We start from the raw sequence: 144,179 nt of genomic DNA, 5'->3' as shown, positions 1-144,179 counted from the left end.
GTTGGACCCCCTCCTTCTTTAAAAATGCCTGGATCCGCATGGACGTCAAGTTGGTTACCTATTCCCTATTCCCTATTCGTTACCTATTCCCTATTCCCTATTCGTTACCTATTCGTTACCTATTCGTTACCTATTCCCTATTCCCTATTCGTTACCTATTCGTTACCTATTCCCTATTCCCTATTCGTTACCTGTTCGTTACCTATTCCCTATTCCCTATTCGTTACCTATTCCCTATTCCCTATTCGTTACCTATTCGTTACTTATTCCCTATTCCTTATTCGTTACTTATTCGATTTTTAATATCCTTCCCCCTTTTTAATTAAGTCTCCCAAACTAAGTTTGGAGACTTATTGTTTTTGCTCAGTTCTTATTATTTTTATTATTCTTCTTCCTCTTCTTCCTCTTCTTCTTCCGCCACTTTAAAAATGAACTTGTCCGCAGCATTTCTCCAAAACTACTTGTCAGATTTACTTAGGGTTTCATAAAATGTTAGACTAATATGTCTAGGTGAGCCATCAATCGTTCATTTGTGCATTGGGTCTATTAAGGGGTGTTTTTTTTTTGGCGGGGGGGGGGCAGAAAGAAGGGATGGGTTTACTATAGAACCCTATGGGATTTTATTTTCCAAAATTTTCAAATGAATATAACTTGAAAACTGTAAGTGATAGATACATGCGGTCTTCAGAAATGATTAAAGGACAATAAAACAAATCACATGAAATATAGGGGAGTCCCGGGGGGGGGGGTCATCCATACCCCCTTCAATTCGAGAATATGCTTTTAACTTTTAAACGGTCCAGATCCCCACCCCTAAACCATATATATTATTGTATGGGACAACAAAACTAATCAAATGAAATTAAATAAAAGTTCCTGGGGGTCACCCCCACCCCGTTAAATTTGAGAATGTACTATTATCTTGTAAACGGTCCAGATCCCCACCCCTAAACCATATAAATTCTTGAATAGGACAATAAAACTAATCAAATGAAATTAAATGGAAGTTCCTGGGGGTCACCCCCACCCCGTTCAATTTGAGAATGTACTATTATCTTGTAAATGGTCCAGATCCCCACCCCTAAACCATATATATTCTTGTAGGGGACAATAAAACAAATGAAATGAAATAAAAGGAAAGTCCCTAGGGGGTCACCCTACCCCCTCTTGTTTGAAAACTTATAAACGGTCAACATCCCCACCCCTAAACTATATATATTCTTGTAAGGGACAATAAAACTAATCAAATGAAATTAAAAGGAAGTTCCTGGGGGTCACCCCCACCCCGTTCAATTTGAGAATGTACTATTATCTTGTAAATGGTCCAGATCCCCACCCCTAAACCATATATATTCTTGTAGGGGACAATAAAACAAATGAAATGAAATAAAAGGAAAGTTCATAGGGGGTCACCCCACCCCCTCTTGTTTGAAAACTTATAAACGGTCAACATCCCCACCCCTAAACTATATATATTCTTGTAAGGGACAATAAAACTAATCAAATGAAATTAAAAGGAAGTTCCTTGGGGTCACCCCCATCCCGTTCAATTTGAGAATGTACTATTATCTTGTAAATGGTCCAGATCCCCACCCCTAAACCATATATGTTCTTGTATGGGACAATAAAACAAATAAAATGAGATAAAAGGGAAGTCCTGAGGGGGTCATCCCACCCCCTCTTGTTTGAAAACTTGTAAACGGTCAACATCCCCACCCCTAAACCATATATATTCTTGTAGGGGACAATAAAACAAATAAAATGAAATGCAGGTAAAGTCCCAGGGGGTCACCACCACCCCCTCCTGTTTGAATACTTGTAAATGGTGGAGATCCCCACCAGTAAGCCATATATATTCTTGTATGGGACAAAAAATCAAATCAAATGAACATGGGACCATATGAATTGCGAGTTATGGGAGCTTTGTTTGGGAGACTTCGTAACAGCATCCTGTTACAATTACTTCTTGTTGTTTATACCCTTATATCTGGTAATAGTTCTAAATTTGTTGAGGTAAAATGGTCTTTTTATGACCTATTTATATGTGTTTGTGCTCAACCGATCCTTTTACTTTATGTTCGATACTCATTTGTTCCTTATTTGATTTTTATACATTCTACCTTTTAACTGCTTTATGTCCGTATGTTTGAAGATGGATCTTGGTTCGAAGGGATGAAATCACCGTGTTAGCGCTTGCATAAAAAAAAAAGAAGATGTCGTATGATTGCCAATGAGACAACAACCCACAATAGACCAAAATGACACAGAAACTATCAACTATAGGTCAATGTACGGCCTTCAACAATGAGCATAGCCCAAACCGTGTAGTCACCTATAAAAGGCCCAGATATGACAATTTCAAACAATTCAAACAACAAAACTAACGGCCGTATTTCATATACAAAAACATAAACGGAAAACAAATATGTAACACAAAAACAAACGATAACTACTTAATTTCAGGCTTTTGTCTAGGGACAGGCACATACTAACATAATGTGGTGGGGTTAAACATGTAAGCAGGGTGTACATCGTTTCGGAGCATGCTATTACCTTGTTTAATTCGTTCCATCACTCGCTTATAATTCGCTTATAATACGTGTATCATACGTTGCACCTTTTAAAACATGATTTTCAATTGTTTTGTTGTCTCTGGTGGTAGATTTGGGTTCTTAGAGGTGATATAACTCTATAAGCGCATATGTACCCGTTCCAGCGCTCGGATAATACCCTGTTAAATATTCGTTACTTATTCGCTTTTAATACGTTTGTTGTACGTTGCACCTTTTAAAAAAGGATTTTCAATTGTGTTCATATCTCTGGTGGTAATAATGTGTTCTTATAGATGAAATATCCCTATTAGCGCGTATGTACCCGTTCCAGCGCTCGGATAATACCCTGTTACTTATTCGTTCCTTATTCGCTTTTAATGCGCGGGGGAAGTATACGTTGCACTTTGAAATAAATCGTTTTTTTAATTGTGTTCATGTCTCTGGTGGTAACAATGTGTTTTTAGAGACGAAATGACCCTATTAGAGCGCATGTACCCGTTCCAGCGCTCGTTTTATACCTGTTACCTATTCGTTACCTATTCACTTATAATATGTTTGTTGTACGTTGCACCTTTTAGAAAAGGATTTTCACTTGTGTTCATGTCTCTGGTGGTAACAATGTGTAATTAGAGATGAAATGACCCTATTAGCGTGCATGTACCCGTTCCAGCGCTCGGTTTATACCCTGTTACCTATTCGTTACCTATTCGTTACTTATTCGTTTTTAATACGTTAGTTGTACGTTGCACCTTTTAGAAAAGGATTTTCAATTGTGTTCATGTCTCTGGTGGTAACAATGTGTTCTTAGAGATGAAATGACCCTATTAGCGCATATGTACCCGTTCCAGCGCTCGGTTAATACCCTGTTACCTATTCGTTACCTATTCGTTACTTATTCGCTTTAAATACGTTTGTTGTACGTTGCACCTTTTAGAAAAAGGATTTTCACTTGACGTGTTCATGTCTCTGGTGGTAACAATATATAATTAGAGATGAAATGACCCTATTAGCGTGCATGTACCCGTTCCATCGCTCGGTTAATACTTTGTTACCTATTCGTTACGTATTCACTTATAATACGTTTGTTGTACGTTGCACCTTTTAGAAAAGGATTTTCAATTGTGTCCATGTCTCTGGTGGTAACAATGTGTTCTTAGAGATGAAATTACCCTATTAGCGCGCATGTACTCGTTCCAGCGCTCGGTTAATACCCTGTTGCCTATTCGTTACCTATTCGTTACCTATTCGTTACCAATTCGTTACCTATTCGTTACCTATTCGTTACCTATTCGTAACCTATTCACTTATAATACGTTTGTTGTACGTTGCACCTTTTAGAAAAGAATTTTCAATTGTGTTCATGTCTCTGGTGGTAACAATGTATTCTTAGAGATGAAATGACCCTATTAGCGCATATGTACCCGTTCCAGCGCTCGGTTAATACCTTTTTACCTATTCGTTACCTATTCGTTACTTATTCGCTTTAAATACGTTTGTTGTACGTTGCACCTTTTAGAAAAGGATTTTCACTTGTGTTCATGTCTCTTGTGGTAACAATGTGTAATTAGAGATGAAATGACCCTATTAGCGTGCATGTACCCGTTTCATCGCTCGGTTAATACCCTGTTACCTATTCGTTACCCATTCGTTACCTATTCACTTATAATAAGTTTGTTGTACGTTGCACCTTTTAGAAAAGGATTTTCAATTGTCTCCATGTCTCTGGTGGTAACAATGTGTTCTTAGAAATGAAATTACCCTATTAGCGCGTATGTACCCGTTCCAGCGCTCGGTTAATACCCTGTTACCTATTCGTTACCTATTCGTTACCTATTCACTTATAATACGTTTGTTGTACGTTGCACCTTTTAGAAAAGGATTTTCAATTGTGTTCATGTCTCTGGTGGTAACAATGTGTTCTTACAGATGAAATGACCCTATTAGCGCGCATGTATCCGTTCCAGCGCTCGGTTAATACCCTGTTACCTATTCGTTACCTATTCACTTATAATACATTTGTTGTACGTTGCACCTTTTAGAAAAGGATTTTCACCTGTGTTCATGTCTCTGGTGGTAACAATGTGTAATTAGGGATGAAATGACCCTATTAGCGTGCATGTACCCGTTCCAGCCCTCGGATAATACCCTATTACTTATTCGTTCCTTATTCGCTTTTAATGCGCGGGGTAAGTATACGTTGCACCTTGAAATAAATCGTTTTTTAATTGTGTTCATGTCTCTGGTGGTAACAATGTAATCTTAGAGACGAAATGACCCTATTAGAGCGCATGTACCCGTTCCAGCGCTGGGTTAATACCCTGTTACCTATTCGTTACTTATTCGCTTTAAATACGTTCGTTGTACGTTGTACTTTTTAGAAAGGGATTTTCACTTGTGTTCATGTCTCTGGTGGTAACAATGTGTAATTAGAAATGAAATGACCCTATTAGCGTGCATGTACCCGTTCCAACGCTCGGTTTTTACCCTGTTACCTATTCGTTACCTATTCACTTATAATACGTTTGTTGTACGTTGCACCTTTTAGAAAAGTATTTTCAATTGTCTCCATGTCTCTGGTGGTAACAATGTGTTATTAGAGATGAAATGACCCTATTAGCGCATATGAACCCGTTCCAGCGCTCGGTTAATACCCTGTTACCTATTCGTTACCTATTCGTTACCTATTCACTTATAATACATTTGTTGTACGTTGCACCTTTTAGAAAAGGATTTTCACTTGTGGTCATGTCTCTGGTGGTAACAATGTGTAATCAGAGATGAAATGACCCTATTAGCGTGCAAATTCCCGTTCCAGCGCTCGGATAATGCCATGTTACTTATTCGTTCCTTATTCTCTTTTAATGCGCGGGGTAAGTATACGTTGGACCTTGAAATAAATCGTTTTTTATTTGTGTTCATGTCTCTGGTGGTAACAATGTAATCTTAGAGATGAAATGACCCTATTAGACCGCATGTACCCGTTCCAGCGCTCGGTTAATACCCTGTTACCTATTCGTTACCTATTCGCTACTTATTCGCTTTAAATACGTTTGTTGTACGTTGCACCTTTTAGAAAAGGATTTTCACTTGTGTTCATGTCTCTGGTGGTAACAATGTGTTCTTAGAGATGAAATGACCCTATTAGCGTGCATGTACCCGTTCCAAAGCTCGATTATTACCCTGTTACCTATTCGTTACCTATTCACTTATAATACGTTTGTTGTACGTTGCACCTTTTAGAAAAGGATTTTCAATTTTGTTCATGTCTCTGGTGGTAACCATGTGTTTTTAGAGATGAAATGACCCTATTAGCGCGTATGTACCCGTTCCAGCGCTAGGTTAATACCCTGTTACCTATTCGTTACCTATTCACTTATAATACGTTTGTTGTACGTTGCACCTTTAAGAAAAGGATTTTCAATTGTGTTAGTGTCTCTGGTGGTAACAATGTGTTCTTAGAGATGAAATGACCCTATTAGCGCAAATGTACCCGTTCCAGCGCTCGGTTAATACCCTGTTACCTATTCGTTACCTATTCGTTACTTATTCGCTTTTAATACGTTTGTTGTACGTTGCACCTTTAAGAAAAGGATTTTCACTTGTGTTCATGTCTCTTGTGGTAACAATGTGTAATTAGAGATGAAATGACCCTATAATCGTGCATGTACCCGTTTCATCGCTCGGTCAATACCCTGTTACCTATTCGTTACCCATTCGTTACCTATTCTCTTATAATACGTTTGTTGTACGTTGCCCCTTTTAGAAAAGGATTTTCACTTGTGTTCATGTCTCTGGTGGTAACAATTTGTTTAGAGATAAAAATGACCCTATTAGCGTGTAGTACCCGTTCCAGCGCTCGGTTAATACCCTGTTACCTATTCGTTACCTATTCGTTACCTATTCACTTATAATACATTTGTTGTACGTTGCACCTTTAAGAAAAGGATTTTCAATTTTGTTCATGTCACTGGTGGCAACAATGTGTTCTTAGAGATGAAATGACCCTATTAGCGCGTATGTACCCGTTCCAGCGCTCAGTTAATACCCTTTTACTTATTCGTTACTTATTCGCTTTTAATACGCGTGGTATACGTTGCACCTTGGAATAAATCGATTATCTATTGCTTTCATGTCTCTGGTGGTAATTGTGTGTTCTCTGAAGTGATAAAACCCTATTAGTGCATATGTACCCGTTTCAGCGCAACACTGATACCCTGTTACTTATTCGTTTCTTTATCGCTTATGAAATGTGTTGTAGCGGTTAGTGCATCGGACTGCTAACACAATGGTTCCTGGTTCGATTCCCGTTCGGGATGAAAATTTCAGGAACTCAATTTTCGGCTCTCCCTTGACACCATTTGCGACTATGGTCTTCAGGAAACGATGATAGTCCGTCGGAAGGGGACTATAAATGGCTGACCCGTGTTAAGAGAGAGCCATATCTCTTGCACGTTGAAGACACCCTTGTAGATTTCGAAAAAAGAGTAGGGCGATGCCGCTACAAGGCAGCACTCGCACCCGAAAAGTGAAAAGGGGTAAATATAAGTTGCAAAACTTGTTTCCCAATCCACTATAAATAAATATAATTATCGATTGCTTTCACGTCTCTGGTGGTAATTATGTGTTCTCTGATCTGAGTTGAAAAAACCCTATAAGCGCATATGTACCCTTTTCACCGCTCAGTGATACCCTGTAACTTATTCGTTCCTTATTCGCTTTTTAAACGTGTGTAATGCGTTGCACCTTGAAATAAGAAGTAACGAATAGGTAACAAGGTATTAGCCAAGCGCTGAAACGGGTACATACGCGCTAAAAGGGTTATTTCATCTCTAAGAACACATTGTTACCACCAGAGACATGAACACAAATGAAAATCTTTTTCTAAAAGGTGCAACGTACAACAAACGTATTATAAGCGAATAAGTAACGAATAGGTAACGAATAGGTAACAGGGTATTAACCGAGCGCTGGAACGGGTACATGCGCTCTAATAGGGTCATTTCATCTCTAAGAACACATTGTTACCACCAGAGACATGAACACAATTAAAAAACAATTTATTTCAAGGTACAAAGTATACCCTGAGCATTAAAAGCGAATAAGTAACGAATAAGTAACCGGGTATTATCCGAGCGCTGGAACGGGTACATACGCGCTAATAGGGTTATTTCATCTCTAAGAACACATTGTTACCACCAGAGACATGAACACAAATGAAAATCTTTTTCTAAAAGGTGCAACGTACAACAAACGTATTATAAGCGAATAAGTAACGAATAGGTAACGAATAGGTAACAGGGTATTAACCGAGCGCTGGAACGGGTACATGCGCTCTAATAGGGTCATTTCATCTATAAGAACACATTGTTACCACCAGAGACATGAACACAATTAAAAAACAATTTATTTCAAGGTACAAAGTATACCCTGCGCATTAAAAGCGAATAAGTAACGAATAAGTAACCGGGTATTATCCGAGCGCTGGAACGGGTACATACGCGCTAATAGGGTTATTTCATCTCTAAGAACACATTGTTACCACCTGAGACATGAACACAAATGAAAATCTTTTTCTAAAAGGTGCAACGTACAACAAACGTATTATAAGCGAATAAGTAACGAATAGGTAACGAATAGGTAACGAATAGGTAACAGGGTATTAACCGAGCGCTGCAACGAGTACAAGCGCTAATAGAGTCATTTCATTTCTAAGAAGACATTGTTACCACCAGAGACATGAACACAAATAAAAAAAACAATTTATTTCAAGGTGCAACGTATACCCTGCGCATTAAAAGCGAATAAGTAACCATTAAGTAACCGGGTATTATCCGAGCGCTGGAACAGGTACATACGCGCTAATACGGGTATTTTATCTATAAGAACACATTATTACCACCAGAGACATGAAAACAATTGAAAATCCTTTTCTGAAAGGTGCAACGTACAACAAACGTATTATAAGTGAATAGGTATCGAATAGGTAACGAATAGGTAACAGGGTATTAACCGAGCGCTGGAACGGGTACATGCGCGCTAATAGGGTCATTTCGTCTCTAAGAACACATTGTTACCACCAGAGACATGAACACAATTGAAAGTCCTTTTCTAAAAGGTGCAACGTACAACAAACGTATTATAAGTGAATAGGTAACGAATAGGTAACAGGGTATTAACCGAGCGCTGGAACGGGTACATGCGCCCTAATAGGGTCATTTCATCTCTTAGAACACATTGTTACCACCAGATACATGGACACAATTAAAAATTTTTTTCTAAAAGGTGCAACGTACAACAAACGTATTATAAGTGAATAGGTAACGAATAGGTAACGAATAGGTAACATGGTATTAACCGAGCGCTGGAACGGGTACACGCGCGATAATAGGGTCATTTCATCTCTAAGAAGACATTGTTACCACCAGAGACACAAACACAATTAAAAAACGATTTATTTCCAGGTGCAACGTTTACCCTGCGCATTAAAAGCGAATCAGGAACGAATAAGTAACCGTGTATTATCCGAGCGCTGGAAAGGGTAATATGCGCTAATAGGGGTCATTTCATCTCTAATTACACATTATTACCGCAAGAGATATGGACACAATTGAAAATCCTTTTATAAAAGGTGCAACGTACAACAAACGTATTATAAGTGAATAGGTAACGAATAGGTAACGAATAGGTAACAGGGTATTAACCGAGCGCTGGAACGGGTACATGCGCGCTAATGGGGTCATTTCATTTCTAAGAACACATTGTTACCACCAGAGACATGGACACAATTGAAAAATCCTTTTCTAAAAGGTGCAACGTACAACAAACGTATTATAAATGAGTAGGTAACGAATAGGTAACGAATAGGTAACAGGGTATTAACCGAGCGCTGGAACAGGTACATGCGCCCTAATAGGGTCATTTCATCTCTTAGAACACATTGTTACCACCAGAGACATTGACACAATTGAAATTTTTTTCTAAAAGGTGCAACGTACAACAAATGTATTATAAGTGAATAGGTAACGAATAGGTAACAGGGTATTAACCGAGCGCTGGAACGGGTACATGTGCGCTAATAGGGTCATTTTATCTCTAAGAACACATTGTTACCACCAGAGACACGAACACAATTAAAAAACGATTTATTTCAAGGTGCAACGTATACTTACCCCGCGCATTAAAAGCGAATAAAAAACGAATAAGTAACAGGGTATCAGTGTTGCGCTGAAACGGGTACATATGCGCTAATATGGTTTTTTCACCTCAGAGAACACACAATTACCGCCTGAGACATGAAAGCAATAGATAATCGATTTATTCCAAGGTGCAACGTATTCCACGCGTATTAAAAGCGAATAAGGAACGAATAAGTAACGAATAGGTAACAGGGTATTAACTGAGCGCTGGAAGGGGTACATTTGCGCTAATAGGGTCATTTCATCTCTTAGAACACATTGTTACCACCAGAGACATGGACACAATTGAAAATCCTTTTTTTAAAAGGTGCAACGTACAACAAACGTATTAAAAGCGAATAAGTAACGAATATTTAACAGGGTATTATCCGAGCGCTGGAACGGGTACATATGCGCTTATAGAGTTATATCACCTCTAAGAACCCAAATCTACCACCAGAGACAACAAAACAATTGAAAATCATGTTTTTAAGGTGCAACGTATGATACACGTATTATAAGCGAATTATAAGCGATGGAACGAATTAAACAAGGTAATAGCATGCTCCGAAACGATGTACACCCTGCTAACATGTTTAACCCCACCACATTATGTTAGTATGTGCCTGTCCCTAGACAAGAGCCTGAAATTAAGTAGTTATCGTTTGTTTTTGTGTTACATATTTGTTTTCCGTTTATTTTTTTGTATATGAAATACGGCCGTTAGTTTTGTTGTTTGAATTGTTTGAAATTGTCATATCTGGGCCTTTTATAGGTGACTACACGGTTTGGGCTATGCTCATTGTTGAAGGCCGTACATTGACCTATAGTTGATAGTTTCTGTGTCATTTTGGTCTATTGTGGGTTGTTGTCTCATTGGCAATCATACCACATCTTTTTTATGCAAGCGCTAACACGGTGATTTCATCCCTTCGAACCAAGATCCATCTTCAAACATACGGACATAAAGCAGTTAAAAGGTAGAACGTATAAAAATCAAATAAGGAACAAATGAGTATCGAACATAAAGTAAAAGGATCGGTTGAGCACAAACACATATAAATAGGTCATAAAAAGATCATTTTACCTCAACAAATTTAGAACTATTACCAGATATAAGAGTATAAACAACAAGAAGTAATTGTAATAGGATGCTGTGACGAAGTCTCCCAAACAAAGCTCCCATAACTCGCAATTCATATGGTCCCATGTTCATTTGATTTGATTTTTTGTCCCATACAAGAATATATATGGCTTACTGGTGGGGATCTCCACCATTTACAAGTATTCAAACAGGAGGGGGTGGTGGTGACCCCCAGGGACTTTACCTGCATTTCATTTTATTTGTTTTATTGTCCCCTACAAGAATATATATGGTTTAGGGGTGGGGATGTTGACCGTTTACAAGTTTTCAAACAAGAGGGGGTGGGCTGACCCCCTAGGGACTTTCCTTTTATTTCATTTCATTTGTTTTATTGTCCCCTACAAGAATATATATGGTTTAGGGGTGGGGATCTGGACCATTTACAAGATAATAGTACATTCTCAAATTGAACGGGATGGGGTGACCCCCAGGAACTTTTATTTAATTTCATTTGATTAGTTTTATTGTCCCATACAATAATATATATGGTTTAGGGGTGGGGATCTGGACCGTTTACAAGTTAAAAGCATATTCTCGAATTGAAGGGGGTAGGGATGACCCCCCAGGGACTCCCCTATATTTCATGTGATTTGTTTTATTGTGCTTTAATCATTTCTGAAGACTGCATGTATCTATCACTTACAGTGTTCAAGTTATATTCATTTGAAAATTTTAGAAAATAAAATCCCATAGGGTTCTATAGTAAACCCCTCCCTTCTTTCTGCCCCCCCCCCCCCCCCCCCAAAAAAATACCTCTTAATAGACCCAATGCACAAATGAACGATTGATGGCTCACATAGACATATTAGTCTAACATTTTATGAAACCCTAAGTAAATCTGACAAGTAGTTTTGGAGAAATGCTGCGGACAAGTTAATTTTTAAAGTGGCGGAAGAAGAAGAGGAAGAAGAAGAATAATAAAAATAATAAGAACTGAGCAAAAACAATAAGTCTCCAAACTTTGTTTGGGAGACTTAATTAAAAAGGGGGAAGGATATTAAAAATCGAATAAGTAACGAATAAGGAATAGGGAATAAGTAACGAATAGGTAACGAATAAGGAATAGGGAATATGTAACGAATAGGTAACGAATAGGGAACGAATAGGGAATAGGGAATAGGTAACGAATAGGTAACGAATAGGGAATAGGGAATATGTAACGAATAGGTAACGAATAGGGAATAGGGAATAGGTAACGAATAGGTAACGAATAGGGAATAGGGAATAGGTAACCAACTTGACGTCCATTGGATCCGCCCCCATGCTTGCAGTTTTTCTCGATATGAAATCAACTCGTTGGTCTTGCTATACACCAATCATTTATACAACAACGTTTTAATCTTCAGCTAAAGTTTTATTTTAAATCAGAAATTAAAAAAGAGTTGATCGTGTCTTATGCAGATATGGATAAACTATACACAAAAACGGATAGTTAGACGTCAACTAAACAGAGCGAATATGTACCAGGGTAAATTTTATTTTTTCCATTTCTTTTTTTCATTTGATAGTCACCTCTGAATAAGGCCATACACAGATACATGCAGGATGTTCATCGAAATATCCATACCAGGAAGGACAAATGAATTGTAAACTGTTAGTAACAAGCTTAAATTGTTCCGTTACGAATCACTGCTAACCTATTTAAATTTCGTAGTAATGATTTTTGAGTGCATCAGTAATTATACATAACCAGGTTTATATTTACTTCTCTCTTTTAAGAAATATTGTGAACTAACACGTGGTAATTTAATAGTTTCTAAATATTAGAATTTGTAAGCAGGAAGAAGACGGCTTACCTGCTACGTAAGTTTTCAATACCATTTTATTTGATACATTTGGTGTTTTAATGGAAATGTTTTACATCGAAATACAGTGTACATTGTTTGTATTTGTAGTGTGTGATTTCGAGGCTTTTAAATAATAACTATTTTGTTTGTTTGAAGTACAAGAATTTCATTCAAATATGCTCAAAGGGTGACTGGGTAATAGAAATATGGTCACTTGGTCTTCTTCCGACCGGAAATAACACGATTGCCAGAGTAGGGCGCCCGTTTGGCTGTTGCGGGATTATCAAGTTTGCAGCCTCGTCCAATCAGAAAGGGGACGTTTTATCCGATGTCTTGTGTAAAGAGAATGCCACGCTCTTTGCATGTTAAGAACCCTTGTAGCAACTCTTTGAAGGTTCAGTACGTGACCTGTTGCAAAGCCAAATTTCTGTTACTATCGAATGTACACTCATTTTCCAGTGGCAGTCCATATTTCCACGACCATCATCCCGGATGGCCTCTATTATTACAAGTCCTACAGTGGAGATCATTGTTAACCTCTTATTAGAACTGTCGGAATAATCTACCAAAGAACTGTTCTAAACTGTCCTAGGACAGTTCTAAGTAGAACTGTCAGAGTTAGTTCCAGGTAGAACTGACCAAATGAGTTCTAGGTAGAAGTGTCCAAATCAGCGCTAGTCGTAGAACTGTCAGCATAACTGACCAAAACAGACTTGAGTTCTAACTGTAGAACTATCAGCAGAACTGTCTAAAACTTTTCTTCCCGTAGAACTGACCAAACCTGTCAGGATTGAAGAACAGTTCTATATGACGTCACTGCAGTTAGGGCATCTCACTGGTCACCATTGTGATGAGATTTTTTTTAGTATATATTATATTCTTTTGACTTATTTATATTTAAGACAAACAGTTCTTAAAACTGTTATATGGATAGAAATGACTAAACCAATTTTAGCCGTAGAACTGACCGATTCAGTTCTAATCGTACAACTGTTCAAGTCTTATAACTGTTCTAGCCGTAGAACTGTTATAGTCGTAAAACTGTCTGAAAAAGTTCTAGGGAAGAACTGTCAGGATCATTTCTAGGTAGACGTGTCTAATTCAGTTCTAGGTAGAACTGACCAAATCAGATCTAGGTTAGAACTGTTCTAGGTAGAACTGTCTAAAAGGTGTTAGGATGACAGTTCTACAATCTGTCCTAGAACAGTTCTCCTGACAAATTCTGACAAATTTGATGAGAGGGTAGTAGTGATCTCCACTGTACCTATTGTATTCATTGTAACTTGATTCGTCCTGAACATGCAGGCAATATTTTACCACTGGACGTTAAACAACCAACAATCAATCAATCAATCATTCTAATATGACGTTTTTCTTTTGCTTTGAATACAAAGCCATGTTCTTTTCTAATAAAATGTGGGCTGCACGTGATTAACGTTACAATTGTGAGTATCCCAACAATAAAAAGACACTAAGTACATACATTGTATCTGATAGTACTCGTAGTTACTAACAAATAGTTCAAAGACACTAACAACTAATTAAAAAAAAAGTCATGCATGTAAGACTAACTTATCAATCAGTACACATCAAACATCCAATGGATTTAGTGTAAAGACGTCATAAACAATCAGAGAAAAGCATGACATTGTGCAATTCCAAGAAACAGGTATCGGCAGATTGTAGATCCATGAATGTGTATATGTCTATTACAATAATATTTAGTTTGCTGTTCGTTAAACTGTTGATATTCGATAACGTGTTTGGTTCGTCAAATCAGCCTGCCTTTCGAGCGTGTATTATCGATCCGCTTTGAAGCATATTTTATTATATTTCTGTTAAAATTTAAAACAAATTGGTATGCCATGTTCTATCATATGCTAATTTTAACATGACCATAAAGATATTGACAAACATGTTAAAATGAGATAAGGATGCACGAAGAGTTATTTCCCATATTATGAATATGGAGGCAGCATTCACGATATTGGCTTACATATTCTGTACATTATTTGATGTATAAGTATCCTGCCACGTCCGGTCTGTGTTCTTGGTAGATATATTCCTAATTTGTATAGATCTAATAAGTTAAGCCATCTTAAACTGATTTTTATACGTTGTTTTTATGTTGTGCTGTTACACCACTGTCCCAGGTTAGGAGAGGTTTGAACACTCATAAGCATGTTAAACTCCACCACATTCCTTATTTGTCAGGTAGGGAAAAATCTGGATTCAGATTATTTATTTTTTTTATCTGCTTATTATAATTATATCCCGGCCGATGAGATTTTTATTTTAAATTCGGGATCTGCATATTTGTTTAGGAAAGAAACGTACTAACCCCTCCTCCCCCTTTGAAGTTAAAAGGTCGTTCCCTTACTTATATACTAAAATGAAAAAAATAAACCAGTTTTTGATTGCAGTCATATTCTATTTTAATTTCTTCTGTTATTATTGTTTACGACATATTTTTGCGCCATTTACGGCAATGTAAATGAATTCCAGACGACATACATTGCTGAAAGAAGAACGGTCGTTTTTTTTTGCAAAACTGCCAGGTAGAGACTTACAAAATAGATTGAACAACATTTCTAAAGCCGTTTTATCAACAACTGATTTTGATATATCATCTACACTCGTTTTTGATAGGTTTTTACTCCCGATGTTGATACGTGTTGGCATAGGAAAACCTAATATTCATCCCATTAGCCGAGTTTTTTTAATGTCAACACTAAACTTGCAACTGGTTAGTGAAAAACAAATCTGTTTTATACATTTAGGGACCCATCCCCCTACTCCAAATAATCATGGCGTCATGCAAGGCTTTTTCAATATTACCTATTTTACCATTCATTATACTTAAAAAGCAATAGAGAAAAAAATACAGACACTGTTATTTGTAAGATTTTTCACAACTATTTTAGATTGGGCCTCGTTGATCCTTTAAAAAGGAATGAAACAGTTACCGTCATTCGTCATCAGGTTATATTTCTCTAACAAAAAGGGCACTAGACGTTTTAAATATCTAGTTTTGGGCAGGAATTCAGCTTACTTTTTAAAAAATCATACTGAGTCGAGCAAAAAATACACCGAAAAGGATATCACTGCCATTCTGGACTTTTTAATTCACATCATATTTGTTGAATTTGGAGGTTTGGTCTTCCAACAGACTATTGGAATCCCAATGGGTACCAATTGAGCTCCTCTACTTGCAGATTTGTTTTTGTATTCCTATGAAGCAGAATTTATCCAAGGGCTTGTACAGAAAGGAGAAAAGGAATTAGCCCAGTCTTTTAACTTCACCTTTCGGTATATTGATGATGTACTGTCTCTTAATAATAATATATTCAGTGATCACTTACCAAGTGAACTTGAAATTAAAGATACTACCGACACAGATAAATCTGCTTCATATTTAGAGCTTTTTCTCGAAATGACTACTGATGGTAGGTTAAATACCAAAATTTATGACAAACGCGATGATTTTAATTTTCCTATAGACAACTTTCCATCCCAGCGGCACCAGCATATGGAGTATATGTGTCTCAATTGATACGTTACTCTAGATCTAGCTCACCGTACGTTGATTTTGTCGAACGAGGAATACTGCTCTCTCAAAAGTTGCTTAGACAGGGCTATGAATCAATCAGATTAAGGTTATTACTCAAGAAATTTTACGGTCGCCATCAAGAGCTGATTGGCCATTATGAAAAAAGTGTGTCAGAAATAATATATGCTATTCTTCCTCAGTCATAATCACCTTCCATCATTACCGAACTGAACAAAGAAATAACACGACGGGTGCCGTATACGGTGCAGTAAATGCTCACTTCCAAACCACATGATTTCACTCCCGGTTTTTAGTGGAGTTCGTGTTGTTTCTTATTTATTATTTGCAACTGTTGATGTAAATGTCTTTTGGTTTTATGAGTCTTTGTTTACTCCTTGATTTTGATTGTTATTGTCTTGTACTATCAACAAGTATTTGTGTCCCTTGTGGGACTATGTATAATATGTTAATTTCTGTTAACAAATAAGTTAACATATAAACAATTTTTTTTAAACCAATTGAAAACGCTTTTTAAAATTAAGAAGGGTTAGAAGCTTAATGTGTAAATCCTGTACATAGGACTTTTTTTTAAAGAGAAGCAAATATACCAAAGGGAATTTCAAACTTATTAGTCGAAAATAAACTGACAACGGTATGTGTTTTTACAACAAAAGAAAGACAATATCGTCGAAAGGACATACAGACAAACTACTATATTAAGCCATTACACTTCAATATGTATTTCCATATATACGATCATTACTACCTTACCTGTCAGTGTCCAAAATAATAGCTATATGTCTTTTAAATTAGTTATTCAAACGGTATAATAAGTCATGCATGAGAGTGTTATGAATTCAAGATTAGTTATTAAAAAAGAAGGAGATATAATGATTTTTATTTAGTTTATTGTATTTAATAAAGTAATGTGTTCATAAATACACGTCTGCCTTTTGTCAAGTAAAATTTAGTATGGTATTGTTCAGGAAGTAAAATTGACTTGTTTTGCGTTCATTTTGATGAATAGTTTTTCCCGGTAACGGTTCACTGCTGAACTATTACATTTTGTAAGAATACCATTCCCCAGGTAGTAATGCATGCCAATTTTTATTTTTAATACTTTATTTGAGGCGTTTTGTTCATCATTACATATATCCCGTAAAGTCCACATTTAAATAGTTAAACATGTCTGTACTTTTTATTGTTGGATTGTAAATTATTATTAAAGGTACCAGGATTATAAACAAGGAAAACACACCATGAAGACAACTGACGGGAATTTATGATAATTTGCATAGGTTTAAGTTTCTACATGTATATTCCAAATATTTACTCCGTGTTAGAATAATATAAATATCACGAAGGCAGGCACTTGCATTAAAAAAAAATTCAATTTGATCTCCAGATTAACAAGCACGAATAGGTGAAAAATTATATAACATGTACAACAAACCTACACGAATACGAGTTATACTAATTTGTGCGTTAAACAACAGTTTCAACGACTAAACCATATGACAAGCGGAAATTTAACAGCTATTTGTTTTATTTTATTGCCATATAAGCTGATAAGTTCTGGTTCGTTTGTTGAAAATGAAAAGGTATATGCCATGAAAGAAAGTGCTCGGGACAAGCCCTTCGCTTATAATTTCATAGTATAGACATTTTGATAGACTAACTGCTTTTTGTTTGTTGTATTGATATAATTTCTCAAAGTCCCAATCGTTGTCTATTTTACTTTTGGAGAGCAATTATCACCTTGTCGGTAGGAAAACATGACATTTTGAAATTGTTGGCTTATTTTTGTCCTACTAGAACCCGGGCTACAAGCCGTGTTAATTACGTGCTATAATACTTTAATAGGTCTGGGATAAATAATACTACATGTATTGTATCAAAATAGGATGAAATATTCAATCATAAAAAAAAGCAAGCAAATAAATGTTTATCTCTAGAATCAGTTGGTTATTTGCTTTGTTTACACGTTATATATTATTCAAAAAACAAAATTACTTTTTTGCAGGTTTCATTGCATGCTGAAAAGCTGATTGGACAAATATTCGGCATTTTAAAGATAAATACAGGACAAGGCCGTAACTACCATTGAGGCAAGTGAGGCAATTGCCTCACTAAAATTTCGACACAGATTTTTTTTTATATATATATATAAATATAATAGTCATTTGTTGTTCTGTCTCAACCTTAATTTCTATAACTTGTCATCATTCCTTTTAAATGATTCTTCCTGGATATAACTCAGCATCTCAACAAGTGATGTTTCTCGATTACATTAACCTAGTAACGATAAGCATCATGAATAAGCATCATGAATCTCTGGTTAAAAACAGGCTCTTGCAGAAAAAGGAAAAGCGATACTGAAGGTAAAGAAGGAATAATTCTATAGTCCGTTTGACTTCTATTAATCTTCAAAAAATAATTCTTAAAAATTCATTTTTAAAGATAAATATTTTTTTTCTTCATGTATGTTAATGTATGATATATACGAACTCTGACTATGAATATCATAATTTTAAACCTATAATCAAGAAAGTTACTCATTAGGTCTCTATGTTACTTCAATTTATTTTAATATGAAATACTCAATGGAGTACGTATCAGTAGTGTAACAGCCTTCCATTCAAAACAAAAACATTAGACATGTGCTCTAAACCTGTTTTATTGTACCATGTGACTTTACTCATTTAAATAACTCTGGTCATGTGATTACTGAGCTTTCTGTATTCAATGAGAAATACAAAAGCATGCACACATGACCAGAGTTATTTAAATGAGTAAAGTCACATGGTACAATGAAACAGGTTTAGAGCACATGTCTAATGTTTTTGTTTTGAATGGAAGGCTGTTACACTACTCATACGTACTCCATTGAGTATTTTATATTAAAATAAATTGAAGTAACATAGAGACCTAATGAGTAACTTTCTTGATTATAGGTTTAAAATTATGATATTCATAGTCAGAGTTCGTATATATCATACATTAACATATATGAAGAAAAAAAATATTTATCTTTAAAAATGAATTTTTAAGAATTATTTTTTGAAGATTTATAGAAGTCAAACGGACTATAGTAAACTATTTTTTTTGTGAACAGAGTCTGAGTATTGAATATAATTTCATTAGAACTAATCCAAAAAACGATAAATAGACTGACAAATCAAGTACTTGGCATCGCAAGAGTACAATCCTGTCTGTGTATTCATTTCTCTGTTTCACCAACTTTAATCTTTCTCTTTACAGATAAATAAAATATAAATAATATGAAACATACATGGATTAGTTCTTATCCATGTTTCTTTAACCTTAAAAATTGAAAGAACATTCCATATTCCAATTTAAAATTTATTGAAGAACAGTAAAATCTTTAAAACGGGATTTTGTCTTTACTTATTCGGGACTTCGGAATTTCGTGTTTTTATATTCGCGGTTTCGGAATCGTGTAAACCCCCAACCCCTAACCCCAAAATTTATATAGATTCTGGAACTAAAATACCATCGACTATTTCAAGAAATAATTTGAAATTACGGAACTACATGTAAACGTCGTAAACTCCCGGCCAATTCCCCTGTACCCATATCATACTTAATTTCTCGCTACATTGAAGACCTGTTGGTGACCTTCTGCTGTTGTTTTTTTTCTATGGTCGGGTTGTTGTCTCTTTGGCACATTCCCCATTTCCATTCTCAATTTTATTTTATTACTCTAGATAGAATCATATTCATGTATCTTATCTTATTCTATCCCTAATTTGTTAACCCTTTGGAAGCATAAAAGCGAGTTTAATATTTTGTAACTGCGACTGTATGATGGTGCTTACAGGAAAGCTTAATTCCCTTTTGCAAACAAAACTGTTACTACCGATGCTGCTACCGAATTGCTGATGGAGAAGGAATCGGAAGAGGACAACGATTATTGTGTTGATGATAGTGTGCTACCGCTAGAAACAGACTGCCCTGAACCGACTGAAAACTTGGAAAAGAGCATGCATAAGTGGCGAGAGATTGTGCGGTCTTGGCATGCTCCATGTTTATCGCGATAAGTATGTCAGCAGACCAAATATACTGAAACGATTTGACGAAACCGGCCTTAGAAGAAAAATTGGCAAACTCTACTGAATCGATGTTTGATCTATGTTCTGACAACAGACTCAAATTGATATTTGGATCATTATCTAACATATAAATTTAAATAAAGTTGTTCAAAATTTGGTGTTAGTTAAAGTCTTTAGATATGAAAAATTTATATAAAAAGTGTCCAAATTTAAAACATTGTCAAACTCTCTGGAAATGCCTAGAATGCAGGATTTTGCACCATTCATTTCATACCCTCCAAAAAAAAATTTCGCCTCGCTTCGTTCAGCTCAATTATTTTGCCTCACTAAAATAATATGCCTAGTTACGGCCTTGCAGGATATAATTTAAAATAATTGTATAATCATGGTTTTGATCTCATTAGTGGTTATGATAGTAATCGTTTTTAATTTTGAATTGAGATGTCTTTATTCAAAACCAGTGTATAGAAATTATGATGAAAATTTTCGGAATATAGCTGTTACATCAGACTTTGTTTACATCGGAGGCAATAGTAAAATAATTAAGCTCGATTCATCTTTGATTCAATTAGACCAGACATATGTTTCTATGGAAGGTAGGAACTCCATTTACGACGAAAACTGGTTATTGACTACTGATAACAATGCCTCTTTAATTGTTTGTAATTATGACTCAAAATACAACACATTGTGTTTGAAACTGAAACTAGATCTTAGTGTTGTTGCTTTAAGTTTGGAAATACAACTTGGTAAACCATCGATTAGATATTTACCCACGTCATTACACAATCAAATGTTTTGATTATAGCATCGTCAAAATGTTTCACGGTTATGGCAGATAATAACGACTGCAAGGCTATATCTAGTTATTTGTTGGATAGGTTTCTAGAACATGTAAGTCATGGATATTTAGAACATGCTGTTGAGTATCAACCAAAATCGAAGCATGTTACTTTTAGAGCTGTTTTGGAAATAGAGAAATTTAATTATTTTCTTTTTAATCATAGAGAGGATCATTCTAAATTAGGGAAAATGTGTAGAGATAATACAAAAAGTAAATTTAACTCGTTTGAAGACACACCTATCATATGTTCATATAATGGCAAAAACTATACACTGGCCCATGATGCTGTTTACTGGAAGGATTACTTGTTTGTTGCTTTTAGTGATGACTCGTTAAATGTGATCTGCAAATATAAGATTCGAAAGATGACAAACACCTTCATGGAATCCAGACAAGAACGATTAAAATGTCCATATGTTAATAATGTAAATGCATACTTCAAAAAGCAGGAACTAGACGACTGGTGCTTTAACAAAACATCAAGACTCTGTGAAAATGACGTAAGAAATGTAAACGTAGGTGTCTTTTTCATTTCATGATAATAACACACATACACACAAACAAAGAAAGGGAGAGAGAGATCTTGATTTTGATCTTGATCTTTAGACATATATCAACATATATGTAAGAGTCAAAGGCATCTTCATTCTCATATTTGTTCCAAGTGCCTTCAGACCTGTGTTGGCAAGTAATAATGCAAACACAAATCCTTGTGTTTTTAAATAAGGTAGACTTTCATTAAATGAGTCGTGATTAGGAACAGGCACATATAGAATGTTGGGGAGTCAAACATGCTTTCAAGTGTTCAACTTTGAACTAAATTAAGACCGTGGGGAAACATCAGTACATAAGAACAAACTGTACAAACTGATTTGAAAGGGTTTGATCCAAAAAACATAAAAACAGCACGTTAAATAATTGTTTGCGTCCGAGAAGTTTTTCTGGATTAATCTTCATCAGGCACGCTCGAAACCGAATATTTAAAAGCCGAGGATGTATAAATACCGAAACAGATAAGCAGAAAACCACCAAAATTATCATACAAAACAAAAGGTACAAACCCTGACCTGACAGATCTCAAATTATTACAGTTTGACCGATCTTAATTATAACTGATTTGACTAGAGATTATTACGTAAGTATCTGCCTGCAGTTTTTATATTCCGTTTGGATATATTCATTGATATGAAAAACAAAAAATAGTCAGATAATAAGGCTAGTTATTAACCAAGCATAACACACATATGTTAAAATATATAATGATTGCTAGAGACTGTAGACTTATATGAACATAGATTAACACGCACTAAGTTACAATAACACTAATACACTTTTCTTGTTCATGATAACATATGTCCTGAATTGAATATTTTTCACAAAAATTAGGGCATAAATGAATTTTCAAAAAACATTGCAAGCGGATTCACATTCCTTTCTCTTACCATTTAAATCTTACTTACAACATTGCCCCCTAATTTAGACGTTGGACAAATAAAAAACCAATTATGAAAATATAAATTGCATTTCACATTCATTAACCATTTAAACGAAAGAGATTACTTAAAGGTGCATATGACGTGAATTATTCATCTGTTGGTATAAAAAGTGTTTTAATATTCAATTGTTTGTTTTTAGTTTTTATACGTTTGGTGTTTTCTGACAAGAACCCAATCAGAGCGATTGCTTTAAAACCAAGCACATAATATAATAGCACCACACCATACTAAACACCATTTGTAATAATTAAAATAGTTATACAGCTTCATAATAATATACCTTTATTAATCTTTCAGCATCATTGTCCAGAGTTGACTGACGTAGATAACGGATTTTGTAAAACAATATTTTTTGGATCCGTAGAAGGAACACTGCCTATAACGGCAGATGAGATAATTTACAGCGAAAAGATTGAAAATGTTGGTGCCATTGTTAAACTTGGTATTTCAGGTTTTTTTACCCACTCACTAATTTTTGCCGGAACAACAACAGGAAAGATTGGTAAAGTATGTTTAACTTATTACTTTCTTTTAGCCAATTTAATTTTTCTCCAAGATAGGTTATTTTCTATCGTCGACAATAAGTTCCCTTGAACTCTATGTCTTAGTATGTTCAAATATGACTTAGTTATTGAGACACTAGGAAAAAACGCTATCTTACCTGAAAAAGTTGTTTTACAGATGATTCAATAACAAGGTAGAGGTAACCTATATATGTAGAACTCTGATGTGCAATGGGAACGCTGAAATGCTACCGTCACGCTGAAGTTCGATTGTAAACATCACAGTACGATGGTTCATTCGCTGAAGTGCGAAGGTTTTACCTAAAGTTTGGTTTTTGTGACGTTTCCAAATAAATTAAATTCCCAGAATACATGCTTTCAAAGAAAGGGACAGAAATGATACTTCCACGGAGATTTTATTGGCAATCATACCTAATCTTCCTAGTTTTATATCTATGTATTGGTAAAATCTATGCCAAGGTATACTTTTGTATATCTTTACGAATTATCCTGCCCAAAGAGATAATTCGAACTTTTGTGATCACTTGGCGTCTTTTGTCTTTCTAGAAATTGAAAAGGACCTATGTCGTTTAGCAAATTATTATTAACGACATCGAAAGTAATTTTAATCATTCGTCAATTTTCAAAAATGGTTGATAGTAAAACTCTCTACATTTGAATGAATGTTTACCAACAATTTACTAATACATGTATTAATTCTGCATTCATAAAGTAATTACCTGTCCTTTTCAATTTTTAACGTGCTTTTGTAAATCTAGCTAGGATTCCACTAGAATGCATTTACAAAATGTATTAGGATGCAATATTAAACCACCTATTTCCTCTGAGATATTTATGTATCAAGTCAAGACAGTTGTTTTCAATTAGTTTCGTTGGTTAATTTACAGATTGACTCATTTTGAATTTCTTTATGGTTCGCCGATATTTTTGTAAATTCTTTCAACCATATAAAAATAAAAGTATGACTGTTTTCATGGACGAAAAGGGCGATGGCCATATTTGTACATAATGTCAATGCTACCCTTATGTTTACAATAATAATTGTTTGAAATCAAGGCTGACATGCATAGTCCACAAATTAGTTTATATTAGTTGATAAACGTAAAACGCTTTGTAATTGCACTCATCATAATATGGGCTGCGAGAAAATTACAAACAACCTTTCAGTTTTCATTGTGTTTTATGAAGAACGTAGTTGTTTTTATTTTATTTAAAATCGAAATTGACTTTAAAGCCTAATTAGAACGAACTACTATATCATAATCTATTATATGTCACCATGAAATCGTGTTTTGAAGAGTTGAATTAAATGCCAATCGTTTTTCTATACATACATAGTCGATCTAGAATATTCATACAGTAGAAATACATATTTTAAAATTTAATAACTTTAATGATTTGTTATCTTTCTGGATATTACTGCGGATTTTTTTTTTATCTTTCTTTCAAATATCTGCAGAAATACACTTAGTAAAACTCACAGATGTGACGTCAACTAAGCTCGAGCACGACTTCAAAGTAAAGATTCGCAGCGACATTTCCACAAGTATTGCTCAGAAACTATTAAATATTCCTTGTAAAAAAACTGACATTTTGTTACATCCATATTTTTTTCCACATATAAGAATTGCTGGACTATGTTTTTAGAAATGGTAATTTAAGTAATTATTGAATATGTACGCATATGTTATAGGATTATTGCTCTTATATTGATAAATATTTGTCGATCATTTTATCCTTCAGCACGAGATTACGCAACAGAATATATTGCTACAGAAAATATGAGTGGTAAAAAATTCAATGTTCATGTTTTTATAGTACACAATATTCGAACTTAACTTATGATACTTGGTCAATTTCCTGCAGCTATTAGATCTGAATCCATGAATAAGTATGCAAAGTTCATTTCCCCTATTTTATTCATCTCCCATTTGCTTGAACGCAGGAAATGGCATACAATGCAATATCAATCAAAATACAGTTTTTCATCACATCGAAAATGTTCACATTTTAAGGTAAAGTAACATACAAAGGCATGAAAACAAAGAAATTACTTGCTGTTGTTGATGGTTTGTTATAGTTACATATATTTATCAAATGTGCTTCATGTATTGCCTTTGCCTTATCTTGGAATTATAGACGTAATATAACCAACAATATATATTAGTATTATAGAAAATAAGATTAAAAGTAAATGGAATAAAGATTTTCACTTTTCATTGTCAGATATATGTGGATGAAAGAAGAAGTAAACAATTAGGGACATTTAATATCGTTCAGCATTCGTTTCCAGTTTTAGATATACAAGTTCACAACCAGAATGTCTATGTGATGACTGAGAATACTGTAAGAGTTTATACAATTTATGAATATTGATAAACATGTCATGTATTTTGTATAATCTAGATATATTTCTGAAATTGCCATAACTAATAAATTGCCAAATAATGAGAAAGTCGTCAGAGGGTAAATCACCTCGAATTCTCTTCGTAGGTGGTAAAATTGGTTCCTTTTAATGTTATTAGTTCGATTTTATCCATAAATATAGTTTTTAAAAACCTGTTTGCTCATTTACTGACTAAAAGCGGTTGTAAGATGTTGCAGTTTGGTGCCATACTGCATTACAATTTGAAACATTGGAAAACACAAGTGTAATTGCATTTAAGGTCATAAATATCGCTGATATTGAGTCATGTCCCTCAGATGTACTTTGTCTGGAATGTATGAAATCAACAAATCCGGCTTGCGGATGGGACATTTTACGTGTTAGGTATGTATCATATAGATGTTGACAGAAAAAATCATATAACATAGTATTTACATTAAACTGGACGGCATTTTAATCTTTTATCTCATATTCCTTATACCCTAAATAATATTGTTTTTTAGTTTAAAATTCTACGTTTGATTGTTTTCAGTTATGCTTTGAATGCGCGTCAGTATGATATGAACAGTGTCGAAATATTTTCTGATCATATTCCATTTAGAACCCTAGTGGCAATATATATTTAAACTGGTGTCTGAATATTCTACATCATGTTCATTGATTCTGTGAAATTTGTCAAATACTCAGATGGCAACAGTAGTCTATCGATATTTTAAAATGTGACCAAACAATTAAATTATTGAAAGATATTCAAACGAAGGTACAAAACACTCAGGGAAACTTATGAACTTCAACTGGCAAACAAGTAATTCGTCGACAATTTATGCGTTTTCTGAAATAAATAAAAATTGAGAACAACGAAAACTTGAGCAATTTAAATTGCTGTTGGTTACCAGCTGTTATTCAATTGAACCGCATGTAAGATAACTGGCATACACATGTACTCTACGACAAATTGGACCATTCGTCTTAGAGCTAGAGTGAAACTTGTACTTTGGTTTTTTAAACAGGTAGATTATTATAATTAATATAACCAACGAACTTGACGTAGATGAACATAGTTAACTGAGACAAATGAGATAAAATCATCTTAGTTTTTAATACGATGTTCCCAAACAACTAAAAGCATCATGTTTTGTATTTTTGGACTGTTGAAGGACGATAGGTGTGTGAAGTTACCTGATGAACATGTCGTAAACTATACGTAATGTTATAAATATTGTTTCATGTCAATTTCAATTTTACCGATAGTTTCAAATGTCGATTGATATATAGGACTTAAATTTAGATTAAAGGTGCAATAGATAAAGAATACAATGTATAGCAAAGGGTTATGTGTTATGATTGTTAATGAAGCAACAATCTATCAAAAACAATTGACAAAAGTATAAATAAACTAGAATACTAGAACTACATTTTGTATTTACGCCAGACGCGCGTTTCGTTTACAAAAGACTCATCATTGAAACAAGTTATAAAAAAGCCAAATAAGGTACGAAGTTGAAAAGCATAGATTGTCGATAAATGGACGTCCAACGACACAAATATCACATGTATTTAGGACAGGAACATATATACCGTGAAAAACAATTCTCAGTCGCTCATGAGGGCTGAATATCTAAACTGCACATAGAATATTGGCGTAAAAAAAGGCAGAAAGAGGAAAATGTTTGCCATGTTTAAGCCCACTTTCAAATACTTGTTATTGTTCTTTAAAATGTAGAAATTTGACATTAATCCTAAAACACCGAATTACACTATCCCATGATGACATGTTTTTACATACAGAAATATGGCCAGCGAAAGAACAAACAAATACTTGTCAATTTAAAGTTATTGGTTAACCAGCTATCTGAAGGGCTGGGATATTGACCACCTCTGTAAAAAGTGGGTAGTTTGAATAATAGTTTGAATAATAGCTATAACACCCACAGACCCCTCGTGTGATATTTTAAGGACTGTTTAACGTTGAAAGAGCACTATTTAGTCAAAGTCGTTATCCAGTCTTCTGTCGATTGGTAAATTGACGACCAAAGTTCAATTCACTTTGCAACCTTTTGTCTAACAATACAAAGGGCCTTGTACGTTTCAATTCTTAAAAACAAAATTCAGTAATACACATTCAATACAGCAAAAAAAATCACTCTTTTATAGAGTTAACCCTATGTGTGTTTGTTGTCTATGTCAAATGTAAAATTGCATCTTTTTCACAACACTTATGCTTTGTATTTTGAATAATATAGAATGTTCTGAATTATAGTTGTGCTGTTAATCCTGATAACTCTGCTTGGTGGCTGCCATCTGTTGGAAGACAATGTCTTAAAGTCAATGCAAAAGAATTGGTGATTGATGAAACAACAGATAATGTCAGTATCGTTATTTTATTTTATTTTTTTGTTTATAACTAGCTGAGGTTACATATCGAAACTATACTTAATTTTTGCAACAGTTGACACATATTCTTATATGACGTGCGTCTTTCGCTTTGTGAATAAAACCATGCTCTAAATCAAAAATAATTTGTTTGCGCATGCGTATATTGACTGCTGCAGTATAATGAGTTTTATCAAATTGGCATGCATTTAATATATTTCATTAACTTAAAACATTCAAACTCTTAAATGGTGCACATGTTGTTACTAATTCATTTTTTATGATTTTAATGTGTTGCAATTCACAATTAACATATTTGACCTAGATACGACACCGTTCATGCTGACTGTTCTAAAATCCTCCCTCTGAAAAATCACATTGCCAGTCGTTTGCTTGCTTGTTTACAAACAAAAAAGGGAGGTTCATGAAAGCGCCTACTAAAACACTCTACACTTATACAAATCGTACATAGGAATTCCCTTAATTGTCATAATCAGAATCGAAATAATTGATGCAAGCTATACGTTATTGTAGTTCTAACCTAGGTAGCCATTATATTCGTGTTATTTTTGCCCTCACTATCGCTCGGGAAAAAATGATCACGAATATAATGCCTCCCGATATTAAAACTTCAATTAAGTATAGCTTGCATCAATCATTTCTTAAAAACAAAAATTAACATACGTGTTTAATATTGTTTAACGAAATGACACTTTAAGTACATTAAGTCTTAATAAAGCTGTATCACTCGCACAAACCTGCTGGAAACGGTTTAATCATTTCTATTATTTTACCTTTTCTGAATATTGATGTTTGAACCGTAAAAAAAATTATTTTGGTGATCAAAGTGTTTGTCCTAGACATATTATATAATTATCACGAATGAACAACAAAGAAAACTAAAATAAGTATCGGCAAAATACTAGGTGTCACTTATGAGTGTTGTTGACCATATGGTAACATATTTAAGAAATTTTGGCTTATATTTTGAAAACTAAAAGACGTTGCGAGACAATTTATGATAGGCAAAAAAACGATATAAACACATTAGTAGAAAATATTATCATGGACAGGAGTTGGTCGATATTTAAATGCTTGCGTGAGGCAAATTTGCCTTGTACTCAATAAAAACAACTTTAAAAAGAAAATGTGGTCAACGTGAAAGCTTCTAATAATAAATACGTCATTACCAGGCAAAAGTTATCAAATGTCAACCTTTACATCACACTTATATGAAAACGGAGATGTGACATGATTTTCAATGACACAGTTGTTCACTAGAGACCAAATTGCCTGTTACAGTAATTTAAAAATATCTAATAGGAAAAAACTCTTCCAACAATCATAACCATCCAAACAATTTTTTACACCACACATTTGCCATTTATTATGTTTTAGTCCAAATACCATTAATGCATGGAATCAAATGCATGCAAATTGCCAAATGACCTGTACAATATTCACATGAACTTCAGCTGTAAAGAAAAAAAGCAGTTACATGAGATAAAGTACTCTTTTTTAAATTGGGTAAAACGAATAGATGTCTTCAGTGTGGACAATTCAAAAAATGTAATTGTACTACACACAATGTAAAAAAAAATCAAAAGATACCACGGGACATTAAGATGTCCATCGGAAGATACCAAGACATTTTTGATAAATACTGCACACCAACTTCGCAAATAATACACGATGATATTGAAGTTTAAATTCGAGGTACTGACGTTATTTATTCCTTTTAGAATGTATTCTATTTTGGTAATGTTCATTTGAAGTGGCTTGGTACTTATATATCCCGTCATTGCGATATGGTTCTTTTTTTTTTTTTGTTCTTGTCTTTTATGTGCTGGTCTTTTCTGTCTATATGCCTAATTGTTTTTTCTTTGTTTACATATTTTTTGTTTTTATAGTGATTAAGATAATAACACAATGTTGCTTGTTGAACTCCTATTTCAGACGTTTTTGCCTATTATGACTGTTTGTTTGGTTCTCACATTGTTGTCAATATAATGGAATTTTATACTACTGTCATACAAGAGAGAAAGAGGTTAAGCTAGCTACGAAACCAGGTTTAATCAACCATTTTCTAAATTAAAAAAAAACACTTGTACCAAGTCAGGAATATGACAGTTATCTAACCGTTTAATTTGAGCTTTTGATTTTGCCATTTTAATATGGACTTTCCAATTTGAATTTACATCGGAATTTGGTATTTTTTATATTTTACTTTTCACACAAACAAAACTGGAAACGCCATTACAATTGTTGTTTTACTGATATACATATCACAGCCTAGTTTTGCACAGGCACTTCAGACGACCAGTTTTTCATAGAATAATTCAAATAACTTATTTTGAAAGCACTTGTTTATCTTAGACAAACGCTGTCATGCAGAGTTACAAGACTTTAAGCTTTGAAGGTTATAATCTTAATCTTTTATAAAATTTAACAAAGGTGAATATCAACTTATATTATCGCAAATTCAGTAGTGTTTCTTGTGGAACGTTCCCGTTTTGTGTTCATATTCAATAGAGGAGTGAAAGAGAAATAGAAGAAAAACACTGAATTTAGCAGTTTGATTAAAATAGTTTTTCAACAATCAGGCATCTGACGCAAATATCAAATGATTACCTTTAACTTGTTATTTTATTAATGTAATTGGTGCGGGAACCAACTTTCCGGTAATTATAAATCGCCTTTGTCTTTGATGTTTCACCATTCCAAAGCATGAATTACAAGCAAATCATGTATGCAAAATTTCTATTTTTGTACTTAAAGGTGTCATACCACCAATTAAAAGTCCCTATCTGTTCAACCAAATTTTACAATTTTCACAGCTTTCTAAATATTTTACCTTAAGTTTAACTTCATAGAAACCAGGTATATCCTGAATTGTACATGTATCAGCTTTCTACATGCCAATTTTCAACAGGTGTTCAAAATCATATAAAAAAGAAAAGGTCTTCCGAATAGAGTTACCACTAAAAATAACCCCTGGTTTTCTGGAAATCTTAAATTAGTATACTATGGAGCGCATTAATCCTCAATTTTGAATGCAAACTCATAAACAAGTAAATTTTAGCTCAAAATGGTCTCAATATATTTCTCTTTCACCAAAAGTTTCATTTCTGCCAATTTGTTGGTTAGTTTAAGTAAACAATGACACCAAATGCCACTATTTTTTGTCCGAGTAGGCCTACTTTCACATACGTTCTAAATTTGAGGGAGTAATTGGTGGTATGACACCTAAAGAGACAAAAAAGTTGATTAGAAATCTTTTATTTTGTTTTATTCTTAATCCTTAGTCAATTTGTAGTTAAAAACAGCCTATCTGAGCATTATGCGACTTAAATTAAAATTTTCACAGCTCAATTTAAACTGACTGTATTGTATGACTTTGATAGAAAATACTTGAAAATTTCATTTTGGGCTACAGGAACATTAACTTTCAATAGCAAGATCAGTTTTTGCTGATTTTTCCTTGTTTGTTCTACTTCTTTAGAGACTTTCCACAATTTTTGCAATGAATTTAGTAAAAAATCCAAGGTATTGAAGTGTCAAGGAATATTGACCCCCCTTTTTTTCATCTGGTATCAGTAAAGTACTACAAATTGATCAAAAGTGCAGTCATGGTCATTTTACTGTGTTTATTTACATCAGTTAATAAAATTTAAGATATAAAAATTTCATTTGGAATAATAAATGGTACTTTTGTGAGTTTCTGCAGTGTTTACATTAGGCTATGCTATCTGCCAAGTACATAGTATGACGCAATGATATAAGGGGTAAAAATCAAATAATTTCATTAAATCTGCATGAAAAAATTTGTTTGGGGTTGTAAACAACCTATGTTTCAATGTTTAACACCACAGAATAACTTTCTGTGCATTTATAACATTAGTTAGGACATTTTTTTTTTATATAAAAGCATATTGTCAGGATGGGAAAAGCTAAAAATAGCACTAACTCAAGTTTTAGGCTCTAAATTTGCAATATGTGACATTTTGCCCCCAAAAAGATTGAAATGTGGCTATTATTATCTCAAATGATCAGTTAAGACAAAAAAAAAACAATTATTTTCTGATTTTGATGTTTCACCGCATTTTGCTTAAAGGTGTCATACCACCAATTAAAAGTCCCTATCTGTTCAACCAAATTTTACAATTTTCACAGCTTTCTAAATATTTTACCTTAAGTTTAACTTCATAGAAACCAGGTATATCCTGAATTGTACATGTATCAGCTTTCTACATGCCAATTTTCAACAGGTGTTCAAAATCATATAAAAAAGAAAAGGTCTTCCGAATAGAGGTACCACTAAAAATAACCCCTGGTTTTCTGGAAATCTTAAATTAGTATACTATGGAGCGCATTAATCCTCAATTTTGAATGCAAACTCATAAACAAGTAAATTTTAGCTCAAAATGGTCTCAATATATTTCTCTTTCACCAAAAGTTTCATTTCTGCCAATTTGTTGGTTAGTTTAAGTAAACAATGACACCAAATGCACTATTTTTTGTCCGAGTAGGCCTACTTTCACGTTCTAAATTTGAGGGAGTAATTGGTGGTATGACACCTAAATGTGTACTAGTTGCAATCGGCATAATCGTGTAGTCTTACAAACTGTTTGAAAATAAACTGAAACTAAAGTCAGCGGAAAACTTCATGTTTGTGACATTTTTTTTTTTGCAGAACCACCTAGAAGTTATGTCAGTTCACCTATTGTTTGATCCAGATATTAACTTTTATGGAGGAATTTGTCGGAATGAATTAAGTAATGGTCAGATGATGGAGTTAGATGGATATTATAAATGTTCATTGTCTGTTGGCGATGGTAACTAAAGATTAAGCAATAAAAACCCTACTTTCCAAGTATATATACATTTGTGCATTCAGATGAGCACAACACGACTTGCAAAAACTAAAACTTAAACAATAAAACAAAACCTATCGCAAAAGAAAAGATCTTAGTTTATCTGGTTATATTTTTGATTAATATTTTCTTGATACAATACTACGTAAACAAATCCTTGGCATTCACATTGTAGTTTTTTTTTTCAGAAGAAAAAAAAATTACCACATCAAAATCAATACTGATATTTGGTTATACTAATAAAATAGAGTAAACAGATTTGATCGAGAATATTTGCACTGTAGGTAAACTTATTCTCTGGGTTATTTAAGATTTAGTTCTTATAACTACAAAAACAAATATCTTTTATTTTTTTATTTTTTGTAAAACTAAAACACATGAAGAGACGGTTTGACAGAGTAAAATATTGCAAAACAAAAAATAATATTGTCAGAAGAAAAATAACTTAACATATCACAGAAAAACAGATATTAAGCAAGTCACTAATCGAAGTAAATGTGCTCCGTGAGTGACAATTGGTATATTATTTTTGTTAACCAAACGATAAATTATATAATGGGTATTATCACTGAACTAGTATACATATTTTTTAAGGGACCAGCTGAAGGACGCCTCCGGGTGCGGGAATTTCTCGCTACATTAAAGACTCATTGGTGGACTTCGGCTGTTGTCTGCTCTATGGTCGGGTTGTTGTCACTTTGACACATTCCCCATTTCCTTTCCAAATTTTATTAGATATCTACATGTTGTATACTGTGTCTTCAAACTGTGATAGTTTTATTTCCTTTCAGAACCATTCCAGTTGAATGTGATATTTAACTTTAAGTTAATACACATGGTGGAAGTCATTATAGCGTCAACAACTGTCAATGTATTAAAATGCTCTTCGTTCAGCAGGTATATAACATGCCTCTTTCTCACAAACTATCAAAATCATAGAACTAGAAAAGATAACATTTGTTAAAGGAGCTACATTAAATGCTTTTGAAGAGAGGTTTCTAGACTAGTCTTTTATGTTCAATACTTTTTGTGGAAGGTTTTCAGACGTTTTCTTATATAAAATGGAACTCCAGCATAAAAAAACCGTTATTCAAAAAAGAGAAAAATGGTTAGTGCACAACAAAATTAATATATTACGTCACTTCTACCTCAGGCATAGATTACCTTAGCTGTATTTGGCAAAACTTTTAGGAATGTTTGGTCCTCAATGCTCTTCTCCGTCGTACTTTATTTAGCTTTTTCACATTTTTTAATTCGAGCGTCACTGATGGGTCTTTGCTAGACGTAACACGTGTCTGTTGCAAATACAAAACTTCAATACTGATAAATATGATGATTTTATCGCATACGTTTATTCGGAAAATAGATTCTTTCACAACACCCTGTTATTTACGATACTTACCCACTCAATATAAATACATGTTCGGACTTTTAAATGCTAGAATTAACAAAAATTTTAAAAATATCGAAAATCGATTAAATGAGTTAAGAGATTTAACTGTGTACAGTAGAAATATATATCATTATTTAATTATCTAATTGATATGCTTATTACGATGTCCCGATATGATATTGCTGGAAAGTAAGACGAGACAAATTCAATAAACTTGTGGTTTTTGAAAATTATAAAACTGGACAGAACAGATGTCTGTATTTTGACATATTTTTTCGATCTTAGGCCTTAAAATACTTCTAAAGGTGTCCGATCTGAAAGTTAACATACATTTTTTCTATTCCCGATTTAGCTGTTATGTCTGAGTATAAGTTCGCATGGTATGCGATGTAGCATTGCAGAAGACGCTAAAAGAGGGGCGAAAGATAAAAGAGGAACATTCAAACTCATAGATCAAAAATAAACTGACAATGCTATGGCTACAAAAAAAGATAAACAGATAAACAAAAGTACAAAAAACACAATTATGTCAACTGATATTCATCAGATCATTACTGAAGAGAGAAGTTTATTGTCAAAATGCAAATCTTGTGAAGAACATTTAATGCAGTTAATGGTACTTCCTTAATCGGTCTCTTCCTTATCAAACAAAAAGATTACAACATCGATAAACTAATGTCGCATTTATTTAAAAATTCATATTCTCTGACAGTGTTTTATATTTCTTGAGGCGGCAGACGAAAGAGATACGGGTGACTAATAGGAAATATAGTTAATGTCCCGTGTAAAGGCGTCATAACAACTATATTTTGCGGGATTTTCCTAATTTCATCATTTATAACACTTCGATTCTGATATTTGATTTGTGCACATGGTACATGAGGTCTTTTGATCTTTTCATATCGTCTACTACAATATATTATATATGTTTCCTTTACATGGTTTTTAAGAAATGTCTTCAAACTTATTATAAAATGAATTTATAGCTGCGGTGCATGTGCAAATACAACTGGTTGCTTTTGGTGCCTGGAAACCGTAGCATGCGTTAGACATACCTCACCCTGTGCTACCTCAGTAAACATTTCGGTAAGTTATTCAGAAGAATGATATACGGGATTGATGAACGAGTTATATTGCAATATCAGTTCATTTGCATTGTTCCATTTTTACATTTTTCGACAAGCAACAGTCACATTACAGGTTTATTCCTTAACACGATAAACTATTTTGTTATACATTAGATACATGTATACATGTACAAATGAATTCAAAACAAATAACTATACATGTACATATACCGTCCCTAATTGATATATTAGTGTGCTGTTGACGGGGATACCCTCATTTTAGATATGGATACTCTATATACTGGACATACCGTTATCAGAAATATTGGAACCCTACAATTTTAGATTCACTATTGTGTAGGTACCTAAAAATGTTCTATGAAAAAAAAAAAAAAATCTTCAAAGAATGGCACAATATCATAATAGAATAGCTTTGTTGAGAGAGTATAACTTGTTTGTTAAATTTTTTTCTCTGACAGCTGAGTTTTTGATACCCTCGGCAGGATTGTCAACAAAAAATAATTTAAACATTACCCTTATCAGGAACTCACTTAATCAAGAACAAAAAGCAAAAAAAAACTGTATTGCGTCAAAACATAACAGCAATGGTATTTTATTGCCTGTGTTTGAACCGTAGTTTCTGAAGGAAAGAACGTATGTCAAGTAATCAACAGATAATTTAAAGAGATGGTTTTAGGTCCATTTCTTTCAACTTTTTCAGTATGAATGTTTGAGGTGAGGGAAAAACTAGAAAACGCGCCTAGAACGACCAATGAGCTGATATCGTCATATAATATTTAACTGTAACTCAGTAGCGGTTTCATCTTCTCTCTATACATAAAAAAAAATGTGCCGGTTACCCAATTGCGAGTAGATTTCATACTTTTTTCCCACTATTGAGGCATCATCATTTTTGTTTGTTTTATCAGTCATAATTATAGCCAGCACAGATAGAACCACTAATAGAAGAGGACATAATTACACTTCTAGAGGACCTGAGTTCACATATATGCAACAAAGTGTTTGTTTTGTATATTTGGACTCTTATTTGGTTTTTAAACACACGAATATTTAATTTGTGTACGCCTCGTCGCAAATAGTCATAGCTAAGTCATAAACTCTAATGTCTTGAATTGTAAAAGATCTATCAACGTGAAAAATAACCAATAATCATGAATTTGTCCACCAAAGCACACGTCAAGTATTTGACGGTTTGAAATAAAAACATTTTTCTCAAAAATATGCAGCTCGGGGAGAATCAGTTGTCACTTTAAGATTCCAACTTGTTTATAGCGGTTGTGTTTACATCGCTCTCTTTCAAACTGATATAAATTGTTTTTAAAGTCAATAAAACATTGTTTCGACATCACACTGTTAACCTTCTTTTACATGCGCGTCAAGAATGCGAAAAGACGTACAATCCAAGGTAAACTCAAAAGTTGGTACTTGATACTATTCTGCAAAAAATACGGTGTTTATGAGTTAGAGCAAATATCGATCGGGACAGAATGATATGTCAAGGAAAGATTACATCTTCCCGGAACCATCACTTATTACTTAGTGAGCTAGCAAGTAAAATATTAAACTCAGCGTGTCGGTTAAGAACACAGCAGGAATTATATTCATATCTTATTATGATATTCTCGTTTTGAATATGCCCTAATTACACCACTGTCTCGGGTGAGGGGGAGGGTTAGGATCCCGCTAACATAGTTAACTCCGCCACATTTTGTTTGTATGTGCCTTTCCCAAGTCAGGGCTGTAATTCACTGCTTGTCGTTTGTTTATTTGTAACATTTTTTTTTTTTACATAAATTAGGCCGTTAGTTTTCTCGTTTAAATTGTTTTACATTGTCATTTCGGGGCGTTTTATAGCTGACTATGTGATATGAGCTTTGATCATTGTTTAAGACCGTACGGTGACCTATAGTTGTTAATTTCTGTGTCAAATGGTCTCTTGTAGAAAGTTGTCTCAATAGCAATCCTACTAAATCTTCTTTTTTTATAATCTTGACATTGAACGTTAAACAGCCTATCATTCAATCGCCGTAACAGGTCAGAATATAGCTTGAACATACTTCGTGTTGAAATCTTCAACATTCGGTATCTGCCTGTACCAAGTGTAGATCCTATCATGCAGTTGCTTTGATGAGTTATTTTATATCATATAATTGTTTTAGGTTATCTGTTTTAGCGTATCAGGTCAATGATGTTTCATGTTTGGCATTGTTTCACATTTGTCATGTCAAGACGTTCAGATCTTTTGGTGTGTGCTTGTATTTTGATCATACATGAAGTCCGTTAAGTTACTTATAGTTGCTTCATCCACCTCCTATTGTCACTTGAATGATACATGAAGTAGTATCACTGGGGAGGCTTATACGTGTTGGCCTTATAAAAAACCAGTTGTGTTTCGGGGCATTAGATGTTGTACATATCCTTTATTGCACAACTGTTTAGAAATACGGTATAAAGACCAGATTGGTTGATATAATGTATAATTCGTTTAGTGTTTGTTTAGTCTGTTAAATTTTTATTTTGGTTAAAGATGACTAGAGACCAATGTCCGAGATTAACAAGTACTACAGTATTCATACAGGATAGTGACACAACAGTTCTAACTGAAAATGTGATTATCCATGTCATTAATTTATATAAATATGTAAGTAAATAATTTATATTTTAGTTAATTAAATATTATGTCAATCAATTTTACAAATGCTAATATTTGAAGAAAAACTTCCATGTGTATCATTTGGAAGCCTCTTACAGCAATTTCATTTAGTTTCCTCCTCAATGCAATATTACACCATACATGACGTCGTATAATATGATTGCAATTGAAATTAAGTATAAATTAGGCCGTTAAACAGGTGGCATGCATCGATGTTTCCTATCAGGGAGGACATTGCGTTTTCGCCAAGACAAGATCTTCACGACGACAGACTTGAGGCCCTCTGGATAGACATCTTAATACCAAAGACCAAGACGATTACTATTGGGACCGTTTACAGACCACCAAAAGAGGCGTCCTTTCTTATTAACTTTGAAGAAATATTAAATAAATTAAATCAATTAAATGAATTGTACATTGATGGTGATATAAATATATGTGTATTACATAAAAAGTCATCTTTATATAAAAACTATATGAATATTTTACAAATGTCAAATTTGAAGCAATTGTTATGTGAACCAAAAAGAATAACTGAAAACAGTAAAACTTTATTAGATCATGTAATTGTTAACTCTGAAGACAGAGTCAGTCAATCGGGTGTTATTCCAATTGGACTTAGTGATCATTTTATGACATATTTTACTAGAAAATTTGAGAGAAAAACAATTTCAGATAGTGGAGAAATTTAATCAAAATAAGATCCACCAAAAATTATAATAAAGAGGACTTCTGTAAAAAATTAAATGATGCTAATTGGTCTGAATTATATTTATGTAGAGACGTGAATGGAACTTGGGCAAAATTTAAAGATATTTTTACTTCTATTTTAAATGAAGCAGCTCCTAAAAGAGATATTAAAATAAAAAAAACATACAGAGCCATGGATGACTTCTGAAATTTTTGAACTTATTCAAAAAAAGAGATCTGCTTTTGAGTATATATAAAAAAACAAATAGTAAACATTTTTATTACGATTATTGTAAATGCAGAAATAAAACCCAGAGAGAGGTAAACAAAGCTAAGTCTTCATATTTTGAAAACAAAATAAAAGAAAATAAAAATAATCCAAAAAATATCTGGAAAGAGTTTAAAAGTATGGGTTACAGTACAAAACAGAAGGAGAAAAGTAAAGTTGTAATTAATATAGATAATGAGAACTGTCATGACTCAAATACAGTGGCTAACTATTTTAATAACTTTTTAACAACTATAGCTGATAACTTAGTATCAAAATTACCACCAGTTCCAAAAGTGTTTGATATCAAAACAGACATATTTTAAAAAAAATTACAACACCGTTTGTTGTAATGATTTGAATTTTGAATTAAAACCTGTGACTGAAGAATATATTTTTAAACAGTTACAACAACTCAATCCAAGTAAAAGTACTGGATTTGATGGAATACCATCAAGGTTTTAAAGAGATGGCTCAAGTATTTTAGCAATGCCAATTACTTATATAGTTAACTTGTCAATAACTTCAGGCATAGTACCTGATGAGATGAAAACAGCTAGAGTGTGTTGTAATATATATAGGGGGTTGAATCCGCGTTTCCGGAAATACTGTTCAGTCCGTATATGATTTTGTTATATACATGTATGTAATCGTAATCAAAATGTACTGTCTCTTTTTCGTTTTGCAAGTGCCATTAAAGGACGTAATTTTATTAGCTGTTGATATTTTGCCTCTCGCACCCCCATACAGGATCATTACATGGCGGAGGACCCGAAATATAACTTCATTCAAAGGACTTTATTTGTGTAAACCTGAACTGAAATGAACTGAAATTTTTTTCCCATAATTTTCACTGAAGTGGGAAAACCACGTGGGTGGTCAAATTTTTGTATGTGTGTCCGAATTATTAGAAATAACATTTTCATTTATTAACAATATATTAAGTGTACTTTACATTTTCCTATGAGTTATTTAGTTCATTTCATTGGAGAACCGGCTCAAAATGCCCGTTGGCTAAATGAGTCCCGATTTTGACAAGAAAACCCGTGATTTGATAAACCACCGACCACCTCCACAAATTCTTTAAGTCGTTTTGTGTCCGTGAGGGTTTACCTCATGATACACCGTTTTTTTAATGTTTTATTCAGACGTGAGCGTTTAATTTTATGGAACGCTCATATTGTACATATTTGTTGTAAAATTCAAGACAATTGCCAATGCTTGACGAGGATGTTTATTTTGAACCTTTTTGTCCGTGAGATTTATCTCATGACAATTTATTAATCTGTGTACAGCGATGTTTTTCTTGAACTTATTGTCCGTGAGATTTATCTCATGACAATGCCCTTTGATGATGGTACAACGACTTTTTCTGGCGAACTTTTCATGTTTTTGTCCGTGGGATTTATCTCATGACAATCCGTTACTATGATATCAGATGAAATTCAGTACAGAGCGGAGCCCTATTTCAATGTTATTCAAATAAGAACTTTTTTTTTAAATATACGGACATTAGTTTGTTTGCATATATAATATACATGTACATGGAAACTGATTATTAACTGCTTAAGATTGATTTTGCATATGTTGATATTACTTATCTTTTTGAAATACTTGAACAATTCGTATTATGTATGTTTAATTTGCTTGATTTTTTCTATTATTCTGAGGAAAATAATGAACGATTGTTGATATTGCGTATACATGACATTATGCTAAACACATTTTTATACATGTAGATTTTTATTTCAATTTCATTCACATGAGTATCAAGTTTGAATTATCTAGTCATTAATATTTGATTTATTTAATTTTGTAACATAATAGCAGAAAGTTGGTACTGCGTTTTCAGATTTGTAATTCAATAATTATTTTCTATGAAAAATGCAGAATTTTGTATCTTTATATTGAACATCGATCTTTACTATTTTTGAAATATGTTGATGAGATCGTATGAATATGGTTCATTTTGTATTTAGTGGATTTTTAAGGAAACACGATAGTGATATACAGTTTCATTAGCAAACAAATTGAGGAAAATGTAGAGAGAATGTTTTTTTTTTTTTTTTTTTTTTTTTTGCATTGTATAAAGACGGAAATCTGTAGTTAACGTCCTTTTGGAACTTTTATGACGATTGTATTATCTAGGATCTATGTTAGTGATATCGAAATAATTTCATAAATAAACCCCGTGAATTGAATCTTTCTGATATGTTTTATCTGTTAGCAATTTTATATTTTTTATGAGAGTGTGTGTGCGTAAATGGGTTTGGTGCACCATGATTCTGTGAGAGACAGTTGATATATTTTTTTGAAACTTGCAACTTATGAAATGTGATCATTATAGGACATCTTCACAATATTGTAAGAGTTAGGGGCTCTGTTGAATTTATTACTCAATGATACATGTATCACGAAACAATTTCGGATCTGTAAAAATATATTTAACTACTAACTTTCAAAAGTTGAGATTTCGCAACGTCAGATAATTGTAATTTTTCATGCTGTGTTTTGAGATGGTATATGAGTTGGTGCATATATATTGTAAAGCGAATTCAACCCTGAGCAAAATTTACATTTTTCTTTTGTCGGGGGGATGTAATATATATAGGGGGTTGAATCCGCGTTTCCGGAAATACTGTTCAGTCCGTATATGATTTTGTTATATACATGTATGTAATCGTAATCACATGTACTGTCTCTTTTTCGTTTTGCAAGTGCCATTAAAGGACGTAATTTTATTAGCTGTTGATATTTTGCATCTCGCACCCCCATACAGGATCATTACAGTGTCCTATATTTAAGAAAAATAGTAGACTGGATGTCGGAAATTATCGACCAGTCAGTATTTTAATTGTAGTTTCTAAAATTGTTGAAAGATCAGTATATTCACAACTTGAAAAATATCTGGTGGAAAATTATCTACTTTATAATTTACAATCTGGTTTCAGATCTGCTTATTCTACAGATACATGTCTTATACATTTGTTAGATCATATTAAAAATGAAACTGCTAAGGGACTTTATACTGGAATGATAATGTTAGATTTACAAAAAGCCTTTGACACTGTCGACCATCTTATATTGTGTAACAAACTACAAAAAATGGGTGTCAAATGTACTAAATGGTTTGAATCATATTTATGTAATAGACAACAAAAAGTTAGTATTAATGGTACTGAATCTGATTTAAGATATATTACATGTGGAGTACCACAAGGGAGTATTTTAGGACCACTTTTATTTCTATATTATGTTAATGACATGTCTATAAGTATTATTAAAGACTGCAAAATTTTATTATATGCAGATGATAGTACCATACTTTACTCTCATAAGAACCCAGAAGTTATATCGGGGAAACTGGGTAAAGAACTTGAATCTTGTAGCAAATGGATGATTGATAATAAATTATCACTTCATTTGGGGAAAACAGAAACTATTCTGTTTGGGTCAAAACGTAAATTATCTAAATTCGTAACTTTGATGTTACTTGTAATAATCACACAATTTCCTCGCAAAATTGTGTGAAATATTTAGGCCTTAATATAGATAATTCTCTTTCTGGAGAAAAAAATTTAAATAATATTATTCAAAAGATAAATTCAAGATTGAAGTTCCTATACAGACAGGCAAAATGTTTATCAGAACAATCAAGAAAGACTTTAGTAACAGCTTTAATTCATTTTGACTATGCCTGTTCTGCATAGTATGCTGGTGTCAGCAAAAAATATAAAGATAAGTTACAAGTATTACAAAACAAATGTGTTAGATTTATAAAAAACACTGGATATAGATTAAAAGTTGACCATAATGTATTGAATAGTATTGGTTATGTTAACATTGAAAATCGTGTTAAACAATTGAGATTAAACCATGTACATAATATTTATTACCACCATTGTCCAAATTATATGTATTCAAATACAAAGGTGAGACATTTACATCACCATTTCACACGAAATAGTGAATATAACTTCTGGGTTCCTCCAGTAAAAAGTCAACAAAAAGACACATTTTATTTTAATGGCATGGCATACAAGATTGGAATATGTTGCCAATTAAGGTTAAAACAAATAAAGAAAATAAAAGATTTCAAAATTAGCGTCAAAGAGCACTTAACCAAAAGTTATAGTGCGGTTTCATCAGACTCCTTTTTATATTATTAATCATATTTTTATATAAATTTCATTTTATATGAATTTTTATGTCATATTAATTTGTGTGTTATCTTTTTTTGTATGCCGAACACTATACGCCGTTTACATGAAGGGACCCCATTGGAAACAAGCTTTAGAGCATTCATGGGTGACAAATGTATCCCTGATAAAATATCAGCAAATTGTTTCATACACTTAAGGATACTGCACTCATAAAATGCCAGTATATTTTACCATATTATGTGTTAGTATTGTCTATAGCTATATATCGTATATATATATATTGTGTATTGTAATTATAAATATGCTTGATATTTTATTGAATAAAATATTATTATTATTATCACTGCAGTTAAGGGGTAAACCTTTCTTTTTTATTCCCTTTTTCTTTCAATAATAACAATCCTAGACAAACATTAAATATCAATGGCAATCACATCTTTTTTTAGGTATACACCTGAAAACAAGTATTGCGACACTTCCATTGAAAACAATGTAAAATGACACGATGCTCGGTCTATTCACATAATGAAGCAAGTGTTAAAAAAAATAATTAAATTTTAAGTCCTAATTTTTTTTCTTTTTATAGGGTAAAAGCACGGGTAAACTGCGATGCGTTGTTGGTGATGAAGAGTACGCAGTTGTGGTAAATGACTCATATACTCATGTTGTATGTCAGGATGTAAAGGTATATAAACGTGCTAAACATTGCGCACGACATATGATTTTAAGGCAGCAGTAGATGACCGATAATCCTATTTCACAATTTTGTTTAGTACATTCCAAAAACAAGTAACAAGATTGAGTACATGGCAGGGCTTTCAAACTGATCGAGAACATATACGATAAGTGTTTCATTCAGTGTTTGCATTAATATCTACAGATTGTAGATAATGAAATCACTTCTCTTGTGAGTAGAAACATAGACTAATCCGTATCGTTCAACAACATTTGTCGACTATAATAAAACTGATGTAGCATGAATTTCAAAACTTCTTCCACATAATCCTGTCAGAACAAATTTACATCTGGCGCTCTAATGATAATGTTGATGGTATAATGTGCATATGTAAGGACTTATCGTCGGTTCGGACCGAAATAGTCAGCAGGTCAGAAAAAGGATAAATTGTGTAAGAATTAGAGAAAAATGTTTATTTTGCCCCATTTTATCATTGTCATAATGTATGCTAATATATATATAACGTGACGTTACCCAAATTGCACCTATTCATACATTTTTTTCATATACGGTTTTTTTATGACAAAACACAAATTCCATTCTGTCTTTATTTTGTATCCGTATCCTTTTTTATTATATATATACACCAATTTGATTTTTAATCCATTTTGAGTCATAGAAAAATGGGTTTTAATCGACATCCAAACTATTCATGATTCCATAATGAAGAGTACCCAAATTGCATCCATGCTTAAATTCACATCATTAATAACCAAATAACAGATGTTTTGTTTTATTTTTTTCAAATATTTCGAACCAATTGACATTACTGCATGCTCACTATTTTTTTATTTTTAAATTGATGCTTGTGACATATTTTTTGCCTGGTTAATTTTTTACAAGATAACTTTTTGTGGACGTCGCATGGCGGCGTTTTCGTACATTTTTCTTTCATAGTGAAAGCTTCATCTGCTGATATAAAACGTTTAGTGTATATTTGAATATGTTCACCTATTTTGTAAGACGTGTATAATGTCAAAAAATCAAAATAAAACTTGTTTAGTCTCAAAAGAAAACGTTTGAAAATTGTTAAGCTGTTAATGTTGAATAGGTGTAATATGGGTACTCAGTGTAATTTGGGTATCCTGACGTTATATATATAGTGTTACATTGTATCAGGTCTAACCTGGAGTATAATAACTTGTGAAATGTTTCACATGGCTTACTTCAGTAGGAATTGTGCTTGCCACTTGGGTAAACTATTACCTAAATATCCGGGTAGAAGTCATGAAAACCTTGACGTCTGCAAACATTGAACTTGGTCATTGATACATACTTCTTTCATTCAATTTGCTTGTTCTAACGGCAATAATGATAAAGTTCAAACAAAATTACGGAAAATTTCTAACTTTGTAATTATGACATATCACTTCTACAGAATGCTTTCCATCAAATTACATACAGTTTAGACACAAGCACACTCTTGTTTGTGTAAATTCTACGAAAATGAGTTTAGAGGTCGTCAATAGGTCTTAATTTTCCTTAACTTACTAGTAAAATTATACTTTTTACTTTGACGTCTTTTATGGTGTATCTGACATTATTATTATTATAATTATTGATATTTGTATATTTTTACTTGTAATATTTTCTATTATATGACTGTGAGCATATTCTTTATGACAAGAGAGCTTACAATATCGACACATACGATCACTGCCCATTTGTATAAACAGCAAATCCGATTGTTTGTTTTTTTTTAAATTATTTTTAAATTGCCTGATTACTGAGTCTTCACTTCTATGTGTATCTAATTATTGAAACAACCTTAAAAAACAAAGTCAATTTGTAATTCAGCAGTGTTTTTTGTTTGCATTAGTTTGAGATCATTAACAAAACTAACGTCTCTGATTAAGTTAATATTAAACGAACGTCGGTTTTAAATAGACAAAGAAAAATTGCCATTATCATATATGTTTTCCTTGGTATCAATTCTACTTCAATTTAACAACAAAAAATATTTTACCTTGGTAATAGAGGAATCGCTTCGCAATTTTCGAATACGAAATATAAGTGTTTATGTTTTATAGCAAGTGTAATGTATACTCGTACTTGTAGGCTCCAAGATTAGACAATACGAAACTGTATCTAGAGTATGATGGTTCAAGATTAGATAACGCTGCCGATGTAGAAGGTAAGTTTTTTCACGGTCCTAAACTTCCTACCTTACAATGTGAACGTGTTTAAGAATATTTAATAGGTATAAAGGTACACTTCATAGTGTCTATTTTAATATATTCAATTCAAAAATAGTGTTTCAGGCAGTAATACTTACCTTTTTATATTAAATTGTCATGTCAGTTGTATAAAAAAAAGAAATATTTTCATTATTGACTGCAGTCAAGGCGTTTTTTACCCAACAATTTTTTTTTTAAATATGTTAAGTTCTTTGTTGATGATGAAGATTATATGTTTTTGCAAATTTATTCAAATTGATATTTTAAGTAAATAAACTTATCAATGAAACCAAGATTGTTACTTTGTATATACGCCAGACGCTCATGCTGTCTATATAATACTCACCATTGACGCTCGAATTAAACATGGGTTGAAAGAAACAAAAAGTAAATTGATGGATGGCTATTGCTATTTTAGTATATCAGTGTAACGACTATAGTAGCAGTTGTGGAGTTTGTAAATATCACAAAACCAAGGGATACAAATGTGATTGGTGTGGCTCATGCAAAACTACTATTGATGGTGCACCAGAGACATGTAAACAAGATAGAGTTGGTCAATGTCAGCCATCAGTATCAGGGGTAACTATCTAAAGAAATTATGTTGAATAACCATTTTTGCGAGTTTTGGGTATGAAAAGTCCTTGAAATTGTTGTTGAAAAATTTTCTTTGAAGTTTCTGAATTCTATTTATTAGATACCGGTAAAATGTACAATATCGAGCCAATATCAGCTGTTTTTCATGGTAAGTTTGATACCTTGATTTTCCCCCATGGTAAATACACCTTTAGATTACATTTAATGTGGAAACTTGTTCTTGACTCGCAGACCCGATCTTGCGGTCGAAATAATTTGTACAATTATCACATTCCGACTCTAAATTCAACAAAAAAATGTTTGATTTTGTTTTTCGGGCACAATGTATGTTCTATTGAGTACTGGTTAAATTTGTATTACCGTAGTCCTTGTTGTTTCTTTAAACATGCAACTCAAACATTTTAATGGAAATTACAGGTGTATCCATCTGCAGGGCCTGAATTTGGCGGAACTTTTGTTAACATTACTGGAACTAATATTGGTAACAGAGGAGATACTATTTTAGTTACAATAAATGGTGTTAAGTGCGAAAATGTGACAGTCATACAACCATCTACTGTGTAAGTGAATCTTTAGGAGGTGTATACTCAGGCATCTGTAATTATTTACATGATTCTTCATTTCAAGCAACCCACTAATATTTCTATTTTACACCCTATCGACCTATTAGAACAATATCAGATAAAAATAGCATTCTCCTGGTATAAACCACCCATCAATGTAGACATAAAACCAATACTTGCACCAAATAACCAAGTATAATCAATACTTGTACCAAATATCCAAGTATAACCAATACTTGTACCAAATATCCAAGTATACATATACACTGAATATACACGCCATAAAAGGCTATAATAAATACCAAAGACTTTGTAAAGTGGATAGTCGCACGACAACGCCGATGCTCTATATTTAATAAGAAATAAACACAATTCATACATATATATCTACACATATAATATATAATTCAAACATCAGTATAAAACAAAAAATCTCCAAATAAAAAGCTTAATAAACTTTAACCAGAATTAAAATTTACCAAGAAAATTCGACTGCTCAGATTGACGATGTCGTGCTGAATGATAACATAGGCAATAAAATACCGCGAAAATAATTTTGAAGCGGGAAAACATTACGCCCTCTATGCTACATATGATGAAACACCCAGGAGAAATTAATTTCATTCTAATGCACTGCCCGTTTAAACGAATGAAATTATAATTCTCCTGGTATAAACCACCCATCAATGTAGACATAAAACCAATACTTGCACCAAATAACCAAGTATAATCAATACTTGTACCAAATATCCAAGTATAACCAATACTTGTACCAAATATCCAAGTATACATATACACTGAATATACACGCCATAAAAGGCTATAATAAATACCAAAGACTTTGTAAAGTGGATAGTCGCACGACAACGCCGATGCTGAACCCAAAGAACGGGAAGCTATTTATTACTATGTATAGAAAATTATAGTCCAAAATGTAAATAAAACAAAAAAGATATTCATTTCCCAAATTCTGAGAAACAATCCTACGTTCTGATAAATCGTCTTTCACATAGCCTTAGCCTTCCTTTGAAGTGTCCGACTTCCAACGTCCATGACGTTTAAAAAGTCTATCTGAAAAACCAAACCTTGCAGCGGTAATAGCACCACAAGATACTATATAATCCCTATGCTTTTATATCGGGAACAAATGGAGAAATGGCATCAAAGAAAGTTCCCTCATCCTTGTATAGCTTAAAGGCTTATTTGTTGAACGAAAACAAAAATTTCTTTCACTTGTGACAAATTCCTGAATGAATACAAATGTTAATCAGATTAAATGCCACTGCATGCATATATAATACCAAATTAGGACTGGACGCAAAGTTGTGGCGTTCTTCACAATAATAAACCAGTTTCCACCTCTGTAAATATCCGTTTTTTCGATAAAAATTGAAATGTGTGTTGACTTGCAATTAATTTAATAATAACGCAAATTCAACAATTCTGATACACGCATAAAGCCTAGATATCCCAATATACACGCACAAATGGTACGTTGTGTAAAACGATTATATGCACAAAATAACTTATTATACGCATCCTATAATAACTCATCGGCTTTTCCTTCCACATTTGTGAGCCTTATTTCTTTTTAAACATCCTCAAACACATATTTCTCTAATTGAGAATCTGTTGGAGAATCTTCACCAATAATCGAGTGCGCCGCTTTATACTATAGTATGCATCACATACAGGACTAGACAAAGCAATATCGTTTCTGAACACCTGGAAAAAACATACATGTATCTAATAACATAATTTTAAATTGATATGTGGTTCCTTCCACGTTTTGACATAGTTCATCAATACAATACATAATAATACCAATAAAATGAAAAAATACAATATAGCACATGCAATAAAAATGACCCCAATACATGAAAACTATCACCAAGTTAATACTAGTTAATTTCAACATGAAAACTATCACCAAGTTAATACTAGTTAATGTAACGTCACCCTAAACTCCATTCTAATAGCCAACACCCTAAATGGTAAATCAATATACCAAAGGCCGATTTGTTCCCTCTACCAGGTAAAAAATTAGCTTTATTAGTAGGTAGGTAATGTAAAACCAACACCTGATCAATAAATATATCTCCTTTGGGACATAAAAACGGCTAGTAAAACGCCGATCTCCACAAAGGTAAAATAATAGTACTATATGCCTTGTACATATATACATAAGGACTTTCAATTAAAGGCAAACTGGGGGAACATACCACCCATTTATACCTTCTGATCAATTAATCTATCTTTTTTGGTATATAAAAAACGGCTAGTAATACGCCGATCTCCACAAAGGTAAAATAATTATGGTAAAATATGCCTTACACTGCTGCATGTATACATAAGGACTTCCAAGAATCTTCCAATAATAGGCAAACTGGGGGAACATACCACCCATTTAAACCTTGCCAATAGACAGTGAACGCATCAATACACATTGAATGTACATTCCAATACCTGGAGTAAAATACAGGTAATCGATGGTTATGATCACTAACAAACCAATTAATTTCATGAGGACCCAAACAGGGAATCCAAATATTCAAAAATATGTACTGCATAACGGCAGTCATCAGTATTTGTGATAAGACTTATATAGTCTGCAATTTCATTCTTTGCCCTAGGTATCCATTTAACCTCTAAGAAAAAGTGTGCTTCAAACATGTCACAAAAATGGCATATGCAATATCTTGCAAATAAGGCTTCATACTGCCCTTATATGAACAATGGACACAAAGTTTTGGTTATCCGTAAACCATTAATCGTTTATCTCTCATAAAATCTGTCAAAGAAGCAATATACATTTAACAGCCGTAAGTTCTTTCCAAGTAGAACTATGGTGTACATCGTAGTCATGACACATACCATGAGCAATATTCTTAGGATTTTCTACTGAACATCCACCATATCAAGTTCCACTGGTATCACTATAAACATAGTGTGACACGAAAAATTGGATACAAAATGTTAGAATTAACCCATTTAAGATTTACCAGCCAGAGTATAAGCTGCTCTTTACTTTGAACTGAAAGTCCAATATTAGATTCGAAGAATAGGCTGATTTAACATCAATACTAATGATTCAATCATAATATAAGCCACATTTCTATGACATATATACGAAATTGATATAATCTGACCAACGGAAGCTACAGTTCTCCCATAAAATAACCTAAATATCCTGAAAATACTATACTTGTTTTATGGTATCAAACAGTTATGACAGTCTCTCAACTGGTATGCTTATGATAGCTTTGTCTGTATAAATGAAATAACCAAATATATCAATGTATAACTGGGAGACCAAATGGACACAATCACTTTGGTCAATAAGGTCTTGTTTAACTCATGTGACAATATCTGTACACATGCTAATATCAGAATCGGTGCCAAATCCATAATCTATATACATAAAAATTTCTTTTCATTCACCTCAATTTAATAGTGGTCAAGCAACTTTAGTAAATATATAATAAGCAGAACTTTATCCAAAAAGGGGGAACGAAAATAAAAATATATGAACTTTCATCCAAGGATTTGTAGTCTCAACTATTATACCTTGTCATATGTCCAGTAAAGATAATCAGAATGCAGATCGTATATGCCTATATGGCGATAAGCTGAAAATCAAACTTAAAACAATAAAATTCTGTTTAATTAGATTGCATAGCTACCAAGATATCTTCAAATTATGCAAAGGTGTTGTCCATAGATGTAAATTGACATGACCTATATCTAAAATTAAAACTTTCATTGCCATTGTTTAGAACAGAGGTAGCAAGTGAATTAGCAAACCAATGGTTTATCACCAGTACATTCAATAATAATTTCCTCTAAACAAAAAATCTCCAATAGCTTCTAAAACAAAATCACTGTATGTTGTTTTGCAAACAAAACGGACAGCCGTGTAGTATAAAATGTTTTTTTTTTTTTTTTTTTTTTTTTTTTTTATAAGCGTGTAAAATGGTATCGGTAATGAAATCATGACAACCAATGTTATACCAAAAATCAATATGTCTCTATAATCTATCTCTGACGATAATTTTAGACTGACCTGTTCATATTCAAAATAGTCGTGTGTGAGAAAGTGTGCACTCGATTGACTATCAATAGAAATATTTAAATACTCATCTTATATAAATAATTCCGTATTTGGCCTATCGACAGCTTTCCGGTTAAATAGGCATCTATTCCTCAAATATTGGTTATACATAACCATAGCAGGCTCCTTCCTGAAACTTAGACTGACTTCCGCTCGTGCTGGACATGTTGCAATAAAACGGGAAAAGGCATATACAACCGGGATGAGGTTCTCGAAAGGGCTGCTGTTGAAATTTTAATTGTTGTTTACTAGTGCTGAAAATTTCCTGTTGTGAAATACCATGCAGGAGAAACGTAATCAAGTAATGGAGAATTTGGGTCCATTGTCAAATTCAAGATAGGCAGTGTACCAAGAAAATTCGACTGCTCAGATTGACGATGTCGTGCTGAATGATAACATAGGCAATAAAATACCGCGAAAATAATTTTGAAGCGGGAAAACATTACGCCCTCTATGCTACATATGATGAAACACCCAGGAGAAATTAATTTCATTCTAATGCACTGCCCGTTTAAACGAATGAAATTATAAATCTTCCCATTTAATTCCTTTCCGTACACTAAAATATACTACATGTACAACGTCAACAACTCGTGGTTGTTATGGTTGTAAAGTTAGATTATCTAGTCTTCACTGACAACGTTGTAATTTGAATAACAGACTTTATTTTTTGAAATTCGTATCTAAATGTTATGTAGAAATTGACAATTATCTTTGGATTTTGTCTTATTAGTTAAACTTACGAAGTTTTAATTTATAAACGTTATTAACGACATTGTACATCGATCGTTATATGGAAATTCAAATGTATATCTCATTTTTAGCTCACCTGGCCCAAAGGGCCAAGTGAGCTTTTCTCATCACTTGGTGTCCGTCGTCCGTCGTCCGTCTTCGTTGTTAACTTTTACAAAAATCTTCTTTACTGTTCTAAACTTCTAGGCCAAATTTAACCAAACTTATCCACACTCATCCTTGGGGTATCTCGTTTTAAAAAATGTGTCCGGTGACCCGACCAATCAACCAAGAGTCGCCATGGCTAAAAATAGAACATAGTGGTAAAATGTAGATTTGGGCTTATTACTCTGAAACCAAATCATTTACAGCATATCTGACATAGGGTAAAATTGTTCATCAAGTCAAGATCTATCTGCCCATGTAATTTTTAGATGAATCGGACAAGCGGTTGTTCGATTTCTATCCCTAAATTGGTAATTTAAAGGATTTTTTTCCGTTTTTGGTAATTATCTTGTATATTATTATAGATAGAGATAAACTTAAAATAGCAATAATTTTCAGCAAATTAAGATATACAAATAAGTCAACATGACCAAAATGGTCAACTGACCCCTTAAGGAGTAAATGCCCTTTTACCAATTTAGTAGTTTTTTACCAATTTTTCGTAAATTTTTGTAATCTTTTACAAAAAACTTCTTCTCTGAAACTAGTGGGCCAAATTTAATCAAACGTAGCAACACTAATTATTATAGTATCTAGTTTAGAATATGTGTGCGGTGACCCAGCCAACCAACCAAGATGGCTGCCATGGCTAAAAATAGAACATAGGGGAAAATGTAGATATTGGCTTATAACTATGAACCCAAAGCATTTAGAGCAAATCTGAAAAGATTAAATTGTTTATCAAGTCAATATCTATCTTCCCTGAAATTTTCAGATAAATTGGACAGCTGTTTGTTGTGTTGCTGTTCCTCAATTGGTAATTTTAAAGACATTTTGCCTTTTTTAGTTATTATCTTCAAAACTATTACAGATAGAGATAAACTGTAAACAGCAATAATGTTCAGCAAAGTAAGATCTACAAATAAGTTATATAACCAAAATGGTCAGTTAACCCCTCAAGGAGTTATTGCCCTTTATGGTCAATTTTAAACAATTTTCATTAATTTTGGTAAATTTTTGTAAATAAAGGGCCAAGACAATTATAGATAGAGAAAATTGTAAGGAGCAAGAATGTTTAGTAAAGTAAGATCTACTAACACATCACCATCACCAAAACACAATTTTGTCATGAATCCATTTGTGTCCTTTTTTTAATCTGAACATATGAACATAGGAACAAGGTGAGCGACACAGGCTCTTAAGAGCCTCTAGTTATATATTGCGATCCTTTCGTTTCCTATCTGAAAATTTTGTAGGGGACAGTAAGTTTCCAAGAACCTCTTCAGCATAGTTTTTTATGGAAATTTGAAGAAGAAACAATGTGTACAATTTTCTCCAATGCCAGCAGATGTTTAGAACTTAAAACACCTTATTCAAGCAATCGTTGAAAAAATCATATTTAAACCACACAGTGAAAATTTGGTGCTGGCGATTCATATATCCCTGTGAAATTGAATTAAGGGTACTACCGAAACTTTAAGGCCTTCCTTGATTTTGACATCGATGAAGTAATACAAACTATATTAAACGAAATGCACAAGAGATGCTTTCTACTATTTCTTTTCCTACTTCCCGTTTTTCAACGGTTAGGTAACTTCAAATATAACAGCCGTATGGTTTTATACGAACAACACGATTCAACATATCCCTGCCCAATATTATCTCCGACATATATCAGTGTAGATTTTGCGTTCGTGAAATTGTCCACTGAACGGGTTTAATTAACAGCGGCATAACTTCAGACACACTGCTCAGAAACTGGGCTATAAGGACAAACTGTCAAGATCTATTTAACAATACTCAATATATAGCCATCATGATTTCGTGTTTAAGATAAAATAATGGTCGTTTGATTTGTAAACTTTGCTATTTTTAAGTTGAATTTCCGATTTGCTATATTGACTGCATGCAGAAAGAGACACTTTCTCTGCCGCCATAACTTATCTCGATCCTTTTGGAGCTAGTACCATTGATGCAGTCTTGAGTTTTAGTATTTTCTCCTCACCTCTAGTTATTATTCTAGCAATTCAACCTAATATTATTGGGAGATGGGTACTTACACAAATCTTAACCTGAAGTTTTGATATTTTAGGACCGGCACGGACAAAAATAATAGTCAATGTCAAAATGTTCAGGCTTTGATTTAATCTTTGCTTCGATCGTTATTGTTTATAGACGATTGGTTTATGTGTCTTAGAAACTTAGAGGCTAATGAGGGTCAGTCAAACTCATAGATGGAATATAAACTGACAACGCCATGGCTAAAAAAGGACAAACAGACAAATAACGAACCCCGGAAAAAATGGTGTTGATCTCAGGTGCTCCGGTAGAATACGCAGATTCTGATCCATATGTGGCACCCGTCGTATTGCTCATGTTATTACAAACCAGGTAGATAGTGTAATTCGGTAGGTCGTATTCATGAAAAGCGAAGGAAATTGTAGTTTCGACATAAGGAACATAGCCGATGTCATCTGTGAAACGGTCATTCCATAACGTTCAACCAACTCGTGATGGCGTCCGTAAAATATACGGAGGGATGATTTCAAGTTCATAATTTGCAGCAACCCTCCAATCAAGGGAATCATGATAGGACATACTAGCCCATCAATATCGTATCAACTGGGAGATATATACTCCTTATGCAGGCGCTGCTGGAATGTTGCAGCATAGAAATTCAAAATTCACAATTGGGAAGATGAAAATATCTCTTTTTTCGTAAAGTTTTGTTTTAAGGGGGTAGACCTGGTATATGGGAGACAACTCTTACACGTGTATTGAAGTTCATTAGTGCGTTTTAACAAACCAGTAAATTAAACAGTGATCACGTATTTGTTTTGTTTACATTTGTCTGTGAGAATGTTGCAGACAGATCCAGTAAGCTGTACATGTTTGACACCACCAAACATTTAATTAAAGAACATCTTCTTTTAATGATATGAATGAAAAGGTAGAAAATTACCATTCATACATGAACCGTTTAAAAAACACCAATGAACTGAGTCTGAGAAGTTCTGGAGCAACTCTACTGACAAAAGGACCTTGTAGCATCATTTAGAAAAAAAAGTCTTGGAAGTTTTGGGATATTTGATTTGAACATATGAATTAAAAAATGAAGTAATATGACTTTATTGCAAAGTCATTACTACAGAATTTGTACTTAATGTTTGTGGTTTTTTCCCCAATATAAAAGGTACTATTCTAGAAGATATGATCTGAACATCAATCCTAGTACAAGCATATGCTAATAGATAATCTGCATTAACACAAAGATAGTACTTAGATAGTGACAGACTGTCAAAGACGATGAATTCTGATAGCGTCTGCAATTGATGACAGGATCATTTTGTAGTCTGGGGAGAGAAACCAATAAATAGTTGTAATCAAAATTTATCAACTCGTCCCAAGGATACTTGTCCCATACTGTATATTACTGTTTTCCTTATAAAATTAATTAGAATTATTATTGGAACAGTACACTTTGACTATTACACAATGAAAGAATGTTAAGACAGTCTGTAGGAGTTTTGTAAGGGAAAAAAAGAAAATTCAACTTTTTTCGTCTGCCTTGTTAGCCAACTTGTTGAAAAATTTTGAAAATTCAAACGGTCAAATTTGATAAAATTTTGTGATTTTAAAGATTAATAACCAATAAATGTTCAAACAATTTTTTGCAGGAATTAAACGACATTTTTATTTCTGGCTAAATTTGAAAAAAGGTGTTATCTGAGTTGGCCAGACTTTTTCGCCTAATCAATTATCAAAAACCGTTTTTTTTTACATTCAGGCTATTTTCATTATCATGATGTTTCAGCTTTACTTTAAAATATGTTTCTTCTATGCAATTTATTAGTCAGGGGTACCCCAAAACTGGTCTTATACAATATACCCTACACATAAAATGAAATGGTGAATCTCCTTAAGACTTCGGCAGATGATGCGTGGACCCCTACATTTTCAATGATGTAAATATAAGAAGAAAAAAACTAGAGGAACATTTTGGTGTTACCAAGGCCTACCCCCTTAAACCGACCCTCATTGTCAATTTCTAGATGTAAGTCAAGATATGAGGCCCACTTAACTGTTTCTGTACTAACCTTCAGTGAAACAAAGATTTATGCAAGATATGACCATCGAGTAGTTCGTGTATTTTTGTGAGTAGATTTTAACACATTTCAAATAAATTAACTTTTTCTGTGGATTGCATTCGTTAGTAGTCAAATTTCTGTACATAAATGACTGTTGGTTATATTGATAATTTAGGAACTTCATAACACCACTAGCTTGAATTCAGTTTTAAATAGTTCTGTATTCAAGTTCTGTATCTATTTTGTAAAAGATTTTGATACGGATTTTTCCATTCACACATATGATTTAGTCACGTTATATAACATGCATTTTCATACTTGATTAGATTGTCTGCAGGTAAATAAGACCCTACTTGGAGTAGCTCTCACAGTTCCTTCATGTGATCAGATTTTCAAAAATACTAGAACACTGACAGGGAAAATGGATTAAGAATTCTTTGATAAGTAATAAAAAAGTTGACTGACATCCAAAAAAATAACCATCATCATTCCCAGCGTATTGATATATGCTAGTGGATAAAGGAAAGGTATTTTTAAGCATGCGTTATGAATCTAGGGTGTAAATGTTGATGAATTGTGTAATCCTATCTTTTTCAAAGCTTAATGAAGTATTTTTTTCAGTATCAGTTGTATAACTTGCAATGGATTTGCAAGCACACAAGATGGAACAGAAGTCACGGTGAATGGAGTCATTAGCCCTTTAGCAAGACACAAGTACACTTTTCAGGTAAGCTACATACATTGTATCTTAATGTAAAAGTGTAATAGAAATTATTTTATCATAAAAAATCAAATATTAAGTCACCTTATGGAGAAAAAAAAACATAAATGTATTTATAAGTCAATATGTGTACTGATCTATTATACCTACAAAATTACGAAATATTATATTATTAACTTTAATGTATGAATAAGAAATAGATTTTGAAAATTTAACTACAATCCAGTAAAACAAATATTTTTTTTTTAATTTAATTAAAAAAATAGTTGATTTCTCCAACACTTATCATGCCTTACGTATTATACATATAAATCAAATTAGTATCAGTGGAAGCCTCAAAAGTCAAACACTTCATACGGAAAACGAGTGTCATATTACTAATAAATATGAACATCCGTCTTTAATGAGTTTGCCCCCCAAAAAAGTAAAATCACATAAATACTGAGCCCTGAGAAAATTCAAACTGAAAAGTCCCTAATCAAATGACAAAATCAAAACATCAACATATCAAACGAATGGACAATAAAAGAGGGACGAAAGATACCAAAGGGACATTCAAACTCATTAATCTAAAACAAACTGACAACGCCATGGCTAAAAATAAAAAAGACAAACATAAAAACAATAGTACACATGACACAACATAGAAAACTAAAGAATAAACAACACGAACCCCACCAAAAACTAAGGGTGATCTCAGGTGCTCCGGAAGAGTAAGCAGATCCTGCTCCACATGTGGCACCCGTCGTGTTGCTTATGTGATTACAAATCCGGTAAATAGTCTAATTCGGTAGGTCACATTCATGAAAGGGAAGGGGATTGTAGTTACGACGTAAGGAACATATCCGATATCATTTGTGAAATGGTTATTCCATAACGGTCAACCAACTCCTGATGGCGTCCGTAAAATTTACGAAGGGATAATTTCAACTTCATCATTTGGAACTCTTGGTTTAATAGCTTCCTTGTGAGCAGTAACCCTCTATCAAGAAAATCATGATAGGAAATGCAAGCACGGGAATATCGTATCAATTGAAAGATATATACCCCGTATGCAGGTGCTGCTGGAATGTTGCTACTTAGAAATGGAAAGTTCACAATTGGAAAGCTGAAATCATCTCTTTTGTCGTAAAGTTTTGTTTTCAACCGACCCTCATTGTCAATTTCTAGATGTAAGTCAAGATATGAAGCCGACTTAACTGTATCTGTAGTATCCTTTATCTCCAATTCGATGGGATAGATTCGTTCCACATAGTCACCAAATTTTGAATTGTTTAGTGAAAGAACGTCATCTATATAGCGGAAAGTAGAGAGAAAGTTAACTGTCATATTCCTGACTTAATACATGCATTTTCTTACGTAGAAAAATGGTGGCTTGGACCAAGTTTTATAGCTAGCTAAACTCTCACTTGTTTGACAGTCGCATCAAATTCCAATATATTGACAACGATGCGTTAACAAAACAATGAGACATGATAGGTATATTTGTCAAAAACACAACAGTCAACATTGTGTTACAATCTTAATCATTAAAAAAAACAAAGAAGCACAAGCTGGCATATTTATTTTTTATTTGATTGACATAAGTTATACCTTAGACATTTTGAAATGTAAATAGTTTGGTATAACCTTCGTAAAATATATTATAATCAATAGATTTATATATACTATCATATAGCCCTTAGGTAATATAAAAAAACTACACGTTGTGACAATACGAAACAAATAACAGCTCTTGAAATTACATATTAGGTGGTAATAATAAATTCGATGTCCAAAAAACTAAGATAGATTTCCTGTCGACGTGTTGCTTTTATTAAACATAAAGATGCCACAATTAACATTTGACTATTTTTTTAAAGAGTGAACTTGAATTATCAACCTTTTCGCCGAGCAGCAGCATTGTGTCTGGAGGAAGAAAGATATCAATACAAGGAACAAAAATTGGTTTTACTGGAAGTCGCTACAACGTTTTATTTTGTAATAACATCAAATGTATACATTGCAGGTGAAATGATGTCTGAATACTTTTGTTTCTAATCATCTTTTCGATACTTTTTTTAATTTTTATTTGCCTAATTCTAAGCTAACTTATCATACAACTTCAGATGATAAATGGTTATCTATTTTCTTATTATATACATAAGGGCAGATTATCACGAACGGTTTTGAATTTGCTGCGAAACTGTTCAATCTGAATTCGAAGAAATTATATCTAACACTCTAAAATTTATACATTCTATGTAATAAGTAGAATAACAAAAATACCGACCCCAAGGAAAATTCCCATCTCTTTTATCAAATGGTAAAATCAAAAGCTAAAACAAAATGCTATTGTGGTTTTCCTAACAAATATTTTGTTAGAATAAAACGGCTTTACTATTTGTCAAAGTACTTAAATTGATACTGTTATATTTCATGCAAATACTGATAGCAACAGCTTAGCAAACTAGTAAACAAAGGGAAAATATAAAAATATTCTAACAAATCGTTTTACGTTTCGTGTCAACATAAACAGAAAATCATAAAAACTTGCTAGTAACATTAAAAGATGCCAGGTTATCTCCTCTTATATTTAATGCGTTTTCCTCAGTTTTAGTTTGTTACCCCGATTTTGTTTTTTGCCCATGGATTTATGAGTTTTGAACAGCGGTATACTACTGTTGCCTTTATTAATTTATTTATTTATTGATGATTATTCACACAGATCATCGTCTCTTCTTCATTAACAGTTCATTGGATTTGAAGAATAATAGAAGAAGTTGAAAGGCCATTTTTGTACTACTCTATCGCTACAAATTTGCCGACAAAATAAAACATCTTTCAATATTTTATTTTTATCTAGATTTATTCAAATTGAAGACGACAATACTTTGACATGCAATATGGAAGGATCAGGGAGTTTCATAACTTTAACATATCTTACTGTTACTATAGATGAAAATACACATCTAAGACTCAACAACAACTTTATGATTATTGCCGATCCTTTAGTTAACCCTCTGTCTGTAGATAGTTCTTCAGTATTTAGAAGGTAAATTTAAAAGCAGTTTTTGAGTTGTAAGAATTATAAAATCTTTTTAGCAGAAACAATGTACCTTATGGTGGAAGTTTCACTTGTTAGAAAAGCCAATGCAAGGGTTTTTAATTGTATATCTATATATTTGTCTAGTTTAATAGATATGTTTGCATTTGCTCCCTTCAAACTAAAGCTAAAAGAATGGTTATTTGGTACTTTGCTACAAATTAGTTAAAAGCAAATGCAACGGAATTGAAGCGAAGATTTATTCATTAACATTGTTACTATATGATATTGTAACTTATCATTGATATGGTTATATTTATAAATAAACTGTTTACAGAATTTAGAATTTTTGAAATACTAAGGCTTTTCTACCTCAGCCATAGAATACCTTAGCTAGATTTGGCAAAACTTTTAGGAATTTTGGTCCCTAATGCTCTTCAACTTCGTACTTTATTTGGCCTTTTTAACTTTTTTCGATTCGAGTGTCACTAATGAGTCTTTTGTAGACGAAACACGCGTCTGGCGTATGTACAAAATTTAGTCCTGGTATATATGATGAGTTTATTTACTTATATGTTAACTCAGTATACTTATACTTGAAAACATAATTTGTTTTCAGTGGAGGAGTCAAACTCACTGTAACAGGAACTGGCTTCTCCAACGTAGGGGTTGTTATTATAGACACTCCAGTAAGTATGATATAAGTAAAATATGTTCATTGAATGTTCTATGTTCGGGTTGTTGTCTCTTTAACACATTCCCTATTTCCATTTTCAATTTTATCAGTCATGAAAATAGTCAGTTAAATGTGTTCTATACATTTAATAATTCTAAATTATTCACGGAAATAACATATGTAGCTGTAAAATGCAGTACATGTCTGTATATCATGTGAGCTAAAAGACCATTTGTCAGTAGTTGATTTAACTCAATTAGCTTCACAATGCTCGATTTAATTTTGTAAACAATTGCAATTTAAGGTACATTGTACCTATAGTTTACCGCAGTTCAATTACATAAATCGTTGAAGAGGATAATTCGAAGTAACGAAATATAATTGAAGAGTAAGTTATCACATGAAATTGAGTGAAATTTTATCCAATAGAGAAAAAAATATAGTAGACGTAAGCAATGATGGGCAACAGTACGGCATCCGGCAATGAGAAACCCAACTCGGTTATTCGGCTATAAGAGAGCCAGATATAAAACATGTGAATCAATTCAAACGTGAAAAGTGTTGACTTAATTTATTACACAAAACTTTACGTTAAAAACAAAAAAGGGCAGACATGAACCAATGACAACCACTTAACTGCATACTAAAGTTGTCATTTTCATTCCGCTGAAAGTTTACTTAGAAAAGACATCGAAACTCTAAAGAGACTACCCAACTTCGGATGAATTGTCTCTTCCTTCTTAATTTAGTCAATGCCTTCGTAGTTATTGCAATTCATTCTATGGTTACTCAATGAAACTGCATACAGCCAAGATTTTTCTCAGGAAATGGCACCAATTTCACGATTGTTGAGGCAATCGTTTTTGTTTTACTCCTTTTCATTTAGGATTGGCTTTACAAATGTACCATGAGTTTGGTTCAAAACATCTTGTTGAAACATTGAATGCCAATGGATCTTATGCTTCTTAAAGTAAAGTGCGACGCTATCTAATGTGTTGCCAACCATGAAATTGAGCGAATTCAAGAGTGTGTACGTCTCGTATAATGTTTCCCCAGCATTTTTGCAGACAAGCATATGGATGTCATCACACCTTCCTAACCCCCCTTTTAGATCTCTGTTAAATCTTGGATGAATTGATAGCCTAGGGATGGTTTGAAGCTGGTATTTTTTAGGAACAAATGTCTTTGGACTTCCTACAATATCTTGTCTGTACTTGTAAAGAAAAACTCAAAATAACGTGTTCGCTTTCAGCAGAACCTTTCATTTGCAGACCTGTTGCCATGAGTGAAATGTGTAGAAATATTTAAACACGTCTTGTGACGGTTGATGAAAATGAAGATGATGGAGATAACAGTTGATTTGGTATAATGCTTGTTGCACTGGTACACATGGTTCAAGCCCCGAGGTTAGGGGAGTGTTGACGTGCCCTTAAAAAAACCCCGCCACTATCTGAATGTGTCTGTTTCAAGTCACGAGACGGTACTGCTCTGTTTGTCGTTTGTTTATCTATACTATATTTGTTTCTTTCTTATTTATTTTGTACATTAATCAGACCGTTAGATTTTTGTTTGTTTTACATTATTCATTTCGGGAATTAAAGACTATGCAGTATGATTTTACTCATTGTTGAAGCCCGTACGGGACCTATAATTGTTTTATGTCTCATTTGGTCTCATTTGGAGAGTTGTCTCATTTGCAATCATATGACATCTTCTTTTTTTATATATGGAATACTTTTGAAGTTTGTAGTACGTTGCAAGGGAAAAAAGGGGGGATATAGTTACAAAACTATAATGTAATAGATATTAACCAGAGTTAAATACACAATTACAAAAGATAATACTATGGTAGCAGTAATAATTGTGAAAAAACCCGAAAGCAACGAGTAGTCTATAAAAAAAACCTGAAGTATTCGCAAATTCAATATGAGGTCATATTTGACTGTAGTGTTCAATGGCTTTGGTTTGATACCTCATCCACTATGACACTTTAAAAAATAATTTTAAAGTATCGTCCTGCATGACACTTGATTTTACCTGAAATTGATATTTTTGATAAGGGTAAGGTGCTCTAAACATTTTATAGGTTGAAAACTTGATTTTTGAAGTTTTATTTTAATATAAAACGTCGTTTTTGGAATTTGTTTGATAAAAAAATCTCAATGATTAAGCTTTATGTATAATAACAAACATTACTAAAGACAAAACAGTATCATTTGTATTTAGGTAGAGTTAAGAAATCGAAAAAAATGCCAAAATTGAAACCCTCCCAAATTTTCACAGATTTTTACATATGACCTTTGACCTCAATTTAAAAAAAAATGTGACCATATCAAGTCCTGACGACAGGCACATTATTATAGTACACGATTTCCTCTTTCCAATGATATATTATGTAGGTATGTGTTCGGTGGGGAGATTAAATTAAAATCTGCCTTCAGTCACCGCACTATTATTATTTAGAACAATTTATGCTATTGCAAACAGTAAATTTTACAAATGAATATCAAAGATATATATGATAAAACTGAAGTCTTAACTAATTACAGAAAACAAAACCCGAATACATAATACAAAGACCAACACATAAAATAGACACACCCGACTTAGTCCAGGCCTCAACGCAAAAAGTCATAACAATGACGTCACATACGAAGTGGTGAAAAGGCATAAAAATTACGTCACATTTGAATTTCTGAAAAAGCACAAAAAATGACGTCACATTTGAAAAACTATATCTCAAAAATAAGATAGAATAAGAAATGATTTAAGATTATAATAGAACTAAATACTGATATTACATTGAAACACAATGCACATTGCAATACTTATTAATAGCAATTAACTATATTATATATATATGTCCGGTTATATATAACTTCAAACGTAAAACATCGTACAGATTACATTGAACAAAATCATATCTAATAAATGAAGGCGGTGATTAATTTTCTTTATCATAACACATCAATATAATAGAAAAGACGTCAACACATTTGACAAAATCCGATGAGAATTACAAATTTAACATTAAACATTTAAACTAAATACATGAATTTGGGATAGATAAGTACCGTAACACGTCTTATAGTGTCTTATAGAAAAAAAACAAAGTTTATCGAATCTGAACCACCACTACTCATCATACATTAATCTCTTCATACATCAAACATCATCATCACCATCACCGATCATCACCTTCATCAACAAAAAACGTATTATGTTGTGAGCACTTCATATAATGTTTGAGCACTTCATATAATGTCGTGAGCACTTCATATAATGTTGTGAGCACTTCATACAATGTAGTGAGCACTTCATATAATGTTGTGACCACTGCATATAATATTTGGACTACTTCGTATAATGTTGTGAGCACTTCATATTATGTTATGAACACTTCATATAATGTTGAGAGTACAGCATATAATGTTGTGACCACTGCATATAATGTTGTGAGCACTGCAAATAATGTTGTGAGCACTACATATAATGTTGTGAGCACTGCATAGAATGTTGTGAGCACTACATATAATGTCGTGAGCACTTCATATAATGTTGTGAGCACTTCATACAATGTCGTGAGCACTTCATATAATGTTGTGACCACTGCATATAATGTTTGGACCACTGCGTATAATGTTGTGAGCACTTAATATTATGTTGTGAACACTTTATATAATGTTGAGAGTACAGCATATAATGTTGTGAGCACTGCATATAATGTTGTGAGCACTGCAAATAATGTTGTGAGCACTACATATAATGTTGTGAGCACTGCATATAATGTTGTGAGCACTGCATATAATGTTGTGAGCACTGCATATAATGCTGATCATTAACATAAGGCAGTCATAGCGTTCCATAGTCTCAGACCAAACCTCGTACAATCACCAGGGATTTATCATTCATTGCTACAGTGGTAATTGTTACTGCTGTGTTTTGTTTACTTATCGATAATTAGTGTTGTTATACACGAACGTGGTTCATTTGTTTTTAGAAAGGTTGTTTATTTTTTTTATTTGATTTTTAGACAATTTGATCATAAATAGATTGTTTCAATTATACTGTAATCCATTAAATCTTAAGTTTAAGTATAATCATGATTATTTTAAGGATGCTGTTCCATGTACAATATTATCTGATAACAGTGTAATATGTAAATCTCCACCGTATGTGAAATCAGATTTCGAAAGAAGGAAAAGAGCAGCTATACAAAATATCTATGTTAATTTTGATGATTATAGAGTATCCTTGGGAGTATTTTATGTGGATGATCCTCTATTCGAGAAACTATCGAAAGTTTATATATATATTAGTAATGCAGTCATAGAAATCAAGGTAATATAAACTCATCACAGATGCCAGGATTCAAATTTAGTATTTGCGCCAAACGCACGTTTCGTCTTAAAGGAATCATCAGTGACGCTCGGATCAAAAAAGTTGAAAGGGCAAAGAATAATGAATTGAAGAGCAATGAGTACCAAAAATTCCTAAGTTTTGAATAATATATCTAAGGGGATATAATATATATTCCTGAGGTAGAAAATCCGTAGTATTTCAAAAATTCAAAGATTGTAAACAATTAATTTATAATTAAGACCGAATCAACGATAATTCATATCAACACAGAAGTGCTGGCTACTGGGCTTGTGATACAGTATTGTTGTCAATGAATTTTTGTTTATTATCATATCATTTATGTAAAGCCTGTTTAAATTATAGATTTGTTTTGCCAGTTGAAATGGTCTATACGATCGGTCACAAAACAATGTTTCCTGATACTTGTATTTATATATTACTTTCTATTAACAAGCATTATTCACTTACATGAAGTATAATTATATAAGCATTACCTCAAAACTAAATAGAGTGTCATTCAATCAAAAAATAATTCAAACGAGTTATGTGCTGTATATATAATAAATACCTCTTAATTTCAGGGTCATGGATTATTACAAGGTGCTAGACCTGATGATTATTTAATACGTATAGGCTTGGATGGCTTATGCATAATCATAGAGATAAACAATTACAACATTACATGTCTACCACCCGGAACCAAGCCTCGTACAAACACTGGAGATTTGGTGTTTATTGTGGTAAGCATAAATTTCGTTTTGGTTTGCTGATTAACATTTTTGAACAGCTGCCTCAAAGTGTAAGTTCATTTTTCTTCCGTTTGGTTATTTGTTAATTGTGTTTTTTTAGCTAAGATAATTTTATCCATTTTGAGCAGATGTTTACATAGTGTTGTGCTGTTTCTCCATACCTCCGTATGAATTTGTATGTTCCAATCTAAAGACTATAACATTTTATAATACCATGTTATTTATTGAGAAATACCTGCCATGATTGCCTTTTTGTAAACGTAAGTAATGTGTTTCATAGTTGTTTAATCATTAATTTTCTCTTCAATTTGCATCACGGTAGTTAGCATCCCTTTGTTCACATGAAATATCAGTAGTACAGTGAATTTTCTATTTTGAAAAATTCGAAACCAGAAGGATTTTCTATCCGCGATGAATGGCAGTCATAAGACGAATTAAACTCATCTACTAATTCGGCCTTCCACCAATCACGAATTGAACGCCAAGTATAACTCTTTTGTAGACTAACCGCTCGTCTGTAGTATAAATGATAAACAAACCTGATATTTTTTATTGGTGTAACACTTTTTTATTTCTTGAATTGTAAGGCTAATCCTGTGTTACGCGTTCACATTGTAAGTAATGGTTTGAAGCGTTATTTAACTTCAGCCAAGCTACAGTAACATTAACAATAATTTCAGCAAAACTTTGTTTAGAATTATGTTCTTAAATTGCGATTATAAATGAACATGTGGTAGTACAAAAAATAACAGTTTAAACCATGTTTTTCAATAACCCGTTGATTAGATTCAATTATATTATTATTGAAACATGTGTGAGCAAATGAGTAATTTCAATTGGTTGACACAATACAAATGTTATCATATTAATTAAAAAGGAGTATGATTATCAATGATACAATTATCCAACAGAGTTCAAATGAAACAGATTTAGGCAACTATCTTACCAAATGGCCTTCCATAATATACAACATATTTACCTTATTGTCATTGTAAGCTTAAGATGTGCAATCATGACGAGATATGAAACAATTTAAACTAAAAATAAAACATGCGTTTTACCAAAACAATAAGCGAAAACCAAATGCATGCATGACCGAAAGCTGGCCCAGACAATGTCAGGGCCTTTCAACTGATTAAGAGTTGTTTTCAATCAGACTAAATTATCAATCAGTAATGTTTCAATTTATAGCACAAAAAATTCATATAAGATCCTTTCAAAATAATATTCAAATATATCACTAATACAAGATAGTTATCCTTTAAGAAAAAAAAAATATTCAAAAGCTCAATGTTTTTACTTGAGGTTTAGCAGGCAAGAACATGTTTATTTTACGATAGTTTGACTAATCTATCAACATACTGAACATTATGTTCTATTTTAGGAACAGTACGCTAGGCAGTTCAAAACTAGCTCGTTGATAACCAGTTAACACTGTAGTGACAAACATACAGGGATATTAAAAATTATGAGCACAAGCGTCCTTTGTATTATATATCCATATTTTTTGGGTTTTTTTCTACAACTTTATATACTATATGTATTTTTTATGAGAACCAGGACCTTCTTCTCTATGGATTTTTTTTCTATTTCAATGTGTTCTATACATTGAAAATCAGTATACAATTGATCAATTGTTGCAGTTTTAAATACCGATTTCAGAATACATGGCTCTAGCCTTTTTTTGGTTCTATGATAGTAACTACTGTCATAACTTAAAAACGAAAAAATATCATGACATCTTTTCTAATGAGATCTACTACTTGATATTAAGCAAACCATTGAATAAATTTGTTTTCAAACCGTTTTTTTTTTCATACAAAGGTTGTCGTCGGGAACATCAATGAACACGTTGGATATTTGAGATATGAATCTGCTACCAGCGAAACAAATAATATAGTTCTATATGGAGTAGCGGGAGGTGGAATTGTAGGAGTTTTGGTTATCATATCAGTTGTCGTAATAATGATGCGGCGTTCAATAAAAAAAGAAAATAGACAAGACAAAGACTGAAATGAAGGAAATGAAGGAAGAAATTAGGAAGATTGTCGTCAAAGAGGATGGTATATTTGTATTCTTTTATAATCACTTAGTATCCAATGGAGAATGTCTGCCATAAAAAAGTTACCTCTCTCAACCATTGAGATCGTTTTGTCTAAGCTTTAATGACAAACTCCTTATTTTTTAAACCTCGGCAAAACAACAATTTAGATTTAAATTTAAGATAATGGAACATGTAAAATGTAACTCCTTCAAGCAAATCTCATAGTCCTTGTCAGAGTTTGGTGTTACTTGTGGTCCTTTTCGAATTTATTAGCTCTTCATCGTTTGTACTAGGTTTTTAGACTTCTAATTTTTTTTATATAATATTACATCCGATGCGCATTATTTAAACTTATGTTTCATTAGTCTAAGTAGTTCGCATGTGATGCAATATTACTTGTACCATTATTATTGTTATTCTTTCATTTTGTAAGCTGGATATTATTGGGGTTTTCGTTTTCATTACAATAAATAATTTGCAGTATTTTTTTCTGGTATTACAGATTGTAATATCTTAAATAAAGGCAACAGTAGTATACCGCTGTTCAAAATTCATCAATCGATAAAGTAAAACCAAATCCGGATTACAAACTAAAACTGAGGGAAACACATTAAATATAAGAGGAGAACTACATGTACGACACAACAGAAACACAACACTAAAATGTAACAAACACAGAAACGAACTATAATATAACAATGGCCATTTTCCTGAATTAGTACAGGACATTTTAAGAAAAAAAAAAGGTGAGTTGAACCTGGTTTTGCGTCTAGTCAAACCTCGCGCTTTAATGGTAATTTTAAATATAACATTTACATGACAACATTACATGACAGGACTACAGTACAAATAAATGCTCGAACATTCAAAACAAAGAAATACACACAAAAAAACATAACAATAGGACATTTCGACATGCTAATAGTTATTAAAGGTACCAGGCTTATAATTTAATACATCATACGTGCGTTTCGTATACATAAGACTCACCAGTGATGCTCAGATCAAAATAGTAAAGGAAGCCAAACAAGTACAAAGTTGATCATCACTGATGCCAAAATTCTAAAAAGTGGTACCAAATACGGCTAAGGTTAACTATGACTGGGATAAGAAAATCCTTAGTATTTAGAAATTATTAAAAATATTTTCTTCAGTTTGTTGTCTTTATGGATTTTTGCTTTTAGGGTTTTTTTTCAACCTTTGGGTAATATATACCTGGAAAAAAGTAAAATAACAAAACTTTGGTACACCTAGGAAAATTAAAAAGGAACAGATAACAACTGTCATATTTCTGACTAGGAACATGCATTTTCTTATGTGGAATATGATATATTAAACTCGATTTACAGCTAGCTAAACCTCTAACTTGTATAACAGACGCATACGATTCCATTATATTGACAACGATGTGTTCAGGGCGGTGTTAATCGACCTTGTTAAGCCCTTGCACGGTCAGATCGGTGCTCAATGTTGTTTTGCAAGCATGTCGATGTTTTTGTTGACAAGTATGAAAAAGGCGGTCATTTTGATTTTGCTTATCTATTTTGTGCTTTATTATTTGTGGTTGGTTTGCAGTCTACTTTCTTCACAACGGCTTCTAACAAAGAAAAACTTACTGTCTTTCACTTTGTACTTACAATAGATATTCAAATGATTAGTTTGACTGTGATCGTTCATTATGTTATGTTTATAATGTTGCTAGATTGATCACGTACATACAACATAAAATGCTTTTCCGTCTGCAATTAACTTTTCTGTATGTTGTAGGATTGTCTGCAGGAATAGCAAACTCCAGGTATGGACGTGTTTAAGAAATTATTTGTTCATTTCATATTCCTTGCTCGGTTTATTATGGGTAGACATTAAGTTTGAGGATATGTTTACATTGAGTGTAATTGCGGTGTAAAATGTTGGCAATTATGTATAAAGGCTACCATTGTTACAACGAGCAAAGAGCATTTCATGATATAATCAATTCTATCGTATCAGGACAATTCAGAAATTTAGTACTCCAAAACCGATCTATGAGACACATTCGAAAGCAGAACCGTCTAATAATAAATATAAAAAAATCTTCATATTTTGATTAAAAAAAAGAAAAAAACGCATTGCCGTGTGATGATCTATAAAGTTTAGAAAAATCAAATAAATAGGAATATGATATTTAAATGTTCAATGCAATTCGTTGATCTAGTATACTTTCTTTCACACCGTTTCTTGAAAAATGTATTCTACGATCGCATTACTCGTCGCATTGTTGTAATATATACGTGAAAGTACAAACATAGCATTTAAATACATTTCTGATCATTTATTTTCGCAATAAATGAATACCAGAATTGGTAGCTATATGTACCGTGACAAAAGACAAAATGTTTCTAAGAGTTTGAAAAAAAATAGTTCCACCAGTGCTACATTCTATGTGAAAACATGTGTTTTTAGTTGAATAATTATAAACAACCTGTATTTACAGAAAAGTTAGCAACAGAATCATTTTTACACTAACTTTAAACGTGAAACATGTACATAAACTTCCCAGTATCTAACATATTTTGTAATGTTATTGTTAAAGGGTTTTTTCTTGTTTTTGTTTTAAAAAAATAGTCTGCCTATACATAAATAAAATTGAGAAAGGAAATGGGGACGGTGTCAAGGCAATTTGAAGATAGAATAAGATTTTGATATAGTCTATATTGTTTTTATCTAACATTATCTAAAAAATCGTTTCATTTCTTCATGCCAGGATGGAATGTGATGAGCCTTACGACGAAGTTTATGATGAAATAAATTCAGAGGACGAATCATATAGCAAATCAAATAAAAACACATACTTAGATGTAATTTCTGAATATGACGATCTCGGACAAATGACAGCGACCAATCCGTATAATGAGCTACAACAACCGGTTACTGAAGACGTTAATCAAGAAATTACTAATAGTGATTACCTTACAAGTACACAGCTATCTTCTAATGACTTTACTCAATCCAATGATTATATGGAACCGGTTGATACAACAAATTAAAGCAACAACTCAAATCATGTGTCCGTTAACTGGAAATGATATAAAAACTGGCGGATTGAGAAAAACTTTCAACAGATGACAAACTTAAACAAATTTACTTAAATATATCAATATCGAATATGAAATGTATTTGTTTTATAAAGATTTGATATACAAAGAAAGACCTATTGCTCTTTTTTTCTGTCACCTATTTTTTTCCTGACGCTGTATAGTTGTTTCAAATGATTTCGCTTATATATTTTTTGTATTTGATATCATACAGTCTATACGGTTTTGAAATTGATCCTTTTTATTCGAACACTTTTCTTTGTAAGAGTTATATCTCCGAATAGATATAGGAAGATGTGGTGTGAGTGCCAATGAGATAACTCTCCATCCAAATAACAATTTAAAAAAGTAAACCATTATAGGTCAAGGTACGGCCTTTAACACGGAGCCTTGGCTCACACCGAACAACAAGCAATAAAGGGCCCCACAATTACTAGTGTAAAACCATTCAAACGGGAAAACCAACGGTCAAATCTATATAAAAAAAACGAGAAACGAGAAACACATATATATTACATAAACAAACGACAACTACTGTACATCAGATTCCTGACTAAGGACAGGTGCAAACATTTGCAGCGGGATTAAACGTTTTAATGGTACCAAACCTTCTCCCTTTTTTTGAAACAATAGCATAACATCACAACATAGAAAAACACACGATAAAATATCAATTGGCAGGCTAAACTCAATCAAAAAACGTAAATTAATTCACTATGAACGAATAAATTTGATCTGCGATATCTGAATGCAAATGCACAGTTAATAAAATATTAGGGACAAACATTCAAGGCCAAAAAGCAAACAAACAAGTCCAAACAAAGCCATGGCAAGACACCACTGCGAAATATTTAACCCTTCGAAAATAATCACTTTTGAAAAAAAAACGTTTTTAATAATACAGGTATGACAGGTAAATCTTGAAGTTTATACAAATGTAGTAAGAAGAAGTAAAAATTAGAAGATATTCCAAATAATCAAAGCTGGTATATAGACAAGATCCATATTAATATATAATAACAAAAAAAGCATTATAAACAGTATCAACAGGTCGAATTAACAAGAAAATACGATTTGAGAGTACTTGCAGTTACTGACAGCTAGTTAAAAGCCAAAAACAATTAATAATAAAACATCATGCATCAGAGACTAAAATCAACTAAAACACATCCAAGGGATTTAGTATTTTAACGTCATGAACAGTCAGAGAAGACATCACTTGAATGTGCAATGCCAAAAAAAATGTATCGACAGGTAGTAGGATAGTGAGGAGCGACTTTTATAGAGATAAAAATTCACGTGTCTGTGTCTTTATACATCCCGCCTCAAAAAAAGATACAATTTAATTATGTTTTGATTTGCTAATGACAAAATCGATATTAGTGCCAATGTAAACTATATTCAGAAATCTAATTACAATATTGGTACGATAATCATTACTTATAAGTTTGTTTAAAGGTTCGATGCGAACACTGTTATGACATCTCCTTTGCAATTGTAAAGAAAGGGATACATTTATTTTTGCCAAATTGCTTTTTCTATCTTCAGAATGTTACGTTTAGTTTTGACCGAAGCGTTACAAAGACTCAATATGAAATTTATTCCACTGATGTATTTGAAATTACTGATATGTGTTTGTTACTTGTAAACCAGAAATGAAATACACTTAGTGTGTTTTTATGTTAGGTCCTTGGTCCAATAAAAGATAAATTAGGTCAAGGTTATGTTCTAAATTTTGATTTTGGCTTGTTATTTCTTATTATCATAAGCCGAATAAGATATCGATAAAATACGTGTACTAAATTGTTATATCGGGATGTCGTAACACATATTTTTACTTGAAAAGGTACGTTGACATAAAATGGGAGATTATTCCCCTCGTACATTCAAAAGTAGCTGTATGGTGATATGACGTTACTCATTAACCATACACGATAGAGACCTATGTTCTTTTGATTTGGAGGTCCTTCTTTTAGACCTTGTCAAGGTCATAGGTCACAAGTTCGTATTTCATTGTAAAAATACAAGGTTGCATTATTCTAAATATTTTTTGTAAGCTGTGGGGGATAGTTCTATTCATTGTTATAAAATGCTAACAAATTTCTTTAAAAAGTGGTCGAAAGTTTGCATGCAAAAATATTGCGCTGATGGTAAAAAGTATTCAAATTGATGACGTCTTCCATGACAAACATCTGTTGCAAAAATTTTGAGGGCTGTTTTTATATAGTAAAAAGGTCATGAAATGTTTTTTGTGAATAGTAGAATATTTTTCTTCCACCGTGACAGCCAAGCAACAGCAAGGTAATCACAAGAAAATGTGTGTTGCTTTTTATTAAATCAAGGAAATAGAAAGCAATACTGGTTTTTATTTAGAATAAATTTTCATTGTTCCATGAAATGCATGTATATGTAAATTAATAATTTTTAAAGTGATTCATAAGGACGGAAATGTTACGAATTCGATTTCGTATGAGTTAAAGTGTCTTGAGAGTATTTGTCATTCAGATCGAAAGATAACCATGAAATCAGAGATTTGTATATTCGCTTTGATGTTTACATCGATTGCTTTCTCTCGTAAAGTATATGATATACATAAAGTTGGCCATCGACCTGTCCTGTCGCTAGACGGAGATTATGTGTATGTAGGTGGAAAATTAGGTCTGGTTAATCTAGACAAAAAATCGTTTGAAGAACTTACATTCATGTCGGTTCAAAATGTATGGGCAGTACTTGTTGATGATGACGCAAATTTGTTGATTGTGTGTTCCTCTCTTAGAGACGGGAAAAGTCAATGTCATAAAATGACACGGAATCTCAAAGAAAAAGACATAACATCTGAGCAATTTATAATCGATCTTAACACACCTCCGTTAAGTATGAAATGTAGATTATCAGACGAAATGGGAATTGTGATTGCAGCACCATACATAAAATCGTTCACTAATCGCAAAGATTCCAAAACTATATACAGCTTACAAATGGGAAGTCTGGATGAGTTTATGTATTCTAGCAATACTGTATACCAGTTGGGTTATAATGAAAACATGAACCGCTCACAGATGAGATATATTGCTGGTTTTGTGCATGAACAGTTTGTTTATTTTTTGTATAATGTTTATTTGAACGATCAATTTATTGAAGCAAAGCTAGGTAAAATGTGTGCATCCCATCATACATACTCAAGTACTGGTTTTCGTACTTCTTATGAAGATATTCCTCTTGTGTGTAACCATGATAACGTAAACTACACGAAGATCGAAGATGGATTGGTACTGAATGGAACAATGATTGCATCTTTCAGTAATATGGAATCAAGCGTTATTTGTTCTTTTAGCATTAAAGAACTAACGAAACGTTTCCTAGATTCGCGAATGAATGTTTTACGTTGTAATAAAAAAACAGGATGGAAAAATCGTAGCTTCAAACCGGATCCTTTTATAGCCTGGCAGCCAAAAACGTGTATTCATTTGAACAACCAGACCTGTGCTGAATCGATGGTAAGATTGTGTTAGATAATACTAATGAAAGCATCTAGCTGTTAATTCAGTACTTTAAATTATGACTTTATATCAAATTTTTTTTCAAATGTTTAGTCTCTGACTTCAGAATACACCATTTCAAAGCCGCATTGCTTAAAAGTATTTTCAAGAATCAGCGTTGTTCTTTCAATCAAACTGATTGTTTGATTTTTTCATGTGCCTTATCTCTTTTGTTATTACAAATTATAATATAAAGGACATATAGGGTCTGTGATAACGTCTTTCAAATTACCTACATTGAAATATAACGACGACATAAATTTTTGCTTCTGAAATTGAAATAAAAACACTTTGTTGTCACGTCAACAGTACAAGACTTTGGGTCAAGGAATGAATATTTATGTCTACATTGTATATTCTGTTAGCTACTATGTTTTTAACCATTTTCATTTGCAATAATGCCCTTCATTTCCTCGTCACATGGATGGAATCCCTAGCTCATTTCGGTATTGTCTTACTACTGCTCGTCATCTCGACAGGTCCATTTAGACATTAAGGCTATTAAAAATCTTACGTTTACGTTCGTAGTCATAAATAAAAACAAGCAGATACGTTGTGGTTGCCAATGACCCAACTATCAATTACACATTAGAAATTAGACCCACAGATTCTTATAATTAGGCTGTTTGCTGTTTCGCCACAAACACACTACTTGGTGTTGACACAATTAAGAAAAACAATAGTTGTGTCGTATATTGTAGGTTTGTAATGTTATCAAAGGAGATTTCTGCAACACTTTTCTATACTATACAATTGAGGGAGTCGATCCAATTGTCTCAAGTGCAGTTTACAACCCAAGAAGGAGAGTTGTACGTCATCTCGCTAAAGTTGATTCAAATGACAGGGTGCTGATTGCAGCAACAAATTCTGGGCATATTATTAAGGTAACACTTTTTTTATCTCTATTATTTATATTTCGTCTGAGTAGTTTAAGTTTAAGTAGTTCAGCACAACTTTAGCTGGGACTATTTTATTATTTTTTATTATATATAATAGTCCAATACTTTAGCGATTTAAATTTTTGCGAAAGTTTTATAATTCCTATTTGTTGGTCACTTTGTGCTTGCAAAAAATATAGGGAGATATTAAATACAAGCAAACTCTTAACATCTGTTTAAATTGCATTACATAGATACAGAAATTTAAAGGAATAATGTTCTGAAAAAAGTAAAATCACAAAAATACTAAACTCAGAGGAAATTCTAATCGGAAAGTCCATAATCATATGGCAAAATCAAATGACAAAAAAAATCAAAAACTAATTTATCTAATTATGTATTCAATGTGTAAAACTTAATGAAAAAAACACAAGAATAAAAAGAAAAGAACAAATATAAGTCATGTTTATTTAACTTGTATTTAACCGGTATCAATTAACAGATAATTTTTATTTTCTTCATACTCTCAAAAATCATTTTTAGAAAATGTGGCATGGACAAAAAGATCTAGGTTTTTCCTGGTTTCTCATTACCGCTATCCTTATTGTTATCGTCTTTTTATAGAATGAACCATCATCAAATTACTTCACATTCAGACAAACAATGAATGTATATCAATTAATGTTTTAAGTGTCTTATAAGTGTATACTACGTACATATAAAGAATTAGAAATGTTTAATCGATATTTGATGTGTTGAACTACATTAGGCTTATTACATGACGTACAAGTTTAGTTTCCTTTTTATGTAATCAAAGTACATTAGATTTTTCTCGTTGAAAAAAATAAATATGTGATAAAAACAAAGGATCAATCGAAATCAGTTGGATTCCCTCCCAGCTAATTAATAGTCTAGATAAAAATATGAATTGAAAACATCATTCCAAAATTTACCTTATATGTTATACTAAAAATATTTGTATTTTTACTTTAATATTAACATTTATCTACATCTAGAAAAATATAACTATACTTCTTCACCTTTAAACATTTGTTACACATGTTACATGTTATATATATCATCGGTTATTTTCTTCATGTTTATGCATATATATATAAAAAAAAGATGTGGTATAATTGCCAATGAGACAACTCTTCACAAGAGACCAAAATGACACAGAAATAAACAACTGTAGGTCACGTATATATGTTTCAATCATCAGGAGTCATAATGATCAATCTGTAAATGTAAATTTTAAAAACAAAATGTGATCGGTATTCCCTTTTCCAAAGAGAACAAGAACAACAAACATTACATATTTGTGTGCTGATTCAAATATTATTAAACTGGACTTTAAAAAATCATATTGTTTATTATTTATCATTTATAAAGTTTTACATATCTTTAATTAATGTTAATCGCATTTCAATTTATTTATGAAATTATATTTTTTTTTACATATGTACATGTATTCACAGTTAAACATCAGTTCTTCTTCCTCCTATGCAGTAGACGTAGAATATAAAATAACAGGATCACACAACATTGTCGACTTGCAGACTCTAAATGGAACAATCTACATATTAACAGATACAGAGGTATATTTTAAAATGTAAACTTGAAGATGTTACAATAAAAGAGGGACGAAAGATACCAGAGGGACAGTCTAATTCATAAATCGAAAATAAACTGACAACGCCTGGCTAAAAATGAAAACAGACACACAATAGTACACATGACACAACATAGAAAACTAAAGAATAAACAACACGAACCCCACCAAAACCTATGGGTGATCTCAGGTGCTCCGGAAGGGTAAGCAGATCCTGCTCCACGTGTGGCACCCGTAACTGATAAACTGATTAAAAAAAGTACAGTCGATGATTTCTGTTATATATGAATAATATCAATGTGTACAGTCCTATTAGAAGAAATTATCTTTAAAAAAAAAAAAAGCGAACATCCTTAAAGTAGTTTTATGCCCAGAGGTAATTACAATGATGAATTTATTAATTGATCTATTTTTTACACTTCTGTCACCACTCTGAGAATTGACAATCCTAGTCGATTAAGATAGCCGTCAAGCGCACAAGCAAACAGCAGCATAGTATTGCGTATAAGTCGACGGAAACATAAATGTATTGTGAGAAGGTATGATAGTCATTTGTTCTCTTTTCTTTTTTTTTAGTTACAAAGAATAGCTGTGGATGACTGTGTCTTTGACAACGAGTGCAGCAATCAACACATTGACTTGAAAAGCTGGTTCAACCATATCAAGCCTTCGATATATATATGTACCATAGCTTTACTATACGTTAGAAGTGTCCTTAGGGAAATGTTTTGAGCTGGTGTGTGGCATTTCACCTAGTTAAACAAGCTTCTAAAGAAGATACTTGTTGATGTTTCTATTGAAATGTCCCTGTTATTATAGATACATATTGTAAGTTTATAAGACTTTCGCTACGGATATCACTTGTTGTGTTCGTATTAAAAACATATGGAAATTTCAAGATAAGAATAACAAAATACCGTGTTCAATATTCATACGGAAAAGAGCGAATACAATCCAGTGGTTTTGTTTATCTGTTTCCTATCAGCCGAATATAATTGTGTGTGATATGTTATCTAATTACTCTAAATAGAATTTTTCGTAAAAGTAGTTTGTTTATAAAAATCGGCAAAGTATTTTACCTGGACTGGATTCTTGGACTTGACTAAACTAATCTGGACAGTTGGTTGGACTGGACTGGACTTGTATGTTTTTTTTTAAATGATTAACATTCACTTATTTTTGTAGTTGTTTATATATTATCTTTTTCCTTATTTACAATTTTGTTTTTTAATATTATCATTTTAGTTTATAATCATGTCTAAATTATAAGTTGTATTGATTAACATTAGAAACATAATCTTTAATTGCAAATATTTACACTAATACAAAAATAACTTGGTGATTAAAATAAAAACTCAAATGAAGTGTGATATTTGATGGCAGGAGTGTTGTGGTCTTCCTTTTAAATACACCAAGTGCTGTAAATAACCTTTTTTATTCACAAATAAAATTACACCATTTCATTCATTTAAAACCAGTTTCTTTCACTTAATCTTCCATCATCATATCTATACATATTAGATTTCGTATTCTTATTTCATTTTATATTCACCGTTTACTTGATATCGCAGAGCTTGCTCGTCAGGAAATTGTGCCCGAAAGTGGGAAATGTATTCAGTGGACTTTTATAAACTATTACATGTACATTAAAAACCAGCTAAGCTTGTCCCTCTAGTTCAAGATGATTTTATTTCTCATTGGTTCGTCCAAATTAAGCGATCTTACAACATGAAATACAAATTAAAACAAAAATTAATACCAATGCAGAAACAACATTCATTCTGTGAATATTGCCTGGCAATACATACTAGTAGTCCAATATCAGTTCATACTTCATTGTACTGGAACGAAATGCTTACTTGATCTGTAACTTGTCATGGTGTAAAGTTATCAAAGGTACCAGGATTATAATTTAATACGCTAGACGCGCGTTTCGTTTACATAAGACTCATCAGTAACGCTCAGATCAAAATAGTTATAAAGCCAAACTAGTATAAAGTTAAAGAGCATTGCGGTTCCAAAATTCCAAAAAAGGTTGTGCCAAATACGGCTAACGTAATTCTATTTCTGGGATAAGAAAATCCTTAGTTTTTCGAAAAAATTAAAGTTTTGTCAACAGAAAATTTAAAAAACGACCATATAATTGATATTCATGTCAGCACAGAAGTGACGCTCAGATCAAAATAGTTATAAAAGCCAAACAAATTTGATGAGCATTGAGGACCCAAAATTCCTAAAAAGGTTGTGTCTAATACGGCTAAGGTAATCTTTTTCTTGGATAAGAAAATCCTTAGTTTTTCGAAAAATTTAAAAGTTTTGTCAACAGAAAATTTATTAAAATTAGTCATTAAAGCCAAACAAATTTGAACAGCATTGAGGACCCAAAATTTCAAAAAAGGTTGTGTCAAATACGGCTAAGGTAATCTATTCCTGGGATAAGAAACTATACCAAATATCAGGTCACCATCATCAATGAAAAATCTACTATTTGAGTGAATTTTCTTAGTTAAAGGGCCATAACTCTGCACAAAATGATTACTAGGGAACAAAATTTGAACTTGATCTGTAATTTGTCATAATAAAACTATATGCTATCGTCCAAGCACGAAGAAAAAGGTGTATCAACTGATTTACCAGACTGACGGACGGAGTGCAAACCTACAGTCCTCTTCGACGACGTCGGTAGGGGATTAAAAACAACAAACTAATATTTATCATTTGATTTTTCTTTATAATGAAGTACATATTAAATTTCATAAATAAAACTTCAATAATAACACATTTGTTAACTCAAAATAGCCTTAACGGTTCCTTTTATGAACGCTCTACAAATTGGACATCTCCTTAGCGCAGGCGCACAGTTTGTGCAGGCAGCTAGATGACCACATGGAAGAAAAACTATGGCTATTGGTTCGTCTAGACATATTTTACATGTCTGTTGATCTTTCAGGTTTTGATTTTCTTCTTCTAAGCTTCTTATCGACACTGAAATATAATTTGAAACAGATAACTGAAAATTTCATCAAAGTCAATATTATGTTATAAAACATGTCAATGGTAAGATAATTTATTAATCCCTTTCACAAAATTTATTTCCAGTTACGATTGAAATCCATTAAAAGAGTTAAGCTCAGATTCTTTTGGCTTTGCTGTATAAAACCATACTAATAAATCTTATTTCTAAACCTTGTGTACCAAGCGTAGCTGATTACTGATACATCTGGCACCAGAAACACTTTTATTGGCATCATACGTTCATTAATGGTATAATGTGTTCTAATGAAACAAAAACGCGAATAAAATAATTCATATCTCCGACAGAAAAAGGTATATGTTTATCTAATAATTGTATATTTACATTCAAGATCAGGATTACATGTCGCTTCTTCGGTAGATTTATTTTTATTGGCCTCTTTTAAGTTGTCTAGTTTTGCCTTTTGTGTACCATTGAAAGGTTGTTGTTCAGTTTCTGTCGAATTTGTTGACTCGTTATGTCTGCCATTTTCTTCAAGTTGGAAAATGGCTTCAAGCAGACGTGTTCCAGTAATCTCTGAAATATAAACTGGGTTTTGTAAAATTTATAGTCGACGGGTTTCACGCAAAACATATTTAGTCATAACAAATTCAAAGTAGTTCCCTTTATAATATATAAAAGAAGATGTGAAATCTCACTAAACGTTCTAAATAAGGATTGTCTGTTCAAGACTTTCAAGTTAAGATAATACTATTCAAATTCCGTACGTCCGGAGTGCTTTTCTGAAGTAACCTTCACTATGAACGCACAAACACAATTGTTTGAATGCGAGACATGTGTATAAATAAGTTGAAACGTTATGAGATATATTACCAAAAGACACCTTTAAAATATAGCCCATTCGTAATAGTCAATGCGTATGTGTACTCCTTAAAATTACGAACAAGATAGTTCTATCCTAAAAAGAAATGTATTTTAAAGCATAAAAATAAAATTGCGAGTCGAGTAAATATTTTTTTGGATGATTTGGTCTGAAATGTTCCTACGAATTGTCTTATAGATGAAAATATTTCATGTGTTCGGAGCGTTTTTCATGATTAACTATTACCAGGAATGGTCATTATTTACTTTTTTCTGAATTTATAGTTATAATGTAAAAATAAAAACATGTAAGAAAACTTTGAATTGACAGTACTGTTATGTACCTGTGGATCCTGATTTCTGTAGCGATTCATAAGCCTTCTTTACCACGCGTTCATCATATCCAAAATCTGCAACCGCCATTACAGCAGGGTGGTGACTGTATTCAACAGGCTTTGTAACCGGAATTCTTGTTTCTCCAGACGAATTTGGACGCCAATTATTTTCATTCTATAAGATAATGTGTATTTTAGTATCTGAGCAAGATTTGAACGCAAAATACATACATTTTCGATATCATAAAGCTGATATATGTCTGAAAAAAATTAAGATACATGTAACAGGAATTTTGAAATATCAGGGTTTGATACAACAATAATTTCGAGATAAAGGATTCAACTATTAGATGCAAACATTGAAACTGACGTTTAAAATCAATGTCAATTACTACAATAGTACATGCATGTATTATTTTTAATGCACTAAAAGATCAAACAGAGAATTGTTTGATTACGAGCCTTAAAGAGCGGCACTTGACCTTGATTACATTAGATCACTAATGAACTATTGCATGTATGGTTGGCAATCTTTTAATTCATAGAATGCATATAGAGATGTTGCACTTGATAAAACGAATGCATACTTTTTACGTTAACCTTTAGCAAATTTAAATTTGAAAAATATATATAGCATTTTCGCTGAACTAATATACATTTTTAAGGGACCAGCTGAGGCCTGACTCCGAATGCAGGATTTGTTTGCTGTATTGAAGACCCATTGGTGGCCTTTGGCTATTTTTTGCACTTTTGTCGGGTTTTTGTCTTTAAACACGTTCCACGTTTCCATTCTCAATTTTATTAGTTTTAGACATATATCTGTGCATCATTAAGCTAATGCGGAATATTTTGCAAAATACCTTAGTTCTAATATCTACATAAGACCTCAGTTAATTTGTTATTTTTATGCAATACTTTGTTTTAACTTTTACATACAACAAAATAATTAATATACATATACCTCATTTGGTAAAATTCTATTCATTTGAACATCTTCTATAAATTTGTCTCCTTTACACTGCCGTAAAAAAGCACACTTCTGGTACCATCGTGCATGTTCAATCCATGGCTGATCACCTGGTTCCCAGCTTCTTAAACCACCACCACAGAAAAAGCATCTGCAATGGTCGTCTGTTCCTTTAGTAATTGAAACAAAACATTTATTCATTCAATTTGCCCATTAAAAAATATTTAATCAGTTTTCCTGACAAAATGATAGGCAATTCAATAATACATATTTGTTTCTTGAAGATTTTTGTCAGTAATGACGTCCATGTTATTGTAATAATTTTTTAATATTCAAAACAAAACACAAAAAAAAGAAGTTTTGAAGCAATTTACTTGTAACTTGAAAGCTTTTTTGATTTTACAACAGTTTAACATTTTTGAATTCCTGGTATAGTAATGTCCCGTTACACATTCATCTTATGATTACTGATGAAATCTTTACTTTCACTACATTTGGTGTGATGTGTATAGATAGATAGTTTATAGTTATAAGACTGGATTAATAACAAAAGATCGACATGTGTCGTTTGTCTATCTTGTATCATGTCAGCTGTTTGAGATTTTAAAATATGACAGAATTAAAATTCATTTAAAATTGTTTATATCTCTTTCTTTTTTTTTCTTTTTTTTTGTCCACAAAAGATAAAATTTTACCTGTGAAAAAGAATCCAGCTGTAACCATTTCTTCTGGAGACTGTGTCAAATGCTGCGGCCAATGATTAAATGAATCAAGCCTCACTGATCTTATAGCGTATTTCTGATACTTTGGTTTATCAAGACATACTCCTAACGCTGTTGATTCTCTTTGATTGTTTTGCGACGTAGATCTTGTACATACATCTTGTATAATACTTCCAGTAGCATTTAGTATTCCATGTTGAGTATGTTGAGGAGTGTGCGTATTGAATTCAGTAATTCTGATTAAACTTTGTGTGTCATTTATTGAATAACTGGAGGCGATAGGAGTACCTTCCGTTCTGTTCTTGTTTACGTTGGCAGAACTTATTTGATTTAAACACGTGGAATCAAAACCTCTGCTCTCGCGTTTTTCATCCTTTGATTTAAAAGAATTATGAGAACTTTTATCGTATGCATTAATTTCATAACGCCCACAAGCACCTGACATATGAGTAGTTTCATCTCGCATTGGTTTTATATTTAATAAAAAAGAGCAATTTGGAGATTTTTGTTTATGAATCTCCAACGGTGAATCGTAACGTTTCCAGTTTTTATGCTTTACTCCGCAACTGTGGCAAATAACTTCATCATCATACCCGGAATAAAAGAATCCAGCTTCCGCTAGCCTAGTGGCGTATATTCCTGGTATATCAGGAAATGTTGAAAATGTTGAGAACCTTGCACCTTCAAATTGCATACTCTGTGATTTCTCCTCGTCTTTTAAGAATGTTCGGAAATCTTGAGGCAAGAATGGCATAGTTTGAATAATAGACTTTGGTATGTTTCGAATGGGCATAATAATTTTATCGAGCAGCGATTTGTGTCCAAAATATGGTTCTTTCATCTTGTGAGATGTCTTCCATTTTACTTTTACTTTTACCGTGTAACCACATTTTCTAATCACGGTTTTATAAATAGAAGCCTGGAACACACATTTTACAAAAAGAATAATGACCAATGCCAATATATATATATCCATCGGACTATTCTTGGATTTTTCGTATGAAAACTTTGAAGTATCATGATCTGTATAAGCTGAAGCACATGCAATTGGTTGATGATCAGAGCTAGATGAGCAGTAGGATTCATATTCAACTTGCCCGTTATATTGTTGAACTCCGTCGTCGCTGGGTTTTGGTATCTCGTCGTCTATGAAAGGGATAGTCATTGTAACTACAAAAATAAACTCAATGAAATAGATATTCAATGTACTCAGTGTCTGAATACTACAGTGATGTGCCAGATAGCAATGAACGAAATCTTTTTACTACTGAAAAAGCGTCTTACTACCAGGATAGAGATATCATAAATAACTGAAAATTGAATGATTTTGTCTTAAATTCTTTCGCGATTTTGTTATTTATATAACCAACAGTTTAGGAAGTACCTTCCAAATCGGTGTGAACGTGTCAAACTTATTGCTTATTGTTATAAACGATTTAGTGTTTTTCAATTATGGGTCTGATATCAATTTTCCTATTTATAGTTATAACAAGACTGTTATGTTGGGGTTTTTTTCTGCAATGAGATTATATGAAAATTTCCATTCGGCATTGCACAATATTGTGTAATCCTTCACTATTTGTGACGTTTCTGTGTGTAATCTTAATCGAAGTACATCTGCAAATATTACTGTGTATGACTGCATAATAATTTATCAGCATTTGAGTCTAATTTTAGAAGCGGCAATTTTTCATTTATACGGTATCATTAAACTAAATTGTTGTTTTTTTCTTGCGGTATCATTAAACTAAATTGTTGTTTTTTCTTGCGGTATCATTAAACTAAATTGTTGTTTTTTCGTGCCGTGTTTTTCTTATCTTTTATTCAGTTTTCTGTACGTATTAACATTGAACTTTCTTATCTGTTCCTTTTTGTCTTCAAACTGATCGACATTTAAAAAAGCGGTGGAGATATAAATTATCTATTTTACCCGATCCCATGAAGTTGTCATATATCACAAATCAGAGGCCTCGCCATTAATGGTTCTAGTAAAGAAATGATTGATGCAAGCTATACTTTATTGTAGTTTTAACATGGGTAGGCATTATATTCGGACTATTTTTGCCCGAGCGATAATGAGGGCTAAAATAACACGAATATAATGCCTACCCATGTTAAAACTAAAATAAAGTATAGATTGCATCAGTTATTTCGATTATGATTAGGAAAATTAAGGTAATTGCTATGTCCGGTGTGTATATGTGTAGAATGTTTGTGTAGCCTCTTTTATGAACCTCCCTTTTTTTGTATGTAAACAAGAAAACGACTGGCAATGTGATTATTCAGAGGAAGATGTTTCGACCAGCCAGCATGAACGACTGTCGTATCTAGGTCAAATATGTCAATTTCGATATGCAACACGTTACAGTCATGATAAATGAATTAGTAACATCATGTGCATCATTTAAGGGGTTGGAAATGTTTTAAGTTAATCAAATATATTAAATTTATGCCAATTTGATAAAATTCATTATTCTGTAGTAGTCAATATACGCACGTGCAAACAAATTTTATTGGATTTAGAGCATGGGTTTATTCATAAAAGCGAATGAAGCACGTCATATTAGAATTAATGATAACGTAATGTTTTAAGGTTTCCTAAGTCTTATTTAAATTTATCTAGAACCTTTTTAGACTCTAAGCGGTATAGAAAATGACGTCTTGTAAAGAGACTAATGATGTCTTTTTTTCCAATTGGTTCTGTTTCATTTTCTTTAACTTTTTGAATTCGTTTGGAGACAACCATTTGTTTTTTCTTGTATATTAAAAATCAAAATATTGGCCTTGTAAGGGGTTAAAGTAAACAATCTTGCATATAACAGTATGACAACGATGAAAACTACAGGAAAGAAATAAGTATAAAGATGAAACTGCAGGAATGTAATTGGAAGATATGAAAATGAAAAGAGAACAAACAAAAATAATCCTGCCCCCCCCTTTTTTTCCCTAAATTTCAAATAGTCGTCCAGAGCTTACATGAATGTGATTGAAAAAAGGAACCCGTAGAAATAAGACATTATAAAATCAAGGCAATAACGGAAAGCTGTACAATCGATTAGGGTGAATTCATTCTATCTCGGAAACGATGAAATGATGACATAAACAAAAAACTTTTCGGAATTGTGATAAAGAAATAAATGAATTGTACATTAAAATTCAGAATCCATTTCGTGTGTCAATTAATGACAACTGAATTATTATGAACATAAACATATAGGGTAAACCGAAGCTTGATAAATAAACGTACATAATACGACGGTATACCGTAAGATATTCAATGTGAACTTAGTTTTACAATGAAATATCAATTAAGTGAAAACAATTTAAAATATACAATTGAGTGTACTGTTAAATTTAGATATATAAACACATGAAAAACTCTCATCAATTGATATGTTTGTGTATGTTATTTTATGTAAGAATTACCTTCTTCCAACTCTTGCTGAATCCCGCAATATTTAGAGAATTGCATAATACATTTATTTTTATTTAAGACGGCATCGAAGATAATAATCTATTTTTAAATATAGCATTTAAAGAGAGATAACTCAAACTTGTCAGTAAGTAAAACACTTGCATGTATGAAATAAATGTATTTACCCTTATTTATAAAGTTTTTACTTATATTTGATTCTGGAATAACCTTCATCTGATTCGCTGGGAATCTAAAGTAAAGGAAATCAAATACAAACAGTATTTCAGAGTATAAAAACCATGTAAGCCAAGTTTATTCTTAGTTAAGCTATTAAACAACAGACACGGCTTCCTCCGCCTCATTTTTAGACTTATGTCTCGAATTTGACTTACACAGTCATCTCAGTACCAGAATCTATGACAAACGAGACGATTTTAATTTTGAAATCATAAATTTCCCCCACCTTAGTAGCAATATACCAACTTCACCTGCATATGGGATATATATTTCCCAACTTATTCGATATTCAAGAGCTTGCAGCTCCTACTCAGACTTTGTAATACGTCATCAGTGTCTGAGTAGAAAGTTGATGAAACAGGGGTATGTCAAAGAACGTCTCGTTCTTTTTCTAAAAAAGTTCATCGGAAGGTACCAAGACCTTGTTGATAAATATTCCGTATCAACTTCTCAAATAATACACGATGGTCTTGATGTATAGATTCTTCGTACTGATGTTGTTTATCATCTTAACAACGTGTTTTATAGTTCTTTCATTTGTCTTTGTTCTATTATTAATATTACTTTTACTGTTAAATGGTTTCATGTGATATCCGTTTCACGTGGCTCGGTACTTATACATCTCGTCAATGTGTTTGTATTGGCTTTCATTTTTTTGTGGTTTGTTTTGTATTTGCGACTTTTTGTATTTCTTTTGTTCTTATAACGTGACTCTGTACTTTAAAAGATCCCGTCAGTATGATATTGTTCTATTATATGTCATTATGATATATTTCTATTATGAATTACAATATACGTTGAACCACAAACGTCAAAATCATTCAATCGCGTAGTGGTATTAACTATTTTTGAATTCTTATAAAATCTATATATAACTTTTGGACTAGTTTAAATCTCGGTCTATTTCTTAAATTTATTCTTACATACTTTTGATTTGTTAACCCTGTATGCTAACATTCCCATGAAAATTTTAAAATTGTTTGTACGCACATTGAACGACAAATTTATGTGACGTATAAAATTTTCTGACGTCAGACACTCATAAATGTGTTCGTAGATAGTAGATGTTTTTGTGTTCTGTTAAATTGTTCCTTTTAAAATTGTTAAATGATGATGACTGATGTACCCATATTTTGACTATTATATTTATTGTGTCTGTTTATTTTACGCATCAATGTAAAAATATCGGAAATTGATGAGACTGTCATTACAAAAGTGAGAGGGTTAGCGCTATAGAACCAGGTTTAATCCACCATTTTCTACATTTGAAAATGCCTGTACCAAGTCAGGAATATGACAGTTCTTGTCCATTCGTTTTTGATGCGTTTTGTTATTTGATTTTGCCATGTGATTATGGACTTTCCCAATTGATCTTCCTCTAAGTTCAGTATTTTTGTGATTTTACTTTTTATTTCATTTTAATAAGTTATCGTCGACTATGATGTAGTCAGCTATAAGCAATCTTTGAAATTTCGATGTTTCGAAGCTCATAATATCAATCCTTTTAAACTCGAAACTTGACTTGAAATGACTTGAAAAGTCGATCAAAAAGAATTTTTAAGGTTGTAGTTTTGTAATTGACTGTTCTAAAGTCTTATAAATTTGCAAAGCAAAATGAAATGCTACAAAGAAAATAGTCCGTGGGTCCGTGTAACACTTATCAATTTAAAATTCTAAAAAGTTTTCAAATTTCAGATTTTGGTTATTTTTATCAAATTTTTCAAGGATCAAAATTTCACATTTTTGAAATTTTTTGAAATTTGGAAATTTTCACGATCTTAACTCAATCAAATATTGAAAGAATTAAAATTTTTATTAAAAATAATCAAAACTGAACGTTCAGTTTAGTACTTGTAAAATTTGATCAAATGTCTGAACTATCAAATTTTAAAACGACGTTTAGAATTTTAATTATTTGGTGAAAATTTCAAAAAGTTAAAAAAAAAATTGTAAAACTTTCATCAAAATTCCAAAAATCTAAAATTTGAAACCTTTGCAAATTTTGAAGTGGTACACGGACCAGATATCTGTCTTTAATACTTAATTATTTCTAAGTATATGACAAATATGGTCAAGTCAAATGGACATGTTTCGGGTTAAACTACGTGTAGTTTTAAAATACATGTACTTAAAACATCGTACAGTTAACTAACTTGGGTCGGGTTTTTTTCACTACGGATACGATCACGAACTGAACCGCTTTTTACTTACCAGAAGTAAGAATGTACCGGTATTTCATTTAAATTTTACAAACTGAAATTATTGAATTGGCCGGAGTTTTGGTCAAGATTGATTAATGGACAGGTGAGCTCTGTATTTTACTGCTTTTCCCCGGTTTTGAAATTTCAAATTATATATCTGTTAGTAAATTGTGATTTCGATGATATATTTTTTATTAAATATAATAATTATGCATAAACCGTCATATTTTTATCATGCAGTATTCGATCAATTACCGTTTTAGTTACAAAAATATTTTAGTTCAATGCATGTTGCCTTTTCATTTAAATTCCATGCAGAAACCCAGTTTTCTCGACGTACATTCGCACAAATGCACGGTCCATGATGTTTAACTGTTATCAAGGGGTATTTCGTAAAATTCAGTTTACACTTATAGATTATCGTTGATGATCTCAACGTGATTTATTTTCTCGCTTGAGCCGGCACGGCGAAAGTGAGAAAAGCAATTGAGTTGAGATTAGTACCAATGATAATCTGTTTATTGCTATTTTACCTATGACGACGTTTTAAAATTTTATTGACAACGGTCACGTGTGCCCTTGGTATCTAGCGATATTTTTTCTTAGCATTCTTCTGTGCTGAGAAAGGAAATTACCAGTCAGTAAAATCAAAGGATAATTTCGTCAAATAACAATAAAATATTTTATTGTGAAAAAAATCAACATAAACATTAAAAAATTAATGTATTTTCAGAATTTGAAAACAAATGAATTTTCACTCTGACTAATTCCTTTCGTAAACTTTCATCCCACAAACTTAACTGCTTCATGCTACTGAGGTCTTGAAAATTGTATATACTAGGATGGATTATTTTTCTAATTTAGTCATATATTAATATCAATTAGGAATACAAAAGTGAAATAGATAAAAGTATACTCAAAACCAGAAATAAACAGTTCAAAATTGGGGAAATCAATAATATTACTTCCCTTTACGACTATTTATTGTGTCGATGCTATTTCGAGACACCATTTGTGAAGTTTACCATATACAGGGAGTATATATGTATATATAAATATAAATATTTCTGTGACTGTATCTTACATTAATTTGTAGGATCCTTTACTATAGATAATTTAGCTGATCTGTAAAAATAACATCTTCATGCCTTATATATCATGTACTGTAGTACGACGCTAGATTAAAACTGACGTGGAAAGGTAACACCCGGCCACCGAAAGCTTCATCTTGAAAACAGGGTGGTCGTGCGGTATAGCGTGCCGGTTAAAGTGCAGGCGATTTGGTGTCACGATATCTCAATAGCATGGGTTCGAATCCCGGCGAGGGAAGAAAAAAAAAGGTGCTTTCTACAGATCTAACATTGTTAAGTTAATGTTTAGACGAGTTGTATTCACAGAATGTACACAGCCATGTATCACCATCACTGGTGGTGATTCGATGGATAAATCTGTTGTAGGGTTGTCACTGATTCAGACGTTCATTTTAGTACTTATAAATATAATCATTTCTGTGACTGTATCTTACATTAATTTGTAGGATTCTTTACTATAGATAACTTAGCTGATCTTTAAAAAATAACATCTTCATGCCTTATATATCATGTACTGAAGTACGATGCTAGATTAAAACTGACGTGGAAAGGTAACACCCGGCCACCGAAAGCTTCATTTTGAAGCCCATGTGGTCGTGTGGTCTATTGTGCCGGTTACAGTGCAGGCTAATTGGTGTCACGATATCTCAATAGCATGGGTTCGAATCCCGGCAAAACATTTGCGAAAGCAAAGTTACAATTATACAACTCGTCTTAAACATCAACTCAACAATGCTGATTCGTATTTCAGTTGATTCGTATTTCTAGGGCTTGTATTTCCTATAATGATTTTTTATATAGAGGTTGCTGCTCACAGGGGAGCTTTTAAACCAAGAGTTCCAAGTGGTGTGGTACTAGTGAAATCATCCCTTTGTAAATTTAATGAGTGCCATCACGAGTTGGTTGACCGTTATGGAATATCCGTTTCACAGATGAAAGCGGTTATGTTCCTAATGTCGTAACTACAATCTCGTCCCCTTTTCCATAATTGTGACCTCCAGAATTATTACTGGGTTTGTAAAACATAAGCAGCACAACGGGCGCCACATGTGGAGCTGGATTCCCTTATCCTTCAGTTATTGGGATCATCCCATTCGGAATTTACATGCAAATATCTACATAAAGAAAAAAAATGTAATTGAATTTTAACAGTATTTGTGTATAAAAAAGAATTGTTTACCTTTCTTATTCAATAGACTTATCCTACAATGAATACATACTACGTGTAATAGGATGTAGCACTGGAAAACCCATTACGAGCTTTAAAGATTATAAAACTATACTTATACAAAATATTTTGAGGAATAAAATATCAAATACGGGATTGCCGCGATAATAAATAGATACATGGATTATAAACTAAATTAATGAGAACAGTTAATGATAAATCTCTAAAAGAATACATGTACAACTATGTATGCATATAAGTATATACCGTTTAAAAATTATTAACGTCTTTGAAAAGGGCACTAGTTGTCAAACAAATGTTCACCGATTTGACTCTCATATTTGATTTATAACCATTAAAAATATTATTCTAATCATAAACAGTCTTATAAACAATTTACAGGGCAATGGCTCGAGTAATAGTAGCTTCGTTACGTGTGTATTTTAGTTCTTGACGCAATCTAATTTAACTATCGAGGTGACTTCCGATGGTTATATATAAGCGATATAAACATAAGTATAGATATAAAATCGTGCAATTGGTTATTTCTGTGCCTGTTTAATTTCATATTATAGATTAAAAATATATCTTACTCATCGTTTTTACCGATACATGAGAACATTTTTTGTGGATCGAAGCAGTCAATCAAATAATTTTCCTTTGTTTCACTTTCAATGTTGGCATTCTTTTCCTTTAAATAATCGAACACATGTACAATTCATACGTTATTCATCTCTAGCTAAGGGGTTACATTGAAGTTCAGTTCACATGAATACGGATTTAACAAAGTTGAATTATTCACTTGCAAGTGTATTAATTTATTGTTCATGATTATATAACTCATGTAATCTCTATACAGAGGAAATAAAGATATGAATGAATAAATGAATGGAAGAGCTACCGCCGAATAGCAGTGGTTTTCTGAAGTGTTTAGTTAAGGGTTATCTTTCACCAAAAAGACTATAATACAATTGTTTTATAATAAAATCGTAGTCATTCAAGTTAATAGAACATATTCCACTTTTTTTTATCTTAATTTAACGTTTCATGTGACTTGAGGTACATGTATAATAATCTAATTATCGTATTTGCGGATTTCCTCGATAATAAATATATGCACCGTCCACGAACACATGAAACGACATAATAAAACAGGATACAGTTTATAAGTGGTAAAGAGGTAGGGCCAATTTGCCGGGGATTTTTTTCACAGAAGGGCAAATTTCAAAAAGTGCCGACAGAATAAAATTTACTTTAAAAACAAAAAATAAAAATGCTTTTTGATCAATATCTCAATTTACATATATTATGATATGTGTGATCAATAGTTAATTTAACCCTCAAAAAGGATGAAAGTCCAATATGTGGATTTTCGGGTGTTTTGAGGTGGAAAAAACAGGGAATCCCCCCAGAAGGACATTTCAAACCAAAAAAAAGTTATGCTTTTTATGACTGTTGTTAATCATACTACTTTTTCCCTCAAAAATGAAATTGGTTTAGTGTGTCCTTATTACATAAAAAAAACAACTTTTTAAAGAAAAAATTGTAACATCGATAAATTGTACCGATATAGCTTCTTAATAAGAGATATAATGATAAGCATCGCCGTAGCTCCACAGTAGAGCACATAAAAAAAAGAGCACAGAACTACTAATAAATGATGGTTTTGAAGAAAGGGTTCGAACTCGCTCAGAATATTTGCATCTTTAGTGTTGTTATATTAAATTTTAATGTTTCTATTATATTTTTTCGGATGTTTGCTTAATTCATAGAGTCATTCTGGTTCATTTTGACTATATAGTTAACTAGTATATCATTTTACATGTATCAAAGAAAAAATAATGTATCGCTTATTGTGTGCAATCCTTTGACTGTCCATACTCTTGATTTACTTTCTATTCATGTGTTTACATATATTACATATATTCAGGGGACAACTGCCGTCAAACTGATGTAGGTGCCTGTACATAACTAATAACACGAGAATTAATTCTATAGAAATGAAGCGTACATTTTGCGGGTGTAATATACACATAATTTAAAATAAGGCCATTGTATCACTATCGGGTAACTCATGCGCATATGCATCTGATTTACCTCTTAAGATAGTAGGAAAAACAAGCCGGTGTCCTATAGCAATTCTTCCCCCATGCTAATTTTTCCGGGGGGAAAATCTGGATCGATCCAATATTTCCCCCTGAAAAAATTGGCATAATTCAACTTTTCCCCCTCAGCGTTATAGGGAGAAAACGAGGATCAGGCCAATTTTCCCCCTTTGTGGCATGAGAAGCTAGTTTATCCCCCTTGTAATATAACGTCGGCGACGTCAGTTAGAAATATTTATCCTAATAAAAGAATATTATCCTTTTTTATTAGTTTTGCGCTACCAAAGCTTCATCATATTCATATACATTTGATATGTATTTATATATACGTACATGTTATATGCATACACACGAAGAACATTCTGATGTGGCGATCAAATCCATTCTATTTTGTGAACCCTTGGTTTCATTGACTAAATGAATACAATTACTTTAACCACTTCTGGTCAGTTTGAAGATTTTTCCCTTGACAGATGTCTTTGATGTCTCCGACATAATATGGTGAAATGACTTTACATGCATATGATAAATCATGTTTGTACCACAAAGTAAAATAACCCATCAAAGACATCGATAGAGAAAAATACTCGTCGTCTGAAAGATTTCATTCAGGAGAAGAAGTCCGATAAGGATGAAACTTCATCAAATCTAGAGGAGATATGTTCACCCTCTCCAACCAGCATGGGAGACGTGGAAGCACAGAACTACCCCCATTAGTGTGAGCTGTTCAAGGTCTACAAACATATCCCGCCTGCCCTTAAGATGCATAGGATCGTATACGATCTAGCACTAATGATACAAATATCCACCGAAGTTACACTGACGTGGTAGTAAGTAGTTAAAGGCCACCGTACGGCCTCCAACATTGAAAATAAACCATTAAGTCGGCTATTAAATGCCCCGACCATTGAAATTTGGAAAAAAATCAAACAAAACTAACGGCCTTATTAATAACAAAATAATTTACGAAAAATAAACTTGACCGACATGAACTATGAACAACAACCACTGTACTACATGTTCCTGGCTTTGGAATGGGCATTGGAACATAAACAGTGTGGTGGCCATAAACTCAACCTCCCCAATGAACCCAACCTAGGACAGCACACCACAAGAAAAAACTGTAAAATATCAGTTGCAATTGGCTTCCCTAAAAATGTTGGTACGGTGCACAATAATCACTAAGTCTTACATAAAAACAATAGACACAAAGCACTTAAATAAAAGTACTCGCAGTTACTGAAAGGTTTTTCAAAGCAAGTGAAAATGTAGACGGACCAGTGGACATAGACAGACTGGTGAATATGAAATCAGACGGGTGAATATGTAGACAGACTTATCGACTAATAAACAGACATGCAGTTGAGAATGTAGAAAGACTAGGGGAAATAAAAAAAAAAGACAGATTAGTTGACACAAAGACAGACTGATAAACCTGTAGACAGACTTGTGTTTATATAAGACAACTAAAAATTTGTATATATAAACCTTTTTCTAACACTGTTCGGTTTAATTCCAGAACACAGTATACACAGTAAAATCTAGAATATAGGGGGAAATATTGGCATGGGGGAAAAGTGACTATACATATACGTATTGTCAAATTTCCGCGGGGGAAGAACGGCAATGATCCAAAATTTCCCCGGGGGAAATATTGGCTCATGCCAGTCAGTCTTTCCCCCGGGGGAAAACTGGCATGGAGGAAGAATGGCTATATAACACCGGTTTCTATCTTTTCGTCAGCTATCCAGTATAGCAATATTCCCATAGTACAGCAAAAAGTCGTTCCAAAATAGAGGTCCCTTTAAATGTTCTTTTCGAATCAATTAATGACTGCTTAAATGACTTTAATTTGTCTTTCCCGAACAAAAAATTATTATAAATTAATAACTTGTTTAGCTATTTTTGTTCAATTTATAATTTCTTTTATTTCAACCAACAAACAAACTCTTGCAATGGTTCCATCAAATTGAATTATTTTCACACTTTGATTTAGCACAGTTAGCAATAGGATGTTTACAACTGATCGAATAATGGTGTACTGGTCATAACCAATTACGACTAAGGACAAGAGGCATTAGATATGCATGCATTTCAAGCGAAGTCGTCTGGTCCTGATTCCGTGGGATAAAGATCAGTATCGTCTGGCTTTAGTGACGAATATACGGTTTTCGATAAAAAAAAAAATCCGGATTTGTAAAAGTAAATATTTCTAGTTGAAAAAAGAATATCTCTCAAACTTTTGTGATGATCTTTGCTTCTACAAACACAAAGAAAATACACAGGACAAGTGTCATGTTAAATATGATCTCTATTTGAATTTCATATTATAGATTATTGACATAAAAAATATAATTAACATACTATATAGTAAAAAATCATTTCTGTAGATCACCGAAAGGGGAAGTGGTCTAGAACACAGTATTATTTTATTTAGGGGGTTCACTATACACGCAATTTTTTATTAGTCTTCACTTCAAGGTTAATCGAGCAAATTTTATTTAATAAGGCTTTTTACAAGTTTTTTTTACTTTACTACGGGCTCATAAGGATCTTAAATCTGATTTTATTGCTGTGTCCACAATAGACACAGCAATATTATTCTACGTATTTCACCTGTATCGGTTTGGACAATTCCATGGACTATTCCATACACACACCATTATGCTTAAGGGGTTTTCATATGTCATGTCAAGATGATATAGGCTATTTACCGTTGTTTGCCACAAAAAAAATCTGGTAAAGTCACTTTTCTGAAAAACCAATATAAATATAGTTAACATATTTATATATTTAATCTAACTGTGTTCATTGACCCGAATTTTTTAATGACAACTCACACCTAAAATTCGTTTTGGTCTATTCCATGACATTTGCGCGGAAAATATTCATCAGAGACTTTAATAATTTTAATGGACGTTCATTTGGAAAATTTTACTATCTATTTTATGTGAACAATTGTCATATGTTTTTGTTTTTCATACATTTAAAGGATCAACGTTATTTAAATTCCGTATATCTTCATTTGACATCAGGTTTGTACGCATTTAGTCTCTTCTCTAGTCTATAATCAAAACTGAAGGCCGCGAAGGGACACATGTCTTCTTCTTTCCTCTATAACTCCCTCCAATAGTTGGAGTACACCAACCTTACTAAATTAAGGTTGGTTAAACCCTTATAATAATTAATTATTCAGTGAAAACATAACTATTTAAAAATAACATTATAAAAAATATATACAGTTAAATCCCTGAAAAAATAATAATAATAATAACTTCTATGTACATTAAAAATGTGTCACAATTAAAAGGTTATAAAGAGGAAGATAATGTCATGATGACACGTGCTGCACAATCCCACACATTTCAAATTCAATCGAACTACTCGGCCTTTCTGGTTGCACGAAGAAATAACGTTATTGTACTGCATAGCGAGAATGGCCGAGTAGTTACGATTGATTTCACATTATGTAATAAAATTCTACTGTTTGCGATAAAAATATTCACTGTTTAGGGGTGTTGAAATTAGGTCTTACATAGTTGATGCGTATCCGATCCGTGATTTGTATATATTTCAATGGTACTCTCGGTAAGGCCAAAAAAATATAGACAATAGACAATATTTTATTGGCACAAACGCATTTACAATAAATGGTAATGACCGAATGGATAATCAATTTGCTATACATGGTAGTAAAATACAAACAATTATATATATATGTGAATAAACGATTAAAGGTATAATGAAAATCTATTACAATAGATTACTTCTTGCATTAAAACAATTTGTTACGAAAGAGGAAGATAATTTTAGTGCCTTATAGGATGTATTATTAAGTATGAGATTTATTATATTTTTATCACACAATGTGGTTACACTTTTTCCTGTAATATATGTTTGATTATGGGTACCTGACCGGTCCTATTTTGAGCACCCACCCTAAGCCATTTTATTGCCGTCGTAAGAAATAATCCAATCATTATAAATAGGGGAACTCTCGCCCCATGGACAACTCGGACCACACAATTCAAAATCATGGCACAAAAAATAAAATGGACAAAATAATAAAAAGAAAATACCGACCTACCTACCTTGTAACCCTACATATTTTGATGATGTAACCTTAAACAGACATGTTAGTTTTCTCGTTTGAATTGTTTTACATTGTCTTATCAGGGCCTTTTATAGCTGCGGAACCGTAGCTCTTAGGTCCTTATGTTATTTTTTGACTATTTGCGGACCATACCCGCAAATAGTCAAAAAATAACATAAGGACCTAAGAGCTACGGTTCCGCAGCTAGGCCTTTTATAGCTGACTGCGGTATGGGCTTTGCTCATTGTAACATGTACAACAATCAAACATCAACCCACACTAAACTGAATGTAATTGTAACATGTACAACAATCAAACATCAACCCACACTAAACTGAATGTAATTGAAAGACATCTAGAGGTTGATATCAGAGGTGGATTTAGGGGGGGGGTGGGGTGGGCCCCTGCTTTTTGAGAAAAAATTTGGTTGCTTATATAGGGAATCACTGAATCGTGACTGGAGCGAGCCCCCTCTTAGGTCAGTCAGTGGGCTCCCACTTTAGAAAATTTCTGGATTCGCCACTGGATATACAGTATCGAACAGAAGATAAAAAAGGGAACAATATGGTGAATTTTAGAGATTAATATTATTTCATGTACATGCATTTGAAATATTTCAGATGTATTTTTTCCCTTTTTTTTGTTCTAGGTTCCACGGTGACCTAGCTTCCATTTTCGAAAACTGTGATTTAAATGCTAGTCTATTAGAGGGATATTTCCTTTTCATTGGTTGTAGATATGGAATCTTATTTTACCATGAAGTCAGATTTGAAAATGACTTTGGGAATGAAGATATCGTAAAGACTGAATGTCAGTTTTAGTCTTATATATCTATAATACTAAAATTACGAGGTCCAATTTGTCAGCCGTCATCGCGTAAAAAGGACGAATCAAAGAATTCAACTTTATATATAACTAATATAGTACAAAGGTGTAGATTAAAAATTACACCACTCCAGGCCCTTTTGTTTTCCACGTAATTAATATTGCCAATAATTAAGAAGTTCCGTATCGAGTCCGATACCGATACCAAAAATTAATAGTATATTCACCTGTTACCGATTACCTTATTTGTACGTTCCGCGTCTGACAGGTGCACCACCAAACAGTGTATTCAGGATTAATATGCTATATACACGGGTCGTATCCACAGGGTTGAAACTACTAAATTGTCAAATTTTAATCAGTTTAGACTTTCTAAGATACATTGTAACAATACAAATACTAAAATCTGGACTAAAAATAAGGCGTATAGGTACAGTTTTCAATTTGTTAGCCGGCATGACGTAAAACAGCGAATCAAAGAATTCAATTTTATTTACAACTAATACATGTATGTATATGACAATGCTGTTGATTAAAAAAATACTCCATTCCAGGAACTTTTGTTTTTCAAATAATTAATATTACCAATAATTGATAAGTTCCAGTTCGACGGTTTCAATCAGAAAGATTTGAAAGCAGAGAAAACTGTGTATCGTTTAATCGGCATAACTTTATCAGATAAAAATACTAATACTAAAATAAGGCTTGCACATAGTTATATACGTTAACTCAGTCTTGGACCTGCGATACCACATGTCTGTTCTAGTGTACTTTATAATTTTAGTCTTGCATGTACATAATTATGTGTACATATATCACTGATTCAGTGGCAATGGTAAATAGACACTGACAAGTCTTAGATAATATTTTATAGTTTTTAATGTTTTGTCCGTTGACTAAAATTAGGTGGAGGTTTGTGTGTTCTTATTTCCAACAGAGGTAAACTCAACACATATCAATATGTGCATGAAGCAAATTGATAGTTGCTAGATACGGAATGATTGTACCACAAGAAAGTTTAAACCTGTGTGTATATACTTAAAATATGATAAAAAAAATCGTGTCTTTTTCAGGTCTTCTGAATCCAACCATGTAGTATGGAATGTTTTTGAGATGTGGTTTTGGTCGATGGATGTTAATGAAGGACCTGTAGTACAAAGTATATCACTGAATTTAGCTCTTTGTCTAAGTGTATTATTGAATACTTTGCTTTGAGCTCAGTTCATTGTTATGCAAATCATTCTTTGTGAAATAAAGATTTGACAGAAAACTCTCATGTACAAGGATTTGTCAAAGTAGTATCACCTCTATTTACAATGTAAGTATTAGGGAGATAAAAGCATTCTACAGGGGCGGATGCAGGAATTTTCGAAAGGGGGGGGTGCTAACCCAGGGCACCCAGGGCAAAGGGGGGGTGCAAAACATATGTCCCGATACAAATGCATTGATCGGCAAAAATAAAGGGGGGGTGCGCACCCCCGGAACCCCCCCCTGGATCCGCCACTGTTCTATATTGATTTGAACCAAATATATTATAAAAAAAAAGAACAAATTTACCCGAGAATGCTACTACCACTACTAGCAATATGATGCTAGGTTGTTTTAATACATCTGTACTAGCTGCCTACTGATGACTCGGTTCTGAGTGTAAATGGTCCTTCAACTATGCAGGGAAAAATTATAAGGCATATCTAGGCTTATCAATTTCTAAAACAATATTTCATCGTACATGTTTGAAATTTTTAAACAACCACAGAAATTTTTGCAGTTGAAATACATGTATGTATCCTGTCTTCGTCTTCCCAAGACGGATGGTTTCCAGATAATAACTTCAGTATAAGTAAAAAGGAAGCCTTAAAATTATAACATACTGTGGATTCATTTATTTTCGTGGGTACCAATTTTCGTGGATTAAAGAAAGTTTGCATTTTCGTGGATATTTAATTTCGTGGTTTTGCCGAAGTCTGCATACAAGCCTATAGAAAATTTGTTAATCGTTGAACATTTAATTTCGTGGTAAGACTCTAGCCACAAAAGCCACGAAAATTGGTATCCAAAGAATAATAATGCATCCACAGTAATATTTATAATCATAAAAGGAAGCCTGGGATTGTTTTGGGGGGTTATATATATAGTCCCTAAGGTTTAGGAATAAGGGTTCCAAAGGTGACCAAAACAAGCATTAATCTAGTGTCCGTACAAAAAGTTGTGTATAAGTATTTCAATTGTTCTGAAATTGTACCATAATATTGAATACCATAAGTAGAAGGTTGAGGTCTATTTTGTGGGTTATGGGTCAAACAGTCTAGGAATTAAGGGCCAAAAACAAACATTTTTGTAGATTCCAGACAATAAATTTGAGTTATTTCTTTGTCCAGAATGGTTGTTGAATTACCTAAAACCAATGCTTTATGAAATCTTCTTTAAAAATTGGAGTTTAGATTTCTCTGTCCATAATAGTAGTTGAATCAACTTAAAATAATGCTATACATGTATATACACTATACAATGCAAAATTCACTTTACTACCAACTGATAAATTTAAGCAGTCTTTAATAGCCATTCAGTGATTACAAGCACTTTGATTATCATTCTAGGGTTATGTCCTTTCACAAATGGAAAAATTTCTCAAGTTTGTCTCCACTAAATTTAGTGAAATGTGTATATAATGCTTATTACCTCTAAACTCAGTTTAAGTTCAATTTTTGGCAGCTTCACTTTATGTACCTTTTTAACGTTATATGCTAGCGGGGGCATCATCACCATGACTGTATGACATTTATATTTTAATACTTAATGTTTTATTAAAATGAGTAGTTGAATAATTATTGTTGCAAACTCCATTAGAAATTTGATTTGAGATCATTTTTATACCACCACAAAAATTGAAAACTTTTTGGTTGTACATTTGTATCACGTTGGCGTCATCGTCTTCATCCAAAGACATAAATTTGGTTTTAGCACTCTAACTTAAGTAAAAGTCAATAGAAATATATGAAATTTAGACACAAGATTTATGACCATGAAAGGAAGGCTGGGATTGATTTTGGGTATTTTGGTCTCAACAGTTTAGGAAAAAGGGCCCAAATTTAGCATTGTTCTTGGTTTTTGCTCTATAACTCAAGTATTAGTAAACAGAAATCTATGATATTTTAACATAAGGTCTATGGCCACACAAGGAGGGTTGGAATAGATTTTGGTAGTTTTAGTCCCAACAGGGTAGGATTTAGGAACCAAAAACAGGTCCCAAATAAGCATTTTTCTTGGTTTTTTTAACAATACCTTTAGCATAAGTTAATAGAAATCTATAAAGGTTTATGACCACAAAAGGAAGGTTTGGATTATTTTTGGGAGTTTTGGTCCCAAGGAATAAGGGGCCAAAATTAAACTTTGTTTGCCTTCATCAAAAAAATGAATTATTGTGCTTCTTTGATATGCCAAATCTAACCGTGTTAAGATTCTTAATTTTTGGTCCTGTTTTTAAATTGATCTACATTAAGGTCCAAAGGGTCCAAATTTAAAATCAGCTTGATTTTAACAAAAATTGAATTTTTGGGGTTCTTTGATATGGTGAGTCTTAACATGTACTTAGATTTTTGATTATGGGCCCAGTTTTCAAGTTGGTCCGATCAAAAATTGAATTCTTCGGGTTCTATGATATTCTGAATTTAACCATGTATTTAGATTTTGGATATTGGACCAAAATAGGTAAATGTCCAATTTAAAATTTTTAAGTTGATGTTCTTTATAGACCACATTCAATCTGTGTCAGAAACCTATGTTGTGTCAACTATTTAACCACAATCCAAATTCAAAGCTGTATCTAGCTTGAATGTTGTGTCCATACTAGCCACAACCGTTCAGGTTTCCACCTCTGCAGTCGTATAAAGCAGCACCCTGCGGAGTATCTGTTCCATTCATTTGTTTTTTCTTAATTTGTGTGAATTAACATTGTTACAGTAAATGCTAATTACTACACTTGCATACCACAACAAATACTGTATTGGTACATGTATCACTTATATTTGTATCCATATAACAAAACAAAAAATGAAAAGGAATAATTTTGCAATACCTTTTGAGTACTAAATAGCTTTTTAGGTATTTAGACATATTTTAAGACTTATTAAGTAGATGTTGATGATATCTGCTTGACATGCTTCAAATTCGATCAGATTACTTTTGGAGCAGTTATGAGTCTTTGAAGCATGCTCACAAAGGTTCTTTTGATGAAATCATTTTTATTTTGGTCAAAATTTGTCTTTGCTTCGACCAGCTTTGGAGGAGATATAAAGAATTGATATAAATCAGCACAGAGGTTTACTTCCGATCTTATTTAGCCCCAATAATCATGTCAGACTTAAGCCATTGTCATTACTTAAAACCAATAAATGTATTCTAATCTGAGGAAGAAATTCGACATTTTAAATTTTTTTTTACTAATGATACTGACGATCCACCACAAAGTAATGTAAATAGAACCATACCAATAGTAAGCAAATACATATAAAAAAAAAGATGAGGTATGATTGCCAATGAGACAATTCTCCACAAGAGACCAAATCGACACAGAAATTAACAATTCCCAGCTACAAAATGTATCCAAAACCAAAGATGTAGAACATGTTCTATCATAATCATTTGGTAACTAATGTAATTACTGTCTCCCCATGTCTGTATTGAACATAAAAAAATATCAAATAAATAACACTCCTAATGCTCAGATCGGTTGTCACCGTGCAACACAGTTATTAACACCATATAGGAAAAACATAGAACTTTATTGTCATAAGACACTGTCAAACATCCAAACACACTATCCACACTCATCTGTGTCCACACTTGTATTAAAGGTGAAACATTCTTTCATCTTCTTCAATCAGCGATTCCGTCGCTGAAACCAACTGTAATGGTAAAAACCTTCAAGGACCAATTTAATAAATTAAACAGAACATTGCAATTGAGGACAAATAACTACATTTGTAATTTTCTTTAACATGCGTTTATTCCATCTGAAAGTGGGTCAAAACTATTGATACTGTGAGTAAAATACTAGAACAATAGTTACCTACCTTATTACTTTAAACAATTTCTCACTGTCGAATAAGAAACTTATTAGAGAGATTGAAGTACTCTTAAAATGATTCAGCATTGATAGGAAAGTTTTAAGTCATTTGTTTGTTATCGGTTTCTTCTTAGAAGTATATTTATATCGTAGAAACAATAGTTTATTTTGATATATAATATCTAAAAGATCTATAAGATATTGTTTACCAAGAATTTCGTGGAATAGTTTAAACCGTCAAGTGTTTCGTTCATAACCGTACATGTATATAATATTCACAGGTTTTTGTACATGTAGTTAACGTCCGATTAATCATTTACTAGTAATATTGAAATTCTTCGAAGGCTTATGTTAGAGAATGGAAGCAGGTCGACTTATAAATATTGTGCTTCGATATCTTCAGTAAAGAATGAGTAGTGTTTGTATATATGTAAATCTGGGTAACATACGTCAAAAATATGCTGTCGGTATCTGCAAGAGACTTTGTATTGTGCATGTTCTAACATAGCTTTGAATTTTTAAATATCAACATCTGATTCACACCATCTCAATTAGATGACTATTTCGTTGTTACTCGGTAATCAAAACAATGAACAACAAAATTGAGGACAAATAAATAATAGTCTAGATAGCCGTGTGTGTTAATATCTACATACTAGTTGAAGTCCTATCTAAATGTTCTACAAGTGAGGGGTGTATAAGAAGTGGGACGGCTGCAGTGCAGGCGATTTGGTGTCACGAGTTGTATATATATATGTTAAATCGAAAATATCAACTTAAACTGTTTAGTTTTTAAGAAAGGGTTGTATTCAGTATCATTATTCGCGGTGTTCGGTAGATGTATATGAGATCACATTTCAAGTTTCATGCGGAATAATCATATTTAAAACACTAATTTAACCCCAAAACTGTAATCAAAAAATAAAACAGTTCATTTGTTGTCTTCTTTACACATGATTAAATGAAAAATATTTCGTTAGGAGTAGATACCGATTTAAGGAATAAAAGATTCATTGAAAAGTTGTATTACAGTTGCCTTGCAATAGAAATATTTTCTTTCACTAAGTTGAATAACACTATTTCTTTCTTGGTAAAGATTAAATTTATCCTGAGAGGATCTTAACCTAGTTTAAACGATATTTTATTTGAATAAGATTGGCAACATGCCGTCTAAAAAAAGCATTTCTTTTCAAAAAAAAAAAAGGTAATAGAAACCTTTTTCTTAGAAAGTCTCTTTGGATTACATATTTCACCTACCTACCGATATTCTATTCATAAATAATAAATATCTAATTTCCTATATTTGTTAACACCTATACAGATACATATTAAAATATTTAACATAGTATTTGATATCTTTACTATGTTTTATGAATGAATGAATAAAACAGTATACGTAGTTTTTGAAATATGAATGGAATATCTTCGATAGCTTAAATAATTTCATGAATGTAATCAAAAAGTATTTAACTGTCATTCACAAGAAAGTAATATATGTGATCTATTGACAATAATAACAACAGAAAGATTATATTATGACTTTGTCCTTTTAACCATCCTGTTTGAGCTGAAAATTTTCTTCTGGTAATAAAGGAATGTCAGATTTAAATAGATTTTATTAAATTCCTCGCATAGAACAAATTGTAAATGTTCATTAAAGTAGTAAATAATTAAATAAATGCCAAAAAATTAGAAGAATTTCATTTGGCCTCCCCCGCACAGCACAAGGATAACGTTATGTGAAGAAATTATATAAGTACATGTATATAGATTTATTCAAGCGTATGAATACCAGATTTAGAATGTCGTGTTGTTGACAGGTTAATAATCTTGATTACAATCAATAAAATTGATTCAACTAACTGTTATATAAATAAAATCAGCAAGAAAGTAATGCTGACGTAATATTTTAAAACTAGTTTTCAAGTAGTTCCGCATCAATCAATAAATGAAGTTAGCTAGTGGTATATATATATAATATATGATATGTTTACAATTATGTATCAATGGTTGATGCAGCGGGGTGATTCCGGGGAAGGAACCCCTCTCTGCATTATTTAGACGAAAAATGCATTTGAATTGTGACACATAGTTGGAACCCCAACCTCTCACCCCACTTAATCCTGGATTGGGAACCCCTTTTTAAAAATGGCTGGATGCGACCATGTGGCTTATTTATTATTGAAAAGTGCTATGATTAGATGCGCGCCTTCTGACAGTTTGTGTAAAAAAAATCAATGTGCAGTCCATCCATTTTTTCTAATTTTATATGTTATACCGGTATCTGCATGGCCAAGCTATCTTTTATATATCTTGGTGTTAAACGTGATTGTCTAAAATCTCAAGAGTCTAGAATATATTGTTTCTATACATAAAATGAGAATATCGGACAATGTATGACAGTGTATGTATAATTAGTTTGTCCTATACAAGTTATGGTTTGTTGATAATATACAATGTTACCCGCAGCAGTGTTCTACAATGCACAAACTTAGCGTACATTAGGCGTCCGTTCGAGTTATCCGGTAATGTGTGACCGAGGCTTAACATTTGCAAAGCTCTGCTCAGACCTATTAGAATTCTATATACTGCACTGAAAGTTTCGTGTGATATTCTATACAACTTGAACTTTTTTTGTAAATGTTGTTCATATTTTAAATTCTGACTTAAACAAATGTGGCAATAGCAGTAAGTGGAGTAGGTATACTGAATGTTCGAAGACTGAGTGTTAATATGGAGAAACCTCGGTAGAAACGAAGTATTACTAAGAAGTTTTAAGTGTCGAAGAAATTGTTTTCAAAATCGGCACATAATCTCTCATAGAACTGCTACTCTGCCTTTTATAACTGTACCTAAAATATCCCATGTAAAGGAAAATTATTACGATAAAATTCCTCCGAAATAGGTTCATAAAAGTTCGCATTTTTCCTACATGTACAGTTGCCGTGAAAGATGCTTAATGTACTGAAAATGAGTTTGATCTCTTTGACCTCTTATTTTTTTTCTTATAAAAAAACGACCCTGAGCCTGAACGGCACTTTTTAAATTGCTGCGGAAGGATATTAAGCATGTTGAATGCAAATTACTAAAGAAATTATCTTGTATAAACCTTATTCTAGAATAATAATTTAATATCGTAAACTTAATATAAAACTTAATGTCGTCAATTTTTAAGAAAAACAGCACTCTATAACGGTGCGAGTTTATAAAAAAAAAGTTGCCTACCGTCATATGGGAGAGTAATCATAGTACATGTATGTTGAATTTTTTGTCAATCCCATTTCGTAAAGGATTTTACGTACATATTTGAGGTTGGGATTTTTTTTTTTTTCATTCAAATTAACCGCATTTTTGGCTCAGGGTACAGGTTATTCAATTATTGATATTGTTACATAGAATACATAATATTATTATCTATACTATTAAACGAGAAGACCTCATTTTTGGTGTCGCTTCTCTTCTTTCCACAATAAATTAATCAACACGCCTCTGTGTCCTATAGGTACAGTGCATAGTCGCATTTGTCATCCATTCATATGATTATTCAGATTGAGTTATTTTAGGAGAAAAACGAGAAAAAAGGCATCCGGGTATTGTCCCGTCATTGTACGAAATTTTAAGTCAGATTAGACTTCCGGTTTGCGTTTTTCTGTATACTTTGAACATACATATACTACGAATAAAGTGTATTTTCAGAATTTTATCTGCTATCATTTTCAAGTTTACTATCCACGGCAGTCACAGAGTTTATTAAATAGAGAGGGTCTGTATACTATATCAATGATCACCATGGATCGATAAGTAAACTTAGAATTGAAAGTAAATACGCTTTATTTATATAGTAATGAATGTTCATAATATACAGATAAGCGCTAAAATTATTCATGTGAACTTTTGATACTTTTTCTGAAATTCTCCAGTCATTAAATCTTTTACAAAATTCATTGATTACAAAAAAAAAGAAGATGTGGTATGATTGCCATGTTGAGACAACTCTCCACAAGAGACCAAAATGACACAGAAATTAACAATTATAGGTTAACGTACGGCCTTCAACAAAGAGCAAAGCCCATACCGCATACTCAGCTTCAAAAGGCCCCGAAATGACAATGTAAAACAATGCAAACGAGAAAACTAGCGGCCTTATTTATGTACAAAAAATGAACGAAAAACAAATATGTAACACATAAACAAACGACAACCACTGAATTACAGGCTCCTTACTTAAATAAATGTTCATAACATACTAAATGTATGTTCATATTAAAATTGATAGAAAACCAAAAATTGTGAACTTTGGAAATAAAGGTGGAGGGTAAAAAAAAACATTTTCCTGTCCCCAATAACCTATGACTTATGATACTTTTGCTGAAATTCTCCAGTCATTCTGTATTTAACAAAATTCTTCCAACAACACTTTACATACTGATACTTTAAACTACGCTCTGAATGCCCGCGATTTCGCGGGTGTGTTCTAGTAAGATTAAAAGAAACACGTAGACAATCTTAAAGAATTTTCGCTGCTTTAATGTTATTGGAACATTCGTTATTTTGGAATCATGCTTAAAAACACACAAGAGAATCACAATTGTCGCGTTGTGATACTTTACTTTTACATGTATGTGGTTTATGGGATTATGGAACAGATACTATTGAACTAATATGTATTACTAGTACACTGACAGTATCGAGTTTCGTATATTCAATTTTATAAATTCGTAATCTGTTAGTTTCAATGAACATTTGATTTTTTTTATGTCATTCCTACTATTTTTACAAAATATTACGATTGCAAGCAACTTATAATTGATTATCAGACTTAAAAAAAGCATTTCTTAAAACTTATATTGGTATATACATCAGTCATAGGTATTTAAAGATGCAATATTACTACAGATCTGTAGTATTTCCTGGCCCATAAGGGAAAATTATAGCCTTTTTAGGATTTTCACCACCTTCTCGCACTTCGAAAAATTCTACACACACAGTTAACTGAAGTACTTTCATTATACTAAACAGAAATAAATTTGAATATGTATTATGACCGTTTACTTTTTTTTTTTTTTTTTTGCTACTTTTAAAAACCTAAGGCCACTAGTGATTTTATGTCTTTTATCACGCAGTGTATACAAAATTTTTAAAAAAATCTAAAAAGTTCATGTTCACCTGAACCTGTATGTAAAATTATTTCATATTTTTCTACCTGATTCATCCCTCAGTTTGGGAAAGTATCTTCAGTTGATACTGTATTTTAAGACCAATCACACTGTTCAGATTCATTGACTTAGAGCAACCTAAATTCTGGAATGCAAATACTATCGTGCTACCTTATAGTTAAAACATTTATAGCATGAGTGTAAACAGTACCATATTCAATTTTATCTATTATACTTGAAGATCTCAAAATAAATAAATCAAGTCATAATCTGCTAACGAACTGTATCCAGTTCTGGTACGAGCCAAGTACAAGTAAATTCTAATACAAACATATTAACATCGTAAAGACGTTTTGAGTAAGACTATAGCTTCAATCAATCTAAGTGTATCTGTTTTACCAGTGTTGTAAGGAGTAATATAAGTGTCATCAAATTAAACTAAAGATAGTAATGAAATACTCAATTAAAGGACAATCGAAAACAACACGTCCAATAAAAATAAACAACACCAAGGCCAAAAAAAAATGACGGAAAGACAGACAAGTCCATACATAGGCGTATCACTCACTTTTGATCGCAAAAACTTTAAATCTCATGTTTTCGAGAAATACAGAAATTGTAGTATATAGTTAACGAAGATACCATCTTATAAATTTATACGCCAGACGTGCGTTGCATCTACATAAGACTCATTAGTGACGCTCAGATCAAAATAGTTATAAAGCCAAACAAGTAAAAAATTGAAGAGCATTGAGGACCCGATATATCAAAGGTTTTGCCAAATACAGCTAAGGTCATCTATCCCTGGGATAAGAAAATCCTTAGTATTTCGAAAAAATCATTCTTTCATTCATTCCACATAAAAATGACTATATAATAGTGTAAAATCGTCCAAAATAAAAAAAATTATGATCGAGTGCCCCCTTTCAAAAATCATAGATGATCCGCGGCACCCGTCAGCTGTAGCATAAATGACATTTTGCAGGGAATATAATCCTCTCAAAATAGGGGCATTCTAAATATTTATTGCACTTAGTACAGACCATTTACTGAAAGCTATATAGTTTAAAGGCAATAACACCTAATTAAATAAAATCATGCATCGAAAAATGAACATATTTATTCCACATATTCGTTGTTTATAGTGCTATTTATTTTCTGAATCTGAAAGCTAGGTTAATGATTGCAACGTTTCATGATCACTAAATGTGTTTAATTATTGTATTACATATTCCTATAAAAAAAAAAAGCATAGGTGCTTGAGTCCCTCCCCTTTATTATCATAAATCTCAGATTTTTAAATATATATCACTTATTTGTACCATGTATATACTAATTTACCATATTTTTATTGTAAATATGCAAGTTTACTATCAACGTGAATCTCGACTATAGATCGCCTCGCTCTATAGACGAGATTCAAGTTGTTAGTAATATATCTGATATTTATGATAATAATTACGGAGGAGGGACTATGGGGGGCTCATAACAGGATCCTGTCCTCAAGCACCTATGAAAAAAGTAATAGTTTGAATCAAAATTGCAATTATGTTAAGTACATTTACCCACATGTTCATTGTATATATTTTTAAATGAAAAACATATCTAACAGCCAATTTGACGCGAACGATCAATTTTATAATGTGTGTCTCAATGAAGCGTTATTGAATTTGGAATTTTTGTACTGACCTTCATCTACCTGCGAATAGTTTTAATAGATAAATAGCAAAAAGATAGAAATATGGTAGCAATATATATTAGAATAAGAAGATGTCGTATGATTGGCAGTGAGACAACTTTCCACCAAAAGATCAAAATGAAGTAGATTTTAGCAACTGTATGCCACCGTACAGCCCTCAACAATGAGCAAAACCCATACCGTAAAACAAATTCCAAAAGGCCCTGACAAATTTATATAACAGTCCAAACGTGAAAACTGTAATTGAATGATTTATTAACGGAGCAATAATAAATGATAAACAAATATAATAGTATACCTAGAAATTGCTTGGAAATGAAGAAGTTATGCTTCTCGGTATCACCGTCCGCTCCTTTCGTTTCTCAATTGCGTAATATTTGAAGTGTAATCAATAATATTGCATCAGCTTGTAATTATAAATAAATCTTATGATGTAATTGGAATGTGCATGTGTAAATATTGATATTCTATTGTTTTAACCACTATTGTCAAGAAAAAAATGGTCAACCATGTAAGGCGTAATATGGAATTCCGATCTATTCAATAGAACGAAACATGCATGTACTTTAATTGCGACTATACAAATAATAATGAGTCGTATATCAGTCTATGGAAGAAGCGATTCGATAGAAACGTTTCTTATATCACATAGCGATATCAGTCTATGGAAGAAGGGAATCGATAAAAACTGGTCTTATATCACATTGCTATATTGTCTTAAATATCAATTGTAAATATGCAGACATTCCATGCGGAAAATGTTGTTTTTGGCAACAAAAATTAAGAAAATACTAACTTTAAAACTTATTGTTCAAATAAAAACAACAATTGAGTCTAAATATACATTCAGAAGTTAGTTAGAAGCAAACGTTTATGTCCGTGTAAAATTTGAAGTGCTGTGTTTTTCTTATATACATAAATATACAAATGCTATTAGTTCTAATATCAATGCGATACTTTTAAAATATCATAGCGGTGTTTTTGTTATATCAATATTAGTACTTAATAGTATTAATATTTGACTGTTGTACCCATATTTTAACAATTTTACCTATTATGTCTGTTTTGTTCACGCATCGTTGTAAATATGACATAATTTGATGAGACTGTCATACACGTGAGAGGTTTAGCGCTATAAAAACAGGTTCAATCCACCATTTTCAAAATTTGAAAATGCCCGTACCGATGGGGTTTAATAAACAATATCGTAATCAAATAGCTAAGTATCAAAATTATTGTTCACATATATAACATTTAGCAAATTTTATAATGAACTCGCCGAAATAAAATTGAGAATGGAAATGGGGATTGTGTCAAAAAGACAACAACCCGATCATAGAGCAGACAATAGCATAATAATACTAGTATATATCTGATATGCTCGCAACGCACGCATGGAAGACTTTCTTTATTGATAACAATGAAACTAACTTGTGACAAAGATGAATCATACTGTCCTCGTTCAGATTGATTCGACAAAATCTTACCTGTACTATTGAATCTCCTTTTTTATACAAATTAGACCGTTGGTTTTCCTGTTTGAAAGGTTTAACATTAGTATTTTTTTTGGTTCTTATATAGCGTGGTGTTCGCTGTGAGCCAAGGCCCCGTGTTTAAGACCCTACTTTGATCTATAATGGTTTACTTGAAACAAATTATTACTTTGATGGAAAGTTGTCTCATTCGATCTCATGCACCATCTTCTTAAATCTATAAATCTTTAAAATTTCCCCCTATAAATAACTGCTTTCCAGTCCTCCAAAAACGTCATTTGGGTGCTGAATCTTTTGTAAAGTGCAATATGAACTAGCACACTTCTAAAGCTTTAACGGTAACGACAGTTATGATGCTACAAGAACGATTACGTAAAAAAAATACCTAATAAACAGCATTGAACGATCTAAATTTATAAATATAGAACAGATATATACACATTTCTAACGTCAACAGACATTAACATCTTATTTATTTGTTTTCTAAACATTTTTTTAGTATTCATTGAAGAAATGAATTTATAACAATCGATACGGATTGTTATTTTGCACTAAGAAATGTTCGCGTATTTATACGATCTATTACTAGTCAAAAACGAAAGTGAAATCTGTGTGGCAACAATACATCGGAATGCCCTCACGGTCATCGCGATATAAAAGAGCGTCCACGCGGCGACTGATTATGTTCATGGAGATATCGATTTACCAACGGGAAAAGTCTTTGATATCCAAAAAGAACTGTTTTCCTTCTCAATATTTTTTCTATGTTAATAATAAATACATTTCCTGTTTGACAAGATTTTTGATTTTCGTTGTATCTGAAGTTGTTCAATTTAAAGTCTGAGGCTACTCAGTTGGTATCTTCAAAGTTCAGGACATCAGCATTTGTACATTTGAATTTGTTTGGAATATTTATTTTACCATTTAAATTTGTTTGAAATATTTATTTTACCATTTGAATATGCATTGTTATTTTGAATGAATAGGTTTTTTTTCTTCTAAGTAATGATATTTTTTGTCTATTTCGATATTACCATGATAGGCTATAGCAGTGTGACCTCAAGGGCGGATCCAGCCGTTTTCACAAGGGGGGTTCCAAACCCAGAATAAAGGGAGGGTTCCAACCATATGTCCCCATTCAAATGCATTGATCGGCTAAAAAAAAGGGTTTCTAAACCCCGGACCCCCTGGATCCGCCACTGGACCTATATAAGAATCTAATAGGTCGGTAGACTATTTACAACCGCATTTAAATTCCACCATTGCATCATTACTTCAAATAGAATTAGTCGGTTAAACCATGTGATTGAAAACAATAGACTGAACAGGTTGTTAACACTTTCAACTATCAATAGGGTCAAGCAACATTTTAGAATTTTAGAAATGATAAGTTCATGTAAGCGTTAATTTTGCTACAGATACGAAATTTTAGTGATATTGATCCTCAAACAATAAGCCGGTCATTAACTAAGTTTGTGAATTATGTTTGCGGTTTTCTTGACGTGCATTGTGACGTGTCATCGTATTCATTTTATATTAGAAAATTATAGCAGTTATATTATAAAAGTATCGCATTCATAAATTTTTGATATTAAAAAAACTTTGCTATGATATAAGACAAACATCGCATTGATATAATAAAATATAGCAGTATCTTTGACTTTTAGGTGATTTTGGCTAAGCAAACAATTGAATTCATCTCAATTGCATTCCACTGAATTTGCTACATGATATTTATTGAATGTGTACGTCTACAAATGATAGATCGTGCATTTATGTTTCATTTATTCAACAATTCAATGTTCTCGTTTAAATACACCTTTCTTGTTATTACATAAAATAATTCATGGAAATTATACAGCAGACTTATGTCGTGTTTAATCTCACCCTGTTTTAAGAAAAGCGTCATTACTTTATACCGAGAAATCTGCCTTTCTTCGTACAAATGCTACTGATTCGTCTGAAATTTCCCACAATGCAACTCGTTGATATAAGACAATATCGCTCGTTGATATAAGAAAAGTTTTTTATCGATTCGCTTCTTCCATAGACTGGATAATCATATTGTCTAAATCAAATATCAATTGTAAATATGCAGACATTCCACGAGGAAAATGTTGTTTTCGGCAACGAAAAATTAAGAAAATACGAACTTTAACACTTCGTGTAAAATTTGATGTGCTGTATTTTTCTTATTATACATAAATAAACAAATGCTATTAATTCTAATATCAATGCGATACTTTTAAAATATCATAGCAGTGTTTTTGTTATATCAATATTAGTACTTATTAGTATTAATATTAGACTGCTGTACCCATTTTTTTGACAATTTTACCTATTATGTCTGTTTTGTTCACACATCGTTGTAAATATATTATAATAACAGAATTTGATGAGACTGTCATACACGTGAGAGATTTAGCGCTATAAAAACAGGTTCAATCCACCATTTTCAAAATTTGAAAATGCCAGTACCAAGTCAGAAATATGACAGTTATTGTCCATTCGTTTGGTGTGTTTTATCATTTGATTGTGTCATTTGATAAGGGACTTTCTGTTTTGAATTTTCCTCGGATTTCAGTATTTTTGTGATTTTACTTCTCAGTAGTAGTGTATGTAAATAAGCAGTTTTTAGACCATTGCTTAAATTCAAATTGTTTTTGGTAACATCTTACAAATTTCTTAATTGGTTTTGGAAGCAAAACTAATCAAATAAGTGTTTTATAACCAATGTCGTAATAAAATGGCTAAGTATCAAAATTATTGTTCACATATATAAAATCTAGCAAATTTTATAATGAAATATATCTGATATTCTACCAACGCATGGAAAACTTTCCCTCGTTCAGATTGACTTGTACTTTTGAATCTCGTCTTTTATGCAAATTAGACCGTTGGTTTTCCTGTTTGAATGGTTTAGTTTAACACTAGTAATTTGTTGGGTTCTATATATCGTAGTGTTCGCTATGAGCCAAGGCTCCATGTTTATAATTAAGCCCGTACTTTGATCTATAATGTTTTACTTTTAACAACTTATTACTTTGATGGAAAGTTGTCTCATTCGAACTCATACACCATCTTATTTTTTCTATAAATCTTTAAAATTTCCCCTCAAAAATAACTGATTTTCAGTTCTATTGTTTGAAAGAAATGCACTACGTGTTCTCGGGCCGAAAGGAAGAAGTTTATTTTCAAGGCCTCTGAAAATTAAATAAAATTAAGAATGTACTAGAGTACTGAACACCGGATGACCGTAAGTTATTGTGGATGGTCTCAGGGGATATAAACTCTAAGCCGGGAATGTCACAGTATATACCCTGTCTGAGACCTGAATAACGTATAATATATATATTTACTGACCCCATATATATATCGTATTAGGTCACTAGCACACTGTGTAACTAATACTATCTGCTTGACGATGATGGGCATGGTTCATTGAGAAAAGCGGTCTATTCATAGCACTAAAGCGTTATTCCATATAGATATCATTTTAGGACGTTTTTCTATATGAAGTGGATTTAGAAGAAAACAGCATCTTCATCCGAAAAAAAACGTTATATTGACCGCGTTTAACGTTCCATGCTTTTCCGTGTATACTTATGTCAAAAAAAATTGAAGAACAATAACTTTTGCAGACATTCTCATATTCCTAGAGAGCAGAGATCATGCCTTATGTAAAACATTAGAAAACGAAAAACATCTTATATCGGATTGTAAATTAAATATGGAACTAAGAAACAAATTTTTTAACAATCTGGATTTTAATTTTTCTGGTCAAGATTTATCTGATGAAGAAAAGTTGATTTTTATACTCAATCCATCAACACCATCACAAGTAAATAAATTGGGGTACTACATCAAAAGGTCATTAGAACTGAGGACAGGGGACACTGGAATATTTACTGTAAATGAATGATTGTGTAAATATATATATATGTGAATTATATTTATATTGTTTACTTATTTTGTATCCACAAACTTAATGTTTAAAGTTTATATGGCAATAAATATTTGAATTTGAATTTGGTAATTAATTGTCACAAAATACATGTTTTTCGCTCAAAATATGGAATAAAACAATGAATGTCCTTTTTTTTCAGTCAATATGAGGCTTTCTTGATTTTTGTAAACTGATATTCACCTCGGCCGTTAGCCTCAGTTAACATCAATTTTTCAAAGGTCGATAAAAACCACATCTTCACATCATCAAAAGACACTAATTAGTATTGCATAATACTATATAAATAACACATAGCTGAGAGGGTGATAGAGCAGATTGTTACCCCGAGAAAAAATTGTCAATCGCGGCGAAGCAAAGGTTGACAATGCTTTTTCGAGGGGTACCAATCTGCTCTATCACCCTCTCAGCTATGTGTTATTTACTTTATCATACTGAATATCCTATCATTAATGTCTTTTACAGATTAATTTTATTATAAAAGTATTTTCTATGACGTCACGAACATAACACCCTTACGAGTATTAGAAAAAACACAAAAGTGAAGCAAGATGTTGTTTTATTATTTTATTTTGACAATCAAATAATAAAATCTGAGCCAAAACGTAGAACTTTTGCATTGCATTTAATTACTTGATGTAAACTCAATGCATTGTCATTTTAATTATCGATTTTTGATTGGTCTAGACGAGAGGGTAATATTTAAAAAAATGTCACCCTTTCAGCCATGTGATAGAATAAATTAACACCCTCGTATTAGCAAATCAAAATATGGCATTTTAACGTGAAGTATAATAATATTTAATTGCTGTTGTATTATCCGGGATCATATTCATTTTTTCCCGTTATTGTATTATCCGGGATCATGTAATTACAAAATGTACTATAATACACTATTTTGTTTCGGTTATGTATTTTCCGGTTAATTGTGTACAATCACGTACATCGTGTCTCTCTTAAATCGTTGAATGATATCAGATGTGGCGATCATGAGAAACGAAATTTTAAAATAGTCATTATTGAATTTAAAAAATAAGTGTTGTCATCTTAAAATCCTCAAATGTCATTTATTTTATTTTGCTTTTAAATACTTACTTACAAATTACGATTTTTAGTGAAAATTAAAAGCTTCATGGGTATTAAACATCAATTTACTATGTTTTATGCTGTGTATGCAAGGTTGGCGCCAGATAACACGTTCAAACCCGCTGCATTTGTTTGACCTGTCCAAAGTCAGGAAACTGAATGTTTGGTGATCCTCATTTGTTGGTGTGGTTCATAAGTGTTTCTCGTTTCTATTTTATTTATATAGATAAGACCGATGGTTTTCCTGTTTGAATGGGTTTACACAAGTCATTGCTCGGTGTGAGCCAACTTGGATCCCTGTTGAAGGTCATACTTTGACCTATTATGGTTTAATTTTACAAATTGTTATACGGCTGGAGAGTTGTCTCCTTAGCACTCATACCACATCTCATTATATTACTTATGACTGTGATTCAAAATCAGGTATAAAATTATGTACTTTAGGAGAGAATGATTTAACATCAAATATCAATTACATGTAGTGCTATCAAAGAAACGTAGACTCGATATCTATACTATTAAACGAGAAGACCTCATTTTTCGTGTCGCTTCTCTTCTTTCCACAATAAATTAATCAACACGACTCTGTGTCCTATATGTACAGTGCATAGTCGCATTTGTCATCCATTCATATGATTATTCAGATTGAGTTATTTTGGGAGAAAAACGAGAAAAAAGGCATCCGGATATTGTCCCGTCATTGGACGAAATTTTAAGTCAGATTATACTTCCGGTTTGCGTTTTTCTGTATACTTTGAACAAACAAATAGTACGAATAAAGTGTATTTTAATTCTGTTCAGAGTTTATTAAATGGAGAGGGTCTGTATACTATGTCAATTGACCACCATGGATCGATTACTAAACTAAGAATTGAAAGTAAATACACTTTATTTATATAGTAATATACAGATAAGCGCTAAAAATATTCATGTGAACTTTTGATACCTTTTCTGAAATTCTCCATTCATTAAATATTTTACAAAATTCATTGATAACAAAAAAAAAGATGTGGTATGATTGCGATGTTGAGACAACTCTCCACAAGAGACCAAAATGACACAGAAATTTACGACTATAGGTCACCGTACGGCCTTCAAAAACGAGCAAAGCCCATACCGCATACTCAGCTTTAAAAGGCCCCGAAATGACGATGTAAAAAAATTCAAACGAGAAAAATAGCGGCCTTATTTATGTACAAAAAAAGGAACGAAAAACAAATATGTAACACACAAACAAACGACAACCACTGAACTACAGTCTCCTTACTTAAATGTTCATAACATACTAAATGTATGTTCATATTGAAATTGATAGAAAACCAAAAATTGGGAATTTTGGAAATGAAGGAGGAGGTATAAAACTTCTAACAACACTTTACATACTTTTAACTCCGCTCTGAATGCCCGCGATTTCGCGGGTGTAATTTTAAGTCAGATTAGACTTCCGGTTTGCGTTTTTCTGTATACTTTGAACGTACATATACAAAGAATAAAGTGTATTTTCAGAATTCTATCTGCTATCATTTTTTTATATAGTAATGAATGTTCATAATATACAGATAAGCGCTAAAAATATTCATGTGAACTTTTGATACCTTTTCTGAAATTCTCCAGTCATTAAATCTTTTACAAAAATCATTGATTACAAAAAAAGAAGATGTGGTATGATTGCCATGTTGAGACAACTCTCTACAAGAGACCAATATGACACAGTATTAACAATTATAGGTTACCGTACGACTTTCAACAACGAGCAAAGCCCATACTCAGCTTTAAAAGGCCCCGAACTGACAATGTAAAACAATTCAAACCAGAAAACTAGCGGCCTTATTTATGTACAAAAAAATGAACGAAAAACAAATATGTAACACATAAACAAACAACAACCACTGAATTACAGGCTCCTTACTTGAATGTTCATAACATACTAAATGTATGTTCATATTGAAATTGATAGAAAACCAAAAAATGGGAATATTGGAAATAAAGGAGGAGGGATTAAAAAAAAAAAAAAAAAACATTTTCCTGTCCCCAATAACCTATGATACTTTTGCTGAAATTCTCCAGTCATTAAATATTTTACGAAATTCTTCCAACAACACTTTACATACTTTAAACTACGCTTTGAATGCCCGCGATTTCGCGGGTGTGTTCTAGTGTTTTATAAAAGATGAGGAGCCTCGATGGTCTGACGGTCTAGTTAGTTTGTCTGTTATATCACAAAGCAGTCAAGTTAAATTCAATATTACTTACTAATTATATCTAAATTACGCTTTCAATAAAATGTATTTGATTAAAAGCACTATCCCTACCTTGATGATATTTTTGTTTGAAACAGTCAAGAATTTTCCAATTTTACCGCTGACATATATCTATTTAATAATTGGTATTTAACGCCACACTGAACCCTTTTTGCTATTCGTGGCGATCAATTTTCGAAAATTCGAAGATCGTCTTGGTATTATGGATTCCTCTGTCAATGCATAACTGGCCGCCTCGAAATAGCCAAAAGTGTTCAACTTATATTCTACTACAGTAACTACTTGATGAATTTTTGTTGCACTATTAAAGAAAGTTGCCTGGTTATTTGAGTTGACCGACAATAAGGTATGATTATGATTAGAATTGTAATTATGAAGGACGACACAAGAAAGAATATAATAAGATACAGTATAAAAATTTGTTACTTTAAAGTAAAAAAAAAGTCCACTATAATTGCACTGTGAGGAGTCGTCTTAGTTTGTCATTTATTTATAGCGTATCGTATCTCATTCACCGACCTCCTTACTCCTCTCATACACACACTGTACTTACTGACATACTCCTCCTTCCGCTCACACAGACGACACTCACCACACGTGTCTGCAATGCTCTGCACTCCACTCGTCACTCTCCTCCCGCACTCTCAAGTCCATACTCACAACTGCGCAATTGCAAACTCGCACACTCCCATCTCCATACTCGCAGCTGCACACTCGCACAGCACACGCTGCACACTCGCACACTCCCGCCTCCATCCTCGCACACTCCTGCCTCCACACACTCGCATACTCCTACCTCTACTCTCCCACACTCCCATCCTCGCACATTCGCACATTCCCACCCCACATCTTCTATCGAACTATTGCACATACTCCACTCTCGCACACACACTACTCCACTCTCGCACACAACTCTTATCCTCTCGCATACAAATCTTATCCACTCGCACACACTCTTATCCATACGCACACACTATAATCCATACGCACACATTTTCAACTGTACAATCGCAAATTCCACTGTCGCTTTACTGTCGCACACATGCTTTACTTTCGCACACACGCTATACTCTCGCACACACGCTATACTCTCACATATACTTTACAGAAAGAGCGAGAGAAGACATGAGCTAAGCTGAGGAGAAGAAAAAGAAGAAGAAGAAGAAGAAGATAATCCATACGCACACATTTTCAACTGTACAATCGCAAATTCCACTGTCGCTTTACTGTCGCACACATGCTTTACTTTCGCACACACGCTATACTCTCGCACACACGCTATACTCTCACATATACATGAGCTGAGAAGAAGAAGAAGAAGAAGAAGAAGAAGAAGAAGAAGAAGAAGAAGAAGAAGAAGAAGAAGAAGAAGAAGAAGAAGAAGAAGAAGAAGAAGAAGAAGAAGAAAAAGAAGAAGAAGAAGAAGATAATCCATACGCACACATTTTCAACTGTACAATCGCAAATTCCACTGTCGCTTTACTGTCGCACACATGCTTTACTTTCGCACACACGCTATACTCTCGCACACACGCTATACTCTCACATATACATGAGCTGAGAAGAAGAAGAAGAAGAAGAAGAAGAAGAAGAAGAAGAAGAAGAAGAAGAAGAAGAAGAAGAAGAAGAAGAAGAAGAAGAAGAAGAAGAAGAAGAAGAAGAAGAAGAAGAAGAAGAAGAAGAAGAAGAAGAAGAGAGAAAAGCGTTAGAGATAAACAGGAAACGAGTGTTTGACCTGTTTTATTTTCTCACTCTCTCGGGTTTATACGCTGTGGAGCGCACGGTCTATCGGGTATATATGTTGTGTACAAGTTGCAAATTTGTACAGGTTATAACATGTACAAAAATATTATACATGTTATAATTTGTACAATGCTAAAATACAAGTTAAAAATATTATACATGTTATAATTTGTACAATGCTAAAATACAAGTTATAACATGTACAAATATATCTCGTACATGTTATAACATATGTTATAACATGTACAAAATATTGCTTAAAAATGGTTTTAACCTGTACAAAATTTGAAAAAAAATAAAGCAAAATATACATGCAATATTGAAATTTATAAATAATAAAGAACAATAATCAAAAGCAAAAGAAGGTGCACTCTTAAGAGCATGAATAACATGCTACATTTTCATACATTTTAGAAACAAGTCTTTTTTACTTGTTGCTACAAGATAGAGACATTTGACACCTTACTTGAGTTGCACAAAACGTTCATGTTTCTACATTTACACCTACCACTATCTCATATATCTCTCTCACACTCATATTACTCATTGAACATGGTTTCTACTCAAGTATCCCTTTATTTGTCCAACTTTAGTTTCAATTTTAGAGCCCCATGTTCATTCACATTCATCACCACACATTTTATATACGTTTCTCTCTATCAATGGACGGAATAGGAATTATAACATTATCATCTTGAGAGAGAACAGTTAATCTAGTTTTGAATTTTTTGTCAGGGCATAAGCTTCTATCTATTGAACAGAAAGGACCCTCTTTCATGCACGCTTGATGTCAATATTTGAAATTTCAGACAAACCCTCACTAGTATGCAAGATGACCTACACAAGGTGGAAGCATCGATTGACAAATGGCTATTAAATGTTCACCCTTAAAAATGTAAATACATGAAAATATGTAAGAAATCAAATAACACTGACCACTCAACAAATTACAGTCTACTAAATCATACAATAGCAAAGATTAAAGAGGAAAAAAGATATTGGAGTCCTAATCGCCTCAGAACTCACTTTGAAAATCACATATAAGGCCAACTCCATTTGTGCTGTTCGCAGGATAATTTTTATATATAAACAACACGACGGGTGCCACATGTGGAGCAGGATCTGCTCACCCTTCCAGAGCACCTGAGATCACCCCTAGTTTTTGGTGGGGTTCGTGTTATTTATTCTTTAGTTTTCTATGTTGTGTCATGTGTACTATTGTTTGTCTGTTTGTCCTTTTCATTTTTAGCCATGGCGTTGTCAGTTTATTTTCGATTTATGAGTTTGACTGTCCCTCTGGTATCTTTCGTCCCTCTTTTATATACTTGGATACTGAGACATTCATACCATTGTATAAAACCATGGTCAGAACTCATTTGGACTATGCTAGTTCAGTATGTTCTCCATACTAGAAAATGATTCAATAAACATTGTTTCTGTTTGTTCATTCTTGTCTGTTGATGCATGATCATTCAATTCACCATCAGTTTCAGTAATAATCCGTCTCTGATATTGTTCTGTCAGTTTCAAGTTCAGCGTCGGTATTAACATGATTAAGTTCCCAGACTGTCTCGGAAAAAAGGTCTTCACTAAGAGTATCTGCATTATTAAATACAGAACTTGCTTCAAATATTGCTTCTAAATCTTCTTCTGTTTGAATACCAGTTTTAATAGAATACCCCATAATGTTTATTGACTACATGTGTATTTTAAAAGCCTTTTTTTTTTAAGATAATCTTTTTTTTAAGGTATTAAGAAATTATGAAGACAATTTATCTGGTCATTAAGTGTATCAAACTAACATAAATGGACAATAACAAAAAAATGATGAAAATGTTATTGAGATTAATGTAATAATAGAAACATATTTTTATTTTTAAATTTTGTACAAGTTAAAACCATTTTTACAGATGATGACCTTGAGGTCACTCCGATGTATTGTTATCGCTTAAATTTCCGTCATGCATAAATTAGTCAAATTAGTTTTGGTTTTTCAACACCAGTGAAAAAAGTGCATTTTCATACCTGCGATTCAGTCTGTTCTCCGGTTGTACGATGTTTCAACAAAATATGGAATCATTTCAGTTGTTGATTTAGTGGTGAAAATTTGACTGAATTATATCTTAATAAATACGGTTTTATATGTTTAATTGGTGTTTAAGAAAGAGGTCAGGTGCTCTTGTTCATTCATAAAATTATCGTTCATTCATAAATTTATCGTAAAACAGGGTTATACGTGTAGTGTAAATGACCACCTGTAATCTAAAAATAGCGGTCTCACTAATAACGACAAGAAGAATTTTAGCGACAGGAAGCGTCAAGAACGGACAAGAAGAATAAATTTAGCGACAAGAAGACTATTTAGCGACACATATCAAACGAACAATTATGTGTGTGACTTAGTTTTAAGAAATTATGTCAAAGTAACACTATGAAAATATTAGTAAAGCTGAAATATATATTTACTTTTTACATGTTTAGGGACCGTTCAATATTTATCAGATGGATGGGCCGGTGCAAAATGGGGCGGGGCAAGCACTTTTTTTTGTGGAAATATTTTGATGGGCGAGAACTTTTTTTAATATATATAGTGGATGGGCTAGAACTTATTTTATTTGAAAAAAAATTGCTTTCAATTTTATCGGTGTGTAGGAAATTCCTTTTGCAGGCACAAAAAACATAAGGAACATGGTCTCAACAATAATTTTCGGTTTAGGCCAAATCCAGATAGTCATCTTTAAATTTTTTTATAACTTTTTCAAATCAACTTGGATTTTCATAAAACTCTACAATTATTTCATTTATATATTGATCTTACAGAATGCCAGGTTGTTTGGTAGTTTGGTGAATTGCTGTCATTCTATGGATTTAATAAATAGGTTAAAAGAAAGCTAAAATTTTCAGTTTTGGCTAAATCCAGATAGTCATCTTTAATTTTTTTCATAACTTTTTCAAATCAACTGGTATTTTCATAAAACTCTACAATTATTTCATTTATATATTGATCTTACAGAATACCAGGTTGTTTGGTAGTTTGGTGTATTGCTGTCATTCTATGGATTTAATAAATAGGTTAAAAAAAAGCTAAAGTTTTCAGTTTTGGCTAAATCAAGATAGTCATCTTTAATTTTTTTCATAACTTTTTCAAATCAACTGGCATTTTCATAAAACTCTACAATTATTTCATTTATATATTGATCTTACAGAATACCAGGTTGTTTGGTAGTTTGGTGAATTGGTGTCATTCTTATGGATTTAATAAAAAGGTTTAAAAAAGCTTAAATTTTCAGTTTAGGCCAAATCATTGGATAGTCATCTTTAATCTTTTTTACAACTTTTTCAAATCAATTTAGATCTTCATATAACTCTACAGCTATCTCATTTATATATTAATCTTACAGAATGCCAGGTTGTTTGGTGTTTAACTGTCAAATGTACGGAATTAATTAATAGGTGAAAAAGGGTGCATCAAAGTCAAAAATATGTCTGCTTAAATTGCTTAAAAAGACCATAATTTCTTTTTTGAAAAGATTAGATAAAGGGACATTGGTATTTGAACTATATTTTACATGCTGTGTTATTAAGACAATAATTAGTAATTCAGCATATGATAATATTTTTACTAGTCCAAGAGTTATTGTCCCTTAGTTTAAATTATTTCCTTTATTTTAAATCAATATTGTATCTGAGGCTGCAAATATAAAATCAAATATATACATGTATATTCATACTGGTTTTAAAAACAATAAAATGTATGGTTCTGATACACACATAAATATTTATATATAAATGGAATTAGCTAGCACATTTTAAATTTTGTATTTACACCAAAGTCTATTCTTTGATTTCAAGACATAAATTTGCAAACTTTCAAATAGAAAAAGAACTTTAATATTTTTTGATTATTTTAAGCTTTAGAGGGGCAAGGACTTTTTTTATAGATTTTTTTAGATGGGCGAGGACTTTTTTTCAGAATTTAAAAGGATGGGCATTAACGTTTTTAATGAATCAATATTAAGAATGCACCGGCCCATCCATCTGATAAATTTTGAACGGTCCCTTATGTCTTGGGGGATATTTTATTTCTGTCCCATTTTTCAACATTAGTGTCTCGAAAGGTGAAATGTTTTAACTGAATGGTAAATTTAAATTAATTATGAAAATTGTTAAAATTAAATCAATAAAAGTAATTATTGCCCAGTTACAAACACTACCAGGGGATAATCCATAACCTGGTAAACTTGTCTCCTTGTGAAATATAAAACATATCAAAAATGATTTCCTGCTTAAGTCTTTTATTGATATAAAGTCAAAACTGTCAGGTTTAATTCTTATATATGTAGATGAAAAATAAAAGTCCCCAAAACATTAAAAACATGGCAGCAATCGCTTTTACAGCCTTTAAGGCTTTGATTGTTTTACAGAAGAGTGTCCACCATGCACTTGCACTGCACTGTAATAATAATAGAAGAATAGAATAATCATATACAAGTAGATGAAAATTATATAAACATGCAATCGTAATATTAATAATATATATATAACAACAAACCGGTGTATTCTCTACGACTATTATTATATAAGTATAATAGTCCAAGGTATACTGATTTCTTGCACTACAATATAATAGTTATTACGGTGAGGTTGAATTTCCTGTCATTTATTCATCATCCAAGCACGAACTTGTATCAGAAAAAATATCTCTGTAAATTAACCCTAGTTTCAGGTATAGAGATGTGATCTGTTTCTGTGACATGTGCTTTTGACCATCCACAAGAACCTGCAGTCATCCGATGTTCAGTACTTCAGTACTTTGATTAAGCAATGTTTTGTACATGTTATAACATGTATGAGGTATTTTTGTACATGTTATAACTTGTATTTTTGCATTGTACAAATTATGACATGTACTAAATTTTTGTACATGTTATAACCTGTACTAAACCGCAATTGGTACACGACATATATACCAAGTTTACCAATGATTGAGAAAGGATTGGTCACACGTCTTCAGTTTCCATCAATTAGTTGATATAAAAGTCAATCGGGTCCAAGACCAATCCAGTATATCTTATTATAATCCTTCGTAATTCATCCATTTTCTATGTGCATATATTTAGAGTAATTTAGAGCTTGTATAACTCTGAGTGATACATATTATTTTCTTGTGGAATACAAATTTTATAATTCATACTTGCATGCTAGTATGATACTTGTGTGTGTATTTTAAGAATAGAAATTCATATCTGGTATGCGTTTTTAATACTACAAAGAGGTGTTTCAGTTATGGTCATGTAGACCATTTTACCTTTCTTGTAATATTTTAGAATGGTTCGAATTTTATTTCACTTATGGGTATACATACATCTGTTTACCAACAACACGTGCATGAAAGTTCAAAACAGGATCAGAAAACACTGATTAAACGATGCATTTGTTTCTTCTTTTGTAGCGTTAAGCAAACGTCACACATGCAATGTATACAAAATTTTGGTCAGAAAGTTTTGCACTCCGTCTCGTTCTCTTTTCATGTTTACATTTTATAGAATTCCATAGCTTTTTTGTTGAAATATTTACTGTAATCCCGACAAGCTTGTTTTTCATAAAAAATAATTGTTACATGCATAAATTGCTTCATTGTTTTCATTTAAATGAAATGTGCTGTCACATACTTCTAAATTTAGAACTAATAAAGTTATCATTGAAGTCCCATTGAATAAATTTATTAACAGATCAATAACCTACCTTGAACTAGATTATGGTCATGTTTGTTTACAAAATTTTATATTGACATATATATAAAACTTCAAATTTTTCCCCAAAGTAGTTCACATGAGTCTATTTAAAAATCATTGTAATTATAGCATATCAAAAATTTCAAATTAGAACTCTCGCGTCCTAACGTGACGAGTTCAATTTGATATATTTCTTTATCTACGTGGTGATACTTGCAGTACATACATGCATGAAGTCTTCTTCGTTTGGTCTATGTTTAAATCTTGTTTATATAATTTAATCTATAAATAGCATACATAAATGCAGATGGAAAGTCCATATATAAATATAATAGTTTATTTTTAGTTCATATGACCTTGGATCATTTATTTTGATATGACTCATTGTGATAATTTCCATTAAAAGTTCTGCTCATCAGTCTTTCGCTTTATTTAAAGGTGCTATTCATATATTACTTTAAAAAGAAAACCTGGTGAAGGTGTCTCTCTTGATAATCATACGCATATGGTATATTTCCCGTTTCCATTATCTTTATTTATAATAAATAATCTTTATTGCAAAATTACACCCATGAGGGTCAAGCAATACAATCAAACAATAATTTTATACTATACAATGCAATACAATGAAATACAATGTAATACAATGAAATACAATACAATATATAGAATAATCGAACATATTAGAGTTCAATTATAAATTTATGTAAAAAACACCATCATAACCTTGCCTGACACGGGTCTGACTCCTTCAGTTCTAAAGACTGTTTAATGAAGACTCCAATATGACAAACAAGTTCAGGGATGGGGTTTAGAATGTGTTTAAGTTTATTGAATGCATCAAGATGTTGAAATAATGGTACATAGTCTTTTAGATAAGCAAAAAGATTAGAACGCAAAGATATGTTAATGTCACAATACAAAAAGAAATGAAATTCATCATCTACATGTAGGACTTCACATTTTTTACATAATCTTTGTGCTCTTGGAATGTTTCTGTACCTTCCTAATTCAATGCCTAGGGAATGATCACTTAGTCTAAATTTTGAGAGTAACTGCCTATGTATAAAATTATTGCAATTTAAATATTCCTCAGACTGACAATTATTTTTTAATTTCCCATAAAGACAAAGTTTGGATGAGGAATCCATTTTTGAAAGTTTAATTAAAGTATTTTTTTCATATTCCTCTGAAACACACTTTTTTATATTACATTTTAACATGTTTTTTATTGTTTAAAAGGTACATTATTATTAGAGTAATTTTCTGGGTTTATTTTCATTTCTTTAAAAATTTTATCTGCAAATGAGTACCAAGAATAAATTCCTTCTGAATGTAAATTTATGTTTGTTTGTAGAGATTCTTTAACCAGGGGATTAATATCATTACAATTTATTCTATAAAAATACATGAGTGTTTGAGTTTTTATATAGGAGTCCAAAGTAAATCTACCTAATTCTGATCTAGCACCTATGTTAGTGGCTGTCTTTTTCAGTCCTAATACTGCTTTACAAAATTTAGAATGAACCTTCTCAAAGGGATATTTTTCTGCTAATGCAAGAGTATCACAAAATGCATTATTTACTGCAGCTCTATTAGATGCCCTAAAAGCTGACTGAAAATTATCCATAAACCAAATTTCAGAGTTGTATGTCAAAATAGGTCTTATAAGAGTATCAAATAATTTACATGACAAATTAGTGGGAACAAAATTAAAATTGGACATATATTTTCTCAATAAAAATAATACTTTAATGCCCTTTTTAGACAGCTCTTCAGTAGTTTTTGTAAAATTTCCCCTATAGTTAATAATATTCCCTAGAAATTTAAAGTCCTTAACTTCAGTCAAAAATTTATTATTGAACAAGAGGGGTGGGGATTGTTTATAAATATTCTGAAAAACTAGAATTTTAGTCTTGTTTGTATTAACACTCAACTGCCATTCAGTGCAATATTTATTTAGTTTATCTAATGCGTTTTGAAGCCCCTGGTGTGTCTCGGACAGTAACACTAAATCATCTGCATAGCTGAGAGTTTGGATACTTGAAGTATCAAGAACTGGAGGGTTACAATTTACATCAAAAATTGAATGTAAATCATTTATATAACAATTAAACAAAGTAGGACATAAACTGTCCCCTTGTCTTACACCTCTAATTATTGGAAAAACAAAGAGTGTTCATTGCCAATCTTCAGTGCAGACTGGGATAAACTATACACATTTTTCAAAGTAGTATAAAATTTCACACCAACACCATCATTGATCAATTTATACAACAGGCCATTATGCCAAACAGAGTCAAAAGGTGTCAGACCACCAATTAAAAATCCCTATCTGTTCAACAAAATTTTGCAATATTCACAGCTTTCTAAATATTTTACCATAAGTTTAACTTCAAGGAAACCAGGTATATCCTGAATTGTACATGTATCACCTTCCTACATGCCAATTTTCAACCAATGTTTAAAGTCTTGTAACAAATTTCTGATTTTGAAAAGACAGGTACTACCAAAATAACTCCCGGTTTTCTGGAAATCTTAAATTAGTGTACTATGTAGCGCATTAATCCTGAATTTTTAATGCAAACTCATAGACAAGTGAATTTTGGCTCAAAATGGTCAAAATATATTTCCCTTTCACCAAAAGTTTCATTTCTGCAAATTTGTTGGTTAGTTTAAGTAAACAATGACATCAAAAGCACTACGTTCTAAATTGGAGGGAGTAATTGGTGGTCTGACACCAAAAGCACCACGCAAATCTACAAAACATGCACACAGCTTTTTCTTATTTTTTTTCAAATATTTAGTGACAAGAGTTTTTAAAATAAATATGCTATCAGATGTTCTGTGATTTGAACGAAATCCAAATTGATGACTGGAGAACTTATTTTCATAATGCTTTACTAGTCTTTTATTCAAAATAGAGCTATATAATTTTGCTAGACAGTTTAAAATAGAAATACCTTTATAGTTACATATGTCTTCTTTATCTCCAGACTTATGAATTAAAACAATAAAAGCTTTCCTCCAGCTGGTGGGGTAAATACAATAAAAGCTTTCCTCCAGCTGGTGGGGTAAATACCAGATGATAAAATAAGATTAAAAAATTTAACTACGGCTGTAACTGTAACAATGCTACTATATTTTATAATTTCATTAGATATTAAGTCAGGTCCAGCGCTTTTCCCTGATTTTAATTCTTTTATACAGTTCTTTACTTCTGATATTATCAGTACAAATATTATGTTCTAAAGTACTCTCAAGCATATTTAAATCTTTTTTAACTTTTTCTTTAAAAGAGTTATCATATTTTTCAGCTTTACCAAGATTTTGAAAATGTTCTTCATAGTTATTTAATTTAATATTTGAACAATCATCCTATTTAGTGTCTTCATTTTTTAATTTTTTGAGGAGTTCCCAATATTTTTTGGGGTCATTTTCTTGCAAATTTGTTAATGTTTCATATAAGTTCTTTTTAAATATAATTTTCTTTCTCTTTACTAATTTTTAAAGTTTTTTAGCATGTGTAAAAAAATTACATTTTAGCTCTAAATTAAATGGTTCTCGTCTCAGTTTAGCTCCTTTTGCTTTAATAGTTTTTTTAAGATCACGTACTTCATGGTCAACCCATGGTTTTCTGTTTAGTATTTTTTGTTTAACTTTTTTATATCTTACAATTTTACATGATTTATTTGCTAGGCTCTAAAAATATTTTTTATATCAGAAGTTGCCTTGTCAATTCCTGAAAAAGCTTGTTCAAACTGCGATCATCATGTTGTCTCTTGATGTATTCTCCCATCTATATTTCACTCCTATCTGAGTAAAGTTTTTATGACTTTTATGTTCTGTGTGACATATATTACATTTCAGTATAACAGATATAGGGACATGATCTGACAAATATGTTGGTTCGCCAATATAAAAATATTCGATAGAGGACATCAAAGTACAATGATTAATAAAAGTCATTTTAGAAAAAAGTAAAATTAATTTAAGCTTTATATTTATACTTCAGTGGTTAAGTTTAACTATAATACACATATGGCTTCTCTTTTATTTAGTCATTTTTTCTATCTTATCAAAATCATCAGATATATAGACTGATATTGTAAAATGTGTACTTTTTGTGTTAATTTTCTGGGCCTATTTCAGAAATGTGACAGCTACGATTGTCAAAGGTTGTGATCTCTTTAAAGTGTATAGCAAGTGGTTTGCTACAGAAAATTTGTATATCGGTGATCGTATTGAAGACATACGTTTTGGAAAGTGTTTTAAGATACTTGTTTATCGATAAACTTAATTGAAGACATACGTTTTGGAAAGTATCGTTTTTATTATTTTTTTTAAGATACTTGTATATCGGTAAGCTTAATTGAAGACATACGTAGAGAGTTCACAAGAATTGTAAAATCCAAGTTTTATCCGAATTAGTCATTAGGTTTCAGAAAACTTAAATACAATGTATTGGATAGGATAAAGAAGCAAAATGCCGTTCAATAAAGTTGGCTGTTAACTGTATCATGGTTTGCAAACGTCCACTTAAAATGAATTATGTTTGCTGCTGAATATCAAGCAAAACTACATGTAAATATAACATGTGATGGGGTCTCTTTATACAGATAAAATCAAATTAGTCAAAAATATGCAAGATATGCGTTGTTGTGTAGATAGAACCACATGGAAAGTTAGTATTTTTGGCGAGTAAAGAAAGACTCTAAATTATTCATATGAAATATATTGGCAGCAATCATTGTTGATCAGTATCAAACATAAATTACTCATATAAGTATTTCATTTAATATTTATGTGTTTGTCAATGTAAGTATGTACGTATTTATATGTTGAGACATGAGGGAATTGTTTGGCAAAACATTGTACTACAGTGTATAGGGAATGATCTAAATGTTGCAAACCACTTATCCTACCTCCATGACAAATATGTTGTTGTCCCCGCAGATAAAACCCCAAACAACATCGTGTTTGTGTGTAAAACTCATTACATTGACTGTTTTATAAACGAATTAGGTATTGACAGTTCACTTGGAAACCCAACATATACCCTCACGACATTTACCAAAGAGGAAATCCTGAATAATCATAGGTTTGTTCTATGTTCCTTTTGAATTTCAACCAAAGATGAAGAACTTGATCTTCTATCACTGTATTGGATACCTAAACTACATAAGTGTCCTTACACGGTATATTGCTGAGTCATCCAAGTGCTTCAAAAAAGTTCTTTCTAAATTATTAACATCTATTTTATCAGTAATCAAAGCCGGGCATTAAAGTTATTGTGAAACTGCCTATTCTAGAGGTGGCGTGAATCAGATGTGGATACTAAAAAATTCCAAAGATCTTTTAGAGTATATACAATCTAACTCTTTTTCATCTTGCAATAGTATTAAAACATTTGACTTTCTACACTTTACAAAAGTATTCCACATTCCAAACTAAAAGACAAATTGAAAGAGTTGGTATTGGTTTGTTTCATGAAAAAGAATGGCCAACGTAGATACAAGTATCTTGTCTTAGGGAGGGATAAATCTTACTTTGTAAAGGATCACTCTGATTCAAACAAAACATTCTCAGAAACGGATATTATCATGATGCTTGATTTCTTGATTGAAAACATATTTATTACGTCGGAGGACGTGTTTTTCAAAACACTGTCGGCATTCCAATGGGAACAGATTGTTCACCTCTTATTGCCGACTCGTTTCTTTATTATTATGAGGCTGGCTTCATACAAGAACTTCTTGGGAAGAAAGATAAGAAGTTAGCAATATCCTTTAACTTTAGTTTCCGCTATATAGATGATGTTCTCTCATTAAATAATTCAAAATTTGGTGACTATGTTGAACGCATCTATCCCACCGAACTAGAGATACAGGATACAGCAGATACAGTTAAGTCGACCTCATATCTTGACTTACATCTAGAAATTGACAATGAGGGTCGGTTGAAAACAAAACTTTACGACAAAAGAGATGATTTCAGCTTTCCAATTGTGGACTTTCCCTTTCTAAGTAGCAACATTCCAGCAGCACCTGCATACGGGGTATATACATCCCAATTGTTACAATATTCTCATGCTTGTATTTCCTATCACGATTTTCTTGATAGAGGGTTGTTGCTCACAAGGAACCTATTAAACTAAGAGCTCAAAAGGTGAAGTTGAAATCATCCCTTCGCAAATTTTACGGACGCCATCACGAGTTGGTTGAATAACCGTTTCATAGACGATATTTGATATGTTCCTTACGTCGTAACTACAAACCCCTTCCCTTTCATGAATGTGACCTACTTAAGTAGACTATTTACCGGATTTGATATAACATGAGCAACACAACGGGTGCCATATGTGGAGCAGGATCTGCTTACCCTCCAGGGCACCTGATATCACCCCTAGTTTTTGGTGGGGTTCGTGTTGCTTATTCATTAGTTTTCTATGTTGTGTCATGTGTACTATTGTTTGTCTGTTTGTCATTTTCATTTTTAGCCATAGCTTTGCCAGTTTATTTTCGATTTATGAGTTTGATTGTCCCTCTGGTATCTTTCTTCCCTCTTCTAAAGAAGTTTTGAAATAAAAAAAAAATAATTGTCATGTTTCATCATTCTTGGGAAAGAAATTCCTCATTTTATTTTAGAACTTACGTAACAATGTATTGACATGTTATTTTACAATAATAAACAAAAAACTCACTTGTTGCGCCTAAAAATATTCTTTTTATCAAATTTTATTACATTCTGAAGCGGCACAGAAGCCAGAAAACGCCCGGTGTTTATGTTTGACGCCGGAAGCATACCTATTGAAGTGTTTATGTGGGCTTGCTAATAACTTACCAACAATAACTGTCAGATTAGCGTAGCTTCTATAATATCTAGACTTCTTGTAGGAGCTGTGTAACACACCTCAGACATAGACCATGGGTTAGAACAGGAAGCCCCGAATTGCACGATCTCACTTCCGGCTAAGTATATATATTTCTCCTGAGAGTAGGAGCACCTCTGAGATTCACTACACTCCTCCCTGTCATCTTCTTTTTGTTGGTCATTCTCGGGATTGTGAAGGCAATTGCAGTAATGTTCCTATCCGCAGAATTTTCATTTTTATCCATGTCTTGATATACATAACACGTTATTGCGAATTTCCAAATATTAAACATATAATTCAATGTTATTAAATGTTAATGACTTGTCAGCACAGCTGTCACACACTAGAATTCCGCATAACATAAATTACTCCTGATTCTTTATCCTCCTATCCTTACACAAAATCCTAGATGGACAGCACAGCTGTCACACACTAGAATTCCGCATAACATAAATTACTTCTGATTCTTTATCCTCCTATCCTTACACAAAATCCTAGATGGACAGCACAGCTGTCACACACTAGAATTCCGCATAACATAAATTACTTCTGATTCTTTATCCTCCTATCCTTACACAAAATCCTAGATGGACAGCACAGCTGTCACACACTAGAATTCCGCATAACATAAATTACTTCTGATTCTTTATCCTCCTATCCTTACACAAAATCCTAGATGGACAGCACAGCTGTCACACACTAGAATTCCGCATAACATAAATTACTTCTGATTCTTTATCCTCCTATCCTTACACAAAATCCTAGATGGACAGCACAGCTGTCACACACTAGAATTCCGCATAACATAAATTACTTCTGATTCTTTATCCTCCTATCCTTACACAAAATCCTAGATGGACAGCACAGCTGTCACACACTAGAATTCCGCATAACATAAATTACTTCTGATTCTTTATCCTCCTATCCTTACACAAAATCCTAGATGGACAGCACAGCTGTCACACACTAGAATTCCGCATAACATAAATTACTCCTGATTCTTCATCCTCCTATCTCATTCCTTCCACCAAGGAATTTAATTACATATATACATATAAATGTCCATCATTTAAACATTCTTTAAATCCTTTTAAAGAAGTAATATTACTATAGGTCCACATAAAAAATATGTACATATATATAAGAAGTCACAAGTATTTATATCTCACTGTAATTTATAGATTTTCTTTGAATTTTCGGTAGTAATTTTGAAAACATCTTCAATGGGTTGTTGTAAAAGTTCAGATATTTTAAGTGCAACTGCATGAACGGAGTAAGGATTTCCAATGGTGTGAGAATGTAGTGGGATATATGGAGCATCTGATTCCAAAACTAAACGTGTAATGCCAAAAGTTTTCACAATTTCTACAATATTGGAGTATCGGTCCTTCAAAATAAATGGGGTAATGCCAAAAACAATGTTAGAGAATTGACTGACGGCTGCTGAGTACAGTTGAGTGGAACATGTGAAACAATGCCAATGAATTAATTGGTCCGGTTTGCATATTTCACTTAGAATGGCCAAAACATGTTCATGCAGTGATGGTTTTCCTCTTGAGTGTATAACGATAGTCAAATTCAATGCTGCTGCCAAATACAGTTGTTTTCTAAAATATGTAATTTGTCGGTTGAAATCTCTCCTTGAAGGGTTGGTAGAATCATCTAAACCAATCTCTCCTACTGCCACTGTTTTTGTTGATTTTAATAAATTTTGAAGATCAGTCCAATTATGTTCCAGAGATGAAGTTGATGATGAGCTTATAATTTTAGGATGAATGCCAAAGGTGAATCTTAAACGGTTATCTTTCCTGAATTCGCTGCGCTGTGCTGAGTTTGGCCAAGCTGACGGAAAAACAAAGTTAGCAATGGCATATTTTAGTTCTGTCTTATAAATGCTTTGGGAGCCAAGGTCATCCAGATCCTGGAAAGCTCCACTACCCATCTGCCTACATAGTTGGTCTAGATGGAAGTGAGAGTCTATGATGGGTAGTGGTCCGGATAACTTTGTGCTCAACTGTCCAATTTGAAGTCCGTCTTTGTCCTTTCTTTCCTCGAATTTTAAAAGCCAAAGTTGTTCGTCTGAATTCAAATAACCAATGAGATTTTTGAGAATTTTCCAGTGAAGAATATGATAGATTTCCATTAGTGGAGTGGCAGGAATTTTGTAATCAGCAGCAGGTTCCATACAATTCAATTTCAAGAAAGAATCCACGAGTTTAACTTCAGAAATATGGAATTCTGTAGGCGGCAATTGTGTCCTAATTCTCATTATGGCATTCAGTTTCTCTTCAAGGCCTACTGGGTAGGAAGTGCCTAATGAACGTGCTAACTCTCGTAGAAGACCGTTCATTAGCTCAGCGTACATCACTTCTCTGTTCTTAAAGGTAGCCTCAATGGCATTTGTGGGATGACAGCGAGTTATGTGCTTGTTCAGGAAATTGGCTGTCTGTTCCTGAGTACCACAAATCCAACAGGCAGTCTCTGGCGCCACATACCATGGTAGATGAGTTTGAATGGTGTGTCTTCTTGGGTTGGTAAATGTGTGAAAGCAAATATCACACTCCCTGTGTCTCAAGCGGACATTTGTAGCCTCACCTCTGATAGCTATCTGCCTTTTAGGTTCAGTTAAGTGGTCCTGGTTCTCCTCCTCCTCATAATCCAATTCTTCCTCACTCATTATACCAGTCTAGAAAATACTGAATGAACCTACTAATTATTTATTGTTACTTAATTATAAATAAGTAATTAATTTTTTTTTTATAAGGCTTTGAAAATGAGCAAATACTATTACCTTTATGTGTATTCATAAAAATAAAAATAAAAAAAAAATAAAAAATAGGAAAAATATTACATACTTTAACATACTATACAAATATATTTAAAAACATTTGTGACGAACATCATCACTCAAAACTCTTCGCTAACTACATCCACCACATAATCTGACAAATAGCTTGGCAGAAACCTCTTTCTTTTTACTCTATCTGATATTTCAGTTTTATCAGGTACTTTTAAAGTATTCTTATCAGGAGACAAGAGAACAGCACTGCTGTCACTATTGCCATTACTCATGTTAGCCAAATCCAATGGATCAGCACAACCACCATGATTAATATCATTCTCACTGTCTAAATCCAATCCAGGTACTTTTAAAGTATTCTTATCAGGAGACAAGAGAACAGCACTGCTGTCACTATTGCCACTACTTTCATCATTCCTATTCAATTGGACAGCACTGCTGTCACAGTTTGAATATGGAAGTGAAAATAAAACATCTGACCAACCATCAGGCAACTCGTTTTCTTCTTTTCTTGAATCCATATTCCCCTCTGGAACACACTGACCAAACAGACGGTTTCGAAGTCTCTTTATCCACAATGGGACAATTTCGTCGTCACATTGTTTTATCCTATCATGATGTATTACCATCTCTTTCTTTCTACTTGTAATTTCATACAACACAGGGGACAATACTCTGGTTACTACATAGGGTCCCTGCCAGGGAGCCCTGAGTTTCTTGCTCTGACCTACTTTTGATGTTGAATCCAACTTGAAAACAATATCACCTACTTCGTAAGTTTTATGATACAATTTTATATCGTAAGTTCATTTCTGACGAAGCTGAGCTGCCTGTAATTTTTCGCGCGCAAACTTATGAGCTTCCTGGAGAGTATTTTTTAGGTCAATTACATGATGAACGGTTTCCTTGGCTTCAAAATTGACAGAACAAGTTCCTGTTAGTAAATTGATTGGATGTAGTACTTCCCGACCTAACATCATCATGTTAGGTGTAAACCCTGTCTGTCTATTCACAGTTGATCGTATAGCACCAGAAATGGTTTGTAAATGAAGGTCCCAATCTTTCTGTTTTCCCTTCAAATAACATCTGATGGCTTGTAAAATGGTTCGATTAAATCGCTCAACTTGTCCGTTAGAACATGGTCTATATGGAGTGGTCCTAGTTTTGACGATTTGTAACAGTCTGCAAATATCATGAAACAAATGACCGTCAAAATTTTTCCCTTGATCGGTGTGAATTTGGACTGGACATCCCAATCTTGAAATGAAACCGTCTAGTAATGTTTTAGCCACAGTAATTGTGTTTTGATTAGGTAATGGAAACATTTCCATCCATTTTGTGAATTGATCTACTAACACTAATACATATTTGTTAGCAGAAGAACTCTCGTGTAGTGGTCCTAGAATGTCCATGTGCAATTTTTCCATAGGAATTCCTGCGTGAAATTGACCTAGAGGCCCCTTTGGTTTGACGTTGGTTTTTTTGTTGACATTACAAGTATGGCAAGACTTCACATAATTTCTCGCGTCTTCCCTTAACCCATACCAAATGTAATTCTGTTTTAATCTTTCAATAGTTTTTGCCTGTCCAAAATGCCCTGATAGTTTAGCATCATGACAATTCTCTAAGATTTTGTGTCTTAAAGATCTTGGAACAACTAATAACAATCTTGAATGAACTGGATCTAGCCATTTATAGCATAATATACCATCCTTAAGTACTAATTGGTGTTTACAATTCCATAAATGTTTAATAGAAGGGCTACATAAATATAATTCATGCTCCTCTGGTTCTTTTTTATCCTCTAACCATACTATCAATCTGTTAAGTTCCTGATCTTTCCTTTGTTCAGCTCCCATATTGGTAATTTCAGACTCGCTTATCCAATTACAATTCACTAAACTATCTAAATTGGTTTCGTCCAAATCTTCTTCTTGCTCTGAAACACTCCTTACAGACAATGGAACTACATAATCGACATCATCTTCAAACGAACTCCAGACTTTTTGTGCTCGAGTACAATATGAGCAACCACCGCAAGGTAGCAATTTTATATCTGCACCAGCATAATAACAATTACAAGAATCTAAATCATCTGGTCTCCTTGATAGTCCATCTGCATTGGTGTGTAGTTTCCCTGCTCTATGTTGTATTACCATGTCATATTGAGACAATTCCTCTAACCATCTGGCTAGTTGTCCTTCGATCATTTTAAACCTTAGTAGCCATGTCAAACTGTTATGATCTGTCCTTATGATGAATTGTTGGCCTAATAAATAATTCCTGAATTGTCTGGTAAATACTACAATCGCTAACAGTTCTTTCCTAGTGGTACAATATTTCCTTTGGGCTGGTGCCAATACCCTACTTGCATAACATATTACATACTCTTTTCCACCAATTACTTGTAATAATTCTGCTCCAATGGTGGTGTGGGAGGCATCGGTATCTAGAATGAACTTTTCCTTTGGATCTGGATATGCTAATGTAACTGAGTTGACAAGTGCCTGTTGTAATGATTCAAAAGCTATCTGGTGTTGCTTTTCCCATTGAAAAATTACTTTCTTCTTTGTCAGAGCATACAAAGGCTCAGCAAGGGTGGCAAATCTTTTAATATGCTCCCTATGATAGTTGGTAAACCCAAGGAAAGATTCAACAGCTTTCTTCGTCAGAGGAACCGGCCAATTCAATATAACTTCTCTACTAGAGGGATTAACAGCTATTCCTTTCTCATTTACCAGTTTACCCAAGAAAATAACTTCTTTTTGGAAAAATTTGCATTTTTGTGGCTTTAATTTCAAATTATTTTCCCTGAATCTTTCTAGTACAGTTCTTAAATTTACAAGATGATCTTCAAAATCTTCACCCAGAACAATAACATCATCAATGTATGCTAGACATATTTTCCATGTCAAACCTGTCAAAATTAACTCTATCATCCGCTGAAAGAATGCAGGACTGTTACATAATCCAAAACTGAGTCTTATGTGTTCGAAAAGTCCATATTTAGTTATGAATGCTGTCTTGTGTCTATTGTCCTCGTGTATCTCAGCCTGATAATATCCTGATGCCATGTCTAGACAGGACATAAATTTACTACCTCTCAAAGTGTCGATACAGGTCTCTATTCTTGGAATCGGAAATGCGTCTTTTCGAGTAATAGAGTTTAATTTCCTGTAATCAATACAGTACCTGATCTTCCCATCCTTCTTGCGAACTAGTACTGGGGCTGCACTCCATTCTGATGATGATGGCTGTATGACTTCTCTATTTAATAAATCTTTGAGATGCTTTTCTTCTTCTTCTTCTAACCCTAGTGGTGTTCGTCTCATTCTTTCTCTTACAGGGGCTGAGTTTCCAGTGTCGATCCTATGCTTAACCTTGGTATAATGTCCAATGTCGAGATCATGTTTTGAGAAGGTATCTTTAAAGTCCAGCAATAGTGACGCCAATCTCAGATTTTCGCTTAAATTTAAATTTTCCTTTGACGAATCTAATAAAGGTTTTAATTGTACAGGAAAATTGGAATACATTTCATCCCATTCATTTCTTAAGTCTCTAAGTTCCCTCTCCACTGTGTTAACTGACCTTACTGATGCTCTGTCCTCATAATCACACCTTTCCTCATCTATCACCCCACAAATTTCCATTGCTGTACCAATGAAGCGATTTTTCTTCAGACTTATGGACTTATCTGTCAAATTGTTTAGGATAATAGGTACTCTTGAATCAGCTTTGGTCAAAATATTTGGCATAATCAGCCCATTCAAAGATTTACTTGGTTGAATAGCCACTTCATTTTTAAATTCCTCTGCCAATCTTACTGGTAGTCTGACAGTTGAATTAGGTGGAACAATAAGAGTCTCTTCCAACGTTATGCGGCAAATTTTAAAACTACTGTTTTCTGATTTAACTTCATTAATAAAATGTTTTTCACCTCTAATTGTTATTGACAAATCAGTCAAATCTATCACGGCATCAAGATGTTTAAGAAAGTCTAATCCTAGTATCACTTGATCATTGATTTTAGCTACTATAATTTTCCACTTGGTATCAGTCTTCCCTACCTTAACTGTAACACATTCTGTGTACCTTGCTGTAATGCTATTGTCTTTTCCAGCACCTTTCAACATTAGCGAGCCTTTAAAAATTACCGGAGGCTTAAGTTTCTTTGCAAATTCTTCACTCATAAGTGTGACCTGGGCAGCTGTATCAATTACTGCGTTTACAGTTACCTCATTAATTGAAATACCTAACACAAGAGTATTGGATTCTGGATTTCGATCACTTGGATACAGTTGAACCTCACGTAATTGAGGATTATCAATACCATTCTTTGTATCTTCCTTTTGGCCTCTATTGACGTCGGTCAAGTTACAACGAACAGCACTGCTGTCACTAATTGTAACCTGTTCTTTTCCCAATACCTCTGGTTTTAATTCTCTAAGGCCACTATTAAAGTCTGTCAAGTTACAATGAACAGCACTGCTGTCACTAATTGTAACCTGTTTTTTCCCGAATACCTCTGGTTTCAATTCTCTAAAGGGAGATAATTGGCCTATTTGAGGTTTTTGGACTGATGAGCGACCTACATCTTCAGTCCTTGCTCGTTTAAAGTCCCCTCTCTAAGATTATTATTTGGAGATGGTGATCTGTTGCGTCTCATTGGCGACCAACTTTTCTTTGGACACTGTGTACTGTAATGGCCCATTTCCCTACACGTATAGCATTGTATATCCCGTATATCTCTGGTTGGACTTCGTCCTCTTGGTGAAGGCGACCTTTGGCGATCAGCAGTGGTTTTGGGACTGATTGAGTTGATAATCTTCTTGATGTCTGATTTAATGGTCCAGATATGTTGTTCTGTAGTTGCCATTCTTGTTTCCATAGTCTCATACTTTTTCTGTAAGTCTTGCATACTAGAATTATTTGCCGTTTTGACTTGACGTACTAAACATTCTGTACTTTCTTCATCTGAGTCATCATAAAACTGAACCCTTTTTACCTCTGGCTTTCTATACCCTAATAAAATCTTTTGGTTGTGAATGGAGCTCTTAACATATTGTAACGCTTGGTCCATTGTATTTGGGTCTTTCTCCATGGCAAATAGCGCTGCTTTTTTGTCCGTACACCCCTTCAAAAAAGCGTCAACGGCTATAGTATCAACTACATTCTCTGGTGTATTTAGATAACCATCTGTTGCTAGTTCCTGTATCCTTTCGGCAAACTCCTCTATCGACTCATCCACAAACTGCCTTACCTCTTGCAATTGACGCCTAATGGTGTGAGGTAAATCTTTATTCCCAAATCTTTGACTCAACTTTTGAACTAACACGTCATAGTCCTTTTGGACGGTCTCTTGGCGAGTACTCACAAATTTCAGAGCCTTATCTCTGAGGCATTCAATTAGACGATCTAATTTTTGTTCATTAGACCATTCATACTTCCTGGCTATATGGTTAAATTGCATGAAATACGGCTTCCATTCTGATTTCCCATCAAAAATGGCTAGCTTTGGTGGTGTTGGTCCAGAACGTTGATTGGATTTAACATCCTTACAGCTCGAGTCATCTTTTCCCTTCCCTGATGTTGGAGTTTTCCCATTGTTATTAACCTCTTCTTTTGAGTCTCCAAGTTTATCTGGGCTAAATGTTTGTCTGGATTTAAGCTTTGCAGAATCACTATACCAGGAACTAGCTGACATCTCAGTTACTTTACCCCTAAATATATCTCCTGGAGCTAGCTTTTCAGAAATAAGTCGTGATGTTTTAAAATGCTGTAATTGCTCTTCTAATGCAGTTAATTTCCTGCCATATTCTGCATCCCTTTGTTTCATCTGCTTATATTGCTCCTTGCTCCTTTCTCTTTCTTTATCCATCTCTTGAGCCTGTTCCATGACCTTATCCATTAATGTTTGACGTTCCCGTTGCATGCTCTCCATTTGTTCTGAAAAACCACCTTCTTTTTCTGCCATAGTACTCTCATACTGATGTTGTAACTCACTCATTTCTTGTTTAATTTGTGTATTTTCAAAACTCAACTCTTTTTGACTTTTTTCCCTTTCCAGTTGATCCTTCTCCACTTCTCTTTGAAAATTATCTTTTGTTTGTTGGAGTTCAGCAAGGCATTCCTCTATCTCTGCTGACTTACGCCATAGTTGCTTCTCAAAAGTTACTTTTAAATCTTCAAGTTCTTTCGTATATTCCCTTTTTGAATGAACTTTGTCTTGTTCTGCAATTAACAACTTTGTCTTATACTGTTCTATTAATGCAGAAGTGTCACCTTGTGCTGTTGGTTGCTTTTCTGGAGTTTCTTCCTCTGGACTAACTTCAACTGTGCCATTCCTTATCAATGGGTCCCAAATCGTGTTTGGTACACCTTCTATCATCTTTAGATCTTCTAATGTCAAGGTGCCTTTAATTTTTCTTGCTTTTATAATTAAATTGGCTCTGGCCTCCCCTATGTCTCTAATTCCCATTAACTCTTCTTTTGTCGCAGTATTGATGTTAATTGTCGACATCTTCACTTTTATTTAATACACAATAATTACTTCTATATCAAATAAATTTTAAGATACGTTTTAAATACGGCCAGCACAGCTGACTCACTCAATACCCCTAAATTAATTTTAACACGGCCAGCACTGCTGACACGATCATGTAAATTTATTTATTTATTTTTCTAGATTTCCGTTTATATTCTAATGTTTTATCTCAAGTATGCTCAATCAAAAAATTTACTTTAATCAATATGATTATCCATAAATATATATATATCTATCTATAGCTTGAAAAAATTACAACAAAAATAACACCAAAAAACACAGCAAATATAAATATAATAACCAAGTATATGTGTAGAAAAAAATGATAAATCTTTATTTCAATTATATGTGTAGAAAAAATAGTAAGTCTTTATTTCAATGTACAACAATTAGACTAATATAACTATTCTGAATATCTATAGCATCAAACCAATATCTTTCTTGCTTTGTAATAATAATTTATATATATTCAATTACTAACATGTATATTACACAAACTGAATATATAATGCGGTATACTTTTATTATATACCCCAAAGAAAAATATACACACTGTAATAGTATCTGCCAATTGCTCAATTGTGTCTATTTCTAATACTTTTATTAGTTTAAATTAAACAAATAACATACATTAGGACAGCACTACTGTCTCAATAATCATATTTTTGAATTTTGATAATTGGCCAGTACTACTGACTCAGATTAAATAAAAATTTGCCAAAAGAATTTCAATCTTTTGATGTTTTGTTTTTATAATTGTCTCCCTTTTCGTGTAACAACTGGTTTTTGTTTTTGTTTTGATAATTGTCTCCCTTTTCGTGTAACAACTGGTTTTGTTTTTATAATTGTCTCCCTTTTCGTGTACAAACTGAAATTCAGTTCATACGGTTTATATTTTGTTTGTTTTCACCTTTATTCAAGTGAAGTGAGTATATTCAATTCAATGGTTCAAAGTTTTATTGGTAATGGTGTGGAAATAATGCGTGAATGTTTAATTCACAGGGATAACACGGTTCAATTGACAAATTTGACCCGCGAAAATCAAAATTTCAACACGACGCGTTTCGCGTTGAAAAGACTATTTTCCACCTGTGTCAATGACTTTTACATCTGACACCAGTGAAGTGTTTATGTGGGCTTGCTAATAACTTACCAACAATAACTGTCAGATTAGCGTAGCTTCTATAATATCTAGACTTCTTGTAGGAGCTGTGTAACACACCTCAGACATAGACCATGGGTTAGAACAGGAAGCCCCGAATTGCACGATCTCACTTCCGGCTAAGTATATATATTTCTCCTGAGAGTAGGAGCACCTCTGAGATTCACTACACTATGACGTCACCTAGTGTAGGGACCAAAGAACATAACATCTTTTCGCGGAATTTTCTTTAATGATCATTTTACACCGAAATAATGATTGAAATTTAATTATAAACTTGTTTTGCATTAGAATAGAGATAACTGTATTGTATTTGAAGCTTTGCGGACGTCCATCGGTAGTTTTACTGTCGCAAATACCCGTTTACCTGTCTCCGCTCCGCGTCGCCAGGTAAACTAAATTTGCGACAGTAAAACTACCGATGGACGTCCTTAAAGCTTCAAATACAATACAGTTATCTCTTAATTCTAATGCAATTATTTTGCAACAATTGTTCTGATTGGATAACAGCAAGCGTAAAATTCTCTATCTCCTTGTCTGTAACTAAGGAAGCCGACATTTTGAATTTCGGAATACATTTGTGGGAAACAAGAATAAGCAACATACAAAGGCTTCATAAAAATGTACCAGAATTAATTGTTGCATTAGAATCATACCTATACTCCAAACATGACAGAGCAAATAAAACATCATACATCAATATCATATAGTGTACAGGTTT

The 144,179-nt window shown here is 32.7% G+C and overlaps 2 protein-coding genes and 1 long non-coding RNA gene across 4 annotated transcripts; 2 read left to right on the top strand and 1 right to left on the bottom strand.

The window, feature by feature from the left end:
- Positions 1-25,817: 25,817 nt before the first annotated feature.
- Positions 25,818-70,966, top strand: LOC143082973 (plexin-2-like). 2 transcript variants are annotated; one of them, XM_076259026.1, is made up of 19 exons: positions 25,818-25,915; positions 27,792-27,897; positions 32,598-32,739; positions 33,570-33,675; positions 35,158-35,257; positions 37,787-37,900; positions 43,620-43,718; positions 45,828-45,903; positions 46,365-46,528; positions 46,961-47,103; positions 56,824-56,929; positions 58,786-58,931; positions 59,769-59,957; positions 60,568-60,637; positions 64,741-64,965; positions 65,568-65,726; positions 67,560-67,798; positions 69,547-69,574; positions 70,523-70,966. In XM_076259026.1, exons 1-17 carry the CDS (start codon positions 25,869-25,871, stop codon positions 67,746-67,748), a joined length of 2,181 nt encoding a protein of 726 aa, XP_076115141.1. In that variant the 5' UTR covers positions 25,818-25,868; the 3' UTR covers positions 67,749-67,798; positions 69,547-69,574; positions 70,523-70,966. The 2 variants fall into 2 exon arrangements, with proteins under 2 accessions (XP_076115141.1, XP_076115151.1); XM_076259036.1 differs by lacking the exon at positions 64,741-64,965.
- Positions 70,967-73,330: 2,364 nt separating this feature from the next.
- Positions 73,331-78,246, top strand: LOC143082964 (uncharacterized). Its single transcript, XR_012980522.1, has 4 exons — positions 73,331-74,350; positions 75,094-75,276; positions 76,749-76,868; positions 77,459-78,246. It is a non-coding gene; the product is annotated as an uncharacterized LOC143082964 (long non-coding RNA).
- Positions 78,247-79,377: 1,131 nt separating this feature from the next.
- On the bottom strand, positions 79,378-110,169 carry LOC143082955 (putative inhibitor of apoptosis). Its single transcript, XM_076259015.1, has 6 exons — positions 110,095-110,169; positions 82,715-83,911; positions 82,014-82,189; positions 81,062-81,227; positions 80,241-80,432; positions 79,378-79,867 (listed from the first exon to the last, which is right to left on the bottom strand). The coding sequence occupies exons 2-6, from the start codon at positions 83,904-83,906 to the stop codon at positions 79,668-79,670; spliced, it is 1,926 nt and encodes a 641-aa protein (XP_076115130.1). The 5' UTR covers positions 83,907-83,911; positions 110,095-110,169; the 3' UTR covers positions 79,378-79,667.
- Positions 110,170-144,179: the final 34,010 nt, after the last annotated feature.

The sequence above is a fragment of the Mytilus galloprovincialis genome, chromosome 1 (assembly GCF_965363235.1).
Source record: "Mytilus galloprovincialis chromosome 1, xbMytGall1.hap1.1, whole genome shotgun sequence".
Lineage (NCBI taxonomy): Eukaryota > Metazoa > Mollusca > Bivalvia > Mytilida > Mytilidae > Mytilus > Mytilus galloprovincialis.
The sequence above is the reverse complement of the archived record's forward strand: the minus strand, read 5'-3'. Positions and strand labels throughout refer to the sequence as shown.

Bases quoted from the DNA above. Each gene is read 5' to 3' on its own strand.
- LOC143082973 (XM_076259026.1), top strand. From the start codon at position 25,869: ATGAAATCAACAAATCCGGCTTGCGGATGGGACATTTTACGTGTTAG. The intron at 25,916-27,791 runs GTATGTATCATA...TCTGAATTATAG, and splicing joins TGGGACATTTTACGTGTTAG to TTGTGCTGTTAATCCTGATA. The intron at 33,676-35,157 runs GTATATAACATG...ATGAATTTATAG, and splicing joins AAATGCTCTTCGTTCAGCAG to CTGCGGTGCATGTGCAAATA.
- LOC143082955 (XM_076259015.1), bottom strand. From the start codon at position 83,906: ATGACTATCCCTTTCATAGACGACGAGATACCAAAACCCAGCGACGAC. The intron at 82,190-82,714 runs GTAAAATTTTAT...CAATTACTAAAG, and splicing joins AGCTGGATTCTTTTTCACAG to GAACAGACGACCATTGCAGA. The intron at 79,868-80,240 runs GTAAATATACAA...ATTATATTTCAG, and splicing joins ATGTAATCCTGATCTTGAAT to TGTCGATAAGAAGCTTAGAA.